Consider the following 144,179-nt stretch of genomic DNA (forward strand, 5'->3'; position numbering starts at 1 on the left):
TTTTGGGGATACAGACCTAGTAGTGGTATTGCTAGGTCAAAGGGGATGCAGTTTTATATCCCTTTGGGCTTAGTTTCAAATTGATCTCCAGAATGGTTGGATCAGTTCACAACTCCACCAACCATGTATCAGTGTTCCAATTTTGCCACATTCCCTATAACATTTAACAATTTACTATCATATTGGCCAGTCTGGTAGGTGTGAGGTAGTACCTCAAAGTTGTTTTAATTTTCATTTCTCTAATCAACAGTGATTTAGAACATTTTATATGATTATTGATAGCTTTGATTTCTTCATCCGAAAATTGCTTATCCTTTGAACATTTTTCACTTGGGGAATGGCATGTATTTGTATAAATTTGACTTAGTTCCCTATATTGAGAAACAACCTTTATCTGAGAAATTTGTTATCAAAATTCCCTCCCAGTTTGTTTTTTCCCTTTTAAACTTGGTTACATTGGTTTTATTTATACAAAATCCTTTAAATTTAATATAATCAAAATTATTCATTTTACATCTTGTATGTTCTCTATCTCTCCTTCTTCATAGATCTGTCAAGTAAACTATTCTATGTTCCCCTAATTTACTTCTAGTATCATACTTTGACCAAATCATATACTAATTTTGACCTTATCTTGGTTTAGAGTGTGAGATATTGGTCTATACCTAGTTTCTGCCATACCATTTTCTAGTTTTCCCAATTTTTGTCAAATAGTGAGTTCTTATTCCCAAAGCTGAGTCATTTATCCCTGATGTAATGGAGAAAAGATTTGGGATGGTAAAGGAAACAGGATTTAGGAGAGAGACAGCTGGGGTTTGAAGACTTTCCCCCTTCATCGTTCATTCCTTAGCTATGGCTGCTCTCCCAGATTTGCTCTTGTCCCTCTTGTCTCCCCCTCCACTACATAGAGGCTTAAATATTTCTTCTTAAGAAGATGTCTCTCCTCCTTGAAGCTGTTCACTTACACTTGATTCAAAGCTTGGGCAAAAGAGAACTACTTTAATGTCAATTAACTCAATCAGGATAATACAAAGGAATAACTGACAGGGAAAGAAAGGATAGTGAGAAAAAAGGGAGTCCCTGTCTTTATCTAAACCATTTTTCTCTCTCCTTGAGCTTTGAGGGAACTCAGGCTTTGGCAGCCTGAGCCCCCTGAGAGATAGTGAAGTTGACTGACCCTGGGTTTGGCCCCTTGGCCACAGTTCAGACCCAGGGTATCAGGAGCTGAGGTAAAGTCTGACAGAGATTCAAAATGCCTTTTCTCTGGTTTCTCTTCAATAGTCTTTTCAATTGGGAAATGTAAAGGGGGAGGATTTCCAGTCACAAACAGGAAAAAGATGGGTAACGCTTAGGAGAAAATCTTATTCACCCCTCCCTCTTAAGCTTCTCCAGACTGAGAGACCAACTGCTCTTCTGAGGGAACTTTCTGCTCCTCAAGATTCCAGTCTCCTGGGGCCATCCCCATTAAAGTGATCAGATTCACACACTCTTCAGTGATTCACACACTTTTTCCTTAGTGCCCGCCTCTGTCACACTGGTCTGTTCCATTGATCCACTCCATCTTATTTTACTCTTTTGATCCCGCTCTCTCTCCCATTTTACTGTTTCTTATCACAAGTGTTTTGTTTTTAATCACCATCCCCTACTTCCCTCTCCTTCCTATCCCCTTTCCCCCTTGTTTTATTACCCTTCTACTACTCTATATGGTAAAGTAGGATTCTATAACTCAATGAGTATGGTTGCTATTCCCTCTCTGGGCCCATTAATATGAGTGTAAGGTTTAAGCTTTGCCTGTAACCATCTTCATCCTGCCCTCCAGTATAATAGTAGTTTGTGCCTCTTTAGTTGAGATAATTGATCCCATTCAATTTCTCCCTTCCCTTTTCTTTGTTGTGCAGCCCTCTTTTTCATCCATTAATTTTTTTTACATATCATATCATCCTAATCAGTTTACTCCAGCACCCTCTATCTATGCAAACTCCTTCTAACTGCTGTAATAAAGATAAAATTTTTTTAAGAATTATAGATACCATCTTTCCACATAGTAATATAAACAGTTTAACCTCACTGAATCCTTTAAATTTCTCTTTTTTTTCAAACCCTTACCTTCTGTCTTAGAATCAATACTGGGTATTGGTTCTAAGGCAGAAGAGCAGTAAGAGCTAGGCAATGGGGGTCAAGTGACTTGTCCAAGGTCACACAGCTAGGAAGCCTCTGAGGCCAGATTTGAACCCAGGATCTCCCATCTCTGGGCCTGACTCTCAGTCCATTGAGTCACCCAGTTGCCCCCTTAAATTTGTCTTATTTACCTTTTTATGCTTTTCTTGAATCTTGTAGTTGGACATCAAATTTTGTTTAGATCCAGTCATTAGGAATGCTTAGAAATCTATTAAATGACCATTTTTTCCACATGAAAGAATATATTCAGTTTTCTTCAGTAGGTGATTCTGGATTATAAACATAGTTCTATTAACTTCTAGAATATCATATTTGAAACCTTCTGATCCTTTAATATCAAAGCTGCTAAGACTGATGTAATCCTGACTGTGGCTTGATGCTATTTGAATTGTTTCTTTCTGGTTGCTTATGGTATTATGGTATTTTCAACTTGGTCTGAGAATTTGAAAATTTGAGCTCTTGAATTTGGCTATAATATTCTTGGGAATTGTCATTTAGGAATTTATTTCAAAAAGTGATCTGTAGATTCTTTCAATTTCTAATTTTTTTTTTTATCATGACTTTCAGGTTGTCCAATAATTCTTAAATTGTCTCTCCTGGATCTATTTTCTAAGTTAGTTTTTTTTTTTTTAGTGAGATTTTTCAGGTTTCCTTTGTTTTAACATTTTTTAATTGTTTCTTGATGTATCACAGTCATTAGCTTATAGTTGCCCAATTCTAATTTTTTTAAACCCTTACCTTCTGTCTTAGAATCAATACTGGGTATTGGTTCTAAGGCAGAATAGTGGTAAGGGCTGGGCAATGGGAGTCAAGTGACTTGCCCAGGGTCACATAGCTAGGAAGTGTCTGAGGCAAGGTTTGAACCCAGGACCTCCAGTCTCTGGATCTGGCTCTCAATCCACTGAGCCACCCAGCTGCCCCCTTCCCCCATTCTAATTTTTAAGAAATGATTTTCTTCTTTGAGCTTTTGACTCTCCTTTTCGATTTGGTCAATTCTACTTTTTAAGGAACTTCATTTGATTTTTGTACCTCTTTTTCCTTTTGACCAAGACTGATTTGTATTGCTTTCATTTCTCCTCTCCATTTTTTCCTCTGCCTCTCTTAATTAATTTTTGAAGTACTTTTTGAGGCTTTCTAGAATCTGAGAGGAATTCACATTTATCTTTGAAGTTTTTTTAAAACATGATTTTATTTGGTCATTTTCAAACATTATTCATTAGAAACAAAGATCATTTTCTTTTTCTTCCCCCTCCCCTGCAATGGCGATGCGTGATTCCTCTGGGTATCACATGTATCCTCAGTTCGAACTCTTTTCCATGTTGTTGGTATTTTCATTAAGGTGTTCATTTAGAGTCTCTCTTCAATTATATCCCCTCCACCTCTGTAGTCAAGCTGTTGCCTTTCCTTGGTGTTTTTACTCCCCCCATTTGTTCTCTGCTTGAGGGTAGTGTTTTTATTTTCTCCTTGATCCCGGGGGATTGTTCAGGGACATTGCATTGACACTGAAGTCCATTACGTTCGATTGTACCACAGTGTATCAGTCTCTGTGTACAATGTTCTCCTGGCTCTGCTCCTTTCACTCTGCATCACTTCCTGGAGGTTGTTCCAGTCTCCATGGAATTCCTCCACTTTATTATTCCTTTGAGCACAATAGTATTCCATCACCAACATGTACCACAATCTGTTCAGCCATTCCCCAATTGAAGGGCATCCCCTCATTTTCCAATTTTTTGCCACTACAAAGAGCGCAGCTATGAATATTCTTGTACAAGTCTTTTTCCTTATTATCTCTTTGGGGTACAAACCCAGCAGTGCTATGGCTGGATCAAAGGGCAGACAGTCTTTTAATGCCCTTTGGGCATAGTTCCAAATTGCCCTTCGGAATGTTTGGATCAGTTCACAACTCCACCAGCAGTGCATTAATGTCCCAACTTTGCCACATCCCCTCCAGCATTCATTACTTTCCATTTCTGTCATGTTAGCCAATCTGCTAGGTGTGAGGTGATACCTCAGAGTTGTTTTGATTTGCATCTCTCTGATTAACAGAGATTTAGAACACTTTTTCATGTGCTTATTAATAGTTTTTATTTCTTTAACTGAAAATTGCCTGTTCATGTCCCTTGCCCATTATCAATTGGAGAATGGCTTGATTTTTTGTACAATTGATTTAGCTCTTTATAAATTTGAGTAATTAGACCTTTATCAGAGGTTTTTGTTATGAAGATTGTTTCCCAATTTGTTGCTTCCCTTCTAATTATCTTTGAAGTTTTGAATGCAGCTGCTTTGCTTTCATTGTCCCCTTCTGAATTGGCGCCTTGCTCTTCTTTGTCTTTATAACAATTTTCTATGGTTAGGGCTTTTTTGTTTTTGTTTTTTGGTTAGGATTGCTCATTTCCCCCCCCCCTTTTTTTTTTCTTTTACTTTTATCATAAATGTGGTTTCTGTTCTGAGAGTACAGGAGTCGCTCTTAAAACAGATTTTCCTTGCTGAGTCCCTTAGCTGTATTTTTTGGTTTCTACAAGTTTTAGTTCTTCCAAGGTGGTATGATGGCCTTGTGGGGTGGGAGCTCTGAAAGCCATCTCCCACTGCTGATTCAATTACCCCTGGGATTGTTGATGGCTTGCAGAGCTCAGCACTGTAAACTACCCTGTGCTGGGGCTTGGGCAGGGGCTCACTCTGGGCCTGGTCGTGTCAGACACACTGTGGACTGCCTTGTGCTGGGTTTGAGGACTCACTGGGACTCCCCTTGGGCTCATACCAGCTAGATGCTTTGCTGATTCTTTGCACTATGGTTTGGGGGCCTCTGTTTGGGCTTGGGCAGGATCTTAGAGCATCCTTCTGGGCCTGCACCAGTTGACACACCTTGGATTATCTGGTGCTAGGGGTCAGGGCCTTATTGCAGGCTTGAAACTTTAATGGGTATGTGTGCCTTGCTCTTGGCTTAGTAAGGTCCTAGAGTCTTGACACTGTCTCGGACCCATGTTCAGAATCCAGAACAGCGTGTGTGTGTTTGTGTGGGGGTGGTGGTGGCTTGCTGTTGGCTTGTAGTAGGCCTTAGTAGGGCCTTACTCTGGGCTGTACTAACTTCTAACCCTCATGAACCAGACCCTCTCTGGCCACCTTTCAAGTTGTTTTCTGCAGGAAAGTTGCTTCACTCCATACCCTTGTTTCTTTCACTCCAGTATTCGTTTTAAAGTATTATTTTAAGATTGATTAGAGAGGATTCTCTGAGTGGTTTGAGCTCTCCCTGCTTTTCTACTCTGTGACCTTGGCTGTGCCCATCCCCACTTCCCATCCTACTTGTATTTTACTTACCTGTGTATATTCCCTGTAGTATGTGGATTCTTAACCTAGGGCCTATGATTTTTTTTCATAAATTTATTTTAATAATTGATTCCCTCTTGATACCTCTGTATTTTATTTTGTGATTTTAAAAACATTTTTCTGAGAGTGTTCCGTAGTTTTCACCAAGTCCATGACACAAAAAAGATTAAGAACAAGAATGCAAGCTTTTTGAGGACAGGTAATAACATATTTTTTATTTGTAGACTTGGGGTCTAACAATCTCTTGCATATATAATAGGTGCTTAATAAATGTCTAACCTCCATCCTGAACATGGAATCCCTGTATCTAATTGAAGAAATAATATACTGCATTTAAGCTGCTTAGGAACTATATACTTTTTTTTCCTGGTAACCTCTTTGGCCTTCTCATAGTGATTTAATAAATGTTCAGTGAATTGAAGTTTGAGCTGTGATATGCAACACTTTTCTAGAGTCTCTGACAGGGTATTAGAGTAACATTTCTCCCTAAAATCCCAAAGAAATTATTTCTATTTTCCCCAAACACTGCCCTAACTTAACCATGATCAACAAGATGGGTAAAACAGGTTTCTTCTCTCTAGTGGCCAGAAAGAATACCTATATCTTTTTTACTCTCTTCTGGGGAATTTCCCTTTACTCCTCTTCTGAAGACCAAAGAATACATCCCATATACTGATATTAAATAATTCTGGAACCTATGTCGGTAAACAAGAGTCACTTCTGTCAATTTGGAGGGAGAGAAAGTCAGCAGCTTTAAATTTAGAAGAGATAACATTTTAAAAATTAAAACGTTGGGAGACTAAACTTTCTGAAAGAACAGGACCAGCAAGTTTTCTCAGGAAGCCAAGAATAAGTTAAGATCAAGAAAAGGGAACACAGACTTCTCGAAGAGTCATTCAAAAAGGGCTCGAACCAGAAATAGACTCACTCAGGGGACTCTAAAGCGGTACTTCAGAGCTAAAATGTACAACTACTCTATGGGGAGGAAAACCATATTTGCCAATTTCAAGGCAACCAAGTTGGTACACCTCTTCCCTGAACTAATGCAATAGCCTGCTTGTGGGTCTGCCTGCTTTAAGGCTCTCCCCGTTCCAATCTATCCTCCATTTAGCCAACAAAGTGATTTTCCCAAGGTACAGGTTTGACTATGTCATTCTCCTACTTAATAAACTCCTTTGGCTCCCTATCACCTGTAGGATCGAACAGAAAATGCTCTGGCATCCAAAATTCTTTGCATCCTAGCCCCTTCCAAGCTTTCCAGTCTTCTTATACCTCACTTCCTGCCATATACTCTTGATCCAGTGACAGTACTCTTCTGCTATTCCAATAAGAAGTCATTCCATCTCTCAGCTTTGGGTATTTTCTCTTGCCTGTGCCCTAAGCTTGAAATTTCACCCTCCTTCAGTCCATCTACTGACTTTTCTGGCTTCCTTTAAATTCCAACTAAAATTTCATCTTTTACAGAACTTGGCTTTCCCAACCCAAATTTATTCTAGTGCCTTCCCTGTGCTAATTGCCTCCTATTTATTCTGTACATAGCTTGCTTTGGATATATTTGTCTGCATGTTGTCTCACTGTAAGCTTCTTGAGGACTGGGATTGCTTTTTCCCTTTTTGTATACTCAGTTCTTAGCCCAGTGCCTGACAGGGTAGGTACTTAAAAAATGTTTATCAATTAATTGAACCCTGCACGTAGAGTCAGAAGAACTGGGTTCTAATCTAGCCTGACTTTCATTAGCTATGTGATCCTGATCCTGGGTAAGTCACTTAACCTTCCAATTTTCTCAATTGTAAAATGAAGAGAATAGTAGTCATTATCCCATAGGGTTGTTGTAAAGATCAAATGAGATAATATTTACAAAGTGCTTAGCACAGTACTTGCTAGAGTCAGTGCTTAATAACATGTTTCCTCCTTCCCTCTTAAGGATTCATATTTATTTCACTTTCATGCTACGGAAAGATACCTTGAAAAATATTAGGTACTCGGTTCTTGAAACAGGAACCTGCTAGTGATCCCAGTTTGCTCCTGTAGGAATCCCAGGTCACTAGTAGCCTGGCCAGGCTAATGGACCCCCGCTTTCCCGTAATCACTGACTTTAAGCTTTTGGAAGTGAGCATCAGTAAGGGGATATCTATTCTTTTGTCTTTCCCTGGTTGGGACAGGCAGCTAGCTGGCTTAGTGGATAGAGCGTTGGACCCAGAGTCAGGAAGATGTGAGTTCATATCTGGCCTTATACACATATTTGCTTGCCCTCAGCAAGTCACTTAGCCCATTTGCCTTAATCCACTGGAGAAGAAAATGGCAGTATCCAGTATCTTTGTCAAGAAAACCTCATCCAGAGTCAAGAAGAGTAGGGCAATGACTGAATAACACATTGAGATAGGCGTATCAAAGACCCTAAAATGTAAAAAGCTCCAAAGTATGCCCTCATCTACAAAATGACAAATCTTTGGGTGATCTGGGGTGCTGGTGGGGAAGTAAAAATTGGCATCAACCCTTCGCTACTTTTCATGGTGAGACCAACGCAACAACTTGAAGCAAGTAAATGCTGAAGTTTTCTTTCATGGACACCTGCAAAAACAGACCCCAGGGTTGTTGTAATAAAGGGTCTTGTTTACTGGATGAGATGGTATGCCAATAAAATATCGAGTGGAATATGAGAGCAGGAACTGGGTGTGAGAGAAGGAATGGCAGCTCCTTGTCTCGCACTCAAGTGATACCAGACTGATAGTTATCACCTGATGCCTCTTGGGGAAATGGCTGAGGAGATGAAATGTTTCTCTCCCCAGTCAGCCCCCCCCCCTTGTAGATGTCTTCAATGCAGGTGGCCCCAATATGAGATCTGACCCAAACTCAAGGAGTGTCTCTCTATAACTTGAGAGACTTGGCCAGGATCTGACTGCTACAGATAGTTTATTATTATGGAACAGGTAAGCAGGGAGAAGGGAGATGGAGAGAGGGTTTAGGTAGCTCTACCAGGATCCTATGTGGTCCTTAATCTGCTGGGCCTATAGCAGTACCCACAGATGTCTCCGCCCCTTCCCAGCTAACTAGCCTCTTCTATTGTCTTAATACTAATATGTCCTAAAGAAATAAGTAAGAAATAATTCAGGGAGGCAGGGAGCTGTGCCCTGCTTTGAGAGTCCAATCAGCCCCCCTCAGGGGTCTGAGATGGTTTGCTGCAGGTGGAGAGAAGCAATAGTTGTGTATCTGATGAGAGGACAGCAACAAGCTTGGAGAAAAAAGCAGGGTCTTTTCGGGTGACTTCAGTGAACCTTCAGCCTCTCAAAACTGGACTTTCCAGCTTCAGGTCCCAAGGCAGAAGAACAAGAGGCTCACCAGAATCCTCTCAGCCAACCATTTTTCTCCCAGAAGTCTCTCCTCCTCAACTGTCACTCAACTTCTTTTAGTGTCCATCTCAAAATTCCAAATCTGCCTGCCCCCATCCTGACACACCTTATGTATACTCAGGGTACAAGGTTGAACTTCAGTGACAACCTAACTTCATCCGCTTTCCTATTGATGAGGCCATAATGGAAGCAGAAGCTTTCTAATTTACGTACACATACTAATCTTTTTAAAGAACCAGATGCCAGTTGCAACACGTCACTACAGTTGCTTAAGGTTAGAAACAACCTGTGGGAATTCAGTATTCCCTTATGGATTGCATAATGTTGTAATAACTGGGGATAGCGAAATACTTTGGAACAATATACCCTTATGCAAGGGCTAGTTACAAAACGTTAGTAGATTCCAGCAAAAAGTGTGTGTGTGTGTGTGTGAAAGTGCTCAAAAATGAATTTGCAGAGAAATTGCAAATCATATTTACTTGTTTAGCTTTTTCTCCTTAGAATTCCCTGCTTTTCATATATTCTCTTATTCAATAAACATTTATTTAATGCCTACAGCAAAGCAGAAGAATGTGCTAATTGCTGGGAGAAATACAAGTTTAAATTAGATCATCCTTTCCCTTGACAGCAAAAATCTCATAGATAAAGTCGGTAACTGTAGTTGTTCAGTCATAACCAAAAGTGAGCTCATTTGGAGTTCTCATGGCAAAGATACTTGGAGTGGATCACCATTTCCTATCTAGCTCATTTTTTTACAAATGAAGAAATTGAGACAAACAGAGTTAAGTGGCTGGTAGAAAGTCACACAGCTAGTACCTGAGGCCAGATTTGAACATTGGCACCTCCTAGCAGTCTGTTTGTGAAAGACACTGGAGTAGTTTACCCTTTCCTTCTTCACCCCATTTTATAGATGAACTGAGGCAAATAGGGATAAGTGACTTGTTCCGGATGGTAAGCATCTGAGGCCAGATTTGAACTGAAATGAAGATGTCTTCCTGACTTCAGGCTGGGCACTCTATCCACTGCACCACCTACCAGTCCTAGTAGTACATAATATTACAAGATAAATGAATCGGTGAAATGCAAAACAAAGTCCTGAGGTCAAGGGTGAAAGATCATCACAGCTTTGGGCAGCAGGGTTGGGGGAAAGGCTCTAGGGAAGAGGTTTCAATTGAGTTGGGAGTCAAAGTCTAGAGAGGAAAGGAGGCCATTTCAGGCATAGAGACGACCATGATAAAGGTGCAGAGGCAAAAACAAAATACAGTGTGTGCTCGTGGGGAAGAGCGTTTTTGTGTTTCTCATTAAATCCAGCTTTCATAAAGTAGTTGTTTTGTTGATTTTAATGTAAAAACTGCACTTTGCAAAGTCTTTCTTAGATCTATTTTTACAGACTGATCTGGAAAATTCCTTGTCCCCTCCCCCCAAATAAGCACATTTCTCTCAGGTCAAGAAATTGGGGCAGGCATTGCTTTTAATTTCTTTAGGTTACCTTATGCCAAATCCACTGTCTTCTTGCCCTCTTTCTCATTCCATTTGCTTCTAATGATCATAATTGGATTGGTCAGTAATATCATAGGACTAACACAAATCACTTCTCAATCATTCACAAACTCTAGGCAAGATTATGCTCTGAACTCAACCCAACAAAGGCTGGACCACTGCATTTCTTAAGGAAAAGGCTCCAGAAATACTTGGAATAAACAAATCATTTTACATACTATATGCCTCTGGGCAAATCACTTAGGGCCTCCAGGCAAATCTCTAAAGTATAGACAAATTGCTGAAATGCATAGGTGGAACATTTCCATACCAGAAGTTCGCCATATTGATAGACCCCATTTACTCTTGGCTTGTCTAGTCCTGGGTTAATCTTTGGCAGGGGCTAAAGCTCTCAAAAGGTCTAGGATTTAAAGTTGATGTCTTGATTCTGTAATCTTTAGATTTAGAGGAAGAGGTAAAACAATTCTGAAGCTTCATGCACTGGGCTTTGACCTCACTAAACTTTTGGTCCCAAGACAGCTTGAGTAACCACAAAAAGCTCAAACTTAACTCTCTAAATATTTATGCCTGTTTTCTCTTAATTGTCCTGTCTTACTTCTCTTTCTCAGTTTTCTTTTCTCATTCATTTTCCATATCATACTCCATCATTGCAAGTATGCCCTAAGGCCCTCTGTTTTCCAAATTTTGATTTAATTATCTTTAAAAAGATGAACCCCAAATCTATAGCTCTAGCGCCAGTGTCTTCTGAGCACTAGCTGCATATTAGACATTTCAAACTAGATGTCCTATAGACATCTCGGACTTAGTATATCCAAGACAAAGACACAACTGCTATTTTTCCTAACTCTCTCCTTCAAAATTTCTCTTTTTTTGCACTATAACATTTGCAGTCACCCAGATTCCCAATTTCAGCTTTATTCTTGTCTCCTCACCCTCCTTTGCTCCATGTATTGTATGAGTTGACAAATCTTATCATTTCCAGCTCTTATCTCTCCTCATCTGGCTAGTCTTCTAGTTCAGGTTCTCACCACAATGGCTTCAACTGTTGCACAGATATTCTCATGTGTTTTGCTGCTTTCTCTCTCTCCTCTCTAATTCATCCTCTACACATTGCCAAAATGATTTGTCCTAAACTGCAGATTCTACAATGTCACTCCTTTCAATGAACTCCCATAGCTGGCTCCCTCCTGCCTTTATGATCAGAGATGAGCTTCTCTTTTTAGTTTTTAAGGACCTTCACAATTTGGCCTCAACCTTCCTTTCCAGTTTTATTATATATTACTCCCCATCTATCCAAATGATTTTTCTCTCTGCATCTTCACTCTTTTGCCTTTGCTGTATCTCTTTCCTATGCCTGAGATACTTTCCCTCCTCCTTCCCACTTTTTAAAAATCAAATCTGTGTACACCATCTGCACAAAGCCTTTCCTGATCTTCCCAGGGACCTTTCTCAAATTTATTTGGCTTATATTTTGTATATATGGCATATTGTGTTTCCTGATAGGACGTATGAGGGCAGAAACTTTTTTCATCCAGTGCTTGGCACATAATAGATGTTCAATTATTGTTTGTTCTTCCTTTCAAAGAGGACCAATAACATCACAAAGTGAACTGGATTGAAGTGAGGTAAAGTTACACAGTCATCATTCTCATTCTCTTTTTCAGTCATTGAAGTGGAGTGGAAAGACAAAGGTTAGGATGCAGTGGCTGACCTTGGCATCTTCAATGTCCAACTAAGCTCTAAGTGTTCCACAATGCCTGCTTTAGCTGCTCTCATGGCTGTTGGGACAAACTGCACTCATCTGCCCATTCTGTCTTTCCATTCCTGGGGTAGACATCCCACCAAATCATTGACAGGTTGAGGCCTGTCCGTTTCCTCAACCTGTTAGCTAATTTGCTGAGTATGGCTGCTGTGCCTGCTACAGCTTCTTGGAGCCTCAGGTGAAAACTGGGTGACAAGTGGACACCAAAGCAAGATGAGTAGCCCTCAGCAGAAATGCTAGTCCTCCTGAACACCCCCCTAGGTTTTTAAGAAATACTTATTGAAAGAGGATGTCACAGAATGGGCTAATTTACTAGTGTAAGGAAAAAATAAAAGAACATTGGTTGTTTTTTCTCCTTTTTCTATTTCTCTCTCTTGACAATGGCATTATAGAAAAAGGATGATGTTACTTATAGGTTAGACAAATGGTTTCTTTCCATTATCTTTGGAATTGTGGGGAAGGACGTCATCAGAATCACTGGATTTCCACTCTTGATAGCCAATGGTTGAAAACCTGAGTAGCGTCAAAGATCGCTTTGTAGGAGAAAAACCTGGTCTGTTTTCACCAGGGCTGTTAACTCTACTAGCCCTATGTACATGTACATGTACATGTCAGATTTTTTTTCTCAAGCTTTCAGAGAAAGGCAGGATAAATATCAGATACTGTCTCATGTGTTTACATGAGAATATAATGGAAAGAGTACAGGGTTCAGAGTCAGAAGACCTGAAATCTAGTCGGCACTCTCAAAATTTGCTGTTTATCTATGGGCAAGGGATAACCTCTGTGGTTTCCCTTTAGAAAATGAAAGGGTTGGAGTAGATCATATTCTAAGGTTCCTTCTAGGTCTATCTCTGCAATAGTCTATAGGAAACATCCAAATACTCATTTTGTACAAACTAAAGGCTGGGGAAAAAATCTGCCATTTACCTAAGGAGCCCTAAAAATCATTAAAAAATTTGGGTACAGCAAATTCAAATGCAAACGACCAAATATTACTTATGCATATCACTTCTGGTGATATGAGCCAAGATTTAGGTAAACAGGGGAATGCTGAATTTGAGCCCTAATAGCTTCATTACAATATGATATTAGCTAGTAAGTTATACAATATTGTCCCAAATAGCTCCATTTCTATGTTTAAAATGAGTGGATATGTTTCACAGGACAGGGGAGCTCTATCATTAGCTCTGCTGCAGGTTTCTGGACTACTTAGGGACCAAGATAACCTGAGGAGAAAGAACTTTACTACTTAGTAACTATGTGATCTTGAGAAAGACATTTTACTTCTTGTATTCTATTGTTCTAATCTGTAAAGTGAGGCAGGCTAAAATCCCTTCTAGTTTTGATAGCATCTCAGACTATGTTTTTTTGTTTGTTTGTTTTGTGGCAATATGGTTATAGAAATAGAAGAGAATTTAATTTCTTCTTACAAGAAAAGAATTTTGAAGGTCATCCAGGGTTTACGATGTTGAGAGACAGTGACTCACTTCACCCAACAGTTTGTTCCAAGGATATAGCAACACATAGGAAGGAAGATTTGTTTCCAAAGTTAAAAAATTTTTTTTTGAAAATAGATTTAATCTTATTCAAGTTAGAAACTTTTTATTTCCATCCTAACCACTCTCTCAGCATCCCCCCATCTCATTAACATTTATATACCCACTTCAACATACATCAATCCTCATTCTTACAAAATGCAAAACAGAGCTTCTGGAGGAAAAGATAGAAAAGTTCACTGTGTGTGTGTGTGTGTGTGTTTAATCTGTAAAAATCCCATTTCAAAGTCAGATCTGTCAAAGAGATGTTCTAATCTCCTGATTTTACAAGCCTGTTGAGGGATGAGGGTAAAGGAGCTACAGAAAAAGAGTGAAATCAAAATAATCATTGGGATTCCAAAGGTGAAAATTTGTCTTTTGTTTATGATCAGTTAATAATGCTGATAAAACATACTGCAAAGGAGGATACCACCTAAAAACCAAATGCCTGTGAAGAAGAATCCAGTTCCAGGTAGGAACAATAAAAAAAGACATGACAACTAGGAGACTTGTGTGTGTGTATGTGTCCATATTAACAAAAAGAATGAGAACAAAAATCAAACACCCAAAAATAAGGACTCCAAGAGAGCCCAATTTTGCTTACTTGCATTAAGAACATTCATTCATACTTATTCTGTCCACTAGCTCTGAAAAAAGAAAAACAAATTTAAGTGAATCAGATCTTGTGCATCGAAGAATGAGAAAAACAACAAAATAAACCATCTCAATACACACTCACTCTAACACAGTGTCATAAACTCCAAAAAAAGTATGCTCCATCAGGAGGCACTATTCATGTTAGGGTTTATAATGCATCTAGGGCCAGTGATTATGGTGTGTTTTTGTCCTGATCAAAAGAGATGAGTCTTGATGGGAGCACAAGCCTACTTGGCCATCTTACGAATCATGTAGTTGAGGATTCCCCCATTGCGGAAATAAGTGAGCTCCACATCTGTGTCAAGCCTCAGGACAGCCTGGAAGTTCTTCCCTGTATCCAGCTATGAGAACCAAAGAAGAAAAGGATTATTCAAAGAAGTCAAAATGGGGGGGGGGGGAATAAAGCACCTACTGTGTGTCAGACATTGTGCTAAGGATATGGATAAAAGTGAGAAGTCCATGACTTCAAGGAGCAAACATTCTACTGAGGGGATAAGGATATATACATAGATATACCCAAGCTAAATTATTTTTAACACACACACACACACACACAAAGTGATGATGGGAGCCAGGAGAGGTCTAGCAGCTGGGGGAGTTAAAGGTTCTAAGGGACAGAGGAAAGGAAGAAAAACATGCCAGGGATGGTGAGGTGGAATATTGTATGTAGAAAGCAACAAATAGGCTAGACTGGTTGGGGCAGAACATATTGGGGAGGGGGTCACATGAAATCAACCTAGAAAGATAAGCTAGAGATGACTAAATTGTGAAGAAGGGTTTAAATGTCAAACAGAAACAATGAGCATCCAGTGGAGGTTCTTGAGCAGGGGAGTGAGATAGTCACAAGCCTACTGAGTACCAGGCTCTGAGCTAGGTGCTGGGGACATAAAGGGGGGTACAAGATAGCTCTTGCTCTCAAGAAGCTCATAGTCTAATACTGAGACCTGTGCTTTAAGAATATTCATTGGGCCACTGTATGGAAGATTGGCTAGAGGAGATGCTGGGTGTAGGGAGGTAAAGATAAAATATATCTTACTGATACCATTAGTGGAGGCTCCACTCACACTATTCTATGGGACAGCTGGCCAGTTCTGTGGCATTTGAAACTTAGAAGGCAGAGTAGCTGCCTCTATCTTCCCACCAAACGAGTCCTTGGCTCTGTGTCACTGGGAATCTAAGTGCCCTGTGAATCTAAGTTCAATCTCCCTTTTCTCTGAGTCTGAGAGAAAAGAACAGGAAGGAGATTCTGATGACCTATTTATTTAGGGCAATGGCTGGTGGAAAAAAACATGGATAGGGACTTGGCCAATCCTTGATGGGGAGCTTCTTCTTTGCATGACATAAACTGCCATTTTCAGAAGAGTTGCTATAAAGAAAGAATGCAAAGTGGAGAGTTCTCTGCATTCCCTCCATTCATGAGTATTTCACAATCCTTAATAGCAATGCCTTAAATAAAGCAAACCAACAATGGGAAGTTCATGGCTTCAAAGCAAAAAAAGAACAAAAAGGAAAGGAAAAAAAGTCTTACAAATGCCATCAAAGAAACTAGAGAATGTGTGTGTGTTGTTTACAGGAAAGTTTTTCTATGCATAAAACTTGTCATTTGTCTAAAAGCACATTTTAATGGAATTTTTATGAAAGTTTTCTTTGTGAAAAGCTTGGTTTGTGCTTAATTCTCAGCAGAGTAGACATTCACCTAGCAGCCACTGTGTACACTGCCAAAAATGTAAAAACCCACTTCACTGGGAAATGATATACAGTGGCCACAAAAAAAGGCATAAAAGCAGTCAAAGAAAAATCAGTGGGCTTAATTAGAACTGACAATGGATCTCAAAAGAGCTAAATAAGTATTCTGTTTTTCTTTCTTCCTGAAAACCCTTTTAGTTAGGGTTTCATGGCAAGTGGTTTTGAGGAGTGAACTTAGAATATATAGGTTATGGAGTGGGACAGGTGAAATGAGTTTGTGGGGAGGAAATCCAAAATAATTTCAGAGGGTAAGCAAAAATCCAAAGTATGCTATAGAAATGAAACATAAAATCCAATAGATATCAGATCTGCTATGTTATTTAGGCAGAAAAAGAAAAGCAGATTTCAGTAAAGTATCTATGTCTACTCCAAATCCTTGATGTAGTTTTAGTTTCTGAGCTCGAAAGGCTGAAATGCTAAAAGGAAGATTGAGTTCCCCCTAAAAGGAAGATTGAGTCCAACCTAGAGGACACACTGTAATTTGATGTGATCAAGAATAGTCCAGCTTACCTGAATCTGGATTTTCATTTGTGGCTTGAGGTTTTCTGGAATGACGATAGTGTAACGCTCCTGCCCTGTGAGTCCCAGTGTGTTCGCATTCTCTCCAGGGAGATATTCCAGAGGGATGACTCCCATCCCTACGAGGTTGCTGCGGTGAATTCGTTCATAACTCTCAGCTAGCACAGCTTTGATTCCCTGAAGAGAAGGGGGAAAAAATCTCACTTTATTTCATCTTTTCCATGTCAAACACACAAGAATGCAGAAATCTTACATGAACTAAGCACATTTAAAATCATGATAACTTTACTATTTTATTCTTTATAAGTAGGGTCTGAGGTAACTTTTGAACTCGAGTCTTTCTGACTCCAGGTCCCACATTTTATCCACTGTACCATCTATGTATCAGATGGGATATAACAACTTCTCTATCCATTATATCCTATTACTTCTTAAAAACAAAAACTTGACTATTCAAAGTCCTGGGAAAACTTTGTTGTTTTAAGTAGACAGATATTCCAGATCACTGAAGGTTTATACTTCACCTTTTTAACTGTCTCACTAATGGAACATGTTTTATAACGTGTTGAATCCTTTGTCTCTTCATGTTCGTGTGCCATTAGCCAGATTAACTACTTTGTGGCTAGGCTTCAAGATTCCATTAGAATCCTTTCATAAGCAGAATTTACAAACAGTAGGTTTAAAGATAATTTGAAAAATACCCCCTTAAAGTTAATTCAGGAGCCAGAAAACTCATCCTTGCCAAGATAAACACCTAACACATTTTTCTTCTTCTTCCAGGAATCTGTATATGAAAGGAATGTGGTTTGTGCAATTCCTTCTACTTTGGCCAAGCAAAATGCTTCCCACAAGAAATTTATCCAGTTCAATAAGCACTTCTTTGTTATAGACTTTCTATGTGTCAGGCACAGTGCCTGTGATACAAAAACAAAAATGGAAACTGTTTCTGCCTTTAAAAAGCTAATATATTACTAGTAGCAAGTGGGAGAGGGGAACAGAAATTCTGTCTATCTACCTATCTGTCTGTCATTACTCACTTCTTCCTTCCTTCCTTCCTTCCTTCCTTCCTTCCTTCCTTCCTTCCTTCCTTCCTTCCTTCCTTCCTTCCTTCCTTCCTTCCTTCCTTCCTTCCTTCCTTCCTTCCTTCCTTCCTTCCCATCTACCTACCTACCTGTCTCTGTGTGTGTATCTCTTCATTATATACACACATATATATTAGAATTTTACAAAAAGTGGGTTTAAAGGTAAATCATATATTACATATTTGCATACATTTTGTCTGGAGGGAGTAGGGAGGTGCAGAGTGTTAAAAACTGAGAGGATCAGGAAAGTCCTCATGTAATAGATGGCATCTGAGCTGAGTCTTGAAAGGACAAAGATATCCCAAGAGATGGAGAGGATGAGGGAGAGCAATCTAGGTATGGAGATGGCTTATAAAAAGGAACAGAAGGAGAGCTGAAGTGTTGTACACAAAGAAGAGCAAGTAGTCTGGTCTGGCTATAATATGTGAGAAGAAGATTAATTGAAATAAGTTTGGAAAGATAGGTAATATTGAGAGTGCACATTTTTATGGTGCTTCAAGTTGGTGAAGTACTTCCTTTGTATTATCTCATTTAATGTTCCTAACAACTGTCTAAGGGAGGAACTGTGTCATCCCTATTTTACAGATGAGGAAATTTACCAAGTGAAATTATAGGGTCACAGTTAGAGCTACCAAACTGGGAAGGACTTTAAATACCAAAGAGAGGAGCTTGTATTTTAATCTAGAGTCACTTGGGAACTAGCAAAGCTTCTTCAATAGGAGAGTGATATGCTTACTTTCTTCAATAAAGTAAATGTAAGGCTTTTACTTTTTTAAAACTTGCTTGTGTGGGACCCATACTTGATCTGAAATCAGCAATTTTGTGAAATTTGAGTCTTTAAATGTTTGTAGAGGAAATATTTGAATAGGAAAGGATTAAACCTGCCATGAGTATTTGAAGGAGGCTGCTTCTCACATAATTGTTTCATTAGCCTTTGCATGCTTACCAACAGAAAAGGGCCCTTGGCCGCCCAGTCTCGAGAACTTCCAGATCCATACTCTTTTCCAGCTAGTACAATCAGAGGGAGACCTGCCTTCTGGTAGCGATCAGCAGCATCAAACACATCAAGCTGAAAAAGGAAGGACATAAAATTTCTGAAAAAAATTATTCAGGGCAGAGAGTATGTGCATTCACTTTTAGGAAATCCCCATGAAAATCATAGGGGCAGAGAAGTCTGCTAATAAGGCTGGGTACACCTAAGGTATATATGTGTCTGGATATGGATATGGACATGGAACCATCAGCAGTCTCTTACCTATCCAACCCAAACAGGAGTTTGGCAAATATTCTCAAATAGACTTTGTGTCTATTTATACAAATAGATATATATTTATACAAATAGATATATATTTATACAAATAGATACAAAACTAAACACAAAGTAGCTAAAAACTGTTTTGCAATAATCAAAAGCATCTTTCCTTTTAGTTTTATGTACCAATTACACAATCAAGGCCAGAAAAAAACCAGACCAAAATGCTGACACTCATAAGGGGGGAAAGGGAGTGACAGACAAAAGATTCAAATGTATTATATGAAGCATTCTCTTTTGAGATTACACAAATGAGCCAGATCTAATCTCTGGTGTCTAAACAATGAAGCAGTCATTTTTACTGGCTTTGAAAACCAGAAAAATAAAATCCTTTAAGAGAGAGACAATCCTTTAATAAGAAAGAAATTAAATGAAGAGGTTTGTCCGAAGTATCAACCTGGCTTTTTCATATTGGCATTTTGGAAGACTGAAAGTCTGTAGTTAACTCATGCAGCTTTACAATAATCTAGGTATGATGCTGTGTTTTCAGGTTGAAAGAGAAAATGAGTGCACACATTATTATAGAAAGAAAATTTTAAAAAAATCTTACTTTCCTAGAATTGATACTAAGTATTAGTTCCAAGGCAGAAGAGTGGTAAGAGCTAGGCAATTAGGGTAAAGTGACTTGCCCAAGGTCACACAGCTAGGAAGTGTCTGAGGTCAAATTTGAATCCAGGACCTTGGGTCTGCGAGCTTGGCTCTCAATCCAATGAGCTGCCTGAGTGTCCCATGAAACAATATTATTTTTTGACTGCCAAAAATATGATCAAAGCCAGAATCTTTAAAAAATCTATCTGGAATAATAAAGAAAAACAATTTCCCTAACACTTGTTTTTATGCCCTCATTTATTGAACATTAAGATTATATGTATATTAGTTATAAACAATGACATTTCACAGACTTAATGTTTAAAAATTTTTTTAAAACCCATACCTTCCATCTTAGAATCAATACTGTGTATTTGTTCTAAGGCAGAAGAGTGGTAAAGGCTAGGCAATGGGGGTCAAGTGACATGCCCAGGGTCACCCAGCTAGGAAGTGGCTGAGGTCAAGTTTGAACCCAGAACCTCTGGTCTTTGGGTCTGGCTCCCAAACCACTGAGCAACCCAGCTGCCCCTTTAAAATTTTTAAAAGTGCTTCTGTGCCCATTATTTTTATTTAATCCTCAGAACCTCATTGATACAGGTAGCATTGATTCATTCATTCATTCATTCATTCATTCACTCAGTTTAGTGTCACCATTAGGGCTTTCCATGCTCTCTGCATTCCAACCAAACTGAGCATATAGTACTCAGTAGGTGGGTGCTTAATAAGTGTTTTGTAAATAACTGATGCCTCTATATCTGTAATACTTTGGTCATCACACTGCAAGAAAATAATTGATGCTAGATATTGAAGATGAGAAACTTGTTATTACAAAGAACTGGAAACCTATCAATTAGGGAACAGCTGAATAAATAATAGCAAATGAATATAATAGAATTTCATTGTACGATAAGAAATAATGAAAAAGACAGTTTTACAGAAACCTTGGATGACTTGCATGAGTTGATGGAGGGTGAAGTGAGCAGAACGGGAGGTCAGTTAATACAATAAACAATAATATTGCAAAGGCAGTCAACTATGAAAGATTTAAGAACTCTGAACATCATAATGACTAAAAACAATTCCAGAGGGCAGATGATGAGATGGATTGTTTTTTTTCTCTTAAGGAAGCCACTTTATGTAATAATGTAAATAAGTGGCCTTCGATCATTTATAATGATCGATATGTGTGTGTGTGTGTGTGTGTGTGTGTGTGTAATAATACATATGTTTGTATAGAATTTTAATGCCTTTTCAAGTATTCACTGAGGCAGGCAGGTGGTATAGTTGATATAGTGATGGACTTGGAGTTGAAGCTTAGTATTTCTAAAGCACCTACTGTGTCAGGCACTGTGCTAAAACACTATACAAATATTTTCTCATTTGGTTACCCACAACAATCCTGGGAGATAAGTGATGTTATTATACCCATTTGACAGTTGAAGAAACTGAGGTAAGCAGAGGTTAAGTCACTTCAGGGTCATACAGCTAATTAGAATAACAACTGTGAATGAAATCTAATCCATACTTGGTTTTTCAGGACATGATTTCTCACTAAGTTCATTCTCATTTGCCCTCATGTGCTCTTCCCCATCAGAATGTATTTTTTAATCTTTTACCTTCCTTCTTAGAATCAATACAGTGCATTGGTTCCAAGACAGAAGAGTGGTAAGGGCTAGGCAATGGGGGTTAAGTGACTCTCCCAGGGTCACACAGCTAGGAAGTGTCTCAGGCCAGATTTGAACCTCCCATCTCTAGGTCTGGCTCTCGATCTACTGAGCCACCCAGCTGCACCCAAGAATAGATTTCAAGATGGTGCTGACCTATATTATGTATTGATTTAGAAACTTGAATCCTAGAGACTATATTTCCCACAATCCCCTTTTCCTCTTTGTGCATCTCCTTACATGGGGGTAGTTTTGAGTTTCTGTTTTCTGTCCACATGGGCTCTCTGGTTCCATGGTGAAAGAGGGAGGAGCAGCTTTTGGTTTTTGTTAGTTTTACTTCCTTATACTTCAAGATAAATATTTAATAAATATTATTAAATACAATACTTAGATTAATGGATATTAATTTTAATCTTTACAATTGCTTTATATATATATAAAACCAAGGGAAACATTTAAATAGGAAAAATAAACATGCATATGAACATGTATATGTACACATTTGTAGTGGGAGTTCCCTCCTCTGGGTGTTCCTTGTGTCAGTGAAATCAGAGACCTGGTCCCTCTGCTACCTATACTCAAGCTCTCCTCAGCTGTAGCACTGTGGAGTAGAAATGAGCCCGAGTTCTTGAGGGCCACGAGTGGAACACAGGCATCACAGCAAATTCTCTACTTGGAGCACTTGGAAAAGCATCATGTGTGGTACATACAACAGACTACACCAGCCATTATCTGGGCCAGTCCAAGTACTGCCCATGGGATGGCCACCACGTCATTATTTTTTGGCCATAAATAATGAAGAAGTAGACAATGGCTCGTAGTCCCATCTGGGTGCCTCCCTTCTGCTTACACATCTCCAGTGGCAAAATGAGAGAAGAAAATGCCAAGAATTTAAGTATTAGTATTCTTACCTTATATCAATGCCCAAAGAAAAGATTCCTATGCTATGACTATTGACATTCTGAAAGGACACTTGCGCTTATTCAACTGTATCTTGGTAGTTGGCACAAACTTGTATTTAACAAAAGCTACATTGTCTCTGCAATAAGTTTGTAAAATGCTAACAAACTCCTTAGTGAGACAAGAAAATAAAGCGAGAGTTAACTCAGAGGGCCTCTGAGGTCCCGAGATCTATGAACTCAGGAACCAATATTTTCACTGGTTCACATTCAGAAAAGTCATTCCCTAGGAGCCACTTGGCCATCTTCCTTGAAACAGTCACAATGAGGAAAAGCAGAAAGATGAGAATGGTAGTTTAGGTACCAACAGCTGTTGCAGAGAATGAAACAGAAAAATTTCACATAGAACTTGACAAGATTCACAGAGTCAAAGTATTGCACATATAGGAGCTGGTGTCATTCACAACAGTTAGTGGGGCACCATTACTGGAAGCGGCTTGATGAGGAAACTCCTTCTGACAATGATAGTGAATATTAATTATAGTGCACTTTACATTTTGCAGCATGGCATACAGTATTATTTCATCTGATCTTCACAAAAATTCTGTGAAATAAGGGCTATTATTATCAACCCTCATTTGAGAGACAGGGAAACAGGCTGAGAAAGGTTGGACAACTGGTCCAAGGTCACACACCTGATAAGCATCTAAGGCAAGATTCAAATTCAAGTCTTCCTGACTACAAGTCCAGAACTATATCCACCATCCCACCAAGCTTATTCAGTCATCGTTCTTCAAGATTAAACTAAAAAGTCAATATTCATATATAGAGAACAACATTCTAAGTTTGGGGATTCTTAATTTTTTTTGAGTCAAAGACTCCTATGGCACTCTAGTTAAACCCATGAATCCCTTCTCAAAATCCTGATTTTAAATGTATAAAATATACAGTACTAAAAAAAAGAAAACAAATTATGCTGAAATGGTTATGAACATATTTTTAAAAACAAGTCCATGAACTCCAAGTTAAGAATTTCTGGTCTAACCCCAGCCCCAGGTTAAGTGTCTTGCCCCAATAAATGTCCGAGGTGGTTTTTGAAGCCTGGTCCTCTGATTACACAGCCAGTCCCTTTATTCCAGGCCATGCTTATTAAGCAGTCCCAAAAGCCCTATTTGAAGGCAGTAGGGAAGAGAACACTTACAGTTTCACCAGAAGGCAGGTGTATGGTCTGTGGTGCTTGTTTATTCAAAAATTTGTTTAACAAACGAATATTAGCAAATGTTCCTCGAGCCATGACAGCATCATTGCCTCTTCGGGAACCATAGGAGTTGAAATCTCTGGGAGTCAAGCTATTATTAAAGCAAATGAATAAATTACAATATCAGAAAAATTGAGGGAGTTTATTTTACTGAAAGCAAGTCAAGTTTCATTTAATATATGTAGAGAAAAGCAGCAAATAATAGTTAGTTATTCCTCTAAATTTATTTGTTTTACCAGACTAGGGAGGGCAATTTCAATTGTCTATTTACTTTGCAGATAGAGATGAAAGAAAGATCAGAGAAGGAAAGAAGGGCAAGGTCATCCTGCAATATTCTTCTAAGGTCGGTCACACCTTTACTGGTAGAGTTCCCTGAAGAGAATCATTATGCAGAGCACAATGTTATTCTGTGAATAATCTCAGCTCTGGAACAGAACTGGCTGAAGTACCTTAAAAGAAAATTTTCTTTAGCAAGGAGAATTTGTACTACAAAGAAGGGGAAAATAGATATGCTTAAGCCATAAATGAGGCTTTGAGGCAATGAGGACAATCAGCACCGGTTCATAAGCCTACAGGATGGAAGTATAGATTGTGGACAAAGAGTGGAACCCAGAGCATTAACGCTCTCTCTTCAGCTTCTTCAGTGGCATTGGCAAGAAAAGACTGGTGGAGATTATTTGGGTTGACTTTACAGGACACCTAGCCCAAGTTTTAAGCAGGGTGGCTCCATGTTTATTGTTCCAAAACATAGAGGGGCATCATTATTAATGTGGGATTCACCAAAACAACATTAGATTTGGGAATTTTCAAGATAATCTCAAGAAAGTCTAAAACTGGGTTTATAATGACATCTATTCCTTACTATAAAATTCACTCCTACACTCAGTCCTCCCAGAGGTACATGCAACCAGGCAATAAAACAACACAGCAATTAATCAAGTGGACTGCAGAAACAAATTGCTCAAGATACTGGAAAGGAGATATAATATTAGTAGACTGTATATTTTACCCATTTTTTAACTGTTACTTTATGTCTTAGAATTGATTATAAGTACTGGTTTCCAAAGAAGAAGAGAGGGAAGGGCTAGGCAAATGGGGTGGTGACTTGACCAGGGCCAGATAGCTGAGGCCAGAATTGAACCCAGTTCCTCCTGACTCTAAGCCTGGATTTCTATCCATTGAGCTACCCAGGTGCCCTAAAGCAGTATCTTTTTTTAATGGAGGTGGGGCATGGAAGGAAATATACTTGGCAAGAGTGGTATAATGGAACCCCCTAAACTGAGTTTTTTATCAGGCTAAAAAGGGAGTTTTTGATAGGTGGTTCTCTTTTAAGTCATCTTTCCTTGGTTGATTTCTAGGTAACAAAAAACTGGTTTGAGAGGATTCAGGAATAGCAGTAGAGGAAAGTAAAAAGGAAGTTGGTTAACTTGCTGAGAAGTTTCAGTAATACAGCTACTCTTCAGGAGATAGGATCAGAGGATCATTGAATTTGCGAATTAAAAGAGACCAGGAAGTCAAAGAAAGAAGAGTGAATTTCCAAAGCACAAAGTTCTGTGACCCAACAAGTAGGGGATTTATCAATACATTGCTAACTATACTGAATGAGAAGTGGCATGGTATCAAGAAGGGAAATTGTCATCCTTCTTTAATCTCTTTTTTCTCCTCATGGTCTCTCCTTAATTCAAGCATACTTACCCTCTATTGGTTAAGTATCGAGCAGCAGGACTATTTCTTGCAATATTTCCAGCTGGAGAAATATGATCAGTTGTTACTGAATCTCCCAGATTTAATAAGACGTAGGCATCTGTTATAGATTTAAGAGGTGGAGGTTCTTGAGTCTAGAAAAAAATAAAATCATTCAACATTGAAATTACATAAATGCTTCATTTGTATAGAGGGTTAGCCAATGGCTTTACTGAAAAATGTATGACTCCAACTTCTTCTACAAGCATTAGTAGAGGAAGGTAGGTGACAATATTTTTTAACAACTACAGTCATAGCTCAGCAAAGCTTCTCATATACAAGGAAAAATTGAGATTCTTCTTTTGACTTCTACCATGTCTAATCCAATAAGTATTTTTAAGTATATACCAAGAAATGAAAGAAACTTCATGAGTATAAATTGTTTAAAGACAGGATCTATGTCTGCATTTAACCTTTTATCCTGGTGTCTAGAAAGGACTCCGCATAAGTTTTCACAAGTTTTTGCTGCTGGATTTGCCCACTAGCAATGGAAGGAACATCCTTTTCTCATAGGTTTAAGTATGAAAGAGTTTAATACTCCACTTGAGATATGCCTTCCTGTGGAAGCATTAAAAAAAAAGACTTACCAGGTTTTCAAAGAAGGGTGGAGACTTAATGTATGTAGACTTGGGGTTCCAGGAATATAGTTTATCTGATGGAGCCTTTAAGGCATTCCAGCTTTCATTCACTGTCTAAAAGAACAAATAAAATAAATAGAATCACATTATATTGCTTAGTGTTAAGATACTGGGAAGAATGTTAAGTAATACAAATACTAAATATACAGCTACATAGAACGAGAAACTAGTTGATCTAGGTGTCCAAAGTAGAAAATAAAAACGAATTCCATTTACATTTAGCTCATTGATTTTTAACACAATATCATGAAATAGAACTTTCTAAATTATATAGGAAATAGGGATGGGGATATGATTTTTATGAGTATAGGGAATTCTCGGAGAAGGAAATTCACTTTAAAAATGTATATCAGTATTTTCTCTGGAATTTATAATCTTAAGAGGACTGCTTGCAACATTGAGAGGTGAAGGGGCTTGAATTCATACAGTCACTATGTGTCAGGCCTGGAATTCAGATTTTCCTGCCTTCAAAGGCAGCTCCCCATCAACTATGCCACTTCTAGTTATATATACATGTAAATAATGATCTGGATTCTTCCAATGCATAAACCGTTAACTCTCACAGAAGGTGGAGGATATCAATACTTCTGCAAACTGTATCACATGGCCTTTTAGATGACTCAGTGACATTTCTCAAACAATGGTTTCACTGTACTAAGGTTCAGGGTGAATAGGCTCCAACTGAAAGCAAACTTGATTTTTTTCTACACAAGTAATCCTAATTCCTAGACTGTTGGAGTGGCCATAATTTGGAAAATGATGCTTTCCAGGATCACTAGAATATTCCATCTTGAAATTTTAAAAGTGCTAGTTATTTGGGAGGTGGTCGTACACTTTAATGCAACTAAGGAACTGCAAGGTGATATATACACTGAATAAGTTAAGACCTACTTCATTATTGTATTACATATCAAAGAGGCAGAAAAGCATTTATTACAAATAGCTGGCTTCTTCAACATCTCTCTCTTCTCCCTCTCTCCCACCAACACTTAGCCGTATTATTTTTGTTTGTCAATCTGCTTACTTCTACAAGACATATTTTTAGATGTTCATTTTAAGTTAAATAAGATAGTTTTAAAAAATGTTAACCTATCCAAATGAAAAAAGTATTCCTATTAGTAAATGTTAAACCTAATATTTGTAAATGATAGTGAAAGGTTAGTTGTTGTGGGGGTGAAGTTTCACCTCTATTTTCTGGTAGACCTCCTTAAACATCCCAGGGATAACATATTGACGCTCAACAGCCTGAATCTCCTCTCTAGTTGGCCATATGTCCTTCAGAAAAACTTTCTGTCCCTTTGAATTTATTCCTGAAAGAAAAAAAAAGCTTTTTAATGAGAAAACTGATTCAAATAATATTCTGGAAATTGTGTCTACTTAAAATACTTAAAGCAATTTTACCATATGAATAGCTTCTCTGAAAATCATAACTCAAAGCACCTAACATAGTATCCTAAACTGCTTAAAAAAATGTTACTTGTTGTTTTTTAAAGTGAATTTATTTATTTGTTTGTTACATTAAAATTCCCATATATTTCCTACTTTCCTTCTCCCTACACTAGAGAAGGCATAATTTAACAAAAAAGATATAGGTATATATAAAAGTATGTCTTGCTTATTTCTATTTATCAGTTCATTCTGTAGAAGTGGATATACACAAGTAATTCTTCAAATAATATTTCAGTTGCCATATATAATATTCTCTTGGTTCTGCTCATTTCATTATTTCATGTAGGTCTTTCCACGTTTTTTAAAAAAAATTAGCCCACTCATCATTTCTTCCAGAGCAGTAGTAATTCCATTTTAATCATATGCCAGAACTTGTTTAGCCATTCCCCAATTGATGGACATCCTATCAATTTCCAGTTCTTTGTCACTACAAAAAGAGCTGCTACACATATTTTAGAACCTATAGGTTCTTTTCCTTTTCCCCTGGTTACTTTAGGAAATAAACCTAAGAGTGGTATTGCAGATAAAAAGGTATACACAGATTTAGAACTCTTTGGGCATAATTCCACATTGTTCTCCAAAATAGAACATTTCATAAATCTACCAAGAGTCTATTAGTGCCCTCATTTTCCCTACATCCCCTCTAAATTTGTCATTTTGCCCTTTTATCATTTTAGCCAATCTGATAAGTGTAAAATGATAAATTGAAGTTGTTCTGATTTGAACTTCTCTAATGATCTAGAGCATTTTTCATGTAGTTATATATAGCTTTGATTTTTTCATCCAAAAATTGTCTGGTCATAGCTTTTGACCACTTATCAATTGGGGAATGGCTCCGATTCTTATAAATTTGACAGAGTTTTCTATATATTTTAGATATAAGTTCTCTATCCAAGAAACTGTCTGTAAAAATGTCCATAGCCCTCCCCCTGATAGTTTCTGCTTTCTTTAATCCTGGCTACATTAGTTTTATTTGTTTAAAAAAAACTTTAAATTTAATATATTAAAAATTATCTATTTTATATCTCATAATGCTTTCTATCTCTTGTTTATTCATAAATTCTTCTACTATCCATAAATCTGATAAATAACATGTTCCATAGGCTTCTAATTTGCTCATAGCTCCCTTTATGCCTAGTCATGTATTCATTTTGATCTAATCTTGAGTGTAAGAGAGAACCCATTTAAAATGACCACACAAAGAATAACGTATCTAGGTGTATACCTGCCAAAACAAACCCAGGAGCAGAATTATGCTTTATACTTTTTATACAAATAAAATGATTAAATAATTGGGGGAATATTAATTGTTCATGTGTGAACAAAGTCAATATAACTTAAAAATAATTCTACTTAAATTAAAGTACTTATTCAATGACATCCCAATTAAATTAACAAAATTATTTTTATTTAATTGGAAGAAATAATAATAAAATTCATTTGGAAGAACAAAAAATCAAGACTATCAAAAGAATTAATGAAAACTATGTGAAGGAAGGAGATCTGACTGTATTATAAACTGTATTATTAAACTGTATTATAAAGCAGTAATTATCAAAACAATCTGGTACTGGCTAAGAAATAAAAAAGATCAGTAGACCAGAACAAAAAAACAAAGAGTAAAAACATTATAGTAACCTTTGTGTTCGACAAAAGTAAAGAGACAAGCTTTTGAGATATCAATTCTGTGTTTGACAAATATTATTGGTTAAAAGCAGTTTGACAGAATCTAGATGAAAAACAATATCCTATTATTTTCAAAAGGGGTGTTATCTTATTTTTACTGACAAGAAAATGGAATACTTCAAAGGCTTTACCATGTTTATTTAAATGAATGAGTTCATATGTGTTTCACTGAAAAACTAAATGCTCTGATTTCACCCTGCCTCTATTTCAACCTTTCAATATTGTACCCATTTGCAGGTTAATGTTAATCCAAATATCCAGAAACAATTCTCTTTTTCCTTCAAAATATTTTCCTACTTATTAAAAGAGTTAGCAATGCTGAAACAATTAGTGAAATACAGATTTAATTAATTAATTAATTCATTCATTCATTCAAGTATGATTATACGCTGCTAGATCGCCTCATGTTGCCCCGAAACAAAGAGGATGCAAAAAAGTAATATGTTCTTTGTCCTTTAAAAAACATCCCCCAGTTTTACATATATTAAAAAGTTATAGGACATTATAAAGTAGCAAGAAATGAAACACAAAATCACCCTGTAATATATAATAATTCATAAAGAGAAAAGACAATTGCATAGTAGGTCATATATGGAAAGTCATCCTTGGGAAGGTGAGTTTGGGAAAGGAGGAGAAAAATTTTTCAGTTGGTTTACAAACACAAGTTATAATAATGAACAGTACAGTTTGAACTTCTTACCCAATGGTTCTTTCTCAAAGTCAATCCTTATCGTTCCAGCAATTGCATATGCTATTACTAATGGAGGAGAAGCTAGATAATTAGCCCGAGTATTGGGATGGACACGACCCTCAAAATTCCTGTTTCCAGAGAGTACACCCACTGCAACAAGATCGCCCTGTGCAAGCATAAGGAAAAGAAAACTCACTTGAAGAAAAAGGAGTCGATTTTGAAGAAATGGAAACCACTCCAATATCTTTGCCATGATTGCCTGGATTAGGAGTAACTTCATGAATAATGCCTGGCCCATTTGCTGATCAAATACTATTGCAACAACCCAGAACAAAGAATAAACCCTAAAGAAAGAACTGTTTTCTGTAGGAAGCCTTCTTTGATTTCCCTAGAAGCTAGTGTAATACCACCTTCCCTTCCCCCAAAAAACCAGTGTTCAGTTGTATCAGTCGTGTCTTTCTCTTCATGACCCAATTTGGGATTTTTCTTGGCAAAGATAGTGGAGTGGTTTCCATTTCCTTTTCTAGCTAATTTTATAGATGAGGAAACTTGCCCAGGGTCAATCACACAACTAGTAAGTGATGCTGGATTTGAAGTCAAGATGAGTCTTTCTGCCTCCAGACCTGGTCTTCTATCCACTGTACCATCTGGCTGCCTTGTATTTCTTTTGCATGCTTCTGTCTCTACCCCTGGAAGAATGTCATTTTTGTTTTTGTGTCTCCAAAGCCTCCACAGAATAGACAATAATGCTTGATATATTGGAGCTCATAAAATCTGGACATTTTCTTCCTCTAGGCCATTCCTTTCCATATCTCATCTTATCCACACAAATCTCACCCTATACCACTACCTCATACCCCCCCTCACCATGCATCTTTAGCCTTCAAACTCTCAAGTTGATCTTGATTTTTAGAGTAAGAATTTATAAGTTATGAAAATATTGAGGCCAAATAGATGGGGTGCCAGAATTAATTTCTAGGCTACTGTTTAGAAATCTGTAAGAATATGTAAAAGAGAATCATGTTGAAGACTGGATATGTACAAAACGATTGATGATCATAATTCAGAGAAGCAGTGTTTTCATAAAAGTGTGCTGGATTTGGGATCAGAAAGGTTAGGATTTAAATCCTGCTTACTGCTTACTAGCTATGTGACTTTGAGGAAAGTCACCTTAGCTAAGTTTCCTCCTTCTGTCTCAGGTTCCTCATTGGTAAAACAGAGATACTAACTATTATACTACCTCATAAGATTATGATGAGGCTCACTTGAAATAATGATTGCAAAGGGCTTTGTAAACTTTACAGTTCTATTGTCAGCTATTCAGTAGAGAAGTAGTTTATAATTAAAATTAAATAGTTCAACACTATTGGATAAATCATATTTTTCCAAACTGGAAATTACAAGTGCCTAAACAAGTCCATATTTGACATAGCTTCATTTTTGTGAGATTAAATTGCCACTGAGTTCGTTTTTCGCTAGTGACCTAATTACAAATTTAATACCCACTTTCTCTGAATAAGTCCTAGAGCCCATCAGAATTCCCCATTCATCACTGTGTAGGTAAAGCACAGGCGCTGTTCCCTCTAAGTTCAACCACAAATTATTTGGTGAGGAAATCCACATCCAATTATTTAGAATACTCTTCTAAGAATGGCAAAGAAATCAGTTTTGGTCTTAAATAAAGGCTCTTTCTGATCAGTAAGAAAATGGCACCAAAAATCTATTTAAACATAAATTTGTAGTTTTCTAGAGCTCTATGCCACCTTATGCATCATCTAGTTCATCATTTCCATTTTCCAGATGAGGAAACCGAGACCAAGAAAAGTAAAACTTTGCCCTAAGTCAATAGCTAGTTATTAGTAGAGTCAATGACTTTAACCCAAGTCCCAGAAACTTTGTCAAATGCACTTTCTAATGCACCATAGAGTTCCTTAGATAGTTGGCTTACTGAAGGAAAGGATATTTTTTACAATTCTTCCTTTCCCTTCTGTAGCATTGTGCTTTGTAGCAAGCAGTGCCATGCAGTCAATAAATTAAGAATTAAATGGTGAAAACTAAATGGTTCTGTCAAGCCCCAAATGATCAGATGAAAGAAAACAATTAAGATCTAAGGTAGTTTAAGGCCAACCAACCAAAACAGCACAAACTGAATGATGGAGAAGCATTCGGTGTAGACATTGATTGAGTGGGGAATGCGCCACATGTAAGGGAAATGCAAAGATTTTCAAGCAGAGGAGGGGAGAAATTAGGAACATTATTCTGACAAAGATATCAAATAGGATTTTACTTTTAGAACCAAGTGTAGCAGCATATCTTTTTCTAATTAATTTCTTTTTTCAGAGGAAGAGTGGCCTCTGCTAGGGAGAAAGGTTTATGTTGGGCTGGACTAAACCTTTGGATTCAGTCTTACTTTGTGTGTAACATAACAGAATTTGATAGTAGTCTCTTGGTAACCGAGGGAGACACTTTAGTTGCTTAGACTCGTTAAGGATGCTCTTCTAGGGACTCCCTTCCTGCTTTAGTTTCTGTTTCTATGGGGCTATTTCCTCTCAAAAAGTGATGCCCTATGTTCTGGATTACTTCCTAGACATGCAAGAAACCACTCATTTCTCATATAAAGCAAACAGTGCCATCAATAAGGTGGTTGAATTAGAAGACCTCTGAGGTCCTTTTGAGTTCTGAATATATGATTGGATGACTGAGAATATTAGCTTGAAACTCTCTGTAATTACCTTTGTAATGGCTTCCACCACTGGCTCAGGCAGGGGCCCACTGTTCCCAATGCAGGTCATGCAGCCATATCCCACAACCTCAAACCTAGATGTCAAGAAAATGAAGACTTAAGTAAATATGAAACCTGCCACTGATAAAGGACCTAATCCTATAAATGCTATGCTGATAAGTGAGTGTATATCATATGTTCTATAAATATATAAACAGACTAATATCAATGAATGGTCGGATAAAAAACACAGAATGAATATTTTTAAATTATAAAAGAAGTCATGGGTAAATAAAAACATTTTTCCCATAATTCCTTTAAAAATGAAGAGATAACAAAAAAACAGGAAGTGAGGATAGAGTGCCAGACTCAAGTCTCAAAGAACAATGAGTACAAATCCCTTTTCCTATATTTACTAGTTGTGTGACCCTGGATAAGTCACTTAATTTCCTAGTCTTAGTTTTCTCATCTGAAAAATGAGGATAATAATAATAATAATTATAGCTAACATTTATAAATTTATACTTACTTTATAAATTTATATAACATTTATATAGTGCCAGGCACTATCCTGTGCTTAATCTTTACAATTTTGAAAAAGTAGGTGCTACTATTATCCTCATTTTTCATATGAGGAAACTGAGGCAAAAAGAGGTTAAATGACTTGCGGGGGGGAGGTTGGTTGGTTGGGGGGGTAACACAACTACTAAGTGTCTAACTTACTAACCCTAACTCCAGGTTCAGTGTTCTTCCAATGTGTCACTTAACTGTCATTATGATGGCAATGATAACACCTACCTCCACAGAGGTTTGTTGGTATAAGGATTTAGTGATATTTTTATGTAAAGTGTTTCAGAATCTTTAACACAATATACATTGGATATTAAATGGAAGTTTTCTTTTCAGCTAGTTTAGATGATGTTGATTTTAGTTTTTTTAATATTAAGATTTGTTAGCAAAACAATTGAGGATGAGGAATTTTACAGTATGTTTTGTAATGAAAAATGCTATCTCTAAGCTGTATCTTTGGGAAAGGAACAGTGGCCATGTATAAAGAACAATGAAAACACCAACAAAAATTTCTCTTACCCAAGCTTAGACAGATATGGCATAACTCCACTATCCCTTAAATAATAGGTGACTACCCCACTTCCAGGGGATAAACTAGTTTTAATGTAAGGTTTCACTTGAAGACCGGCCTCAACAGCTTTTTTTGCTAATAATCCTGTGAACAGCAAAACAGAAAGGTTAATGGTTTCTTGATTCATCTGACGAAGATAAGTCCAACAAAAATATTAATTTTTTTTCCTGAGAGGTCCCCTGATTTGTCTGGAATGACAGGTTTCTCATTTTACTGAAGCATCTCTCCCAGGATTACTCCAATATTTTTTCACTGATGTCTTTTTTTTTTAAACATTTTTTTTTAAAACCCTTAGCTTCTGTCTTGGAGTCAATACTGTGTATTGGCTCCAAGGCAGAAGAGTGGTAAGGGCTAGGCAATGGGGGTCAAGTGACTTGCCCAGGGTCACACAGCTGGGAAGTGGCTGAGGTCATATTTGAACCTAGGACCTCCCATCTCTAGGCCTGGTTCTCAATCCACTGAGCTACCCAGCTGCCCCCTTAAACACATTTTTTTAAGCACTTTAAAAAAATTCTCCTCCAAATGTATCCCTTTCCCAGGGAACTCTCCTGTAGCAAAGTTGTTGTTGGTTTTTTTCTTTCAAATTTAAACATTATTTTATTTGATCAATTTCAAACATTATTCATTGAATACAAATATCATTTTCTTTTCCTCCCTCCCCTCCCACTACCCCTCCCATAGCTGACGCGCAATTCCACTGGGTTTTACATGTGTCCTTGTTCCGAAACCATTTCCATGATGGTGGTATTTATGCTAGGATGTTCATTTAGAGTCTCCATCCCCAATCATATCTCCTCGGCCCCTGTAGTCAAGCATTTGCCTTTCTTTGGTGTTTTTGTTCCCACAGTTTGTCCTCTAGTGGATTAGTGTTTTTTCTTGTAGACCCTGCAAGTTGTTCAGGGGCATTGCATTGACACTAATGGAGAAGTTCATTACCTTCAATTGTACCACAATGTATCAGTCTCTGTGTACAACGTTCTCCTGGTTCTGCTCCTTTCACTCTGCATCACTTCCTGGAGGTTGTTCCAGTCTCCATGGAATTCCTCCACTTTATTATTCCTTTTAGCTCAATAGTATTCCATCACCAACATATACCACAATCTGTTCAGCCATTCCCCAATTGAAGGGCATCCCCTCATTTTCCAATTTTTGGCCACCACAAAGAGCGCAGCTATGAATATTCTTGTACAAGTCTTTTTTCTTATTATCTCTTTGGGGTACAAGCCCAGCAGTGCTATGGCTGGATCAAAAGGTAGGCAAAGTTGTTTTTTTTTAAAGGGGAGAGGGAGCAGTTCAGGAAAATGAACATATCAAAAGAATCTTACAACTTTCCATACCCCTAATATCTCATCAATATGATGTTAAAGTGGTACAAAATTTTCCACTTCTTCTTCACTTCCTAGCTAGATTATTATCAGTACATATTGACAATTTTATTCTACAGTATTTAACTTGATGCTATTACAGTATCTCTGTCAAGAAAATCTCAAATGGGGGGCAGCTGGGTAGCTCAGTGGATTGAGAGCCAGGCCTAGAGAGGGGAGGTCCTAGGTTCAAATCTGGCCTCAGACACTTCCCAGCTGTGTGACCCTGGGCAAGTCACTTGACCCCTATTGCCTAGCCCTTACCACTCTTCTGCCTTGGAGCCAATACACAGTATTGACTCCAAGATGGAAGGTAAGGGTTTAAAAAAAAAGAAAAGAAAATCTCAAATGGAATCACAAAGTGTCAGAAATGACTGAAATAACTGAATGACCACAAAAATTCATTTTGTATGTTGGTTTTTTTTTTTTGGCTCTGATTATTTCTTTCTAGGTCAATTCATATAAATCTTTCTAATCAAATCATCATAGTCCACTAATTTATATATCACCAATTCATTGCTGTTATTGCTCAGTTGTTTTCAGTTGTGTTGGATTCTTTGTAACCCTGTTTGGGGTTTTCTTGGCAAAGATGTTGGAGTGATTCACCATTTCCTTCTTCAGTTCATTTTACAAATGAAGAAACTGAGGCAAACAAGATTAAGTGACTTGTCCAGGGTCATACATCTAGTAAGTTTCTGAGGCTGGATTTGAATTTAGGCCTCTCTGATTCCAAGTCTAGCATTCTATCTACTGCATCACCTAACTGCTTCATTATACTACTATCTAGCCATTCCCTGATCAGTGGGTACTTCCTCCCCTGCCATTTTTTGCTGCCACAAAAAATGCTACTCATACATATATATTTCTGTCTGACTTCCTTTGGGATACATGGGTAAATGTTTAGCTTAGCATTGGAGGGCTCTGTGTCAAAGAATGGAAACATTTTGTTCATGTTTTTGAACAAAATTTCAAGTTACATTCCAAAATTGTTGGAACAATCTGCAGCATCACCAACTGTATATTAATATGTGTCTCTCTCCCCAGTCTCTACAAAGAAACTAGTTATTCTGATTTGGTGCAATCTTTTATATGTTCATGCTCCTTCCTATTAGAATTACTTATAGTTTTCAACCATGTATTCATTTGTGGATGGTTTTAGACTTGACAAATTTATGATCATCTTAAATATCAGATCCTATCAGAAATACAAAGATTTTTTCTTCAACAGCCACTTTCTTTTCTTATCCTAGCTGCATTGATTTTACTTGCACAAAAGTTTTCAGTTTCATGAAACTGAAATTTATTTTTTTGTTAACTATCATTTGGTTAAGAATTCTCCACCTAGGATGTAGACTCTAAACTATCACCCTAGTACAAATATCAATAATATGGAAATAGGTCTTGATCAATGACACATGTGAAACCCAGTAGAATTGCGCATCAGCTACAGGAGAGGGGGTGGGGGTGAAGGAAGGGGAGGGAAAGAACATGAATCTTGTAACCATGACAAAATATTCTAAATTAATTAATTAAAAATTTCCAAAACTTGGGGGAATAAAGAATTCTCCCCCTAATATGAATAACATGGAAATAGATTTTGAATAATGATACATGTATGACCCATTGGAATTGTTTGTCAGTTCTGGGAAGGGGGAGGGAAGAGGGGTGGGAAAAATCATGAATCCTATAACCATGGAAAAATATTCTAAAAATAAATAAAGGAATTCTCCCCCTAGCCATGCCTGAGGAAAAAAATTCTATCCACTTTTGTCCAATTTTTAAAAATTCTCTGACCTGTTACACTTAATCAGAACAGAATCTTAGACCCCCAAAGACTGCTAAAATGAATTATTACTTCATCAACCAACAGGCAAATATGTATTCTGAATTACTTGTGTCAATAGGAGGGAAATATTACCTACACAATATCTATTCCAAAGTATGATTGGGCTTTAATAATTAATGGTTCTGTAGCAGGATTCATGGTTAATGAAGACCCAGATAATCAAAAGATTAAACTAATTTGCATGGGATCCATATAGTTAGACAGAAATTCATATAATTAATGTTGGGTTTGGTTTATTATAGATATGAGTAAATACATAGCAGAAAGAATTAGTTTTTAAAAGTATGTAGCTATGTAGTTTCAGTTTTTTCTTTTTTTAGGGATACAGGGGAGAAGCAGTATGGTACAATAGAGAGAATTAATCTTCAAGCCAGGACAGCATTGGTTCAAGTCCGACACATAATGGCTGTGTAACTCTGGGCAATTTACACAAGTTCTCAGTGCTCTAGTAATTTTTTTAAGAATATAAGTTTTAGAGAAGATGTCAATCTGCTTTGGTAGAAATAGATTCCTCATTTGGGCATTCCCTATGCCATTGAAATAAAAGATCCAGTAACTAGCCTATCTCAATAATTTTATGTTTTGTTTTTATCTCAAAATTAGATGGAAGAAATTGGATTCATGGTATGATTTCCTTCCTCCAAGAAAATGGCTTTTCATGAATATTAGAATTTGTACTGGAATAATGACTCCCAACTCAGAGGGATGCTCAACTAAATAAAAGGATTGTTTTTATTATCATGATTACTAACATAAGTTTTACATAGTGTTTGTGTGAGTTGGACAAGAAAATGGACCATGAAGATTAGAATTTGGGAAGTTGATGCTCAGAAGGCATGAAGATTGCAAAAAAAACAAACAAACAAGTAAAATTAAAGCTAACAATATAAAAGGACTTTTAAAGCTCTGTTTGTACAGAGGAGGAATGAGGAACGCATAGGCCAACTTCTTTGGATGAATGATGTTAATGGATGACAGAGAAAAAATCAAACTATACAACTGTCTTTTTGCACCTATCTTCTTTGCCAAAGAAAATAATATTTAGTCTAGAAATGACAAAACAAACATTTCCAAGGGAAATGGAGCCAAACAGAAACAAAAAGATAGAAGACAACTAAAACTCAAAACAAATTCAAGTCTCTTAGTCTGGAAGAATTATGAGCCAGTACTCTGAAAGAATTTATAGAAATGATTAGGGAATTACCTTTTATGATCTGAGGAACTCATGGAAGAAAGACTAGAAGACTTGGGTAGGGCAAATTTCTCCCATTTAAAAAAATGGAATAAGACTGATTCTTCTTTGGTTAAATGAGAGGGTTTTACTAGATGGGGTCCTACCCAGCTTTAAATATATTATAGAATAAACTCAAGCAGCTAGGTAGCACAGTGGATAGCGTGTCAGGCCTGGAGTCAGCTAGGCAAGACCTCAGTTCAAATCTGCCCTCCTATATGTATTAACTGTGTGACTCTGGACAAATCACTTAACCCTGTTTACCTCAGTTTCCTCATCCATAAAATGAGCTGAAGAGGGACATAGTAAAACCATTCTAGTATTTTTGCCAAGAAAACCCCAAAGTGAGTCATAAAGAGTTGGACATGACTGAAATAACTGGACAACAACAAAGAACTCCATTTAGCAGATGAGGAAATAATAAACCTTTGAGCTTCGAGAGATTAAAATCATTTGCTTAAAGTTATGCAACTAGTAAGTGGTGTAATCTAGCTTTGAATAGGTCTTCTTGGGCTTGAAGACTGAAACGATTTCATTCTTTTCAAAGCAATCTACTGATCTAGTCCTCATAAAAATAGGTTTGCTCCTAATAAAAAGAGCTTACCTGACATTAGATTGCAACAATCCTAATAAAATGTCTAAAGAAGGGGGAAATGGTCTTCTTTTTAATTAGTTGATTTGAGGCTAAATGTATCATTTTATATTGTGGTGGATCTTTTTTTCCCCAGTTTAAATATTTTTGTTTTTTTACATTAAAGTTCCCAGGTATCTCCCTCCCTTCCCTGCACTGGAGAAGGAAACATCTGACAAAAAAATAACAGTTATGTATACACGTGCTTCAATTTATCAGTTCTTTTTTGGGAGGTGAACATTTATAGCCTGTTAGTCAAACAATCTTTTTTCTTAATAAATTTTTTGGCTTGTTGCCCTTTGTCCTGAAGACGAAGGGACTCCCCCCCCCCCCCCCTTCTGCAGTGTGGAAAACAACTGAAAGCTGAATAAGCTTCACATCATCAAAACCGCTTGTAAATATTAACTACTTGATCAGCTGTTGCACAATGACCAGGTTGTGCCCTGAACAATCCACACCTTCTTCTCCTGTGGCTCTATGAGACAGCATGAATCCTTAGTTGCATTCTGCATGCAGCATTGACTCTAAGAGGCAAGCTGTTAATACAAAGATTTAGTTTTTAAAGATCCCCCAGCATCCATGCCGAATCAGAAAACAAGTTTCACTTGCAAGTTTCTCTGCTTTCTCTTTTAAGAAAGAAAATGTTTCTTTTAAAGTAGGTAAAGAGCATGTCATTCTTGAGAGTCAGAAGATCTGGGTTCAAGTCTCAGTTCTGGTATTGCCTAGCTGTGTGACCCTTCACCCCAGTCTTATTTTCCTTATTGGTAGAGTGGAATTAGCATACTTCCTCCCTCCCTCCCTCCTTCCCTCCCCAAAACGTGAATTACAGAAATTGTTTACCTATCACATGCTGGATGCTGGATTTCTGGTGCTTTGATAGTCATGGAAATACATTCTACTATTTGCTCTGTCAACCTTACTGACAAAATATTTAGTATGTTAGTATGCAAGATGCACAGGAAGCATGGTCTAATGGAAGGAACACTGAACTAAGAATCAGGAGACCTGACTTTGTCGCTTGTGAATTAAGAATGTCACCTTGGCCTCTTCAAAGTTTCAGTAAATATTTATCTATAAGAGGGGATAATACTTGCATTATTTATTTCACAAGAGTATATTTAAGGGTGAAATGAGGTTATATAAAATTTTTGTAATGCAGATCAAAGCATTCTTTTAAAACTTTATTTTTCCCATTTTATTTTATTTTTGATCTGTCTTTTCTTTTACAGTATGGCTAATATGGAAATATATTTTGCATGACTGTACATGTTTAATCTATATCAAGATATTTGCTTTCTCAAGGAAAGGAGAGGAAAGGGAAGGAATGTAAAACTTAAAAATTATTTTTAAAATAATGGATGGATGGATGTTAAAATGGAAGTTAAAATTCTTTTTCATATATAATCAATAAAAAGAAAAATTAAACATTCTTTAAAAAATTATAAGTATAATCCAATAATTCCAGCTCTTATTATCACTCTTACTATTGTTGCTACAAAATCTAGTTATCATCAGCAACAACTTTAGGCAAGGGTAAGAAGGCAGGAATAGATACTCTAATGCACTAGGAACTTGCTAATCCTTTAACTATACATAAATTAAGTTGGTTCTCAGAATGATACAGTGGAATGTGCCCTGGAGACAAAGGTCTAGGGTCCAAATCTTGACTCTGTAACTTATTACTTGTGTAAACATGGACAACTCACTTAACTAAGCCCCCAAACCCTATAATCTTTAAAATAATAAAGTTGCCCTAATATGACCTTTATGATCACTTTCAAACCTAAATCTTTCATCCGTATGATTTTCTGGTCCTAGATCATAGTCCACTTAATCTTTTTTTAAATTAATTAAATTAATTAATTAATTAGATTAATTAATTTATTACCAATTACATGTTATAACACATTTCCACACAAGTTTTCCCAAGTTATATTCAAACTTATCCCCCCCCCTTCCCTTTCCTCTCCCAGTGTTGGCAGGCAATTTGATCTGTGTTATACACGAATTACCTTGTAAAACAGATTTACATATTGTTCATTTTTTGAATAATATTATGAAATCCAAACCCCCAAACATAAACCAAAATAAACAAGTGAAAAAATCGTGTGCTTTCATCTGCGTTCTGACTCCAACAGTTCTTTCTCTGGAGGTGGAGAGCATTATTTGTCATAAGTCCCTCAGAATTATACTGGATCTTGGTTTTGCATGGCCTCGTATTCTGAATTGTCAACGAAAGGCCAATGAGGGGAATAAGAAAAAGTGAAGAAGATACTGTGTCCGTATCAATTGTTTTTACCTTTCTACAAGTCAACTCTCAGTCATTTAAAGTTTCATTATTCAGTTTCAGGCTTATTCATATTAATGAATTTTCTCTTTTATTTTACTCTTGTCTACTCATATCCCACTTCATTTTGTAGGTGTGGAATGGACTGGTTGAGGAAAGGGGTGAAAAAAAATGAGGATATGGGCTTTTCTTTATATATTTAGACTATGCCAAGTCCTCCAACGGCAAAGATGATTAAGAGAAATGACTGGACCTATTATTATTATTATTATTATTAGGGCAACTAGGTTGCACAGTGGATAGAATATTGAATTTGGAGTCAAGTTTTCCCTCTGACAATTACTAGCTGATGGGGACAATAATAGCACAATTCTCATAAGGTTGTTGAGAGGATAAAATGAGATAGAATGTAAAACACTTTGGAAACTTTAAAGTGATAAAAAGATAAAGATCTGAAAAAAAATATATCCACACACAAATGTCATAATTATTGTTTTTGTTATAATTATGTGAATCCAGAGCAAAGAGATAATTTATTGTAGTCCACTGAAAAGATAGGTTTTCTTTTTCTTTTCTTTTTTTTCCATTTGAATAAGTTTATTTAGTCAATTTAGAACATTATTCCTTGGTTACAATAATTACCTTATTTCCCTCCCTCCCCTCCACCCACTCTTCCTGCTGCCAACACACAATTTCATTGGGTATTGAAAAGATAGATTTTCATAGACATATATTATTGTGTTCCTCTGTGAGATTTTAGATTTCCAATAACTGCAAATAAGCAGAAGTTAATTTCCTTTAATGTTAACTCATTCTTAGCTACTTTTGCTAATAGGGTAAATATACAGGGCAAAAGGATTCCAGATATTGTAAGGTTCAATTTTCACATTAGAATTTAATTTGACATTAGTACAAAATGCAATGTGAGCACCCTCTCCCTCAACGTTTTCCTCAGGGGGTCTTTAGAATATAATTAAGCAGTATTTCTCATGTCTTGTTCCCTTCTCTCCACTCACCTGGCCCCACTTCTAGATCAGGCTGAAATTACCTCCTGCCATAATTGTTACGGTAACTTTCTAATCTGTTTCTGGCTTTAAGTCTTAAACTAATCTGTCATTAACAAAGCGACCAAACTAATCTTAGTAAAGCTCAAGTATGACCATGCTACTGTCCTGCTCAAGAATCTTCAGTGGTGGGAGCAGCTGGGTAGCTCAGTGGATTGAGAGTCAGGTCTAGAGATGGGAGGTCCTGGGTTCAAGTGTGACCTCAGACACTTCCCAGCTGTGTGACCCTGGGCAAGTCACTTAACCCCCATTGCCTTAAAAAAAAAAAAGAATCTTCAGTGGTTCCCCATTGCCACTATGGTAAAACACAATGCCTCACCTGGCTTTTTAAAGTCCTTCACAATCTGATTCCAATATACCTTTTTAGACTTATTTTACATTACTTCCTTCCTTTCAAGTACTATATATTTTAGCCTATTTGCTGTTTTGCAGCCTTGCAATTTAATTTCATATCTCAGGGATTTAGCACAGCCTGTCCCACAGTATTTGGAATGCACTCCTTCCCTACAAGCTTGCTCCTGACTTTTAAGAAACTTTCACTCTCAAGCATCGCCTGATAGAGAGAGAGGCTTTTCCTAATGAACTCACGTTGTTCCTATTATGTACTCTCAAATTGCCCTTTAGTTATTCATTTGTATAAATGTTATATCTCTAGGGGGAAATGTTTTCTTTTAACATAATTGTCTTTGTTACATCCAGCCTCCTACACAGAAGAGATGCTTCATGGACCTTGGTTGGACAGGATGGTTAACAACTATGGCAGTTTCCCTGATAAAAAGATTTCTACTTTCTTGGTTTGGATGCTTTGCCAAAGAGGTCTCTTAGAGCAGAAATCTTTTCTGATTCAAATCTTCCAAGGAGGACTTGAAAGGACAGCTGCTTTCATGAGGCAGAATCTTGAGTCTGACCTTGTTTCAAGAACAGCACTTTTTCTTTATGTCTTTTTACATCACTATAAGAATTGCCTCTTTTCCCTTTAATTAATTTAATCACAGAAAATACTCATTAACTTCAATCTTAATTCTTCAGTGCTTTTCAAACTTCACACTTTTTAAAACTCATAAGACTGTGGGCATTCTGTGGCTTGAAATTCCTGGAAATCTTTTGCTTCCTAGAACTTATCGTTGATTAACTATTACTCTCATTTTCATGAAGACTCAGGGAAAGCCAGCACTCTACAAATTTGAATAGTATCTTTGAGCAAAAGAATCCAATTGACTTACCTGCCCCTAACATCACAGAAGGGTTACTAGTGTTGGTACAGCTGGTGATAGCAGCAATAACGACAGAACCATGGGTCAGCGTAAATTCACTATTATCATACACAAATTTCACATCATCCTTATGACGTTCCGGAGGCACTTGAAATCCTTTAAATCCTTGCTAATGAGGGAAACAGAAAAACCTCCTCTAAATCCAGTCATGTTAGAAGAGATACCTACTTTTTCCCCATTTAATTTTACACAAACAGCATACTTTAGTTCTGACAGTGATAACTTGAAGAATTAAAAAGCAAAGCTTGTTTTCCTCTCTAACTTTTTATAAAAGGTACTCAGGAGGCTGCTAGGGGCTTACTGGATAGGCCTGGAGAAGGGTGGTCCCTGGATTCAATTCTGACCTCAGACACTTCCTAGTTGTGTGACCTTCACAAGCCACTTCACCCCAATGACAGAGCCCTTACTGCTCTTCTCCCTTGGAACCCATACTTAGTTTAGGATCAATTCTGAGTCAGAAAATAAGGGTTTTAAAAAAGGTCCTTAGGAAGTCTGAGGCTCACTGTGCTTTTTTAATGCCTCTCTTAAGATGACTAAAAAGTGCTTCTTCCCCCCTTCTCAGAAGAACAGTGAAAAAAGTGAAATCAGCAAGTTGTAAATTATAAAAAAATGACTCAAAACAAAGTTAGTGATGCTAGCATAGATTTTTTTTCCAACAAATCATGCATAGATGACAATATTTTGGGATATTTGTATTTTTCTGACCTATTTTGGGGTAGAAAAAAGCAGCATGGCCTAATGGATAAAACACTGGCTTTCAAGCTATCAGGATCTGGGTTCAAGTACCAGCTATCCAAATTCCCCTCTATGGTACCTTCTGTCAGATTATCTCTAACTTATCTGTACAAAGTTGTCTATATATTGTCTTCCCTTTTAGACTATAGCCTCCTTGAAAGTAGGAATTGTTTTTTGTCTTTTTTATTTCCCCCATAGTAAGCATAGTGCCTGGCACATAGTAGATGCTTTTAATTTGACTTGTGACCTGAGCAAGTCCCTTCACATCTCGGTGCTCAAAGGGACTCTATAAAATTATAAGAGAAAGTGCCATCTTGCACTGGGAGAAGTTTCTTCACCAAGGAATTTAATGCTAGTGAAATCATAGGTCTAGTCCACATTCCAATTCCAGTAGATGGAAGATATATTTAATAGGATAAAAGAGCCTAAATGATATACAGTAGAATCGTTTAACATGGATGTCCCAAGGATTTACCAGTTACTAAGTAGACACTATGTGTTGGGCAAGTGGGATACTAAGGATGGCAAAAGACAGTCTCAAGGAGCACATCATTTAGTGGGAGAAAAAACATGCCAACAACTATGTACAAACAAGCTACATATGGGATAAGCTGAGGATAATCAACAGAGAATATATAATTCTCTCTCTGTCTCTCTCTTTTTATATATATATATATATATAGTCAATAGAGACTAAAGTCTTTGTCTCTAAATATAATCACAGAGAATATATAAAATCAATAGAGAGACTTCTAGAATTAAGGGGAATCAGGAAAGGCTGCATTTAGAAAGTGGAATTTTAACTGGGAAGTCAGGAAGCAAAGATGAGGAAGGAGAACATGGCAGCCATGGGAGACAGGTAGAGAAAATAGTCAGCAGCAGTTAAGGGGTTAAATGGATAGGGAACCAAGCCTAGAGATGAAGGAAGTCCTGGAAGACCACTTTCTAGTGATATGATCCTGGGCAAGTCACTTAACCCCAATTGCCTAGCTTTTGCTACTCTTCTGCCTTGAAACTGATATTTAGTATCAATTCTAAGAAAGAAGGTAAGGGTTTTAAAAAATGACCAGAAAGGTGGGAGGTCTGAAGGGCTTTGAACACCAGGCAGAATGTGTCATTTAACCCTAATTAAACCTATAATTCTATAATCTGCAAAATAAAGGAAATGATGTTTGTACAACCTATTTGACAGGGTTAAAGTAGGGTCATATGAGAAAAGCATGTTTGATACTCACTAAATTTAAATATGCTACCAAGGGCCCTCTTACCTTGGCTCCCAGGCAGCTCTCAAAGTCTTTTTTCATTTCAGACACTGCTACTTTATCTTGAGGTCTTTTGGGTCCACTGCAGCAGGGTACCACAGTTTTCAAATCTAATTCCACAATCTGCTCAAAAGAACTCTAGGATTTACTAATATACCAACAAAGAAAAAATATTAACTCTGCAAATATTTTTAAAGACAATGTACATCTTGAAAATATTTATATTTTACATCATTTTCCAATTCAGTTCTTCAAGTGAGATAGGATGAGGCAGGATACTCTATCCTTTCTTCCCAAGAGGACCTAAAGCAGTATGAGTAATTTTCTTCTTTTACTTTGGAAAATGGCACAAACTGAGTGAAATAATATACAAAACTATCCTTCTCCCTTCCCCCCCTCTTCCTGCCAGAGTAGCAAAGGTCCTACTGAACACGAAATTTTCTTTGAGTTTAAGTGAGGATCTCCTCAAAAGCCAAAATATATGAATATTTTCCTCATTCTCTTGCAAAGATTTCATATGAAACCAAACAATGACTGCATTTGTATCCTATCAATTCTTGGCTAATGGGAAGGCTTGCTTTTAAACTGAAACACTAGAATAAAATAGGAATGAATAAAGAAAAACATTTTTCTGAGTATATTGAACAATTATGAATTTTCATCTGTCTTTATCCCCTTCTCCTTCCACTCCTCTGTGCCATGATGATGGGTCATTCCTTTATATGACTCCTTAATTCTTATCCCCATTTCTAATAATTCCTCCCCTTACTCTTTTCCACTCTGCCTCTGGAGACCCCTCCTCTACTTTACTGTCAAGAAACACTTCTTCCACTTCCTCCTTGATTATATAAAATCATCTTCCTCCTCTTTTTTACTACTATCTACCAACTTTTTAGGTCATTCTAATTTTCCCAAAGACTTTACTGTCTTCCTCTCTACCACAAATCTTGCAACCCTCCTCAAGAACTATAATATCTATTGATTTCTCAACATCTACGATCCCTTTCTCCAAGCTAAACTATACTTTGAACATAGTCTTACTTTAAAGTTCACAATTTTTGAATTATATCTCTGAGTTCTAGAACTAGTAACTGGCCCTCATTCCTACCCACCTACACTTCTACAAGAACCTAAAAGATCTCATACCTCCATTTCTTCTCCCTCTAATCTATCCTTTACATACTCGTCTTTCTTTACATACTTACCTTTCTTACTCAAAGCAAAAACCTTCAGTGGTCCAATGTTGCCTATTGAGTTAATTTCAAAGTTCTCTTCCTGGCTTTCAAGGCAAAGGTTTCCAAAACAGCTTTTCCTACCCCAGTTTGTCAGGGGTACAGGAAAATATCTGGTACATAACTATATTATCTAATGCAGATTAAAATATACCATCCTTTATTTCCTCTATGAATTTTTCTCTAGTGTAACTGCCTTGTTTCACAAAATGACAAACAAGGAAATATGTATTATATGATAATATATGTATAATCTCTATCATATTACCTGCCTGCTTGGGGAGGGGAGAAGGTGGGAGGGAAAGGGAAGAAAAAGAATGAGACATAGAGTTTTGGACATAGCTAATATGAAAATCTGTATAAACATATTTATTATAATTTATTACATATTTATAAGAAATCATATGCTTTATTTTATTTTGTTACATATAAGTAAAGAAATAAAAAAAACAAATGGCAACTCAAAAGTAGAATAAAATATTCCATAAAATACAAATTGATTTATAATCAATTAAATTTCAAAAATTTTGGCATGCCTTTTTAGAAGAGTTATCTATTTGTTATGTGCATATGCAAAGTAAAACTCTAGAATTTATTTCTTTTCATATTGAATAAGGGACTAAAAAAAGTTGAAAACTAACACTAAAACCTTTCAAAACTTATCTTATGAGCTAGCTAAATTGTAAAGTCAATGATTTTTTAAGAAGAGAAATATGTTTACATTTTCAAAAGACATGCAACTGATTTTCACTGCCTCTCTTATTAGTTTATCTAGAGACATTTGTAGCTCATTTATGCTTTTGTTTCTAAGCTTTTGCACCCTTTGTTCTCCTTAGGTTGTTCTATAGCTACCATCTAATATCTTACATATTTATCAGGAAGAAAAATAAATATTATATATCAACTAGCTGTATTAAATGGTAATTTTTTTCATACCTGAGTAAAATCTGGATCTTGAGATGAATCACTGAAGTTTCTGAACATTCCTACACTTTGAAGGTACTTCTGAATAGCTTTAACGTTTTTTTCATCACGACCTAAAGAGAAATTTTAAGGAATTAAAGGCAATAGACCGAATATGTTCCAGTTAAAGGCTATAAAAGTGTGAATTCATCAATAAATATAAAGCTGCATAAAAATGCTAGTGATTGGATTATTTAATTGAGAGTTCTCTTCAATAAGCCAGTTAATTTTTAATACTTATTAAGTGCTTACAATGAGTCAGGTATTGTTCTGAGCCAAGGGATATAAAGAAAGATAAAACAAGATCCCCTGCCTTCAGGGAGTTCAAATTATGGTGGGAGAAGACAAATGTAAACAAGTATGCACAGATAGGAGATATATAATATAAAAGTGAGGTGATATTCAAAGGGGAGGGCTTGTTGGTGGAGGGAGAAGATAGAGAAAAGCCTGTTGTTAAAGGTATTATTTGAGGTGAGTCTTGAAGAAAGTCAGGGAGGCTAGGACGCTGAGGTTAAGAGGGAGGACCATTCTAGGCTTGGGGAGTGGGGGCAGTCAATGAGAAAGCAAAAATTTCACAAACAGCCTTTTGAGGGTCTGACTACATAAAAAAACAATATAAGTTAAGTCTTACAGAAATGCTTATTTTTACTCAATTTTGAAGCTAAAATTATCTTTGATAAGCATCCTTTCATCAAAATATTCATTGATTTCAGATGATTTTTTCCAACTTTACTTTAGGAAATATTGCTTTAATCTCTTTCCTCAACACTAGAGAACATAAAGAAAAAAAGATGTTTCAGTAGTCTCATATTCATAGAAGAAGCACAGACAGAATAAGAAGCACAAGCTTATGATCTGGAATTCCATGCTTTATTAAGCTGAATATTCACTATTTAGAAAGATCTTTCATTTACCTGTTTGGATGAGGTAATTGATACTAATTTCATCCACTGGGAAAAATGCAGCAGTTGCACCATACTCTGGACACATGTTGGCAATGGTGGCTCGGTCGGCAATGGATAGCTGGGCTACCCCTGGTCCAAAGAATTCAACAAATTTTCCCACAACGCCAACTTGGCGAAGGTGCTAATAGCAGAAATGACCAAAAAACTTGAGATCACTTGCATCTTATATTAAATATGTAAAAGAAAAACAATGTAAGTATAAAAGACAAACAAATGTGTTCCTATAAACCAGCCTTGAAAGTAAATACTACAAATAATAAACTCACAAAATATTTTAAAAAACTAAACCAGCCTACACCCTTACTTGTGAAAATCATAAGTAACAAAAATGAATCTAATTCATTTATGTTCATTCAGGATAAATTTCTACTTGCTTTGAATGATTAGGAGATTGGCTTATTTCTAAGATTTCAAAAGTAAATTTCCCCCCCATAAATCTGAGACCAGGCTAAAATTAGACCTCACTAAAAAAAGAATCAAATTCACTTTTGCTTATCTATATAACTCTACAGTAGGTGATTAAGACATTGCCATTCAAGTCATTTTCCTAATGTGTCATAAAAAAAAATTGAATCTTTTTATCATATAAATTTTGTCCTCAAATATATTTACCTAAGAATAATTTGTATAATGTAATCTTTGCCTGAGATTATTTCATATATAAAGATAATATATAGTGGCTAATAGGTCAGTCATGGAGTCAGTAAGTGTGATGATCAAGTCCTGAATCTGACACATACTGTGTGGCCACAGGCAAGTCACTTAACTCCTCACTCCCTCAGGTAACTCAAAGGCTCTAAATTGCAGGTGAGTTGTTGGCAGTCTTGGGAAGGGAGGAAAGAGAGGACAGTGTCTACAATGGGAGATGCTTATATCTTTGAAATCACAGGTCCATACCAACCCAACTTCCCCAAAAACATTCCTATGAAGCGTTCTTTATTTATATTTTTAAAAATTCAGCAATGTCATTACACAAAACATAACTTCAAGCATATTTGCTAGACTATAGAATAAGTGACAATGGTTGGTATAAAAAGTGGATTTTGAAATCTTATCCTCTAATAAGCTTAGTCAAAAATAAGAAAGAAGCATTTAAAAAAATATCAACTTCCAAAATGTCCTAAGACTCTATAATATACAAAAAGAAAGTAATTTATATAAAAATCAATCATTCTTCCAGGAAAAGTCTTCAAAATAGAATCTGTCTTCTTTTCAGATGGTAAGCTGCTCTGCTCTCTAGAAAAGGAGGTCCTTTAAGATACTTTATTAAAATCTAAGTGCATTTTTAGTTTTCCAGAATGGAAACTTTTATGGCGACTGCAAAATAACCTAAGTCAGAACACAAAGAAGTACTATAAAAACCAGATATTTTCTTCAGAAATATATCTGAAACTTACTTGAAAGCTGTAATTTTAAAAGAATTATGAAGTAGTGGTATCATGAAATTAATACAGCAACTAATCTGAAATTTAACTGCCCACTCAGAATATTCTCCAATCCAATATATACTCATGCATCCCATAATTTTTAAAGGAATCTATTTTCTATTTCCTTCATCCAACAGAATATTACTGTCTCATCATTATTACATCCTGAAATCATAAAATGAAAGCACATGGTTACCTTGGTGATTGTCAGCACTATATCTGTGGAAGTTACCAGAGGATCAGGATTTCCCTCTAGTTTGTAACCAAACACTTGAGGAAGCACCATGCTGATTGGCTGTCCCAGCATGACAGCTTCTGCTTCTATTCCACCCACACCTGAAATAAACGACTTAATGTAATTAATATTTAAATAGAATAAGAAGAGAGACATATCAATTGTCACTACAGAGAGAGCAGATTCTTTAAGGTGCTATTATTTACAGTATACTCTTGCAACAGTACAATAGCCATTAAAATGAGATAATCACAAGAACTGGACTTGTGATTTTATTCACATAGAGAATTCCTGAATGAGAACTCCCTCTACTAATTTGGTCTAGTACATTTTCTGCAACCCATCATTTTAGGGAAATGCCCAGAGCACTGAAAGTTTAGTGCCTCACTCAGATCCACAGACAGCAGGTGTCAGAAGAAGGACTAGAACCCAGGTCTGCCTGGCTTTGAGGCTAGCTCTCTATGGACCTCACCATTGCTGTCTCAACATCAGTCAAAATACTGAAAGAAGAACAAACTTGGGCTTTGGTTAGAACATTGTACTAAAGCCAAACCTAGGTTTTTTCTTTTTAATGTGATAATTTGATTGACAATGACAAATATGGACTCTGCATCTAAGCTAGATATTGTATTGCTCACAGAGGGGTCCCAGATAGAACTACTGTGGATGACTGAGGACAGGTCCATCCCCACACAATGGGCAAAACATGCCAGAGTTCTGGCTTCATTTAAATCCCTAAACAAAAGCCAGCACTATTACTATGCCCAGGCATAGAGAGTTAGTAATTTGCAAAGTATCACATGCATATAGTCTGAGTGAAATGATAAGTATTACGGTCCATAGGATTTAGAGACTTTAACCCTAGAATAGGAAGGCTCAAGAATTTCTCCAGCTGTTATTATTTTCAAACCAGTGAGTAGCAGATTATAACCTGAAAGTGTACTTACCCCAACCTAGAACACCCAAACCATCGATCATTGTGGTATGTGAATCAGTGCCCACCAGGCTGTCTGGATAGTAGTACCCATTATGATCAAATACAACTCTTGCCAAGTACTCTAAATTCACCTGGTGGATAATCCCTGAACCAGGGGGAATAATCCTCATGTTGTAAAAAGCTTGGGAGCCCCACTAAGATAAAAAAGGGAAACAAAATTGAGAATTTGATGCACTTGTATCACCACACACATTGGAAAAGAAAAAACAAAATCCAAATCCAACCAAATGCTGCTCCTACCTTTAAAAATTCAAATCGTTCTCTATTTCTTTCAAATTCCAGGTCTTGGTTCTTCTGTAAACTATCTGCACTGCCAGAGAAAAGAATGAAATGTGTATTTACAAAGGTTAAGAGATAGCCTTTCATATGTAGTCTGATAGCATTCAAAATACTCCACACATTAGTACATCTAAAAGAGTTTCAAGTGGGTGTTAGGGGAAATAATTATTCCAGAGGGAAAAAAAATGGAAAGGTGATAAGAAGTAGAAAAAATAGCTATACTATAATCCGAGTGATTTTTATGATGCCCTGAATCCAATAGAAAGGTAATACATATTAACTAAATTTATGTGTTCAGACCAATCTAACAAAATTTTATTCTGGTGACCCAGGCTTAGGACACCTGCAGCTGGAATAACAACATTTGGAAATTATACAGAACCTTCATTTCCAAACCATTTTTCTAACTATTATTCCTAATTAGATGTCAACAGACATTTTATTTACATTTATGTATGGGGAAACAAGACAGTGATATTAAGTTATTTATCCAGGTACAACCAAATATGGGACTAATTCCTAGGTAAATGTTTTCTGCAGGGGCTAGTTCTTATTTATCTTTCAGAATTCTCCAGTGACTATAATACAATGCTCTCTCCCCTCATCCCTCATCATCAAGCATTTATTTTTTATACATTAATTTTTTACTTTGCAACATCTTTCTTAATTCCTACTTTCAAAGGAAGGAAGGAAGGAAGGAAGGAAGGAAGGAAGGAAGGAGAAAAAAGGAGGAAAGAAAGGGAAAAAAGGAGGGAAGGAGGGAAGAAGAGAAGGGGGAAGGAAAGAATCAGGGCAGAGGGAAAGAAGGAAATGAGGTAGGAGAAAAAAATCCTTGAAAAAATAAGTATAGTCAAACAAAACAAATTCTTACATTAACCTAGTCAAAAATGTGATCAAAATGCATATTAATTATCTCTTGGTTGGTAGCATTTTTAATCATTAGTTCTCTGGAATTGTCACTGCTTCTTTTTATAATATTATGTAAAATGTTCATTGTTCTGGTTCTACATTAGTCCAAACAAGTCTTTCCAGACCTTTCTGAAACTATCTCAGAGTGCTTTGTACATACTAAGGGTCTAGTGTTTTAGTGAATTAGGAGACTTCACTACTTAAAAAGCATTAAGAACATTACCAAACATAAAAAGTAAAATCTAACATGACCTTTCTTCAAGGCCATCCCATGAATCATTCCCTGGCCAAATAATAGGTTTAGAGAAGTACTGGAATGCTCTAGGTTCAAAAATATCTGCTTATTTTCCACCTACAGTAAGTTTATTCGGATTAAAAAGCTATTCTTCTAGAATGTAAATATTCCTTAGAAGATTTGGTACCAATTTATTTAATTCAGAATGCACCCCTCCCAGTGGGGGTCAACCTAATCAAACCTTGACTAGGTTGGGGAAAAAAGGAAGAAAGGGGAAAAGAGCAATAAACAAGAGCTGGTATTGCTATAAAGTGGGGCAGCTAGGTTGGGCAGTGGATAGAATATTGGGCTTAAGAGTTAAGAAAACTCTTCTTCCTTAGTTTAAATCTAGCCTCAGACATTTCCTAGTTCTGTGACCTGGGCAAGTCATTTAACCCTATTTGCCCCAATTTTCTGATCTGTAAATTGAGCTGAAGAAGGAAATGATACACCATTCCATCATCTTTGCCAAGGAAACCCCAAAGGGTATCATGAAAAATCGGACATGACTAAAAATTTTTATACTGCATAAGCTTATTTGAACCCCTCCTTCTGATGGTGTGATATAATGGAAAGAAGAGAAATATAATGAAATGCAATTCAGAAAGCTTGGGTTTCAGTCCTATTCCCAGCTCTGCCAATTTCTATTTCTCTTTCTACAGGCAAATAACTTCATTTTTCTCAGTTAACTCTTCTGTAAAATCCGTGGGTTGGATTTTAAATTCTTTTTAAGGATCCTTCCAGCTTTTTTTTTTTTTTATGATTTGACTCTGCTTAGCAATAGTTCTCCGCTAACTCCCTAATTTATAATGGCCAATAAGGACTTCTCCAAACCTCTCTTTCTCCTCTCAGGTCCCCAACTTAGATATAGCAGATTCCTAAACTACTTCTTATGCCAACACAAGGCATAGAAAAACACAAAATTATTCTCAAATGCTATGAAGACCCATTTTGCTTTCCTGTTGGTGGAAATGAGGTTTTGGGATCATCCTCAAATATCAATTTAATTCTTGGAATTGTTGATGTGAGATCTTTTTTCTGACTAACAGTGAATTGACATACAGATAGAAGAATTAAACCAAATCCATATTGACATTAATGATCATTGAAAAAATATGTAGTGTTGAATAGTGGCTAGAGAGCTGTCTTTAAAACTAACATGACTTGAGTTGAAGTCCCACCTCTGGCACATACCCAACAGCTGTATGATCCAGACAAATAATGACCTCTCAGTGTTGTAGAAAAGTCTTGAAGTCTATAAATTGCAGAAATGAGGCTAAACTGTATTGGTAGAGACAGTTTATTCACCTGGGAGTTTCTTATACCAATGAAATCCAACCCCATCGTTATCCATTACAAGCAAAATCAGAAGACGTAGGGAAGTTGCCACCAAATAGAAGGATGGCTTACAGGTTCTTTTTAGGGAACTGAATTCACTTCATTGTGTACCCTTAGACAACAGGACACATCATTTCTTGGGCTATTTTCTTCACAAAGAGAATTGGACATCATCAGACAGGATGACATGAATTACCACAACAAAGTGGAGTTGACTAAATCTTTTCAGAAAATGACTGGTTACAAACATCGAGTTATTTCAGAATCAGCTATCTGTGTGCTGTCAGATCACTGATTGGGTAGAAAAAGTTCAGAATTAATACCTATTTAGAAGAAAAGATCATTTTTGGAATAGAACTGAAACCCAAACTTTCTGAGTCTCAGTTCATTACATTTCTCTTTCTAATTTTTTTTTCAGATTATCAGGAGGAGGAGTTTAAATGAGTTTATGCATTATAACAGTTGTCCTTCAGTCGAGTTGAGAAGATAGTGCTTTCATTTACTGTATTGCTACTCTGACTTCATCTGTTGACTGAAAACTGGGCAAGAATAAAAATAAAAGCATTGGGGGCAGCTGGGTAGCTCAGTGGATTGAGAGCAAGGCCTAGAGATGGGAGGTCCTAGGTTCAAATCTGGCCTCAGACACATCCCAGCTGTGTGACCCTGGGCAAGTCACTTGACCCCCATTGCCTAGCCCTTACTGCTCTTCTGCCTTGTATTGTATTGTATTCTATTGAGTGGAAGCTCTTGACTCCATGAGACATCAAAAGAAAAAAGTCAAACTAAATTGAATGAATGAAAAAAGAAAATGGAAATATCTTATAGGAAAAAACAACTGACCTGGACAATAGATTCAGGAGAGGTGATTTAAGAATTCTTGGACTTTCTTGAAAGATGATTTACAAAAAGATCCTAGATATCAACTTTTGAGAAATTAAGAAAACTGGCCTGATATTCTAGAACCAGAGGTAAAATAGAAATAGAAAGAATTCACCAATCACCTCCTGAAATAGAACCCAAAAGGATAATTCCCAGGAATTTTATGGCCAAATTTCCAAACTCTCAGATCAAGGAGAAAATATTGCAAATAGTCAAAAACAAACAATTCATATATCATGGAGCCATAGTCAGGATAACACAAGATATGGCAGCTTTTATATTAAAGGATCAAAAGGCCTGGAAAATTCTGGAGGTAGAGTATATATAGTAATCATAATGATGAGAAAAAATTTTATAAGATTTTCTATAATAAAGGTCTCCTTTCTCAAATACATAAATAAGCCAAATGTATAAGAATATAAGACAATAACTGCCTGATAAATGGTCAAAGGATATGAACAGGCAGTTCTCAGACAAAGTAATTAAAAGCTATGTGAAAAAGTGTTCTAAATCACTACTAATTAGAGAAATGCAAATTAAAATAACTTCCAAGTGTCACCTTATACCTCTCAAACTAGCTATTATAAAAAAAAGGAAAATGACAAAACTTCAAAGAGATGTGGGACAATTGAGACACTAATGCACTGCTGGGGGAGTTATGAACTGATTCATCCTTTCTAGAAAGCAATTTAGATCTATGCCCAAAGGGCTATAAACAGCATGTACCCAGCAATAATGTTACTAGGTTTATAGTCTAAAGAGATCTAAAACAATAAAGGAAAATGATGTGTATGTACAAAAATATTTAAAGCAGCTTTTTTGTATGTGTGATGGCAAAGAACTGGAATGGGTGAATAAATTATAGTATATGATCGTAATGGAATACTATTGTGTAGTAAGAAATGTCAAGCAGGAGCTCAGAGAACCTAGAAAGACTTATAGGATCTGATGCAGACTAAAGTAAGCAGAACCAGGAGAACATTGTACACAGAGAAAGCAATATTGTACACTGAACAGCTCTGAATAACTTAGCTATTCTCAGCAATATAATGATCCAAAACAATTGCAAAGGAAAAAGGGAAGGAAAGGGAGAATTTGGGCTTCAAAAATTTAAAAAAGCAAATGTTAAAAATTTTTTTTGTGTGTAATTAGGGAAATAACATGTTAAAATATTCTAAAGAAAAAAAGAAGCTATCATGTACAAAGCAAAGAGACAAAAATTTCTCTTACCTTCTGTTGAAATCAACCTGGATGGAATGATCAATGACTAGATCAGCAGGACAAATGGGGTTGATTTTCTCAGGGTCTCCTCCTAACTTTTTCACAGCATCACGCATTGCTGCAAAATCAACCACTGCAGGCACACCCCTGAAAGAGAAAGTTAAGCTAAGCAAGAGCAACTAGGAAAGACATTCATATTTAGGAGTGAAAGAAAGGAAAAATAAAAATCTGAATGCAAATCTGAAGAGTTTCTCTTCATTGAAAACACTAGCAATTTAATATTGCAAAAGTGTTGCTAGATGGGGACTTATAGGATGACTTTGAAAAATGAGGACAATTCAAATTCTTTCACTAGAAAGCAACCAAGTTGTAAGGTTAAGAAGTGGGAACAATGTCTTTATATGATTGTGAAATGACTATGTAATTATGGTTATGCTATTAACACAGCATGATATAATCTATGGAGGGAACATCAACCAAAATGCATTTAGAAAACACCTATGTACCAGGTACTATGCTATGGGCTGGGGCTACAAAAGCCAGAAAATAAAACTCTTTGCCCTCAAGGAATTTACATTCCAATAGACATATAAAGTAAAGGCAATTCAGCATCTAGGTGGCACAGTAGATAGAGTGGCAGAATTCAAATCAGGAAGACTCCTCTTCCTGAGTTCAAATCTAGCCTCAGATACTAGCTGTGTGATTCTGGCCAAGTCACTCAATTCTGCCTCAGTTTCCTCATCTGAAAAAGGAACTGGAGAAGATGGCAAACCATTCCAGTATCTTTAGTAAAAAACAAACACCCCCCCCCAACCTCAGAGCTATACATGACTGAAACAATTGAACAAAAAGGTAATTTCTGCCCTCTTTAGGGTTCTTTAGTTTTTACTACCATGATAATTTTCAGTGAATGATAAGAAAGAAGTGGTGATCCAAATCATACTTCAAATTTTGAAAGAACTTTAATTGAAAAGATATGATTCAGTAAAATGGGTTGTAAGGTCTTCTTTGTTTTAGGGAATTCTCTCCATTTCCATGATAAAATTTTAGATTTCTTACTTTTGAAAACATTTTGGTCTTTGGAAGGAATGAAATCACATTTTTAAAGCAACAGAAGCCTTTCCTTCTCCTATAAGCTGAGCTATAGTCTCATGAGAAAAAGGTAGGAAAGTAGCTGTTGTTGGGTGATGGCTGGCTCTATCAATGATGCAGAAATTTAGACTGGCCAGAGAGTAGAAGCTGTGACAAGATACAGATCAAAAGAAAGACTACCAAGAATAGCATATTAAGATTTAAAAAGAGACTAAATGACAGTCAGTAGCTTAGAAATATGCATTGTATTTTATGAAGCATTATATTATTTAACACATTATAGATTCAGAGAAAGTCATTCAAAGAAAGAGCAGGAGAGGGAGAGAGAATTCAGATGAGATCACTTTGAAAAGGAGAGGGAGTATTCTGAGTTAACTCCCTTCTTTTCCACCTGTTTCTATAGGTTTCATAACAGTAAATACTTCCTTTCCCACAGAATTTCATATTGAAACACCTCAAAAATCATCTAGTTTAATCTATAACTAAAATTCTTTTTTATAATAAACCAGAAGTAATCGTTCAGGTTCCAGTTGAAGATTTCCAGTGATGGGAAGACATCCATTACTTTTGAAGGCAGACCATATTGATTTTTGATAGCTCTAGTTGTCTGCCATTTTGTCCTTATATTAAGCCTAAAAACAAAACAAAACCCTTAAACTACCAAACTACTTGTAGGTCTGTCCAATGTGGCCAAAAAGAATGAAATCTAATCCTTTTTCCCCTTGAGTCCCACCAAGGGGCCTTTCAAGTATTTTAACATCACCACTAAAGTTGATAGGCTAAGTAACCTTTACTCTATCCATTTATAACATGAGCTCCATTTCTGTCACACTCTTTCTTCTCTAGATGACTTCCAGTTTCTCAATGTTCTTCCCTAAATTGTTGTACCTGGGTCTGAACAAAATATTCCAGATGTAGTATGATATCAATATCCTTATTTTGGACATGATGTCTCTATTAATACAATCAATGATGGCATTAGCTTTTAGGACTTCCTTGTCACACTGTTGACACATATAGATGGCACTCTCCTAAAACTTTAAAAAAAAAACAGAATTATCAACCAACCACACTTCTCTCACCTTATCATTGGGAAATGATTTTCAATCTTCATTTCTTAACACCCTAATTTTCAACCTCTCTTTATCCATTAGTTTCTTTCTGTCTGGTGTCCAACATGCCATGATATGCCCCATTCTTAACTATACCTTTCACCTTTGTTCCACTTGCAACTTAATGAGTAGGCCAGTTATAGCTTTATTGATAAAAATATTAAAGAGTATATAGGAGCAATGATAGAGTTCTCTTCATTACTCCTGCTGTATCACCAAAGACTTTCCTCCAAGATGGTGTCATTCCTTTAATGATTATTCATTCAGCTTATTTTAAATTCAATTCACAATCATATCATTTAGCCTATGCCTCTTTACATCTTGACCAGATAGTATGAGTGATTTAGCCAAAATCTTTTTCCCACCTGATGAAGACCTTAACGCAAGCTTCAAAGACTTTGTAGAAAGAGGTGCTACAATTTGGAGAAACAGAGAAAATGAGCACAAAGCAATTCAATTCAGTAAACATTTCCTAAATAATATGGATATTTTACACTCACGTAAAGTCCTGCAGAATAACTCGGGCAGGCTTAAATGGTACTTCTATATTCTCATGTTGTGTCACCTTCCAATTTAAAATGTTTTCAATGTCAGCTTTCTTCACTAAGAACTCATCACAGTTCCGGATGGCTGCCTCTAGGAGAACTCTGATAGAAAATGGTAAGCGTCCTAGGGGAAAAACAAACAAACAAACAACCTCTCATCACCTGACTTTGAGACTTTTCTCTGAAGGGATGACGTGGACAGACTTGCCAAGAGTATTAGGTTATTGTACAACTGTAATAAGCTGATTCACATCAAATCTGTCAACAACTAAGATTACACTGAGGACATGCACTGTCATCAAGAAAGTTTCAGTGAAGGTTCACCTCAGTAAACAATATTTCTTCAATCAGCTTCTTTGAATTCTATTAGCTGGAAAAAGTTTTACTACTTAGAAGCAGCATACTTTGGGATAAAATGTCTCCTAACTTGCAGTTATAAAGACCAACGTCCTAAGGAGATGACTGAGTTTTCACAACCTTTCAGAATCTTGATCAACTGCTCAAGGCTGATCCTGGGGATCTGGCTCATTGACGTTTGACCACAAGGGCAATCTGTTGATGGAAGAAGCTCTGGATGAAAAACATGAATCCTTTGAATTTTCATAAAATATGTGAAAGTGCTCTGAGGAGAAAACTGACAGCTAGAACTTAAGAAACATTTTGTCCTGACTTATGATTACATTGGTATGGGGATTTATTCAGTAAGGAAATTCCTTTTTTCAATGCAGTGTTGCATAGTTCTGCAACTTATAAGTCTTAAGAGAGAAGCCTGGATCCCCAAGAAGTCAAATGACCTTCCCAAGATCACATATCCAGTGTCAACAGCAGAACTTGAGCCCAGGTCTACCCTGATTCAAGGGTTTGCTCTCTATCTACAACTCTAAATTGTTTAAAGAAATATTTTTTACAAATCATCCATGCACAAAACTAAAGTTGTAAATTTAGAGCAAGATATGGACCTATTTGTCCCTTAAAAGAAAAATAAAGGAGCAGCAAGGTAGCTCAGTGGCTAGGCAGCCAGGCCTAGAGAGACAGGAGGTCCTGCATTCAAATCTGGCCTCAGATGCTTCTTAGCTGTGTGACCTGGGCAAGTCACTTGACCCTAATTTCCTAGCCCTTACTGCTCTTTTGCCTTGGAACGAATACTTGGTATTGATTCCAAGACAGAAAAGAAAGTAAAGGTTTAAAAAATAAAAGGAAAATAAAATATTTTACACTATGCAGAATGGTCAATAATATTGGATAGGAAGACCCAATGGAGTTAATGATGCTCATAAGAAGTAAGATTTTGTTTTTATTTATTTAATAAAAATTTTACCTTCTGTAGGAAAAACTGTACAAGAATTATTTGGAGATATCCTTTTAGAATACGGAAATGTCAGATGAAAAGGAGGACTTACCTATTTGGGGGCAATTAAGTGATTTATTCAAGAATATGTTTACTGGAAGAGATTTAAAAAACAAAACAAAACACCTCAACATATTTCTTGGCTATAAATTCAGAGTTCTGTTATCAAAAGAGGATACTTAATTTCTATCCCTTATCCCTTACCCTAATTCATTTGTGTTTTCATCCTGAGACAGTATAAGTTTAAAAAGTAACTTTAAAAAAATGCCACTTTTTTGTCAAAGGTATACTGCTGCTTTGTTTACTTACTATATCTTGAATCTTCCAGCTTATTCAAATTGAAGAACTTTTTTTCTGGTTCCTTGGGATCCAAGGGCTCAGCAAGGTGTATAAAAGGATTGCTCATGATTACAGATAGTTATGCACCCCTGCAAGGGAGAAAGAGGTCATGAGGGATTAAAGTTCAATTTGCAAAATAAAAGCTTTTGTTTTTTTTCAATTTCTCTATTACAAATGAATTTTTAATATATGTTCATATATATTTTTACTTTAACTGTGTAATAAAAATTTGCTTGAAAATTGTTTATTTGGTATTCTTTCAAAACTAAAAAATCTGTGATATCAGTACAAATCCAGAAAACACATTTGATTCAAACTATTTTACATTCTGGACAATTACTTCATTTTAAATCTGTCACAAGTCTTAGAGGAAACAGACCTTTCTCAATTATTGCTTGTCCTATATATGCCAATAAAACTGGTATGCCTAAATAACATGCCAACTTTATTTCAGGGAATGATACATAATAATAACATGATCTAGAATAGAATAGGTCATCAACATTTTGGGCACTTAATAAACATCTGTTGAACTGAATAGAATAAAAATCACTGGGCTAGGAGTTAGAACCATGGATTCTAGCACAAATTCTGCCATTAACTTGCCCTGCCCTTTAGATTGTGACCGCATTGATGTCAAGGACAGTCTTTTGCCTCTTTTTGTAATCCCAGATCTTAGCACAGAGCCTGGCATAGAGCATGTGCTTAATAGACATTTATTGACAGTGCTTTTGAACAAGTAACTTATTTTTTTGTTCCTCAATCTTCTTTCATGTAAACTGGGAAATACATCAAAATTGTCCTTCCTCTTTTTTTCCCTTCAGAGTAGGGGGAGGATGAGATTGTGATTCCATTGCTATGAGGAATTCTTTCCTCTCCTTTACTAGTGTAGATAAATATCTGCTGCTCTACAACTTTTAGTGTGGGCAAAATACCTGAATGAGTGATATCCAGACTTCTAAAACTGTATATTTCTATTAGTGAACAACAACAGCAACACTCTTTGATGTATTCCCTCCATGTATATATTTATAAACTATATTAAGTGCTATTAAATTAATAATTAGGTGCATTGTAAAACTTATAAAAATGTAAATTTAAAAAAATGAAATAAAGATGAAATAGTATTTGATCCTAGAGGCCAAAGGAAGCCATTGGAGTTTGTTGGGGGAGGAGAGATTCAGGATCAGACCTTAATTTAATGAAAACCACTTTGGTGGTTATATGAAGGATAGGCTGAAGAAGGAAGAGATTTGAGGCAGAAAGACCAGTAAGGAGGCTGTTATGAGAGTCCTAGGTGAGAAATGATGATGGTTTGAACTAAACTGGTGGAAAGAAGGTGACAGATGTCAGAGATATTCTTAGAGATGAGATTTGGTAATTCACTGGATATATAGGGGTGAGAGAGTCAAAAATGATACCCAGACTACAAACACATGAGAGACTAGAAGAATGGTAGAACCTCCAAGAATAGGCAAGCTTGGAAAGGGAATAATTTTGGGGAAAGATATATAAGAAGATCTGCCATCTTTAGCAATCTATCCATCCAGCTCATCTTCTGTGAGGCATTCTTTTCGACCCAAAACAAAATGGGAGGAGTCAAATTCCTACTCACAATCACCCTGCCAGAGGGCAGAGCCTGGCCTTTGTGGGACATCAGGTGATGGGGGGGGGGGAACAATACTCTCAGTATATTTTGTGGGGCATGAAATTTTCCTAATGGCATCTGTGTAGCTGCTGCCATAGGTGTTTGGGAACAGTTACATCATAACAGTTTTCAGCAGATGCCTCTGAGAAAGGAGGCTGGCAGTTGGCACAGTAGAAAGAAAGGAGGGGGTTGAGGAGTGTTGGGTGGGCAGTGGGGGTGGTAATGGCAGGTGTGGTTATTTTGGAGATAAGCCCTACCCTGTGTGGACATGGGAGGATAAGACTTATATGTCTACCCTTTGATTGAACATTTCTTGAGGTCAGGTCATATCCCTGTGAGTTGAGAACAAACCCCTAGTCCCACCAAGGGAATCCTTGACCCTCATTTTGGAGGCCCAGGGGCCTGGGTGATCAAGTCACTTATTTAGAGTCACACAGCCAATATGAGTCAGAGGAATGAATTAAATTCAGGTCTTCCTGACTCAAAGGCCACCTCTCTTAGGTACTCTACCAAAAATGCCTGTATTTAATTAATTATTTCAGTAGACTTCTATGATAGGTAGATGCTATAGAGTGAAAACACACACACAAAAAAAACCACAATTTAAATGCATTATTTTAACTATTAAGAGATGACTCAGAAAAAAGTCTCATATTCATTTTGAGATCCACTTTTTTTCTTCTTTGGAAAGATATAAGATAACTATTAGTAAAGAAGTGGTAGAAAACAGGTAGACATAAAGCATACATTTTCAGACCACACCAAGGTGTTCATTTGTTTTGCATAATTATACTTATTTGTAAGGAAGAATTCTTAGTGGGAGAGGGGGATAGCATTGGGAAATGACAATGATTTTAAGAACGAAAGAAAATAAGACCAAACATCTTGAAGGCAGCTGGTTGAAATGTGGATAGAGTGCTATAGTCAGGAAGATTTCAGTTTAAATCCCAAACTCAGACACTCGCTGTTTGACTCTGGATAAGTACTTAACTGTGGTTTGTTTTGGTTTCTTCAATATAATGGAGGTAATAATAGCACCTACTTCAAAGAATTTTGTGAAGATCAAATGAGAAAATATTTGTAAAGCACTTAACATACTTGGTTATACATTAGGCAGTATAAAAGCTAGCTAATAATATTATCTTTAAATGGTAAGAGTAATGCACAACAGTTATAAACTCATGTTTCTTAGACTGGCAAATAAAGATTGTACTTGAAGTGGAAAAAAATGCAGAATTCAATCAGAAAGTTTGATGTTATTGATATTTTCCCCTCTAAAACATTAGATGTAAAATTATGTGTGTAAAAACTCAGTGTGTGGTAATTTGGGGAACAATAAGGCAGGCTCAATTTCCTCTCTTTTTACAGGGATTTTCCAGAACACTCCTTTATCTTTTGAGTATTCCACATTTTCAAGTCTCCTGGACTATCTTTTATGAGTTTCAACATTTACTACAAACCCCAAATTGGTTTGGGAAATAGTATAAATACACTGTTCAGATCTAATAAAAAATCTGAAGGAACAGGCCACCTCTACAGCTAAAATAACATGCATTGTTCTCTAAAACAAAAGATTTCTAGAAACGATTAATTTATGTGAAAAGATATTTAGAGGGAAGAGTTCAACAAAAGACAACAATGTTATATTTGATTTGTTTCTGGTAAAAACCGCCGGATACAAGCTAGCTTTGTTAGGATACAGTAGCAGTGGTTGTTTCCCTGTGTTCGGAAAGAAAAAACAAACAAAACTTAGAAAGTTATCATCTAGACAATTTCAGTGCCTTATGCAGCTCACAAAATCACAGGGCATAATTGAACTATCAATAAGATGCTCTACAAGCAGCACAACAGAATTTTAAAAAGTGATATGAGGCCTTTGAAGTCATTCAGTGCCTAGCCCATACCTGAAGAGAAATTTCTTTTACAAAACATCTGACAAATGTTTATATATCCTTCACACAAGGAACACCTATTCGGTGTATCTATTGTTTCCTAAGACAGTTCAATTAATGAAGAGCTCTAAGTATTAATAAGTTCTTTTATACCTTCAGCAGAAATCTGCATTCTTCACAGACTTGATGTCAATTCTTAAAGGAGTCCCTTATTCCAAAGTCTAGCCTTGTAGAATAATGATAAGCCTCTCCAATAGTACACCAGTGTCACAGAAGCAATTGCAGAGATAAACACATTTGTTTTTTTTTTCCACTAGAGATCCAAGTACACAGATACTAAGTAATTTTGACACCCAGTATCACTTACAAAAGGGGCCCTGTGGTAGCCACTGAGTATCCACCATGCTTTTTCAAATCTTTTAAACCCTTACCTTCTGTTTTGGAATTGATACTGCCTATCAGTTCCAGTTCAGAAAAGTAGCAAGGGTTAGGCAACTGGGGTTAAGTGACTTGACTTGTCCAATGTCACACAGCTCAGGAAATGTCTGAGACCAAATTTGAAGCCAAATGGTTGAGCCACCTTGCTGTCCCTTATTCAATTCTTACAAATCAATTCTGCATTTCAGGAATAGAAAATGAGATTCTTCTAGAGTGGCTTCTGTCCCTTTTGGGATATGATTAATTTCACATATTTACTTGGCCATTCATTGATGACTGTGTTGATGAATTTGAAAAAGTATATCAGCTTATATCACTCAGTTCCATTATAACTGATGAAGCCAATCAGGCTTCTAAATAAGAAATAGCAGCAGTAGCAACACTATTTTCACCATTCCTATCATCACCAAAAGCAAAAACTAAGCTTTTATTTCTCATTTGACACATCAAAAAGAATGCTGGATATGAAGTCTTAAGATTTGGGTTCAAATTCTGGTTCTAGCACTACCTATGTAATCTTGGACAAGTAGTTTATTCTTCTTGAGATTCAGTTTTCTTGTATATAAAATGAAGGGGTTGGACTGGATGACTTCTAAGGTTCCCTCTAGCTCCAAATATGCTACTATCAACTGTTCATTCTCTGAGGGAAAAAATTAAAAAAGGAAATAAAAACAGTTGCAAATAAAGAGAGCAAGATGCAGATTAGCAAAGTATCTAAAAAAAAATCATCAAGTGCTTAAAGGAGATTAGACTCTTGTAATTTTATTTGCCACTAAAATATAGTGCCCAGGTCAGTGCCAATTTATCATAAAGTTAACCACAGACACACATATGTATGTTTAGAGGTACCATGAGGTAAAGGTAAGAGGTAGTATATTCCAGAAAGTCTAGTCATTGCCACTGCCTCCCCTAAGATCCCAGTGGAGACAGCCCAGGGCACTGTGCTCAAAAGTCATAGAAATAGCAGTTCCCCTGTCCCCTGAAGATCACTGGCCTTAATTCTAGCCCAGCCCCTTAGTAACTAACCCCTCAATAACTGTTTCTGCAGCAGCTGAAGCCCTTGCTTCCTAGCAGTCACAGCTGATGGCACTGGTCTGAAAGAGATCGCCAAAGTCCTTGGCACTGTCAAATGGTTTAGTGTTAGAAAGGGATATGGTTTTATCAGGGGGTACACCATTAAGGAAGATGGATGACTTTTGCTGTAATACCCAGAAGAAAATGGGGCCTCTGACTCACAACTGAAACTCCTTTGTGTGTTCTTTCTCTAGTAGAAGGTGAACTCTGGGAGAAGAGAGACTTTCTTGTTTCTTCTATTTATATGCCCAGTGCTTATCGTTGCGTTTTATACATAGTAAATGCTTATTCATTCATTTATCATGAGTCTGTTGCCTTATCCACTCAACCTAATAGTAAACTACTACAAAGCTCCCCATCCTGAAAGACCAGAGGAACAGCTTCTAAACTGCAATGATCCATATCCCTACAGGAACATTTCCAGCACTAAGACAATTTGATGACTCCATTTTTATAAAGAGAATTCTTAGAAAGCATTACTATGTAAAGGTTAAGTTCTTACTTATATGACTTACAAATAAATTATTTTTATGCATGAATAGGATGGGCAGTGATTCTGAATATAAAAAGTCTCCTTCAACTAATTTAGTTCCTCTACTCAAAATGGGAAGGAATAATTTGCTTTGGTTTATTTATAAGATTAGCTTCCTCTCATGCAGTTGTTGAGAATATCAACAGGTATTATCTCCAACATGGGTCCCCCTAATGGTTCTGGCAAGGCCTAGAGAAGGCATCTGTGAGTTCTGGCCAGGATTTGAAAATTACATCCAGTGTGTGCTCACCAGTCTTTGAACTTTTATTGTAAATAAGATGACTTGAGTGACAGTGAAAGGAAAGCCAGAAGATTTGGGTTCAAACCCAGAGGATTCCCCATGTCCCTTGGGCAAGTAATTTTATATCCCTGGAACTTCCCCCACTGCACTCCCAAGAAAGAGCAGACCTTAAATTTTATAACCGACAAAAAATGCTCTAAGGAGGATCAGTAATTTTGTAGGCATGCAGGTACTCCCTCAGTATGTGTTGCAATCAAAACAAATCAGGTTTCCTGTTCCCAACCTGAGCCCCACTCAGATAGTCCTTGTTTTGATTGCTTAAAATCAGCTTGAATAATTAGGATAACTGTTTTCATAAATTGCACATTCTGATTAGCTAGCTTTTAGGGACAGGGTTATAACTCTCTAGTAACCAGACAATGGTGAATGAGGGGAGAGGCCATCTTTGGTAGGGACTAGGATAAAAGGAGTCTGCCTGCTCCCAGGCTCTTTGTACTTGTTTGTTGATTGTAGCACTTGTAGTATTGGCTTATAAATATCCATTCTTGGGAGACCCTGAGTTCAAGATTCTTTTGAGTAGGTAGTCATTCCTCTCAGTTATGAGACTCCCTTTGAGTGTTCTTACCGCAAATTCCCTTTCTAGTTATGCATATTCCAAGTGTATCCAGCAGGATATTTGCTGAATATATCCCATGCTTTCCTTTGTCAATAAATTTGCTAAAGCTAGACTGTCTTTCTTCTCTCTCTTTCTTATTTCAAAGTATGGACCTGTTCTGCAAAGTCCCAGTTCAAATGTCACCTTCTTTGGGAAGTCTTCCCTGAATGCCTCCATTCCTAAGTAAGGTGTGATACTAATTTTCTACCCTCATTTCCTGGTATATAACAGGTACTTAAAAATGTTTTCTATTACTGCCTGATGAATATGATTATGTGGTTATATATTTCCCTTCTGTTATTAGATTCTATATTCATGGTGCCTAATAATCCTTTGCACACTGGGGGTGCTTAGTAAATATTGGCATAAATAAGTGAAGTCCTGAAAAGAATAAAGTACTTCTCAAAGATAATTTTTCTGTAAATAATTCTGACTGGCCTTTAATATCCTGATATTGAAATACACTGACTTTCTTAATAAAAAAAAAATACATTCGAATCCTCCATGTGGCCAGGAGCAAAACTATGAAGAAGGAGGCCAAGAAGGAGGAGCCCAAGAGGGGTGAGGAGGCACTCATCATCCCTCCGGACGCCGTCAGTGTAGATTGCAAGGACACAGATGAAGTGATACCAGTTCACCAGAGAGCCTGGTGTTGGTGCATGTGCTTTGGGGTTGCGTTCATGCTCGCTGGAGTAATCCTTGGAGGGGCATACCTGTACAAATACTTTGCATTTCATCAGGATGATATCTACTACTGTGGCATAAAATACATCAAAGATGACTTAATCCTAAACGAGCCCTCTGCAAATGCTCCAGCTGCTCGCTTCCAGACAATTGAAGAAAATATTAAGATCCTCGAGGAAGATAATGTGGAATTCATCAGTGTGCCTGTCCCAGAGTTTGCTGATAGTGATCCTGCCAACATTGTTCATGACTTTCACAAGAAACTTACAGCCTATCTCGACCTTAATTTGGATAAATGCTATGTGATTCCTCTGAATACTTCCATTATGATGCCTCCCAAAAACTTACTGGAGTTGCTCATCAACATCAAGGCTGGAACCTATTTGCCTCAATCCTATCTGATTCATGAGCATATGTTCAGTAATTTTGTAGGCATGCAGGTACTTCCTCAGCAATTGCTATTGCAACATTATAAGTCCTTGCTATGCTTTGAAGCTTCAATAGATTCAATTTATAAATTCAATTTATAAAAATTATAATAGTAAAATTTGATTCAGAAAAATATTAAAAGCACATCATTTATAAGTTGAAAAAATTTGACCAAAATAGTCATTTTATAGATGAGGAAACTGAGGTAGACAGCAGTTAAATGACTTTCCCAGGGTCATATGGATAATGTCTGAGGCTACATTCAAACTCAGATCTTCCTGACTCCCAAGTCTTGTAAACTTTAGATTACTCCACCCTACTTAGTCTAACAAAAACAGGAATGTCTACACTCATACTTAAGGATTAAATATTTAGGAGGATGGCCTATGACAGACATGTGCTAGCAAATGACAAATCAGAAACAACTGACAGACCCCTGGGCTGTCCTAAGTCAAGCTTAAGCTACCAATGGTACAGGTGAGGTGCAGGAAAGTGATGTAAAAACCATCTATATATTTTGCATCACTTCCTCTCTCCAGGCTCTTTCTGCAGAGAGGTGGCTCTGGCGGCAGCTTGCGGAGTGTTTCGGCATCTTGGTGTGGTGGCAGCTATTGTCTAGTTTTGGCGGTGAGTTTTCCTTGATACTATACTGGGAGAAGCTTAGTAGCCTAGTTCAGGTGAGGCATCTTCACTGAGCTCTCTTTGAGTTTAGGCTTATTCTTTTCTCCTTTACCTTCCAAACACTATCCTCTTGGGAAAGCCTCTAATCTTCTTCAAAGACCTTGTGGCATAGGTCTTTGAACTCCCCCTGGCAAAGGCCAGGCAGGAAAAATCCTAAACCCTCTCTCTTTCTCTCTATTCTCCTTAATTCCTTCCCTCTATATTAATTAAAATCACCATAAATTTCCAACTGACGGGTATTTTATTTATTTGGGATTTTCTGGTGACCAAATTAATTTAGATTTAGTCACAGCCCTAAAATTACCTTTACCACTCAACTCACTGCTCACTCACCAAGCTGGCTCTCCTTTCTCATCCTGTGTAATTCTTGTTATCATCCTTACAGATTTACCCAATGTGCTGATATATTTGATACATACACCTGTCCATCGACCTGTGATTTTTCACTTTTGTTATATGACTGGCTCATCTTTTTCGTTTGTAAAAATCTTTTTTTATTCCATGTTTTGTGCACAAATCAATATTGTTTTCTTGCTAAATTGATTTAATTATGACAGCTTGTATAAACAAGAAAATTTGAAGACCTTATCACCTATAGGGAATTCCTTTGTACAGGACACCCACTGTAACAGAAATGAATTTTTAAGAAGTATCTCCTTGTTTTATGCCTAGACCAACATTGATAACTAGAGAATGATTCAACAGTTGTGTTTTTCATTAACTCTATCAAAGAATTTTAAAAAATCATCTTGACATATTCATGAGTTTGTTAGAAGAAAGCCTTTGAGACTTAATTTTATGTAAAAAACAACAACAAAAAACTATGACTATGAGGTATGATCTGCTTACAGAATCAACTATTTCCTTCTCATATTTTCATTAATGATACTTATGATTTGTTAATAGACCAGTCTCATGAAGATTTGAGAGATGATAAAAGCTTGTTGACTAACAAATGTGAAAGAAACCATGTGTATTTACTGATAGACAGATTATATCATTCTTTCTACTTTAATCCCCAAAAGCCAGCAAAGAAATGGACATATCATAGACATTTAATAAATACTTGATTGACCATAGGATCACAGATATAAAGGTGAAAAAAACTTTAGAATTCATATAGTTCATTTTGCAGGTGGGAAAACAGAGGATAATAGAAGTTAAGTGACCAGAGTCAGAATGTGAATACAGGTCCTTTGATTCCATATTGTAAAAATGGAGATTTGAACCACCAACTATTAATGGGAGAGCTGTAACTGACATTTTATAATAGAAGTTTAAAAATTGTAAAGTTCTTTACATAAATTATGGGGGATGCTATCCTACTCAAGGGAAAGAACTGTTGCAGTTGTCTTTTACTTCAGTATATTTATGGTTTTATATGGGGGTTTTAGTTATGTATTAATTTGCTCTTAAAACAATGACCAATCTGGAAGTGTGTTTTGCATGACAATAAAAATAAAATTAAAAAAATTACCTCAATGGAATCTGACAACAACTCTGAGGAAGGTGCTACATGTACTCTTACTTTCATTTTGCAGATGAGAAAACTGAGGTACTGAAACATTAAATGACATCCATAGCCACAAAATTAAGAAATACTTGATTTATAGTTCTTTGTAGATCTTCTCAAGTTCTTTGTCTATCTTCTATTTCTGTTCTTTTACAACTACCTTTATGATATTCTTTTGACTATATTTATTATAAACACGACAAGGTCAAATGACAAAACTATTCTAGAAAATGTTTCTTGTCCTTGGACCCATGATGAAAACAACTCTGCAAATTCTTACATTTGCCACTTTGAAGAGAACAACTTTTATGTCTTCAGATTTTATTTTTAGTGAGATTGGCTATTGGAAGAACTGATTCTTATCCATATGGACAATCAGTTCACTGGTATTAAAGTAAAACCAAAGTAGGTTAAAGGTTAAAGACTCTTCCTTGCTTCCCCAAGGCAATAAGTTGGTCAGGGCAAGGATTATAGTCAGTGTCAATAACAAAGATAATGATAAGGATAAGAAGTAGATCTGTGATTTCATTTGTATAGGGAAATTCCTTCTACCAATGTATGTACCAATGTTAACTGAGCATTTATACATAGTTTGAGGCAGGTAGATTCAGAATGCTGGACCTGGAGTAAGGAAGTTGTTCAGTTATTTTTTTCAGTGATGTCCAACTCTCTGTGACCTCATTTGGGGTTTTCTTGGCAAAGATACTGGAGTGGTTTGCTATTTCCTTCTCTGGTTCATTTGACAGATAAGGGAACTGAGGCAAACAGTTAAGTGACTTGTCTTGACAAGTTTTGAACTCAGATCTAACTGACTCCAGACTTGGCATTCTCTAGTAAGGAAGACTTGAGTTCTAACCTGGTCTCAGTCATTTATTAAGTGTGTGACACTGGGCAAGTCATATAACCTCTGTCTGCCTGAGTTTCCTCAATGGCAAAATGTAAAAATGATAACTTAAGTACCAAGGTTATTGTTAGGATCAAGTGAAATGTTATTTGTAAAGCACTTTATAAATCTCAAAGTGCTATATAAATGCTGATAATTATTTAGTTAGATGTGCATGATCTAAAGTCTGGGATTCTTCATATCATTATGTAATAAAAATAACAAAGAAGTATCAGTTGCTTATTTTCTGTCTCAATTTCAAAAATAAGTTTAAAGTGTTAATAACCTATAATTGGGGCAGATAGTTAGCAAAGTGGGTAGAGCACTAGGTCTAGAGTCATGAGGATCTGGGTTCAAATGTTACCTCAGACACTTTGTCACTCAATCCCAATTGTCTAGTTCTTGCCATTCTTCTGCTATAGATATACTTAGTATGGCTATTTATCAATTCTAAGGAGAAAAACATTTTTTAGCCTATAATTAAAGAAACAAAAAAGTCTGCTTTCCATTTTAAAATCCACTACAATAATTGAAAGCCATTTTTCAGTGTGATACCAGAGTTTTGTTTTTTTCTTAAATATTACAAATTATGAGGAAATGCCCTCAAAGTCATGATATCTAGGAGCTCCAGAGGATATTGACCCCTTAGTACATGTCTACAAATTATTTAGGGACATAAACACATGCAGACTCTCACATACAAAAGTGGCTGACTCCACTGTCCTGTCACACCACCAGTTTGGTTGTTGAGCAACTACCTCCGAGTCAGTAAGTAGGCTAAAAGTTAGATACTGTTCTTTGCTCCTCCGAGGCAATAAGTTTGTCATGGCAAGAGTTATAGTCAGTGTCAATAAAAGGGATGATGATTATTATAAGGATAAGAACTAGACCAAAGATTTAATTTGTATACAGATCTCCAGGGTGAGGAAACCCCTTCTACCAATGCATATCAACAGGTCCTATGCAACTTAGTCTTTGAGAGTTATCAAAGGCACTGAAAGACTGAGTGACCTGCCCAGAGTCAAATCATCAGAATGTAAGAGACAGGACTTGAACCCCAGTCTTCTTGACACAGAGAGGCCAGTTCTCTATCCATTGAAACTTGCTGACATTATTAACTATATATATATATATATATATACATATATATATATATATATATCCATTATATATATATATCCATTGAAACTTGCTGACATTATTAACTATATATATAGTTAATAATGTCAGCAAGTTTCAATGGATATATATATATATCCATATATATCCACATATATCCAAAATATATACACACACACACACACACACACACACACATATGTGTTTTAAGACCTCTCTTTTAAAAAAATCTTGGAGATAAGAAGCTGCAGGCCTTGGCCTTATTGGCATTATTCTTTGAGTTGGCAAAGAGACATTAAAATCTAGTGCCTGGAACAAAAGAAGATTCCACTTAAAATACCATAAATTACAAAAGTTTTGGTATTCAGGTGAGCATTTGTAAATACCTGTTTAATTAATGTTGCTCTAGGTGATTTCCTTTGGAAATCCCAGTTTCTACTGTGCTCACAATCTGAAGACTCAAAGCACAGATCATATTATAGAGGGGGAAATCAGGGTGCTTTGAGTCTCTCCTACTACATACCCAATTCCATGGTCAATTAACCTTCATTTTTATTTACATATAATTCATGAATCATCTTCAAAGGAACAACTTACTTTTTTTTTTTAAACCCTTACCTTCCATATTGGAGTCAATACTGTGTATTGGCTCCAAGGCAGAAGAGTGGTAAGAGCTAGGCAATGGGGGTCAAGTGACTTGCCCAGGGTCACACAGCTAGCAAAGGAACAACTTTTAAAAATAGGATTACAATTTTCTTGGTGACAGCAATCTCAGCCCAAAAGGCAGTCAACTAGTATTTATTAAAGGTCTACTATGTTCCAGGTACTATGTTAAGCAGTGGGGACAAAAAGAAAAACAACAACATAGTCTTTGCTCTCAAGGAACTTATTGTCTAACAGAGAACTTGAAAAGACAGAGATATACATATTTCTATCTTTTCCTTTTAGAAGTGAGTGAACTATTCTAAACCAACCAGACACAGCTAACCTCAAAGCTTGACTTCCTCTTTGAAAATTGTGTATTATATTCCTAGATTAATGATAACCAGGTTCTTAACTAGAAAGACTTCCTTTTTCCCTGATGCTGAGGAAAGTTGCTTGTTTTTATGCCAAATAAAACTTTTTCTTCCCTCTTCCATTTTCCCTAATGGTGAAGTTAAGCTTTATGAATGATGGCAAATGGACCACTTAGGTTTATGGAAAAACATTCAAGGGAAAATAGCTGGGTGGTAGTGATAGGTGTATAATATCCTCACATGGACAGCACCATTATAAAGAATGTCATTCAACTTGGAACTCTTTTATACCTCTAGAGTTAGAACATCTTAGACACCAGCAACAAAAAATGAAAGAAAGGAACTGAATTAGGTAGTTTTACCCTGAAGAGAATAGATATATATACTACTTAGGAATTATGCAGGCAACATACCCTAGACTCTGTCCTTGGTTCTATATGCCTCTAACTACCCTGGGCAATATTAATGGGAAGGCTGTAAAGGGATCCACAGATATTTCACTACATGCAGCAGAGACTTAGAAAATCATATTTCAACTTTCCAGGCTTCAAAATTTAAGATAAAAAAGACAGTGCAATTACAAGAAAGGAAAGCACAGTATACCTGCTTTCCTTGTCCTTCTGAAAAAATTTAATCTTTTGCGGTCTGGTCTAATATTAATTCATCCCCTATCTTCCCTTGGATACTTACCCATAAACCTAAATGTTCTATTTGCCATCACTCATAAATATTAGCTGCACAAAAAGGGGAAATGGGAGGGAGAGAAAAAGTTTTATTTGGCATAAAAGTAAACAAGTTTCCTCAGCATGAGGAGGAAAGGAAGTCTTTCTAAGTTGAGATTCTGGTTATCATTTATCTAGGAATATAGTACATAGTTTTCAAAGAGGAGGTCAAGCTTTGAGGTTAACAGTGTCCGGCTGGTTTGGGGTAGCATATCCACTTCAAATAGGAAAAGTACAAAACTACCAAGCACTGTCAATGAAATAAAAATCCCAAGAATTTCCTAGGCTGAAGCAAAATTTCCCCCCAGCTTTGAGGTTTGTTTTTCTGGGAATGTAAGGGTATGAACTTTTGGATTGCTATCACTCAATGAAGACACCTTTTCATTTTTAAAACTTGACCCTAATTTGCCTTCGGGTTTTGTTCCTGTTTACGTTTTGTTATTATGCAGAAGTCTGTGGGAACGGAGCTCATGGGACCAATCCTCCCACCGAGAAGCCCTGCACTCCTCCTTCAGTAAATTTTTAAGTGTCTGAACTAAAGGGAAATTCACCAAACAGTTATGACATTAAGGGAGGGGAGTGTTCAGGCAAAAAGTATCAGGGAAGGAAAAATGAAGAAGTTCAATTTAACTAGAACTGCAAATTCCACCCGTGCTTCGAAACAACAGATATTGTTGTTACAGTGATTCCTCTTCCCCTATTAAAAACAAACAACCCCCCCCCCAAAAAAAAACACTACGTATACGAAGAAAAAAAATAAGCATTCACAAATCTTAAGGTGAACAAATATATAAAGCATAAACAATATCGCCTCCGGGATTAGAAAGTCCAGCAAGGGCAACAAATTTGCCAAGTAGGGGTGGGGCGCAATTAGAAAAGGGAGAGACCTTTCTGTTTAAAACCCTCCAACCCTAGAGTCCCAAGTACTGTACATAAAGACCCCTTTATGTGGAAAGATGAGCTGGCAAGACTATGGAACACCGGAATAGCAGGTTCCCTGACCCTTCCAGTACCCCTCCCCCTCTTTGGAAGGCCCTTCCATAGCCCCAGACCCTCCCCGGCAGCAGATAGCTAAGCCAGGCCCATCAGTGACAGCCCAAAGTGCTCTTTCCCCAGTAAGAAAGGAGCCAAGGCGGATATCTTCATAAGATAAGACAGCGTCGGGTCGCTAAGGCCCGGGGAAAGATACAGTCCCGCCTCGGGGAAGAGCGCGCTAGGCTCTTAGCGAAGCCTGTGGCTCCGTCGAATCCCCGGGCAGAGGAGAGGGAAGCGGACAACTCACCCCGGGACAGCAAGGTAGAGAGGCTCGCCTGAGTGGCGTGGCGTAGCGTGGCTCGACGTGACGTGACGGGCGACCGGCAAAGCGGCGAAGTAGGGAGGAGACGCCGCGGGCAGCAAGGAGCACGGGCAGTGGAAGCTGGCTCTATGAGCTCCTCCTCTGCTGCGGCCGTCGCTACGGGCCGAAAAGGAGAACGGAAAGAAGGGAGGGAGCTACCCAGATTCTCAGGGCTGTGTGCTAACACGGAAAGGAGGGGGCGGGAGGAGTTGGCTGCTTCCAATAGAGCCCACTCTGGGGCTGGACAAGCACCCCGCCTTCTGATCCTCCTCCCTCTGCTTTCCTCCTCCCACCTCTTACCCCTAGCCCGAGGCCTGACCCTGAAACCTTCCCAAGCTTGGACTCTATCGTGGGGCTCCAGACTCCACCCCGAGTCCAAAGTTTTCCAGCAGCCGATGATGGCAGATTTTTTTAAAAGGGCATCTCAAACCGGAAGGTGAGAGATAATTATTAGAAATGTATTAGAAAATAGATAATTATTAGAATGTATTAGAAAATATAGAAGGCATCCAAAGACTCGTCCCGTCTCCGGCCCCTGCGAGATCTCTGCTCCTCGGCCGTGCGCCCTAATTCTGACAGACTAAAAGTGCCATCGTTGGAGGCGGGAACCCTTTACCAAGTTTGCGGCAAGCAGGTTAAAATGAACCGTGGGCAAGTGGTTTTAGGAGGAAACACGACTTCCCCCAACCCCCACTTGGCTCTAGATTCCATAACTAGTAGCCCACAGACCTAGCGGACCTTAGATTGTCTTCAGCATTGGTTGCAAACCACTCTCCCCGCCCAATCATCCGGGTGCGGGGCAAACCAGGATTGTGCCTTTGTTAACTCTTGAGTCTGTTCTAGGAAAAACACTTAAGATCAATTCATCAAAAACCTAATAAGCACCTACTGTGTGCTACCAATCATCCTGGTGCAGGGCAAACCAGGCTTGTGCCTTTGTAACTCTTGAGTCTGTTCTAGGAAAAACACTTAAGATCAATTCATCAAAAACCTAATAAGCATCTACTGTGTGCTACCATTGGAAATATAAATGGCTCTGATCTGAAGGAGCTTACAATCTGGGGAACTGGCACGTGGAAAATTACATCTGAGCATATTTCAAGGCAGGATACTCCTCTAGCTTTGACAGAAATTGTGGAGGTGAGACGGCTTAAGGAGAGCCAGTGCAAAGGCGTGGAGGCTGATGAAATGTTCTGTGCATAGAATAATAGCAAGGAGTCCTATTTGACTGTTCCTTAAGGCAGTGTTTGAAGGAGGGTATTGTATTGTGCAATTAACCTGGAAAGGTGGATGAGAGATGAGTCAGATTGTAAAGGTTTTTAAAAACCTAACGGGAGTTTTTTTTTTTTTTTAATTCTAGGGGTTATAATGTGCAAGAAGTAGCCACTAAGTTGTTTTGTGGTGATGTGTGTTCAAAGGTATGATTTTGCATTACTAATTAAGAAGAAACAGTTAAAGGGAAGCCTTAAGTCTCTTTTACATGAGTTGTAAATTAGTATAAGCAATGATATAATAATAATAAAGAATAATGATATTTATATGGAGCTTTAAAGTTTCCAAAGTGCTTTCTATATCTTAGGTGAGAAGATACAGTCTTTCTATCTCATTTGAAATTAGATAACAGTATTTTGCACTCTTGTCTCTTTTGCCAAGTTGCAATGCCTTTGGTCTATTAGTTAATAATTAGGATAAATCTGCTCAGGCATATTATTCAGAGACTTTTTGGCTAACAAAAGATAAATATCTAATATTAGATATTTCAGATAAAAAGATAGGTTTTTTTGAGGGGGTTTAGGCCAATTTATCTAAGTGATTAAAACATTTTTATTTCTTTGGCCTTAAAAACTGAAGTAAGGAATTAGCAGACAATCTGAATCATAATTCAGTTTCAGGAGCCTATTTATACAGATACATATATATTTGATTTTGAAAAGGAAAACATTACTATTTTTCTCATAACAGGGCAGGATTCTTTTTTAATATCAACCTTCTTCCTTCTCATCACTTACATTAAAAAATAATTTGCAATTCCCTTGGAAGTTAACCATTAGGAATTCTCTGTGAAGAGTAATAAATAGGCAGGGGTTAGATCTGATGGGAATGAAAAGAGTCCAGCTAACTTCCAATTTTTTTAACCCCATTTTTAAGGGACTTGTTCCCCTCTTTCTTTGACCTCTTTCGGGATATGTATGTTGTAGTATTATATCTCGATCTAAAGGTTATGTAATTTAGTGATGTTTTTAGTATAGTTCTAAATTATTTTCCAGAAAGACTGGATAAATTCACAGTTCCAACTAGATAGCTCTCATTCAGGCAAGAAAAAGGAGGAGAAACTATTCTTTATAGCCTGTATAATGGAATTGAAACATGACTTGAGATCTCAGGATTTAGAGCCAAAAACCTTGGAGACTATCTCCTCCAACTTTTTTGGATTTTACAACTGAATTAACTCATGCCCAAGGAAGTAAAGTGATTTATCCAGGATCATATATTTAGAGCTGGAAGGCCTTGTTCTCAGAAATAATGAGGAAATTGAAATCCTAGGAGGTTGCAAGTTGCCCAAGATTATACAAGTAATAAGCAGCAAAAGTGGGGATTTGAACATGATCCATAGCCAGGGAAGGCTTCTCACTTTCCCGGCCAGCTTTTTCCCACTATGGTGTTCAGCTGTTTCAGTCTTGTCTAACTCTTTTTGACTCCATTTTGGCTTTTCTTGCCAAAGAACTGTAGTGGTTTGCTATTTCCTTCTCTAATTCATTTGACAGATAAGGAAACTGAGGCAAATAGAGTTAAGTGACTTGCCCAGGGTCACATAGCTGGTAAGTGCCTGAGGTCAGCCTATTTCTTGACCATGAACTGCTTTTGCCACAAAACTATGGTCCTAATAATTTTGTCTTTTCCATGTTGGAAGTAGCTGGCATGGCTAGATACTTGGTGACTTCTTGGGTCAGTAGTTGGTTTTTAAGCCAATTTGATGTATGGTTAAAAAAAGAAAGTAATATGTATATATATATGCATTGCATATGTATATATAGATATAATTCTTACTATGTGCTAGCCACTATGATAAACACTTTATAAATATTATCTTGTCTGATTTTAACAATAACCCTAGAAGAAAAGTGCTATTATTGTCCCCATTTTACAGATGAGGAAACTAAGGCCAATAGGGGTTAAGTGACTTGTCCAGAGACACACAGCTAATAAGTATCCAAGGCAGAATTTAACACCAGGGTTTCCTGATTCCAACTTCAGCCCTATCCAATGCATAGTTGCTTCCATGTAAATTATCTGACACTACTAGATCTTTATTTAAAACAATTTGCTATGGGCCTGAAATGACTGACATGTCTCAAAATGAAGCAATATGAGCTATGTTCAGTACTCAAAAGTACTGTACAATGTACTGTACAATAAGTCAAGTATACTATTCCAAGTTCAGATTGCCATTTAAACCAGACTTCCATGGCTTGAAGGACCAGAGGATAAGGGCATGAAGAAATATAAATACACAAATGTGTGTTTATAATAATAATAATGATATATATATATACAATAGGTCCCTGACAGTCCTACAACAGGAATCTCTTATTTGTTTTAAAGTTCTATTATTTAAACAAGGAATATATAACAAGCATTGTCAGAGACTTATTATCTCTATGTGTATTTCTATGGCAATTACTTTAGATAAAATTGGAAGAATTGCCCTTTTGCTAAAGTTTAAGTTTTTCAGGATACTCTTCTACGTCTAGTCTTGACTATCATGGGAAAGGCAATGGAAAGCAAATTAGAATCAGAGAAAATGGATGACTTTTCTTGGGCCTTCTAGTGTTATGGAGAAGCAGTGTGGCATAGTGAGAATTGGTCTCTGGAGCCAGAAAGACTAGAATTGAAGTCTTGCCTCTGACATGTACCATCTATATGACCCTGGATAAGTCACTTAACCTCTTAGTTCTCTAAACAACTAAGACTATAAATTACAGAGAAGGTGCCCTATACTGATGAAATCATAAGTCTAGCCCCTGTAATCAAAGACAAATCTTGACTCTCAAGTGATAAATATTTCTGGCTACAGTAACTTAAAACTTTATATTAAGGGATGATAAGGTTATGGTTTCTATCTGTATACACGATTGAGGCCATGAATTGGTTTGTCCTGAAAGAGAATAGGAAACAATATTAAAACTGGAAAGAAACTCATAATATATAATTAGGTTGTACTCAAACTTTTTTATTTTTTCAAAAGAAGAAACTGAGGCCCAAAAAGGTTAAGTAAATTCTCTTTGCATACACAGGGAGCAGAACTAGCTCCAAAGCCAGTATTGTTCATTCTACCATAAACATTGCTGAAGTATTCTTATTTACTTAGATGACAGAAGGGAATGAGATTTTTTGATTTAGCAAGTTTTGAATTTTGAGAGTATTCATCCTCAGATTTTTACTTATAATGGAAGGCCCAAATAATTTTATTTCTATGTCATAGAATAATAGATCTATATTTTTAGATGTGAGTTTTAAAAAAGAAACTGATACTAACCAATTTGAAGTTTTAGATCTTCAACTACTCCTGAAAGCGGCAGTGCCTGTGGTTTTTGGTACTGAGATAAAGTGAACATTTAGGCTTTCTATTTACATGTTTAAGATAGGCCACTTATTTAAAATATGTAATTTCCCCACATTCCTAATGTGGCCAGGGCTTCTCTCTAGATTTCTAGAGTCTTTGCCAGAGCTCAAGTACAGTTGACTCATAGAAGACAATCATTGGACTGCAAACAAAAGAAAAATAATCAAAAGGGTATTGATCACCAATGGTGAACCTTTCACAGTGCCTAAACTACAACCCTCATTCACACTGGGAACCCTCCTCCCCCTTATCCCAGATAGAGGAGGGAGGAAGTACTCCCCTTGGGCTACTGGGCAGAGGAGGGGGGGTATGTGATAAATTTCCTCAGGCAGGAACTCTGAAACTTGTCCCATAGGTTCACCAATACTATGGATTTAGAGCTGAAAGGGAGCATAGATGCTCTATAGTACAACCTGTTAATTTTTTTATTTAAAATTTTATTTTTAATTATAAACATAATTACAAATAAACAAAGCATTTTAAAGTAACAATAAGGACAAAAATGAAGATTGTATACAAAACTGAACTTCTGTAACATACAGTTTGGTGAATATTATATTTAATAGGGTAATAGCCTAATTGTAATTTGTGTTCATTTCTGAACTTATTTTTTCTTCTTTTTAAAAAATGTTCTTTTCTTTTTGCTTCTCTATCACTACCCACTACCTACCTCATCTGCTTTCCCTAAATAGAATCCCTTATTTATCATATCAACATTATTAATACTAATAACCTGTCAAGTCAAGAACTTATTAATCACCAATAGATGCTAAATACTGTGCGAAGACCTGGAGATTCCAAGAAAGTCTTAAACAATTCTTTAGCTCAAAGAGCTTGTGGTTTTAATGGTGGAGACAACATGCAAACTGTGTACAACCAAGGTACATACAGGATAAATTGGAGAAAATTCCAGAAGAATGTTAAGATTGAGGACTGGGAAGTCTTCTTGCAAAAGACTTTAGATGGCTTACAAGAAGTTAAGTAGGAGGCTAAAATGGGAGCCATCCTCATTCCAGCTGCCAACCAACCTTGAATGGAAGGAAAGAAGCCTTAAGTCTCTTTTACATGAGTTGTAAATTAGTATAAGCAACGATATAATAATAAATAAAGAATAATGATATTTTTATGGAGCTTTAAAAAGTTTCCAAAATGCTTTCTATATCTTAGGTGAGAAGATACAGTCTTTCTATCTCATTTGAAACTAGATAACAGTATTTTGCACTCTGTCAATTGTCTCATTGCCAAGTAGCAATGTACCCTTTGGTCTATTAGTTAATAATTAGGATAAATCTGCTCAGGCATATTATTCAGAGACTTTTTGGCTAAAAAAATGTAAACACCTAATATTAGATATTTCAGATAAAAGATAGTTTTTTTTTTTGAGGGGGTATAGGCCAATTTACCTAAGTGCTTAAAACATTTTTATTTCTTTGGCCTTAAAAACTGGAATAAGGAATTAGCAGACAATCTGAATTGTAATTCAGTTTCAGGAGTCTATTTATACAGATACACATATATTTGATTTTGAAAAGGAAAACATTACTATTTTTCTCATAACAGGGAAGGATTCTTTTTAATATCAACCTTCTTCCTTCTCATCACTTACATTAAAAAATAATTTGCAATTCCCTTGGAAGTTAACCATTAGGAATTCTCTGTGGAAAATAATGAACAGGCAGGGGTTAGATCTGATTCCAGCCTAAGGGACAGGTAGCAAAAAGTTCAGTCAGAAGGAGAATCTTGGGAGAGGAACTGCTAGGAAGCTAAGAAGTCTTGAAGACCTCAATCTATTTACATTTTTTTTCACTGAATACTGGAGCTTATCCCTTAAACCTTTCATTATTATTTGCTTCTTTTTGTTTCTTTGCAACTACCAATAAAGATTCTAAGGAAGAGTAGTATATCCAAGACCTTTCCTGGGAATTTGGAGAAAATGGTTTTAATTCCTTAGAAAAGCTGGATGAGAGGATTCCTGGCTGAAAAGAGAATTCTGTAGTGGTTCTCAGAAAGAGCTTTGAGACTCAAAGGTTAAAGTGGGCCAAAGAGAATTGATTCCAGAAGTTGGAGGTATTTAACATTAGCAGCACCTCTCCAACGATGCCTCTCCTCTGCCTCCAATCTACCAGTGTCACTTGTTCAGTCATTTTTGAGTCATGTCTGACTCTTCATGGCCCAGTTTGGGGTTTTCTTGACAAAGATACTAGAATGCTTTGCTATTTCCTTCTCTAATTCATTTTATAGGTGAGGAAAACAAGGCAAAGAGGGTAAGTGGCTTGGCCAGGGTCACAGAGTAAGTGTCTGAGACCAGATTTGAATTCAGGAAGAGGAGTCTTTCTGACTGCAGGAATGGCACTCTCCAACATATCAATGTCATTGCATCTACCAAATTTACAAATTGTCTTTGGCAATGATATAGTGTGACTTTAAAATTGTAGGAAGAAACTAGCTTGAAGCTAGTTTCTCTGTCTTTAGAAACAGGGTCATCTTTTGGGTGATTTCCTTTGCCCTCCATTTTCCAAGAAAGCCTGCTTGCTGCCCTGTATTTTAAATCACTGGGAGAAAGCAATATCTCCTCCTTCAGGAAAATAAAAATCACTAGAAAAGGTCAGGGTTATTTCTTGAATTCTTCAATCAATTGTTGAACATCAACTATATCTATGTCTGTGCTGGGGATAAAATGATCCCCCATCCCCAAATCCCTGTCCTTGAGGTGCTTAGATGCTACAGGATTGGTGAAACATACTCCACTCTGAGCTGACAATAGCTCTGTGATGTTGAAGTTCACATCATCGTCGATTATAACCTATTTCTATCTTCTCAATATATTCAATATATTTGCACCTATTTTATAGATCATCCAAATAGGATGACCTCCCACATAGGTGGCTTCTAGGTTTAAATTTTTTTTGGTATTTTATGGGTAACAGGATAATACATATCTATTATCTCTTCCCAACTCCATAATTAGTAATAAGAATTTATATAGCACTTTGAAGATTTATAAAGTACATTAGATATGATATATCATTATATTCTCATAATATCCATGCAGAGTTGGTACTATTATTTATCTGTGTCATTTTATAGATGAGGAAACTGAGACAGTGGTTAAGCAACTTGGCCAGGGTCACACAGCTAGTAACTGTTAAAGGCAGAATTCTAACTCATGATTTCCTGACTCTGAGAGTTCAATCATCTATCCAGTATACTACCTATCTGCAGAAACCTCTATGATGAGCCCATTTCCTTTTAAAATCGTATATCTCCTAGATATTGTCCCCTATACCACTTCCTTCAATTTTTTAACTTAATAACTACCACAACTAAAAACATTTAAAGAAATGAATAAAAAAATTATGTGCTAAACCATAAACTCCACATTGTTTATAATTTGTTTAAAATATATAAAATATATGTGTGCTAATATAAACATTCTGGTTTTGAGTTACCTTTGGGTTTCTTTTACTTTGCTACTTTTTTCTCTTCATTTTGTGGCTGTTTTTTTTAAATGTAATCATAGTATGTATTAGTCTTTTCTTCCCTTCACATATTTTCCCCTTGTTTCCTTATAATAAATCTCCAATATTTGTAATTTCTAATAATATAATCCATTAAATTCAAATATTGCAGTTTAATCAGCTATTTCTCCCTTATGCCATTTCTTATGTGGATACCATCATTTGAAATATGCTATAGCCTACATAGGTCCATCATATTTCTCTCCATTATGCTTTGGATAACCTGATGTGATTCTTTGGAGACTGGTGTCACAAGAGAATAGCCATATCATCAATGGGAGCTTATTTTATAGATGAGGAAATTGAGGCTTACAGGACTACACAGTTAATGAATATATCCTATTTCTTAGTATTTTTGGATGTGTACCAGGCTTGTGATTTCATTGAATGTTCCTGGTGAGGAAATACTTTTAGTTGATAAAAACACTAGGAGTATAAGTGACTTGCCCAAGGCCACACAGCCCATATATGTTAGATGTGGATCCTGAACCTAATGACCTCTGGCTTAAAGATCAGTTCTCCCTCATCCTTAGATTATTATTATTATTATTATTATTATTATTATTATTATTTTATTATATTTTTTAAAACCCTTACCTTCCGTCTTGGAGTCAATACTGTGTATTGCCTCCAAGGCAGAAGAGTGGTAAGGGCTAGGCAATGGGGGTCAAGTGACTTGCCGAGGGTCACACAGCTGGGATGTGTCTGAGGTCATATTTGAACCTAGGACCTCCCATCTCTAAGCCTGGCTCTCAATCCACTGAGCTACCCAGTTGCCCCCCCCATCCTTAGATTATTAAGGAATGTTTTGTTTGGAAATATTGATATCTATTTTTGTCTTTCCTTTTTTAATTAGGAAAAATGAAATACTAGTATGAAAAGTCTTTTTTTCAGATGATAAATAGTAGAAATCACTGTGTTTGAGAGAAATGCTGATACTTTGAAGTGATGCTTACAATTTTATTTCAGTTCTTTGAAAGGAAATACTGTGGGTAAGAAAAAATGCTTTAGTTTCCTTTCAGTTTACATTTTACACCTCACAAAACCAGCTTATTTCTAACAAGTAGAAACAAGCTAGGATGTAATGAGGGAAATGTTTTGTAAACCCGATAATTCTATATTAAAAGTTTTATTTCCCACTCCAACAAAAACCAAAACCAAAACCAAAAAACCCACCACCATTTATGATACGTTGCTGCCCTCTAGAGGGCATTGTATATACTTGCTGCTAAATCAGTTTTTTCTTGTGTCTGAGGCTTTGGTAACCCCATTTGGGTTTTTCTTGGGAAAAAATAAAAGATCCTGGAGTGGTTTGCCATTTTATTTTCCAACTCAATTTACAACTGAGGAAACTGAGGCAAATAGGGTTAAGTGACTTGCCCAGGATCTGAGGTCAAATTTGAATTCATGTCTTCTTGACTCCAGGCTAGCACTTCATCCACTGCACCACCTAGCTGCAACATTAATCAAAATAGTGATGAAATAGAGAAACACAAAACCATAAATTTAGATTTGGAAGGGACCTACCTCAGAGGCTATCTCTTTCAATGTCCTCTTTTTTTAGAGATGATGAAACTGAGGCTTGGAGTTTAAGTAATTTGACAAAAAGTTACACAATAAAGTTAATTTTGTTGCTGGGACTAAATCAAGGGCTTCCTGGTACCCAGCCCTGTTTTGTTTTGTTCTGTTTTGTTTGACACTGAAGTTGGAATTACAGAAAGAACCAGCAATTTGATTGATGAATCAGTGTGAGTGATATTTCAAAGACCTTGGATTCTCTAATGGATCAATGAGGTAATGATTAGTGCACATTTAGATATAAAAAAAACATAGGCTTGGGGTTGGGATGCCCTCTTGTACTAAGGAAGTCCTAGCTCTGGGCTCACATGAACTGAATTCTTTTCTTGGAAGAGACTGCCACCCAAAGAGAGGGAATCAGGTTTTTCTTGTTCTTTCTGACTCATTATATTCATGCCCCAGAGTTCCAGGGACAGTCTCCTAAAGTTTAACTTTGGTATGTTGTTGTTCATTATATAAAGTTCAATATATAAAGCCTCATTCAATGTATAAAGTTAACCGGAAATAGGAAATTAGTTCTTCTTCCACAAAGACATGATAAAAATTATAATCTAGCTAGTGTAACACTTGTAATGTCTATAAAAAAGAACCTTATAAATATTATCTCATTTCATCTTCCCAGTAACCCTATAAAGTAGGTGCTATTTTTACAGATTAAAAAAAAATGAGGCAAACTAAGTGCCTTGCTTAAAGTCAACCTTTGAATTCAGGTTTTATGATTTGAAGTCCAGCACTGTACTCCCTGTGCTTGCCTAGCTGCCTCTAAGATAAGAGAATTATAATTGATGAATTATTTTGGCATCTATTAAGCAACTGTACAGTCTGTACAGAAGAGGCATCTGAAACTTTTATCCCTGGCTATAGGCTATTTTAAGTATTTCAGAAGATAGATGCTATTTCTATTGTATTAGACAAAATTTCAGTGTAGGCAAAATTTGTGTTTGGTATCTTAATATCTCCATCTGATCCCTACTTCCAGGAACCTTCAGTTTTCCAGCTCTCTTTTCACAATTTGCTTATTCCTTCTCCCTCAGTATCTTTCTATTAACTTGGCATTAATATTGCTCTTCCCTCCTACCTGGTCCTATATTTCCACAATTAATATCACACCCTTGGTTTGACAAAGGATAGAGTTTATCAATAAAACTATTATTAGGGAGCAGAAATTTTACCTGACATTGGAGAAAGTATTTGCTCACAAACTATCGGTATTAATAACAATAATGTGACATATGAATAACACTTAAAACTTTCAGAATGATTTATATACATTTATCCAATTTGAATTTCACAACAGTCTTATGAGCTAGATGTTATAGATTTTATTATCCTCATTTTACAGATGCTAAAACCCTGGCAGCATAACAGTTGTAGCTACATAGCAGAGTTCATCTAGGTGAGCTGAGCCTGGGGCCTTAAGCCACTGGAAGCCTTTTCTGCTTTCTTTGTTTCCTGAGCATAGGTGACTGAACAGTAATCCTGAGATGGAAATGTCCAGCCTCAGAGGCAGCCTTATAAGTTCAAAAGCATCAGAGCACTTTCCTTCCAATCAAGGTTGGTTGGCAGCAGGAAAACTTGGAGGAAATTATTTGGATAGTTCAGGGCATAAAGTGAAATATGAATACCTATTCAGCAGTCCTACAAACTGCTACATATTCTGAAGTTTGTCTCATTCTCCTGGAAGAGTATAAAAATAGTTATGTTACTTTTGCCAATTGTTTATTTTTTTCTTGTTATTGTTTGCTTGTGGATATTGTGTGAATTATATATATATATATTTCTGTGTATGGATAGAACAAATAAATTGTTGTTTTGATCTATATTGTATGTAGAGTACATTTTTAACTGGACATGTGTCAACCATAAGCTTTGAGCAATTTTCCCTGGGGTTTTTGAGTAGAGGATAAAATTTCAAAGAGTTTGAAGAAGAGTCTGACCCATTTCTTTAGAGGGGTAGCTTCCCCCAGGAATGAACCTGGTATGAATGTGTGGTCTAAAATCAAGAGGAGATCCTTAGTGGAAAGAGAAAAGGTGAATATATCTTCCTCTTCCGGCCAGTAGGCATTGTATTGCTGAGCATCAAAACAATCTTACCAGGTAGGTAGTGTCAGTCCAACTGACAGGAGTACCAGAGTCAGTCTGACAGACCAAGGTTTGACCCAAGAGACAATGAGATGAGACCAAGCTTTAATGGAGGAAAGAAGCAGCAAGGGGGAATCCTAAGCCAGTAGAGGAAGCTATGAAGTCCCCTGGTGGGGTGAATGGGGGACAGAGGCAGCAAGGGGGAGCCCAATGCCAAGAGAATTGGCTACAGAATCTTACATGGGTAGGAAAATCATGAGATTTTATAGCATTAGGGGATTGGATGTTGTTGGCAACCGCCCACTGTGGCAACTTGTTCATTGGCCTGTTGCCTAGCTTTGTTTCCTGCTGCCTACTTAGGGTCTCTAGGTTTGTCATTCCCACCTTTTTATTTGAATAAAAAAAGAAAAAAAAACAGGGATGGAAGGTGAGGCATTTTTTTCTGAGTATTGGTTGTTTTCTGGGGGGTGGGGGTGGCTACAATATGAGGTTGTTATTCCCATCTTTTTCTTTGTATATAATGGAGTAAAAAAACAAGGTTGGAGAGGAACCCAGGAGTCTGAGGGGGAACAGGGCATAGTTCTTGCTCATCAGACTGCTTCCTGCTGAGGAGAGGCAGTATGGGTTAACAGGGATACTCTCATGGTCCTGTCTCCATCCCTGGGCAGGATTGGTGTTGGTGATGTCTGAAAGACCTCAATAGGAGAATATTATGGACAGTGGGGGAGCAGGGGTGTCAGGAAAGGAAGTATGTAGGGTAGCCACAGGAATTATGATAGGCAAGTACTGGTTCATGGGGGTAGCCTTAGGGCAAGTGGGTAAGCCCAGGGGCTAGTAGCCTCTTTGGAGCTGATAGTATGGAGTAGCAGCTCCGCTTTAGGGAGGCAGCTTCCTCTAAGGAGTGAAGCTTATCCCTCTCCCATCTCCACCTCCAGAGTGGCAGCCTAAGATGTCACTATTCTGATCCAAAGACCCCTGTAGTAATACAAAAGAAACGAGGAATACAGTAATACAGAAAGCAAAGATGTTACAGTAGCAATTAACATCATTAACAAACTTCTGGCTGCTTTGGTAGCTTATCCCAACATCAGCAAAACTTCTTCTCACATGTCCTATGTAGTTATCTGAGTTTCCCCAAACCATCTTTTCTCTTTTGTAGCCTGAACACGTAAGTTACAACATTCTTTTAGACAGATTTCTCCACCCCATGTTCAGTGATTACACAAATGAATGAACTTATATAAGAGATGAATTGTACTCCAGTTGAACCAAAATCTCAGGGTGGGATACAGATACTTGGGTAAGTACTGGACTATATTTGATTACTATGCATATTCAAATTGAATGGACTTCAGTTACCAATTCATTTACTATTTGGGATATGGATTATTTAAATTTGCCATGAAAGGAAAAAGCAGGGAAAGGATTATATAACACTGTTGGACTTCAGGTAAGAGTCAGAGTTCCTAATCAGTCATGCAGTAACTATGCACTTTACAGCCAGACTTAGGTGAGATTCATATTAGTTAGAAGAGATGCCATTTCAGCTTATGCTGAAATGGTCCCCTCAACTTTTAGACCCTCCATCTGAGTACCTTGTGACTTTTCTCTTGACTGGTAGATTACCAACATCTTCTCTTCTCCTTAATTTATAAATGATTCTGGAATAAAGGCCAATTATTAGAAATTATTGCTGTATTATAAACAGACGTACATTCTCAGTAATCCAGCTCACACGAACTAAAAGTTACAGCTAAAGGAAAACGTGTAGACAAAGGGTTAATTTTGCAGGGAGTTAAATTTTCATTACCTTGAAAAATCTTAGTTCTTAATTGCTTCTTACTTGTTGGTTGCTAGGTGATCTTAGACCAAACTGTCACTCGTATCTGGTCACAGACACAGTCTATACTGAGCCTGAAAGTTTTCTAAGTTCAGCACAAGTAAGATTTAAGATGTTTCTTCCAAAACAGCATATATATACTTTCCAATTTTGAGATAGACAAATCCATCATGGGAAAAGGAGGGAGAGAAGCTCTGCTGAAGCAGAGGGAGAGAGGTCAGAGGCAGAGGAGACAGATGAGACAGGCCCAGAGTCACTTCCCCAGAGGTAAGGGGGTAAAGGAATGGCATGAGCAGAGGCGGGGAGAGAAGGTGGGACTGGACCCAGGATAGGCACTGGCAGAAGGAAGGCTTGCTGCAGAGGGATTGATTGTGGTCTGGTCATAGAGGAAAGGAAGCGTATGAGACAAATGGGGAAAGAGGGGAAGGGTGAGTTGGTGAGTCCAAGATTCCCGACCCTTTGTTCCCCCCCAAGAAAGAAGCAGCCACCTCTTTGGGGGAGAGGCTAGACAATGTGAGCCCTCCTTTTCCCAAGTGTCCCTGGACAGAGAGTGTCAAGAGAGTGGCTCCAGCCACAAGGGTCATGGACTTTCATGGATAGTCAGAGGACAGAGTCACCTAGTGGAGAGGAGACAGAACCAGACTCACCTATATAGATGTCCAGTGTTGAGTGATGATTGCTGGAGTCTGGAGGCCTGGTAGGAGAATAAAGTCAGAGAGCCAAGGAGAGAGAAAGAGAGGGAAAGAAAAAGAGAGAGAAAGAGAGAGAGAGAGAGCTCCATGTTCCACCAATGAGCCAGCCAGGAGAGAGAGAGTCTCAAGGTCGAATGAGGTCCAGAGAACAGGAGGTGGCCCAGCCTGGCTAAGTCACACCTGACTGGTTCCCAGTTTGAGGCACCAGTATCTCAGTCTGACTGACATGAGTACCAGAGTAAAATGTCAGTCCAACTGACGGAGATTCGACCCAAGAGATAACGAAACCAGAGCAAAGCTTTAATGGAAGAAAGAAGTGGCAAGGGGGAATCCAAAGTCAGTAGAGGAGGCTATGGAGTCCCCTGGGGGGAAGGGGAGATGGGAGATAGAGGCAAGGGAGAGCCTGATGCCAAGAGAGTTGGCTATGGAGTTCCATGTGGGTGGGGGGATTCATGAGATCTTATAGCATTAGGGGGTTGGATGTTGTTGGCAACTGCCAACCATGGCAACTGTTGTGTGTTGGCCTGTTGCCTAGCTGGGGTCTCTTTGTTTCCTGCTGCCTAGTTAGGGTCTCTAGGTTTGTCAGGTAGTACAGTTAAAAAAGCCAAAAACCAATCAATCATTTTACAGAGTAGGAACCTCAAGCTCAGAAAGATGAACTTGCTCAGTGGTCACACAGCTAGTTAGTGCCAGGAACAGAACTTGAACCCAGGCTTAAAAAATTTTTTTCTAAGGCCAGCAGTATTCTATCTATTAGGCCATGTAGATTCTTTATTAATGTAGCATATTAGTTCATATCATTTTTTAGAAAAATGGGCAATTTAAGTTTGAGGTCCAGTTAGGATGCACTTTGTTATTAGGCACCCAAAATTGGGGCAGCACCCAAAAGTGGACAGAGCACTGTGCCAGAGGTCAGGAAGGCGAGTCTTCCTGAATTCAAATATAGCCTCAGACACTTACTAGTTGTGACCCTGGACAAGTCACTTACCCCTCTTTCCCCCAGTTTCCTCATTTATCAAATGATCTGGAGAAGCAAATGGCAAACCACTCTAATATCTCTGGCAAGAAAACTCCCAATAGGGTCATAAAGAGTCAGACAGGACTGAAATGACTGAACCACAAGCACCCATAAGAGTAATCAATGCTTCATAAAGGTCAGATGAATCATGAAGATTGAAGACAGTGGTGGAACCTCAGTGAACCACTATGAAACATTGCTCAGATTACAATTTTTTCTAAATTCAGCTTTGTTCTTTCTGTTCCTCTCCTGACTTTCATTTAGAATAAAGCCAGTAAAAAATGATTTTTATGTGTCTATATAATACATATCATGTAAACACTTAAGATTATCCTTGCATGTAAATTACTCCTTGGAAATAAATTAGATGAAAAGTTCATTACCGGAGGCTTTGGCTTTTCTGGATGATTGACAGAAAGGACATGGAGAAAAAATATTCAATTCAGAAGAAACTTTTGAGATTGATCATTATCTTGATTTGGAGGTCTTTTAATAACATCTTTAATAGCTAGGGGAATACATTTTTCTAAAAAAATTGAAATTAACCTTTTTAAAAATTCAAAAATATTTTATTTTCCCAATTACATATAATAATAATGTTCAACATGTATTTTCCCACATTTTAGGATCCAAACCATCTTCTTTCCTCTCCCCCCCCCCACTTGGAGATGGTAAGCAGTTTGATTGTATTATCATGCAAAACATACTTCCATCTTGATCATTGTTGTAAGAGCACACTCACATAAAACCAAAATCCCAAAACAAAATTGTAAATACACTGATGTAAAAGATAGTATGCTTTGATCTGCATCCATCTGAACTCCAACAGTCCTTTTTCTGGAGGTGGATAGCATTCCCTGTCATAAATCTTTCAGGGTTGTCCTAGATCATTGCATTGCTGAGAGTAACTAAGTTTTCACAGTTGAGAAATTAACATTTTTATTATACTTTTACTACATCATTGGTTTGCTTTTGTGTCTTACTTAATTAAAAATATTTATTTTCTGTTTTGAAGAACACTGTGGAAGAAACTAATAGAGAAGAAACATTAAAAAAATTAATTAATTTTTGAATATTTTCCCATGGTTACATGATTCATGCTCTTTCCCTCATTTTTTCCTCCCCCCTCCTGTAGCCAATGAACAATTCCATTGGGTTTTAAATTTTTTTAAATTTAGAATATTTTTCCATGGTTACATAATTCATGATCCCTCTCACCCCCTGCTCTTTACTCCCCCCTCCTGAATCTGACAAGCAGTTCCACTGGGTTATACGTGTATCTTTGTTCAAAATCCATTTCCATGTTGTTTGTATCTGTGTGATTCTTTAACATCAAAATCTCAGTCATATTCCTATCACATTATGTGATCAATCACATATTTTTCTAATGCATTTCCATTTCCACAGTTCTTTCTTTGGATGTGGATAGCATTCTTTCTCACAAGTTCCTTTGAATTGTCCTGGGTCATTGCATTATTGCTAGTAGTAAAGTCCATTACATTCAATTATGCCACAGTGTATCAATCTCTATGTACAATGTTTTCCTGGTTCTGCTCCTTTCGCTCTGCATCACTTCCTGGAGGTTGTTCCAGTTTCCATGGAATTCCTCTACTTTATTATTCCTTTTAGCACAATAGTATTCCATCACCAACAGATACCACAACTTGTTCAGCTATTCCCCTACTGATGAACACCTCTTCATTTTCCAATTTTTTGGTACCACAAAGAGCACAGCTATAACTATTTTTTTCAAGTTTTTTTTTTCTTATTATCTCTTTGGGGGTACAAACCCAGCAGTGGTATGACTGGGTCAAAGGGTAGGCATTCTTTTAAAGCCCTTTGCACATAGTTCCAAATTGCCCTCTAGAATGGTTAGACCAATTCACAACTCCATCAGCAATGTATTAGTGTTCCAATTTTGCCACATCCCCTCCAACATTTTTTTACTTTCTTTTGCTGCCATGTTGGCCATTCTGCTAGATGTAATGTGGTATCGCAATGTTTTTATGCCTAGTAAATGGTCAATCTTTGTATATGTGCCATGTACTGGTGAAAAGAAGGTATATTCTTTTTTATCCCTATTTATTTTTCTCCAGATATCTGTTAGCTCTAATTTTTCTAGCATTTCATTCACTTTCTTTACTTCTTTCTTATTTATTTTTTGGTTTGATTTATCTAATTCTGAAAGGGGAAGGTTGAGGTCCCCCACTAGTATGGTTTTACTATCTATTTCTTCCTTAAACTCCTTTAGTTTCTTCTTTAGAAATTTGAATGCTATACTATTTGGTGCATATATGTTGAGTACTGATATTCCTTCACTATTTATACTGTCTTTCATCAAGATGTAATACCTTCCTTATCTCTTTTAAAGAGATCTATTTTTGCTTTAGCTTTGTCTGACATCATGATTGCTACTCCTGCCTTCTTTGTCTTAGTTGCAGCCCAGGAAATTCTGCTCCACCCTCCTACCTTTATCCTGTGTATGTCTATCTGCCTCAAGTGTGTTTCTTGTAGACAACATATGTAAGGATTCTGTTTTTTAATCCATTCCGCTCCCTTTTTAGGGGGAGTTCATCCCATTTACATTCACGGTTATGATTACTGTCTGTGTATTCCCCTCCATTTTGATTTACTCCTTTGATTTTGCCTTTTGTCTTATTCCTCTTACCCTTCCCTCCAACTTTTCACTTGTAGTCAGTCCCCCATTTTCCCTCCATAATGTCACTTCTTTTCCCACCCCTTCCTTTCTTATTATTCCCCTATTACTATAGTGCCTTTTAAATCACCCCCAATCTCTCCCTTCCTTGTATTGCTCCTCTCTCCACCAGTCAATTTATAACCCTTCTATTTCTCTATAGGGTATGATACAATTCTTTTACCCATTGGATCTGACTGTTCTTCTCTTTCTGAGCCAATTCCAGTCAGTGTAAGATTTAAGTATTACCTGTTGTCAACCACTTCCTCCCTTCCATTGTATTGGTCTCCCTCCTCCCCCCATGTGCTTCTTTATGAAATATATATTTACCCCACTTTTATCTTTTCCCATTTCTCTTTGTATTATCCTCTTTTTTACCCCTAGTTATATATATATATATATATATATATATATATATATATATATATATATATATATATATATATATATATAATTTTTTTTACATCACCCTATATAATTTATCACTGTAACCTCTGGGTATACTTCCTCTAGCTACCCCAATGATAATAACAATTTTTAAGAGTTACCAATATCCTCTTTTTTTATAGGAATACAAATCATTTGAACTTAATGAGGCCCTTAATTTTTTTTCCCTTTCTTTTCTTTCCTATCTTTTGGGGGTTCTCTTGAGTTCTGTATTTGGGCATGAAATTTTCTGTTTAAGTCTCATCTTTTCTTTAGGAATGCTTGGAAATCTTCTATTTTATTAAATAACCATACTTTCCCCTGCAAGAATATAGTCAATTCTTTTCTGGACAATTGATTCTTGGTTATAGACCCAGTTCCCTTGTTTCCAGAATATTATATTCCATGCCTTCTAGTCCTTCAATGTGGATGCTGCCAGGTCCTATGTATTCCTGACTGTGGCTCCATGATATCTGAATTTTTTCTTTTTAGCAACTTGTAATAGCTTTTCCTTGGTCTGGAAATTCTTGAACTTGGCTATAACATTCCTGGGCATTGTCAACTGGTAATTTAATGCAGTAGGTGATCTGTGGATTCTTTCAATCTCTACTTTACTCTCTTGTTCAAAAATATCAGAGCAGTTTTCTTGGATAATTGCCTGTAAAGTAATGGTAGTCCAATAATTCTCAAATTGTCTCTTCCCATAGCCGAGGACCTGGAGATGTCTTTCTCAAGAGGACAGGCCTCTACTGAGGTTAGTCTCATCAGAAAAATTCAGGAAAGGAGTCAGTCTTTTCACTCACCAGATGTCAGTCCAAAGAAAGAGATTTAAGAACAGCCTCACCAGGAACAGGGTCATGGGTCTAGTCAGCAGATTCTTCTCCAGTCTGAGGCCTTTCTGGTTAAGGATCAAACTCCCCTGCGCAGGTTGAGCCAGGGGTCATAGTATATTACATAGTGCTTAGGCTAGATATCTTACCCTAACTTCTCTCTGATTTTCTTACTTCACTCTTTCTATATTTTGTAAATAAATCTCTTGGAATGAATTAAATTCCGGGTGACCCTATTTTAAATATAATCCAGTCCAACCTTTTTAAATAAATAACCCCTCCCCCCCTTACATTTCCCATTTTTCTTCAGCATCTCTTAATTGTTTTTTGAATTGTGTTTTGAGTTCTTCTAAAGCCTGGGTCCAATTCGCTGGAATTCCTGAATTTTTGCTTGGTGTTCCTTGTTCCTCCTCTATTCCATTTGTTCTTTGTTCATTACCTGAATAGAAGCTGTCAATTGTAGTTTCTTTTTTTTTTTTCTGTTGTTTAGTCATACTTTTTTCCTTCTTTCCTCCTCCTTATTGGCTGTATTCTTGCTTCTCTGTTTATTTGTTGAATCTGTGAGTTTGGGCTTTTCTGCCCTGAAGGGGATTCTTCTCTGCTCTGCTGATTAACTGGATTAGGCTGAAGGAGCTGACCTGTTGTATTAATGTTCTCTGAGACCAGATCTTCCTCTGCTGCCAGCAGAGGTTTTCAAGTTGGACTGAGCAGGAGAGACCCATGGCTTTGTCCCAATGCTGAGTATGGATCTCTGTCCACTATGTACCCTTGTTCCTCTGATTTTCTGCCAGCTCTGTGAGACTGAGCCCTCTGCCCTTCTGAGGCTTCTTCTCTGCACTACTGATAAACTGGATTAAGCCAGTTGAGCTGATCTGCAGAGCTGAATGTGCCCTGAGGCCAAAATTTTCAGAGACAGAGGCCCAAGATGGAGGTGTTGTGGCTGAAGGCTATGACCAGCCTGTCCTCTTCTCCCTTTCTCTCCTCCAGCTACCTCCTTACAAGCTGTGGTGAGAGCCCTGAGCTTCACATAGATGTGGTAGCAAAGGCACTCAGTCCCGATTGGAGCCCTTTCCCTGAGATCCCACTGACCACCCAAGTCTCAGCACAGTAGGTAGGGGAAGGGCACTGGGACCTTCCTTCTTTCTTTTCCTTAAACCAGAGAATTCAACCTTTTCTGTGTACCTTCTAAGTTGAATCAGGCAGGAGGGTCTCTCAGGTCTGTCTTCTTGTTGGATTTGGTTTTCTGTCCCCCTTGAAGTGCTTTGTTTTTGATTGGTGTGGAAGAGTTTTCACAGAGGAATTGACTTTTGCTGCTTCAAAGCCACCATCTTGACTTCTCCCTCTATTATTCCCATTTTTAAAATGAGGAATTTGAGGTTGAGAGAAGTTAAGTGATTTGCCTAGGATTGTACTGTTAGTATCTGAGGCAGAATTTGAATTCAGATTTTACTGATTCCAGGTCTAGAATTCTATCCACTATTCTATCTAACTACCCCAAAATGTTTTATAAGGAACATGAAGGAATAAAATGAAGTCCTTGAATACTAATAATAATCTGGTTGAAAAAGATGACAGCAGGGTTCCCACAGCTAATAATTATCAGAGCACAATTTGAACACAGATCTTCTTGACATCAGAACAAGTGTCTGCTGATTACTGTGTATCTTGCACTGCGTTATATATTGTACCCCACCCAGTCTGTTTTAAGCATTAACCAGCATACCAATGACTATAATCTATATAAACAAAAGTTTTTGTGGTCCTTAATAATTTTTAAGAGTGTAAATGTTTTGAGAACAAAAATTTCGAGAACTTTTTGAAGTTCTTAAAGACTATAAACTTCAGAATAGTTCTTACTCTGCCTTTATACGTAGTGTTGCCTTACAGTGTGCTCCCTGCACCAAGAAAATAATAGACCAAAAATAAAAGAAATATTCAAGTCACTCTGTAAGGCATTGAAGATATAAACATGAAAAAATTCCTTAGTCTCTGCTGTCAAGCAGAAAACATCTTATCAGGGGCATATATTTACTCAGAAAAATAAATGCAATCCAAGGACAGAACAGTACAACATCAGAAACACAGCTTACACTGGAGGAGGAAAAGCAGAATGTTCAAAGATCTTGAATCCCTTTCATATAAAGAGCTGCAGAAAGAATTGGGGAGCTTTAGCTTACAAAAGAAAAGGGAGGGGTAAGGGAAAGATGTAGGTTTCTTCTTGTATTGAAAGGATATCACACGGAAGAGAAATTGTTATTGATGTTTTTGTTTAATTCCCAGCTTTTCCTGACCCTATTTGGGGTTTTCTTGGCAAAGCTACTGGGACAGTCTGCTATTTCCTTCTTCAGGTCATTTTACATGTGAGGAACTTGTTCAGGGTTTGTGCTCAGGTTACCCAAGTAAGTAAGTATATAAGGCTGGATTTGAACTCAGGAAGATGAGTCTTTCTGACTCTAGGTCTGGTACTTTATCTGCTCTACCATATAGCTGGCCCAGAAGAGAAAGTAGAAATTATTCCTTTTTCACCCTGGTAGAAAGAAACTGGAACCCAAATGGATAGATGTTACAAAGATGGAAACTTAGATAGCTAATGACATGTACATATCTTAAGTAGAATAATACATCCAGCCTAAGGTCCTAATGATTATGGTAGTTTTTTCCAGTGGAGTGTTTTAGCTATCTGCATCATCAGCTTAACCTCAGTAGGAACCTTCTAAAAAGATATGGTTTCAATGTCACTTTAAACAGTCAGGGCTAACTAAGGTTGAGAGTAACTGACAGCCCTCCAACCCATCAATGACTTAGGGGATTGGCTACCCTAAGCATGTGAAGACTTCCCCCAGTGGAATAGGCAGATGAGAATAATTTCTTCCAATAGCTATGAATGTGGCTGAAGCAAGAACATGGAGTGCTTAGAGCTTGGTCAGACACTGAAGATGCCAAAGTCACACATTGCATCCTAGGCCATCCTCAGTTGTGATTTTTGTCTTGCCACTGATGACTTCGTACAACTCTGTCTCACTTAAATCCAATTCTTGAATAAGCCACGACATCACCCCATGATGCCATTGGTCCTTTTTGAAATAAAGGACAAATAGAAATAATAGTAATTTACTATATCAGTTAGAAATAAATCCTTCTAGCTCTTTAGCAATTTTTTTTTTGGCTTTTGACAATGTAGTCAATTTAAGTTGATGCCCATTATTTCTGATTAGTTTCCTAATCAACACAGGGTTTCTCCACTTAGATGGTATTATTGAATAGCTCCAACTTGTTTTCCAGTATTCTAGCTATTTGTATCAATGTACTAGCAATAAAAACCCTTCTCTGAATCGATATAGTGCCATGTTTGGTGTAAAACGGTATAAATGCAGGTTGTACAGAGAATGCAGAGCTGCCTTGCCTCTTTCAGGTTGATCATGTTGATTCCACACTTGGGCTCTTGAAGGAATGACCAAACTTGTGGCTACTTTCAGCCACTTGGTGGCTTAGTGCTAAACAAACTTGGCACTTTGGTATAATGTAGAAAACAATGGATGGTCTTTCATACCTCTTTAGCCTCTATAAAAGCAGCATGGGAGTTGTGTGCCATGTCAATTTAAAAGAAGAGATACCTTTTGGCTATTCCTTTGGAAATAGATCTCTTCTAAACTTTCTGTTATGGATGGGGCAAAAGTTGTTTGTCTTATACCTACCTCATCCTAACCACTACTGATCATGATGACATGGCAACTTAAGCCTAAGAGAGTGTAAGCTTTCTTTTTTGTGTGTTCATTGAATATTGATCATAAAATGCTTAAAAGCCACATCATAAATGCAAGACTTTCAACTAAGTCCTTTGGTTGGAGTTCACTAGAAGCAAAGGGCAATGTCACCAGTTCTCTTGGTGCAGATGACCACCATCAAGAGGATTATCCCAAGCTCTGGCCCAGCCTGCTTGGAGATATCACTGTGAGGAGGACAGGGCAGAGCTGGAGAAAAATGTTACAAATTTCTACTCAGTAGTTCAACAAAAAGCCTTATGGTTAGATGAGGCTTAAGTATCAAATTACTAGGAAAGTGTAACTTACGTTATTACAGTCATCTATTTAAGTTTGTTGCTATCAAATATACTTAGGAGTATTTTGTACTTAGCATTTCTTTGTGAGTAGGAAGTAAATATGTGTCCCACACCTGATTCATACTATTCACCGAGTACCTTTCTATTTCCCCTTGGGGGAGACTCTAGTCAAAATCTAAACTTAGTCTTAAGTTTAGTCTTAGTCTTAGTCTTAGTCTTAAGCAATTTTTCCTGCAATAGGTCAAAGTGTGTGAGAAAAAGGGGCCTAACACTTTTCAGGTGGTTTTGTTCCAGAGCGAACGAATCAATAATAAATTGCTTTCTATTTTCCTGGGACTTTTGGATTCATTCTTTTTGCTTCTCAGACAATACACTGTTTTCTTGTGTTTATAGATTTTTTTCCCTCATGATACAAGCTGTGAATGCTTTTTCATAATTAAACAACCACATGATTGACAGGTTTTTGCAGGGTTCACCCATTTATCTCATATTTCAGCAGTAAATATACTATGTTTTTATTTTTCTAAAACATGGGATCAGGTTTTCATGAGAAGAAACTAGAAATGTGCTTCTAGTAATACATCTGTAATGCAGATGCAAAGCATTTGAGCCAATATTATGAATCTTATTTGGTCCTTCCATTTCCTAGTTTTCCAGAGAAGGTTGCAGTCACCTACAAGTTCCCTCCTAGCTCTGAAAAGTTGTAAAGCTCAAGCACTTTGCAGCAATCACATATGGCCAACTCAAGGAGTGACCTCTCCAAACTTTTACCTAAGGCAGAATAAGAATGCTGAACACAGAGATAACCTTAATTTCTAGGTTGATGCTAATGCTGGTGTTAGATAAGCTTTGTATTCATTGTTATTCTTTGGAATTAATTTGTGAGTGTTAACAGCTTTGCTATTCATTCAGTGGTTTAACTTTTACATGTTTCAACAATTTCAAAACTTAAATGAGGAAAGTCTTGTAAGAGTTTATACATTTCCTGTATTCTTTCCTGCTAGAATCTCGTGTGAAGGCATGAAAAAGAGCAAAACATTAGCAGATGCACATGATGAGTCAGAACCCTCATTATTTCTAAGCCTCTTGGTGCCTCAGTGTACTCATTTGAGAATCAGAAAAGTATTATTTTTCTCAAAGAAGTGATCCAAGGTAATAAAAAATAGATGAATGCCAGAAAATGCGTATGGTATTTTTTTCTCCCAGAGAGATAAGTCAAAGAAAAAATTATTTTCACAACCATTTTGCATGATTGCAAACCCTCCCTCCCTTCCCTGAAATCCAGTTTTTGTGATATTTTTTAGGTTTTCTCTATACCTTCTGCTTGTCTAGACCCTGTAGTGTCAACATTTCTCTTCATAGTCTCTATCTAGGTCAGCTAGGTGGTGCAGTGGATAGTCTGGTTGCTGAGAATAGTCTTTATTCTTGTCCTAGATGGACCAACGAGGGGAGTAATTTTTCCCATTGTCTTTTAAAAAAAGTTTATTTAATTAATTAATTTAGAATATTTTTCTACAGTTACATGAATCATGTTCTTTCCCTCCCTCCCCCACCCACCCTTCCCATAGCTGTCGTGCAATTCCACTGGGTTTTACATGTGTCCTTGATCAGAACCTATTTCCATGTTGATGTTTGCACTAGGATGATAATTTAGAGTCTCCATCCCCAATCATATCCACCTCAACCCATGTGATCAAGCAGTTGTTTTTCTTTGGTGTTTCTGTTCCCACAGGTTTTCTTCTGAATGTGGGTAGTGTTCTTTCTCATAAGTTCATCTGGATTGTCCTGGATAATTGCATTGTTGCTAGTAGAGAAGTCCATTACATTTGATTGAGCCACAGTGTATCCGTCTCTGTGTACAATGGCCTGGTTCTGTTCCTTTCACTCCACATCAATTCCTGGAGGTCTTTCCAGTTCATTATTCTTTTTGAACTATTGTCTTCTTGTGGAGAAAAGCAACCCTATTCAAAGGCATTGTAAAAATTTAAGGGAAGTCCAGAGGGGCAAAAGCTATAAAATAAGAAGTCAGGGGCAGTCTGGAGTCAACCAGACTTGCATTCAAATTTGACCTCATATACTTACTAGCTATCTGACATACACTCTCTGGTTACCTCAGTTTCTTCACCTGTAAAATAGAGATAATACTAATGCTTCAAATGAGGTAATAATTGTAAAGCACATAAGATAGTTCCTAGCACATAATAAATGCTACATAAATGTTAGTTATTTTTACTTTTTTCTTTGTGATGTGGAAGTGAGAAAATGGAAAAGCCTGCAACAGAGATGCAATAGCTGAGACTGCTGAGCTGTCATTCAAAAGAGAACATTCTATTTGGAATGATGTCCAGAAAAAGACTGTTGGAAAAAGAATCTGACCAGCTGAAGGCTAGGGGTATCTTTGCTTTTGAGACAGGAGGAGGAAGGGTCTCTTTGACTTTTGAGACAAAAAGGAAGAAGGTCTCTTTGCCTTTGAGACAGAAAGGAGAAGGGGTCTTTTGGCTTGGAGACAGAAAGAAAAAAGGACAAAGTCCAGCTCTCTGATTTCTCTGCTGGGTTATAGTGACTGAATTTCCAGACCTGTTAACCCATTTTCCCAATATGAACTATGTATCACCATCCTCCAACCTAGGAATTATTTTAGTGTTTAGGGAAACCTCAAACCCTCTTTTCTTCCATTTCTTATCTTTACCTTTCTCCCCAATACATCCCTTACTTATCTTAGAGAAGAGAAAAGAGTGATTTATTTGATACACCACTCTGAGTTGATTGAGAGACCAACTGAAGAATCAATGGGAAATAGGAGGGAGAAAGGGAGGAGAGGTAACCAGGGGTTAAAGGGAGGAAAGGATAAAGGGAGAAAATTGGCAGATCTGATCTTTAGTTATCATTTATCATTCAAATAATCCCTTATTACACTTTTCCTGAAGATTCAGTGTCTCAATGTTCTCTAAAGTCTTCCTTCCTTGCCCCCATCTTCTTATTTTATAGCATTTGCCCCTCTGGACTTTCCTTAAAAATTTCCAATGCTTTTGAATGGGGTTGCTTGTCTCCACTAAGAAGAAAACAAGAAAGATTACTTATCCCTTTGGGCATTTAGGACAAAAATGAAGCCTATTCTCAGCAATCAGCATGTTGACATCCCAGAAAATAATGATATCAATTTGAATGGTGGCAGAGTTATTGTAAAAGACCTCAGAAGAACCCTGCAAAGAAATTTCATTTGTATAAATGTTAAACTAAGTTTCCTCAGAAAAAAGAGAAAAATTATCAGTGCTGGCAAGTGATGAGGAAATCTTAAAGGAACTTGCAACTGTTCACATAATCTGCTGTCAAATACTAAAAGCAATATCTTGAATTCTTGGTACTAAATGAGTCTATGGATGCTCATTTCCCTCTCAGCATTGTTATTTAAGAAAATGTTCCACATGTCAAAATTAGAAACTTCTTGAGTGAAAAAATATATATAACTGAGAGCTGTGAAATCAGGCATTGTTTGTACCATTTCTCAGACCATGAAAGAGGAATTGATTTTTGAAGGAAATGATATCGAACTGATATCAAATTCAGCTGCTATAATGCAACAGGCTATAAACGTTTAAACAAAAAAAGAGGATACCAGAATTTTTTGCACAGTTTTCTGAGAAAAAAAAACATTGCAGCAGTCTGAGGAATAAATTTAAAAGTGCTTAGATGCCAAAGACTATGTCTTAACCTAATATTCAGTTGTTTTATATATATATATATATGTATATATATATATATATATACATAAACATGTTTAAAACCCTTACATTCCATCTTAGAATCAATACTGTGTATTTTTTTCCAAGGCAGAAGGGCAGTAAGGACTAGCCAATGGGGGTTAAGTGACTTGCCCAGGGTCACACAGCTAGGAAGTGTCTGAGGTCAGATTTGAACCCATCTCTCATCTCTAAGCCTGGCTCTCAATCCACTGAGCCACCTAACTATTCCCTGATAAATATTTTTAAATATTTATTTTAACATTAATTTTAAAAAAGTTGAGTTCTAATTTTCCCTTCCCTCTAGCCCTTTCCCTTCCCTATTGAGAAGGCAAACAACATGATATCAATTATACATGTGAAACCATGCAAAACTCATTTCCATATTAGCCATGTTGCAAAAGAACAAATAAGAAACATAAAGAGAGTAAAAATATATGCTTCAATAGGCACTCAGTTCATCAGTTCCCTCTCTGGAGATGGATAGCATTTTTCATCATGGGATCTTTGAATGGTCTTGAATCATTGTCTTAATTAGAGTACCAGTGTATTTCACAATTTATCACCATCATTACAGTATTGCTGTTACTGTGTACAACAATCTTTTGTATTTAGCTTTAAAAACAAAATATTATCCAAAAAAGGAAAGAAAAGAAAAAAGTGCAGGTACTGTGAACTTTCTGTTTAATTCATCCTTTCCTGATTTAAAAAATCAAGGAGTTGTACTAGATCTGGAAATATATCCACACATTGTTAGATTACTTCTGAAAGAACCTTGGGACTCATCTATTTCACGGGTCCTCACAGGGGGTTTGTTAGATTTTGGAGTGCAGAGTCAGGGGTGGGGAGGTTTACAATAAACTTGGATAGGAATCAAGGACATATTTACATCATTACACAGTGGTGTGCAGTTGTACACATCAAGAATCTCCTATCTCTGCAAAGATGGAAGGGAAGTTCATTTTCTCATCTCTTCTCCAGCGTTGCCAAACGAGATCATTTTGACATAGCATAATGTTTTCTGTTTCATTATTTCTTTTCATTTACATTGTTGTAGGCATTATGTATATTGTTTTCCTGGTTTTACTTCCTTCAGTCTGTAGTAGTTAATGTCTTCTCTTGTTTCTCTGAATTCTTCATATCTATTATGCCTTACAGCACAGTACTATTCAATTATTTTCATGTACCCCGATTACTTTAGTCATTTCCTAATCAATATACACAAGGATCCTGTGGCTCAATACAAATGGAAAGTCATCTCCCTTCTTCTTTCAGCCTTTTTCATCATTTTTAAGGCCAGATTTGTAATTTCATTAATGTAGAAAGCTATACTTATGAAACTTCCTCTGCCCATACAGACTGGCACCTTTTTTGTCAATTGCACTTTTAGAGGATTGCCCAGGGGCACTAGGAATATAAGTACCTTTTCAGGGTCACACAGCCATCATGTGACAGAAATTGAACTTGAAAATGTTTCTGATATTGCCTCTTTTCTTCACCATACTCTTTAGAAATGTGGGGATAATTCCCTTACTGGGAATAAAGTTGCAAAGGTCATGTTGCTCTTGTAAAAAGTGGGAAGAAAGTAGGGTTCAAAGCAACAGTTCAATAGAACAGGCACAAGGTGTCTGTGACTCTACTCTTGTTCTGTGAGCATTACACTAACACAACCATGTATTTAACAATACATGAAGCCTGGGCAGCTATAATTCAGTCAGATGTCATGGACCTCAAGAGCTCAAGAGTTTAGCAGCCTATAGATTTTACTAGATATATTGCAAATGAGGTATAAGCTTCATGGAAATTTTTTTCCAACCTTGTGTCAGGCTTGGAATATAACTCGGAATATATTGACAATTATGGTACCTATGTTAGCTCGCTGCTAAAAGAGGAGGATACCTAAATTTGTCTCCAAATGGAAACCCTGATGTATCAGTACCCTTAAGACCAAAACTCTCTTTGAAGCTTATAGTTCAGGAATCACAAATGCAGCTTTACTATTTGGCATTCTTATAACTTGGGATGTGTGTGTGTGTGTGTATGTGTGTGTGTGTGTGTGTGTGTGTGTGTGTGTGTGTGTGTGTGTGTGTGTACTGAAGGAGGATGTTGGTAGCTTTTCATACCCCATTTACATTTTTTTCTTGGCAAAGATATTAGAGTGGTTTGTCATTTCCTTTTCTAGTTCATTTTACAGATATGATTTGTCCAGGGTCACACAGCTACTGTGTGTATGAGGCCAGATTTGAACTCAGGAAGATGAATTTTCTTGACTTCAGATCCAGCACTATCTTCTGTGCCACTTAGCTGTTTTTATTCCAGTTGTTCCAATACAAGTATTATTTAGACACTCTGCCTATAGGTGGCCAAATAAATTTTATTCCTTTGGTACAAAGTCCTCAGTTAGGTCAGCTGTACACTTTGCATTTCCCTGTGATGTGTTTCATTTTGCCATTGAGGCATTTCCTAGAAGTGGATTTATTGGCAAAAGATAGAGCCTACATAGAAGTCTTTATCTACAAAGGCTAATGAGTTAGAGATAAAATGACACAGGAAACTTCCCATTCAAGGAAATCACAGACTGATTACTGGATGGGAACTCAAAGATAAGAGAGTTCTAGAGATGGAAAGGTCCTTCAGATTTCATCTAGTCCAACCCTTTTGTTTTATACTTGAGGAAACTGAGGTTCACAGAATTTAAATGACTTCTCCAACATCACACAAATAAAAAACATTCGTAGTAGGACTCCAGGACTATTGCTATTTCTATTGCACCATGAGGAGATCATCTTTACCTCCATTTTACAAATGAGGAAACTGAGGCCCTTAGAAATGATGTAACTTGTCCAAGGTTTCAGAAGAACTTGAGACCCTTCCTACTCCAAATTCAACATTCCTACCACTTACATAATTCTGCCTGTGATCATGTGAGTAGCTGAAATGCAAATATCTTACTAATAAAAATGCTTATGCATTGTAAGAAATTATTTGGCATTAAGGCTTGTGAAAACAAAAGTGATTTTTAAATGGCTTCCCACTTCATCAAGGAGTTTGAAATGTCTGAAATCAAAGATATGACTAGTTTAATAGGAACAAAATTGGTTCATAAACCATTGTTATTTAAATATTGAAGAAATGACAACTTTGAAAATGGCAGTAATTAAAAAACATTGAAAATAAAAAATTGGAAATGCTGGGCAGATTGAAAAATTAAACACAAGAAATAGAAGTCTAGTAATCAAATAGTTGGTTGCTATTTGGATCAAAATGATGAAAGAACATGCTATATGCAGAATAGGAATCAGAAAATAAGTTTTTACCCATATCAAAACTATAAATGCCTCTCCATGCAGTTTGTCTTAACCACTGCTGGATAAATTTATTGACTCTTATTCAATGACTAAGTCCTGAGACTGACAGATCCAACGTCTCTCCATCCCTATAGGAAGCTCTAAGTATGTGCCAAGCTGTCTATAGTACTTAGGAAACTGGCTACTTCTATTCCCTAGCATCACCATTTAGGGGATATCAATACCAATAATTTTTAGTCTAGGAGTGTAATATGAATTCTAATTAGGAGACAATGTGGTACAGTCAAAAGAATTTAGAATTCAAAAGAATTCTTTAGAATCAGAGGACCTCTATTTGGATCCTGGTTCCACTCTTATTGCCTGTATGACCTTGCAAAAGTCACTTAACTATTCTCAACTTCAGTTTCTTTATGTGTAAAATGTAGGGGTTGGACCAGATGATTTCTAAATTCCTGACTAGTGCTAAGACTTGATTCTAACTTACGCTGTTTTGTACAAAAAAGAAAATAACGGTAAGTTTAATTCAACAAACTTTGATTAAATACCTACTATATACTAAGCATTGTACAAAGGACTGAGGATACAAATAAAGTTTTAGCATAGAACTTGCTCTCAAGGATTTTACAGCTAAGTTGGGGATGAAAGAAGACATGTACAAATTCCTGCTATTTAAGGAAAAGTAGGTTGAGTACTAATTACCATTATCAAAAATAAATTGAGAAGATGGAGAGGAACTTTTTGTAGGAAGGTTAGGAATTCAGTTTTGTATTTTTTAATTTTGCTGTACTAGTTGGGCATCCAAGTGAAAATCTCTAGCAGACAGTTGAAAATAAGAGATTGGAATGTTGAAGATATTGGAGGTGTATGGAAAAAAACCTGTATGAGTGTGTACATGTGTATGTGTGCATTTGTGTGCTTGAAAATCATCTACATAGAATAACTGAAACCATGGCAGTGGATGAGATTACCAAAGTGAAAAGTATGGAAAGAGAAGAGGACAGAACCATTAGTGACAATCACATTTAGAGGTGGGGAGACCAGGAGCCAGAAAGAAACTAGAGAGATAGCAGCCAGAGAAGTAGGAGGAAAACAATGACAATACAGTGTCAGGGAACTCATGGGAGGAGGTGGTTACAAGAGGCTGATAGTCCACAGAGTTAAATTTGGTAGAAAGGACAAAACAGGTAAGGAAAGAAAAACAGTAATTGGATTTTGAGATAGGTCATTATTGATACTGGAGGAATATTTTTCAGCTGAGTTTTTTAGGAACATTAACAAGATTATAAGACTTTGGGGTGTGAATGAGCCACTAGGATATAGAGTCAGTCAGTAAAGATTACTTTTTCTAGAAATTTGGCAACAAAAGGGAGAAAAGAGAAAGGAAAATAATTTGAAGGGATGTAGCGTTAAGGTAAGGTTATTTTTAATCTTATGTCTAAGGAGGCAGAGAATGAAGATATCTAAGAGAGAGGGAATGATTGATAGAACAAGATTATTGGGGAAATTGTAAAGGATAAGATGGGTAGAAGTAGATGTGCTGGTAAAGTTTAATAACTGGCTCTCCAAGGCCATGCACACATACTTTTACATTTATTGTACATTATTGACAATAATCTGCATTATCTCTCCATCACTTTCTCAAGTCTAGAAAACAAAATAAATGAGGCTCTTATTTATAGTGTTTGCTGATTTTGAAAATATGAATGCTGTCCCTTAAAATTTAAGAAATGACTCTTTACGGGCAGTTCCCGAAATCTCCAGCACACTACTGGATAGAGAGGGATTAACTTTGGTAAGGAGGAAGAACCCTCCTTCATCTGAGAATGGAGGGAAAGGGAAGAAGGAAGTTTAGATAAGTGGGAGATTTCAGATGACTTCTTTTCTTCTCTGTGTAGTAATGGCCGAAGTAATCTATAACCCAGAATCAGAGGGGTATGGGATTTGGGGCTTGAAGTGAGAAGAAAAACTTTGAAAAAATGGTTACAGAGAATCTCTTAGTTAATACTTCTTATATAATATTGTATTTTGTCACTTCAGACATTCAAAAGTTCCTAGACCCAAAATGACCTTAGTTCTCTGCTTTATAAGTATATAAATTATGATGAACCATCAAATGAGGATACTTTAGGAGATCTTTTTATAAGAGAAAATGAGAAAAAAAGACGCATAGGTTCTCTTCCCATTTTTTTAATGGCTAATCATGCCCTAGAACTGAGTTAAGGCCCTTAGAACAAAAACCTGTGCCTCACTCACATGATACTCAAACCCATGGAGGTAGCCCACGCCAAAGATTAAATTGTTTTGTAGCTTTATAATAAAGATATTAAGTCAAGAAAAGTTCCCTGATTTGCAAATCGGCATAGAAGTAGGTTTTTAATCTTGCTGGATTCTTTACCATGAGTATAACTAAGATTTATTAGACTTATTTAACACAGGGAGGGGGAGAACACAAACATTGTTTTTTTAAAAAAAAAAAACAAGTATATGGGTAACTCCTGCTTTTAGTCCCTTTGCTACAAATAATAAAACATTTATAGGTTGAATGTAGGTTTTGTCTTGCTTGACTATGCATCTGATACAAGATTTTTATTCAGTTTGAGTGAAGCGTGGGGGGGGGGGGCAAAAATGCAGTTTCCAAAATGAAAAATAAAGTAAGAAAAGAGGATCATTGGAAGCATTTTTTAAAAGCATAGAAAAGAACAAAATAAAGGTTATTAGAAAACAGACAAACAGGACAGCTTGGGAAATATGTAAATTTGTCATATGCTTAAAGAGAAAAGCAAGCAGTTGATAATATAGCTTCTCAAAAATTAATGTAGTTAATGTACCCTTTTCTGTTCTGCTTTGTATATGGAAATATTTATTTCTTCAATATTGCTTAAGTTTACAAAAAAAGTTTATATGCTATGCAGTGATCTTAATTCTGAAGTCTATTAGGGTGCAAACCACTTTCTTTGAATGACTATTTAGAGAATACCTTTCTAATGCAGACTAAACTGGATTGTACTGGAAATTTGGAGATGGAATTATATTGGAGCAGAATTCAGAGTTTGTTTTTTTAAACCCTTACCTTCTGTCTTGTTGGTTCTAAGGCAGAAGAGCAGTAAGGGCTAGGCAATGGAGGTTAAATGACTTGCCCAGGGTCACACAGCTAGGAAGTGTCTGAGACCAGATTTGAACCTGGTACCTGGTACCTGGTACCAGGTACATTAGGCCTGGCTCTCCATCCACTGAGCTGCCCAGCTGCCCCAGAGAGGTAAGAGTTTTATATGGAAAATGCTATTTCTAGGATCTTTTGATAGTAAGTTGGGTGCTAAGTTGCTATCCCTGGTTATTTTTGGTGTGAATGTATGTGGTTGATGGGTGGGAGTTGGAAGGGAGAAGAAGACATAACTTAAAACAAGTGGAAAAGATAGATATTTATTTCAGTTCATCAATGTCTCATTTTGAAAGATTTATTTTTATGTTGTGTTAAGGCATTTTGGTATTTTTTCATACCACTATCATGCCAATAATGGCCTCATCCAATGCCCAAAAGCAGCCTTCCACGCAACAAAGAAAAATAGATAAGAAAAAGCATAAGAAAAAGAAATAGTCACTCTTATGAAGGTGTATGAAATATTCCAGACATGTGATCTATTGCTTTTTTAACAGGTGAGAAGAAGGGTTTATCATTATCATTGTCTAGGGACAGATTGATCTGCATTTAATCTGAATTTTTTAGTGCTGCAGCATTTTAGTGCTGATTTTGATAGTTTTAACAATGTGAATAATAACTATTCTTTAAATAAATATTAATATTTCCTGGGTTAAATTTATTTTTATTATTAATTAATTAATAATTAATACAGTATTATTGATTTATCTCTTGTAGTGAATAATTTTAATGCGATATTTCCTAGAATCTACTCACATCATCCCTTTGATAGGATAAGGAAAGGGAAAAATGGGAGGTCTCACTGATTGATAGATGGGGACATTAGCCATAAGAATGGTGCTAAAGGGGTGATTTTGGATAAAAGGAATAAAAAAAGGACTTCTTGCAATCAGACACAATAAAGGACTATCTAGAAGGGAAGAGGAAGATGAAGAGAGGATGTGGAAAGTCAGCAAAGCAAATTTTGCCAATTTTTACATTCTTTTCAAGTTTATTGTAGGAGCTATTTCCCAGGGATGCTACTGGATGTCACATTTTGTTTTCTGTAGTAAGTTTCTGATGCCTGTGTTAGAATTCCCTTAAATCAGGGACATAACAACAGGGAAAATGTTCTTACTAAATATATTTGGTACCCTCTAAACCCAATTCTCTCATGACCAGATCTATTCCCTTGACTTGAAAAGTTCTAGGAGGACATTTGAGAGGGTTTCATTATTTTTTCTTTATCACATTGGCTCCAATTCCCATTAGCCATGTTCTCCTCTCCCCCTCTGTAACTAGTACCCTAGCTCCATTCAACTAACCAGCTTTATTTGGTGTTTTAAAAAAAGGGGTTATTTCCTTCAAAGATAATAGCAAGAACACATGTACTAACATTTCTCCCAATACTCCAGGGACAAAAATCTTCCTGACCTTCCTTAGTCTCTAGGGGAGATCAGACATAAGTTAGCTGAGTTGCTCTATAACTTTGATCCTAAGAAGTTCATGTCCAGATGTGGTATTATTTCCTTTTGTGAGTCCTGCTGGGCTAGGATAATGAAGGTTACTCCTGAAGATTATTCCTTATTCCTTAAGGCAGCCATGATAAAATATCTATAAAACCCAGTTGGAATTCTGACACATTGGCTGCCTCTCCTGGAGTCAGAGGCTCTGCTATTTTTCACCAAGAACAGAAAAGTAAGAACATAAAGGCCAAGGAGTCCTCAAACACCACATGGCCTCAAAAGGGAGAAAGCCCCTCTGGTTTTTAATGCATGGTCTCTCACCAGAGGCTGAGGGAAGGGGTCACAGAATGAAGCCAAAATGAGGGAATGAGGAAATAATGGAAGCTTACAGGCCTTTTGGGATGCCTCCAAAGCCAATCATAGAATCTCCTGTTGGGGTTTTCTGACTGAAACTGGTTACAGATTGTTCATACATTTCTATATAGTCTCTCCAAGGGTCTGTGTGGGGAATATTTTGCCCTTGGCAAGGGCAAGATGTTCCTCAATGTATTGTCCCTTAGTGCTCTTCAAAGGGAGGTATTGCATCAGCCCAACAAGATGATGGGTTCTGTGGATGTACTAGACCCATTGCCTAATAATATCAAAATGGATTAAAGATTTTGATCCCACATTTTTTTCTTTCTTTTTTCTCATTCCATTATAGGTTTCTAATAGTTTAGATTGTGATTGTTGTTGGTGCACGCTTGTGTGTTTGCATGTGTGTGTGCTTTAATAGACACAAACCCTTTCATAGACCCCTAAGCAATAATCCCATCCAATTTTTTGACAATTTAGGGTATCAAGTAGATGTATTTTCTTCCCCCACCTTATTTTATTTTATTTTTGTTTTTATATCACCAACAGCTCCCAGGCTCCCTTTCCCCTTCCTCTCTCAGAGAGTCATCTACAAATGATGAAAAAAAAGGGGGGAGGGATGGCTCAGCAAAATTAATCAACACATTAGGCAAGTCCAACATTATATGCATTGTTCCACACTCATAGTCTCCCAACTTTGCAAAGACTGGAAGGTGGTGTATTCTCATATCTCTTCTTTGGAACAAAAATAACTGGTTATAATTTTATGGAAATCAGTTTTGACTGCTTTGTTGTTCTTTCCGTATACAGTCTTGTGACCACTGTGTATATTATTTTCTTTGCTTTATATTTATTATATATATATAAATATATAAGTATAAATATAAATATATAAATATATTATATTTACTTTGCTTTATAACTATTCATCTATGTTTTCCTATGTTTTTGCATAATTTTGTATATTTGTATATTTCTTGCAGCACAGTATGTTTCTGTATAATCACTTGTTTAGTTATTCCTCAATTGATGGATCTACTTTATTTCCATTTTTTTTGCTTCCTTGCTTCCTTGCTTGCTTGCTTGTTTCCTCTTTCCCTTCCTTCCTTCCTTCCTTCCTTCCTTCCTTCCTTCCTTCCTTCCTTCCTTCCTTCCTTCCTTCCTTCCTTCCTTTCCTTCCTTCCTTCCTTCCTTCCTTCCTTCCTTCCTTCCTTCCTTCCTTCCTTCCTTCCTTCCTTCCTTCCTTCCTTTCCTTCCTTCCTTCCTTCCTTCCTTCCTTCCTTCCTTCCTTCCTTCCTTCCTTCCTTCCTTCCTTCCTTCCTTCCTTCCTTCCTTCTTTCCTTCCTTCCTTCCTTCCTTCCTTCCTTCCTTCCTTCCTTCCTTCCTTCCTTCCTTCCTTCCTTCCTCCCTTTCTTCCTCCCTTCCTCCCTTCCTCCCTTTCTCTCTTCCTTCCTCCCTTCCTCCTTCCCTTCCTCCCTTCACTTCTCCCTCCCTTCTTCCCTCCCTTCTTTTCTTCCTACATCCCTCTCTCCCTCCTTCCTTTATTGCTGGTAATACAAGACAAGGCAAAACAAAATAAAATGCAGTTCTTGTCTTCAAAGAGATTATAGGTAGAAAAACACTAGGTTCATGTGAAGATAAATAAAGAATAAATGGTAAGTAATCTAAAAAGGGAAAGTATCAGCTGCTAGGGGGGATCAGGAAGACATGTGAAGAAGATAACATTTGAGTTGAGTCTTAAAGGAAGTCAGGGAAACTAAGAGGTGGAAGTAAAGAGGCAGGGTATCCCAGGCGTGAAGAATAGCCAGTGCAAAGGCAAGGAGTCAGGAAATTGAGTATCATGTTTAAAGAACAGTTTAGGCTTGTGTATTAGGTAGCTAGGTGATGCAGTGGATAGAGAGCTGGGTCTGAAGTCAGGAAAACTCATCTTTCTGAGTTCAAATCTGAACTCAGACACATACTGGCTGTATGGCCCTGGGCAAATCACTTAAACCTATTGGCCTCAGTTTCCTCATCTGCAAAATGAGCTGGAGAAGGAAATGGCTAACCACTCCAGTTTCTTTTCCAAGAAAATGCCAGTGGGATCATGAAGTTAGATATAACTAAACATTGCAACGACAACACAATGATTGCAGAGTTCATGGCAGGGCATCAGGAAGGAGGGAGTAAAGTAAAATGCTTTTGTGAAAATGGGAAGGGCTAAGTTGTGAAGAGTTTTAAATGTCAAACAAGATTTTATATTTTGATCCTGGAGGTAAGAGGGAGTGACATAGTCAGATCTGGGCTATTACAAAATATCACTTTGACAGCTGGATTGATTGTGAAAGTAGAAATGACAAGATTTGGCAATAGCCTGGATATGTGGGGTGAGTGAGGAATCAAGGGTAAAACCAAGTTTTGCAAGCCTGAGTGCCTAGGAGGATGGTAGAGGCGTCAAGAGTAATAAGAAGAGGAGAGATTTGAGGGAAAGATAATGAATTCTGTTTTAGTCTTGTTGACTTTGGGGTCCCTTAGGAATTAGGAGGCAGCTAGATAGTAGCTAGAGTGCTGGACCTAGAATCTGGAAGTTTTGTTGTTGTTTAGTCGTTCAGCTGTGTGGGACTCTTTGTAACCCCATAGACCATAGCAATCCACAGGGTTTTCTTGGCAAGAACACTAGAGTGATTTGCCATTTTCCCCCCCAATGAATCCTTTTGTCAAGTAACTAGAGTTTGCGACTTGCCCAGAGTCCCATAGCTAGGAAGTATCTGAGGCTCAATTTGAACTTAGGTCTTCCTGATTCCAGATCTAGCTTTCTAACCAGAGCCACTTAGCTTCCTCCTGGGCGTAGAGAGGTTAAGTAATTTGCTCAAGGTTACTCAGCTGGGAAGTGTCTGTGACCGGGCTGAAAACTTTATAAAATATAATAGTTATTGATTATTAATTTAAAAACCCACAAGTGGAAAGAGTTCTGGACCTGTAGTCAGAGAAGATCTGAGTTCACATCTGACCTCTTGCTTACTAGCTGTATGACTAGGCAAGTCACTTAACTCTATTGGCTCATTTTCCTCATTTGTAAAAGGAGCTGGAGAAGGAAACAGCAAACCACTCCAGTATTTTTGCCAACAAAACCTCAAACGGGGTCACAAGGAAATGGACTTGGCTGAACAAGTAGAGAGATAACAGCTTTCATTTTTCATCTTATTTTTATATCACCTTTATTTCCAAATAAATATCTCTTCTCTCCTTATCTTTCCAGCGAACCATTCTTGTAATAAAGATTAAAAAACAAAGATAGGCAGTTAAGCAAAATGTACCAAAAAAATCATCCCAAATTAAACAGTATATGCAATACATTCTGCATATAGATAGTTGTGAGAAGAAGAGAGAGCTAAAAACTCCTTTCCAGGAAAAGCTTGGCCATTTTAATTGCATAGCACTCAGCTTTGCAGTTGTGATTGCACTTACATTGTTTCAATGATTGTGAATACCTTTCCTATTCTTTTCTCTTAATCATTATGCTTAAACAGCTTTATAAAAGAAAAAATCTTAAAGCATCAACTGCAACAAACATAAACTGTAATTTCCCCCCATTCTTCAAGGATGAAAATGGTACAAATCAACCCTTTATCTGATTGTTAGCAGTGAGCACTTCTCATTTCTACTTTTGTCACTCGCACTGTTTCATATAGATCTTGTCATGTTTATGAATATCTGCATGTTTGTCATTCTTAATGGAAATGTAAATAATCCATTGCATGAATATAGCTCTGTCTGATTAGCTATCCCTCAAACAGTGGACCTTTCAGTTGGTTCTGGCTTTTCACTATCAAATTTATGTTTGAATCTGTAAGCATTTACTTATTATGACAAAACTTTAGCAATTATGATTTTTGATCATTTACATATATATTTGAATAGTTGGAAATTCTTGGACCCCTAAAAATGACATTACCCAAAATTCTTTTCTGTATTACCTATTACCTATTCCTTTCCCCTTTTCCTGTGTCCTTGTATTTGCATGATTGTATTTAATTTTGCTGTTAATTCCTCTCTCACTCTCTTCTCTTGCAACCCCAGCTTAGTATAAGTTTTATTTTAATTATTATTAATACTTTAAAAACATAGTACTTAGTTATTAGATATGAATTTTAATCTTCACTATATATATAATTATGATTCCATATTTACTGTTTCTAGTCCAAATAGTCCAATAGTCAATTGATTGGCTTGTTTCATAGAATTTTAACCTTTCATCTGAAATCTGGTCCCATGGGAAACAATCTATTATTTAAGCCATCTTTTGGTGGTGTTAGTTTTCAAAGAGGAACATTGACATCATGGGGTGATGTCTTGACTTGCACGTATATTGGATTTAAGTGAGGTAGAATTGCACAGAGTCATCAGTCTCACTTGTTGTCTGCCTCCCCTGCTACATGACTGTTTCAAACATATTTTCACGTGATAAGACTGTATCTCTAGATATATCTGTCATCCCTGACCTTCTGTAGTTTCTCATTTGTCAGACAATCTCCGAGAGGATTTGTATAACTTTTACTTTTAGTGTCTTCTTGTAGAACAACATTACGATGTATAAACATTTTGTAGGAAGCCCTGTAAATGTTTCTGCCCGATGTTTATCAGCACTTCCTTAGTGATCTGACATATGGTTGTAGCTGAAACAAATGCAGGTAGTTTTACCTCCTTTGATCTGTTGCCTATACACGCTGTAACCTTTCCAGAGTGTGATAAGGTACATATATTCTACTATTCTATATGCCATGCATGTGAATGTATATGTGTATAAACAATACTATGCATGTTTATATTGTGTTTGTACATATACACATATGCATGTATATTTGTATATATAATCCATTTTCAATGTTTGTAATAGTTATATTCTATAAAGTTGCCCTGACCCCTCATTAAGTGAATATCGAATCATTTATCCTGGGGGAAATAGAGGTTAGGTTCTGGTGAAATTCTGGTCACAATATTAGCACTTTAAGGCTTCCTGGATCGCCCTTGGTATAGATTGGAGAATTTCCTATTCTTTTTTTAATATATGTACCATATTGTTAGTTCATTAACATTGAACACTAATTCATGTCTGAACAAAGTTTATTAAACACATCACAATCTTATTGCATGTAGGAACCCTACACAGATGTTCAACACTATTCTTAGTTGGTAGTGCTTGTTTATTTTAAACAGTGAAATCACCAACAAAAATTTCAAAAATACAAAAACAAACTGGCATTAAATAGACTACAAACAAGGCACTTATTTGTAGTCAAAGAGCTGAAACAAGAAAGCAGACTGTTGCTTGTTTGACCTTAGTGGGAACATGTATGGAAGTTACTCAAAAATTTCACAGCCCCTGCATGCATGTCCACAAATGATAATGAAAGTGATAGAGCATTGATTTAGGGGTTACAAATAAATTTTAATGTGTCGGCAAATTCACAAATATGGAACCTATACATAATGAGGATTGACTGCATATATGCACAGGTATATGAATACAACACATGTCTGCATGTGTGTACATATGCACACACGTGTGTACAGACACACACACATCCACATAAGTATATGCATGTGTATTTAGAGAAACACATATCCTTGTGCGTATATGCACATACACATATGTATTGTTATAAGTAAATCTAATTTGGATGGGGGAAGGAAAGTAATACAGAGGGATAAATATATAAATGTAGAATTTATTAACAGATAAGGGTAAGCGTTTGGAAATGAGGGGGAAAGGTTAGCATCTGACAATTAACCCAGTTATTAAACCTACTATCTAAATGCTCTAATCTAAATACCTAAGTTTCCTAAGGGTAAATCCAACAGGGAACCAGAGAGTCCTTGGTGGGTCAGGTACAGGGATCCAGCTGAGTCCTCAATTGTCCCAGGGAAAAGAGGGTTTCTCCAAGTTTCACTCTGTCCACCAGTGTATGGATATGCCCTCTCAACCTTGTATGGTGGAATTAAAAGAGGCTGCTTGCTAGCTGTCCAGGGGAGTCCAGGAGAGATGAGATCTTCACCTTCCAGGCCTCACCTTCAGGTCCAGTGTGTCAGTTGGGGAACTGTCTCTTCAACAGTTTAGAATTCTGACAGCCCTGAGAGAATTCTGAATCTCACATCCTGTCAATCATTCCTTGCATAAGTTTTATTTTTCTTTGCTACAGTATACATATGCACAGACACCCATAATACTCCTATATTTATGTGCATGTGTGCACAGACACACATAAACACCTACGCATGTATAGACAAGCATGTAAAAACACAAACACACATGTATTTAGACACATGCACATACCATATGTATACACACATGCACACACATTTAAATATTAATGCATTGCACAGATAAGTACAGAAATAGCAATGCAGGCACATATGTACAGATGAACATGTAAATATCATACATGCACACATATTTCTGTGCACACATAAATATCCCTATATGTATGTGCATGTTTGTAGAGATATCCATATCCATATCCATATCTACATGTACTTTCCTTGTGGAAAGTGTTTCTTTTGAAAAAAATCAATTTTGTGTTTATAAATATTCATCTCCAACTTAGATGAGTTTATGTACCTTATAGAATCATTGATATTTTGCAGATGAGGAGACTGAGGCCTCAGGGGTTTTAAATAACTTGCCCAAGGTCACAGAAATGGTGTCAGAGTCCTGTAGAGGCATTTGTGAATAAATTGCCAATGAAAATAGAAAAAAAGCTGAGAATATAAATGTAATAGCAAAGAATCAGGACAGACATGCATAAAGGTTCTAAATAATTTAGTAGAAAGTTTCAAATAAGTAACAGAAAAAATAGGTTGAAGAAAGCAGAAAGATATCTTCGATTAACAGAGTTAATGCTAGTCACACTTTAAAGGCAAAGATACCATGGATCACTTATGAATACCCATAAAAACATTACAATAATCTTTTTGCCTCTTTCATCCATAAGTGCCCTATGTTGACTAAAAGACCTTCTTCCTTTTATATAGGATGGAATGACGGTTGTAGCTGAATAAAGTTGAAAAAGACAATTCATTCTGATTATATCAAGTTCAGTGGAAATTCATCATAAAAGGCACCCATGTATAGTTTCACATGTTATTTTCTAAGTGGCTAAATCCTTTCCCTAAATTCTGCCATTGAAAGGAATCTAAATGATGCAGGACCTTGAGTTATCAACACATGGGTTTGCTGGAGTCAGTTTATATTGGCTTTTGATTATTGATGGCCTCATTTTCATTGAGAGCATGTTACCTTGGAAATTGATAAATGGGACAAATCAGTGCTTTGTCTAGACTTTATAAAGTTATAAAGAATGCTAGTAATATAGATTAATTTGTGTCATTAAAGCATTTCCTCTTCCACCTCTAGAGAATTGGTTGTTACATATTTACCAGTATGCTATTTGCTGACTTCCATATCATCTCACAGTAAAATTTTACAAGTATCATAAAATCTAGCGGTGGGAGAAACTTTAGTAATTATCTAGCCCAATGTCCTTACTCTACAGAGAATGAAGCAGAACTCCAGCAAGTTTAAATGACTTATCCAGTATCACATGTCTACTAAGGAGTACAGCTAGATTTGAATTCTAATTCTCATTCTAAATTCCATGCTCTTCTCACTGCCTCTTCTAGAAGATGGGAGGGAAAGGAGTTTTAGATAAATTCTGCCACTGAATATTCCTAGCATGGTCAGAAGGATATAAAAATGGTCTTGCGATATCATTACATTATTATTGAGGAAGGTAGGTGGCACAGAGTATTGAGGGCTGGTCTTGGAATTAGGGAGACATGAGTCAAGATCCTGACACTGTATGTCCTTGGAAAAGTCAGTCAATCTCTCTCAGCCACAGTGTACTAATCTGCATAATGGGGATAACAATAGTACTTACCTCCCAAGATTACTATGGGGATTAAATGACAAAACATAAAATGCTTTTCAAACCTTAAAGCACTATATAAACAGTTATCATCATCATCAACATCATCATCCAAATCACACAATTAAAAAATTATTTACTGATTGATTTTGAATATTTTCCATGGTTGCATGATTCATGTTCTCTCCTTCCCTTTTTACCTCCCCCTCCAAGATATGACAAGAAATTTCACTGGGTTATATACATATTATTGCTCAAAACCTATTTCCATATTATTCATATTTGTAATACAGTGATCTTTTAAAACCAACTTCCCCAATCATATACCCATAGAATCACTTGATAAGTTATATGTTTTTCTTCTGCATTTCTACTCCCACAGTTCTTTCTATGGATGTGGATAGCATTCTTACTACTAAATCCTTTGCAATTGTCATGGATCATTGTATTGCTACTAGTAGAAAAGTCTGTTACATTCGGTTGTTCCACAATGTTTCAGTTTCTGTTACAATAGTTTCCTGGTTCTGCTCACTTGACTGAGCATCAGTTCATAGAGGTTCTTCCAATTCACATGGAAACCCTCCAGTTCATCATTCCTTATAGCACAATAGTATTCCATCACCATCATATACCACAATTTATTAAGCCATTCCCCAATCGATGGAAACCTCCTCATTTTCCAATTTTTTGTTACCATAAAAAGTGCAGCTATAAATATTTTTGTACAAACATTTTTATCTCTTTTGAATAAAACTCCAGTACAAATTCCACAAATTTTTATGTCAGGAGCAAATAATTTAATATTCATCTTTTTGGGAGGTGGGTTGTTATTAAGAGGAAATCAAGAGAAATCTCATCAGAGGGCAGAACTACAGTTAGGAAAGCACATGGAATAAAATTTACTGGGGCTTCAATATGAAGAGGCAAAGCCAATATCTTATATGCCCAAATAGATTCCTTATCTGTGAGGCAAGACCCATATTCTATCTGTCAGAAATAAATGCCAACCCACTTGTGAATGAATAAGAAAAAGACTAGGATCCCGTAAATCACTCAGAGAAGCACTGCCTGTGAACAAATTGTGCTTAGATATTTAACAGCAGAGGCATTGGTACCCTAAATTAGGAATCTTCTCTGGAAAGAAATAATATGTCTCTAGGGGGAAAAAAAAGGGAATCTTGGATTACCTAAGTGCCAGAATCATTACAGAATTTTTAAAAATATATATTTTATTATTATTCTTTTGGTTACAATAATCACTTTATTTCCCTCCCTCCCCTCCACCCACCCTTCCTGCAGCCAACATGCAATTTCATTGGGTATTATTTGTGTCCTTGATGAGAATCTATTTCCATGTTGTTGTTTGCACTAGGATATTCATTTAGAGTCTACATCCCCAAACATATTCCTTTGACCCATGTATTCAAGCAGTTGTTTTTCTTCGGTGTTATTACTCCCACAGTGTTTCTTCTGAATGTGGATAGTGGTCTTTCTCGTAGGAATCTACGAGATTCCAAGTTGTTCAGGATCACTGCACTGCCACTAATGGAGAAGTCCATTACATTCGATTGTACCACAGTCTATCCAGTCTCTGTGTACAATGCTTTCCTGGTTCTACTCCTCTCACTCTGCATAAATTCCTGGAGGTCGTTCCAGTCTCCATGGAATTCCTCTACATTATTATTCCTTTGAGTACAATATTATTCCATCACCAACATATACCACAATTTGTTCAGACATTCTCCAATGGAAGGGCATCCCCTCATTTTCCAATTTTTTTGCCACCACAAAGAGCGAAGCTATGAATATTCTTGTACATGCCTTTTTACTTATTATCTCTTTGGGGTACAAACCCAGCAGTGCTATGGCTGGATCAAAGGGCAGACAGTCTTTTAGTGCCCTTTGGACATAGTTCCAAATTACCCTCCAGAATGGTTGAATCAATTCCAACTCCACTAGCAATGCATTAATGTCCCCACTTTGCCACATCCCCTCCAGCATTCATTACTTTCCTTTGCTGTCATGTTAGCCAATCTGCTAGGTGTGAGGTGACACCTCAGAGTTGTTTTGATTTGCATCTCTCTGATTATAAGAGATTTAGAGCACTTTTTCATGTGCTTATTAATAGTTTTGATTTTTTTAACTGAAAATTGCCTATTCATGTCCCTTGCCCATTTATCAATTGGAGAAAGGCTTGATTTTTTTGTACAATTGGTCTAGTTCTTTATAAATTTGAGTAATTAGACCTTTGTCAGAGGTTTTTGTAATGAAAATTGTTTCCCAATTTGTTGCTTCACTTCTATTTTTGGATGTATTATTTTTGTTTGTACACAACCTTTTTAGTTTGATGTAAACAAAATTATTGATTTTACATTTTGTGATTTTATCTAGGTCTTGCTTGGTTTCAAAGACTTTCCTTTCCCAAAGATCTGACAAGTATACTATTCTGTGTTCACCTAATTTGCTTATAGTTTCCTTCTTTATATTCAGGTCATTCACCCATTCTGAGTTTATATTGGTGTAGAGTGTGATATGTTGATCCAAACCTAATCTCTCCCATACTCTCTTCCAATTTCCCCAGCAGTTTTTATCAAAGAGTGGGTTTTGGTCCCCAAAACTGGGATTTTTGGGCTTATCAGAGACTGTCTTGCTGAGGTTATTTACCCCAAGTCTATCCCACTCATCCTCCTTTCTGTCTTTTAGGTGATAACAAATTGTTTTGATGACCACTGTTTTATTGTATAGTTTGAGATCTGGGGCTGCAAGTCCTCCTTCCTTTGCATTTTTTTCATGATTTCCCTGGATATCCTTGATCTTTTGTTCTTCCAAATGAACATTGTTATGGTTTTTTCTAATTCAGTAAAAAAGTCTTTTCGTAGTTCAATGGGTATGGCACTAAATAAGTACATTAATTTCGGCAGGATTGTCATTTTTATTATGTTGGCTCGTCCCACCCATGAGCAATCAATGTTTTTCCAATTATTTAGATCTAGTTTTAATTGTTTGGAAAGTGTTTTGTAGTTGTGTTCATATAGTTCCTGTGTTTCTCTCGGCAGATAGATTCCTAAGTATTTTATATTGTTTAGGGTGATTTTAAATGGAATTTCTCTTTCTTATTCTTGCTGCTGAAATGGGTTGGAGATATATAGAAATGCTGATGACTTATGCAGATTTATTTTGTATCCTGCAACTTTGCTAAAGTTTTTGATTATTTTGACTAGCTTTTTGGTTGGTTCTCTAGGATTCTTTAAGTGGATCATCATATCATCCACAAAGAGTGATAGCTTTGTCTCCTCATTGCCAATTTTAATACTTTCAAATTATTTTTCTTCTCTAATTGCTACTGCTAGTGTTTCTAGTACAATGTTAAATAATAGAGGTGATAATGGGCATTTGTTTTCACTCCTGATCTTATTGGGAATGCATCTAGTTTATCCCCATTGCAGATGATGTTTGCTGATGGTTTTAGATATATACTGTTTATTATTTTTAGGAAAGATCCTTCTAGTCCTATACTTTCTATTGTTTTCAATAGGAATGGGTGTTGTATTTTATCAAAGGCTTTTTCTGCATCTATTGAGATAGTCATGTGATTTTTGTCAGTTTGCTTGTTAATATGGTCAATTATGTGGATAGTTTCCTAATATTGAACCATCCTTGCATTCCTGGTATGAATCCTACCTGGTCATAGTGAATAACCCTTGTGATGACTTGCTGGAGTCTTTTTGCTAGTATCGTATTTAAGATTTCTTGCATCTATATTCATTAGGGAGATTGATCTATAGTTTTCTTTCCCTGTTTTTGACCTGCCTAGTTTTAGGATCAGTACCATATTTGTGTCTTGAAATGAATTTGGTAGAACTCTTCTTTACTTATTTCGTCAAATACTTTGTATAATATTGGGATTAGTTGTTCTTTGAATGTTTGATAGAATTCATTTGTGAATCCATCTGGACCTGGGGATTTTTTCTTAGGGAGTTCTTTGATGGCTTATTCAATTTCTTTTTCTGATATGGGGTTGTTTAGGTAATCTATTTCTTCCTCTGTTAGTCTAGACAATTTATATTTTTGTAAGTATTCATCCATATCACCTAGAGTGGCATATTTGTTGCCATATAATTGGGCATAATAGTTTTTAATGATTGCCTTCATTTCCTCTTCATTAGAGATGAGTTCTCTCTTTTCATCTTGGATATTGTCAATTTGGTTTTATTCTTTCCTTTTTTAAATTAGACTTACCAGTACTTTATCTATTTTATTTGTTTTTTTCAAAGTACCAGCTTTTAGTCTTATTTATTAAATCAATAGTTCTTTGACTTTCAATTTTATTAATTTCTCCTTTGATTTTTAGCATCTCTAATTTAGTCTTCATTTGAGGATTTTAAATTTTTTCATTTTCTAGTTTTTTAATTTGCATGCCCAATTCATTGACCTCTCCCCTCCCTAATAACTCAAGGATTTAAATTTTCCCCCAAGTACTGCTTTGGCTGCATCCCATAGGTTTTGAAAGGATGTCTCATCATTGTCATTTTCTTCAATTAAGTTATTAATTGTTTCTAAGATTTGTTCTTTTACTAACCGGTTTTGAAGAATCATATTGTTTAATTTCCAATTAATTTTTGATTTATCTTTTCATGTACCCTTACTAATTATTATTTTCATTGCATTGTGATCTGAGAAGGTTGCATTGATTATTTCTGCTCTTTTGCACTTGTTTGCAATATTTTTATGCCATAATACATGGTCAATTTTTGTGAATGTACCATGTGCTGCTGAAAAAAAGGTGTATTCCTTTTTGTCCCTATTTATTTTTCTCCACATATCTGTGAACTCTAATTGTTCTAAGCTTTCATTCACTTCTCTTACCTCTTTCTTATTTATGTTTTGGTTTGATTTATCTAGTTCTGATAGTGGAAGGTTCAGGTCTCCCACTAGTATAGTTTTTCTATCTATTTCATCCTTGAGCTCCATTAGTTTCTCCTTTAGAAAGATGGATGCTATGCCATTTGGTGTATACATGTTGTGTACTGATATTTCCTCATTGTCAATACTACCTTTTATCAGGATGTAATTACCTTCCCTATCTCTTTTAACTAGATTTATTTTTACTTTGGCTTTGTCAGATATCATGATTGCTACTCCTGCCTTCTTTTTATCAGTTAATGCCCAATAGATTTTGCTCCATCCTCTTATTTTTACCCTATGTGTATCTACCTTCCTCATGTGTGTTTCTTGTAGACAGCATATGGTAGAGTTTTGGATTCTAATCCACTCTGCTATTCACTTGCATTTTATGGGTGAGTTCATTCTATTCACATTCAGAGCTTGATTACCAGCTGTGTATTTCCCAGCATTTTGATTTCTACTCCTAGTCCTGCCTTTTCTTCTTTCACTATTTCCTTCTACACCAATGTTCGTTTTCAATCAGTCCCCCTAGTTCCCCCTTATTTTACTTCCCTTTCTATCCCTGTCCCTTCTTATTCTCCCCCTTATATTCTTTTCAATCTTTTTAAAATGACCCCCCACCCTCTCCCTCCCTTATATTGATTCCTTCCCCACCAGTCCATTTGTTACCTTCTACTTCCCTATAGGGCGCAAATCTATTCTATGCCCCAATAGTTTGGATTGTTCTTCCCTCTTTGTGTCAGTTTCAAAGCATGTAAGTGTTGAGTATTTCCTATCTCCAACCTCTTTACCCTTCCAGTGTATTGATGTTCTCCCCCCTTCTGCCATGAGCTTCTTTGTGAAATATAAATTTACCCCCTTTTGTTTCTTTTCCCATTTTTTTAGTATTAACCTCTTTTTTTAGCTCCAGTTGTGTATATATATATACACACACATATATATGTATTTGTGCATACATATATCTATATACCTATTTATGTCTTGTTATTTCATCCTATTGTTGCAGTTAAAAGAGTGGGAGCCATAAACTGTAATAATTAAAATGGTTGAGGTCATAAACTGTAGTGAGTAAAATAGTGGAAGATATAAATTGTAGTAGATATAAGAATGTGTGAGTAAATTGTGACCGCAGGAAATATGTTTTCACTACAGTGTTTTGTTTTTAAATCAAATATAAGGTGGTCACCAGGGAAATATTCCCAATTATGAATATACCCAAATCAACTGGGTTTTATAGAGAATTTAATTAATAATACAATTAGGAATTAAAGAAAGAGAGAAAGAGAGAAAGGAAATAATGAGAAAAGGATAGACCAGCCTAGGGTAGCCCTGGCCAACCCAGGCCTAAGTCCTAAAAGAAAAGATCAGTCAGTCAGTTATCACTCACCATAAGATCTGTTCAAGCGAGGATTCTGGGGGACAGAGTCTCCCCAGAGGGAGTTCCAGCCAGAGTCAGCCTCCCTTGAGAGACCTCCTTAGAGATTATCCTTCAAGAGATTCTTCTCAAGAGGCCCTCCTTAGAGCCTGTCTCTCAAGAGCTTTTTCTCAAGACCTCCTTCTCAAGAGATTCATTTTTCTTATATAGGGGGTTTTCTCCTATGTCACCTCCCCTAAGTTCTTCCATCTACCAATCACAGTAGACGTTTTCCAAAGGACAGCCCATTCTGAATTCACAGCTGAGTCGACTAATCCCTTTAGTAAGTTTGAACCAGAAAAACTTATGAATAAGTTTTCACCTCTTTGCTCCTCATAAATTCACAAGTTGCCTGACCTTTATAGGTATTTAGCACCCCTTTCTAAAAATAGGCATGGCTTAAGTACGGGTTTAAGTACTTTTTATTTTTCAGCAAATATTTTTGTCCTCTAAAGCAGTCTTAAGTACAGGTGGAGTAGAGGTCTTCCCATTTCTGATCTAAGTAGAGTTCTAACTTTCCAAATGGGAAATGTCTCAGTAGGGAATTGTTCCAAAGGAGAATTCCCCAATGGGGAATTTTCTTAACATTCACAAGTCTGAGAAATTTCAAGATTCACACTATACAGTTTGTTGTTGTTCCCTCTAAGTGTAATTCTTCTAGCTGCCCAGGTGATAATAACCATTTTTAAGAGTTACCAATGACCTCTTTTCTTATAGGGATACATATCATTTTAACTTATTCAGACTCTTTAAAAAAAGTTTTTTTTGTTTTATTTTTCTTTTTTCCTTTTTAAAAATTACCCTTTGATGATTCTCTTGAGTTCTGTGCTTGGGCATCAAATTTTCTGTTCAGTTCTGGTCTTTTCTTTACAAATTCTTGGAATTCTTCTATTTTGTTTAATAATCATACTTTCCCCTATAAGAATATAGTCAGTTTTGCTGGATAGCTGATTCTTGGTAGAAGACCCAGCTCTCTTGCCTTTCTGAAAATCATGTTCCATGCCTTACGATCATTCAGAGTGGAACTTGCAAGGTCTTGTGTGACCCTGATTGGCATTCCTTTATATCTAAAATTGTCTTTTTCTGGCTTCTTGTAGGATTTTTCTTTTGCTTGAAAGCTTTGGAATTTGGCAATTACATTCCTGGGAGTTGTCTTTTGGGGATTTAGTGTAGAGGGTGTTCTGTGAGCTCTTTCAGTGGCTGTATTGTCCCCTTGTTCTAGAATCTCTGGGCAGTTTTCTTTGATTATATCTTGTATTAGGATGTTGAGTTTGCTGTTTATTTCTGGATTTTCTGGTAGACCAATTATTCTTAAATTATCTCTTCTTCCTCTATTTTCCAAGTCTGTCACCTTGTCAGTGAGATATTTTATGTTATCTTCTAATTTCTTGATCTTTTGGCTTTGCTTTATTGATTCTTGTTCTTTTACCTGCTTGTTGTCTTCCAGTTGCCTAATTCTGACCTTTAAAGCCTGGTTTTCCTTTTCAGTTTGGTCAAACCGGTTTTTTAGTTGGGTGAAATTCTTTTGCATTAATTCCCACTTTTTCTGGCAGGAGGCTTCCATCTTTTTGATCATTTTCGATTCAAATTCTTCAAAAGTTTGTGGAGAGTTTCCATTTCCTTTGGAAGGTTTCAGAGCATTTGCTTGTGTTTCCTCTTCTATCTCCTCTGTATTTTGTATTTTTGCTCCATAAAATTTGTCCAAAGTTGCCCCCTTCTTGTTTATCTTGTTGTTTTGAGGCTTTTTTTGCTTCTATGCTGTTTGCCATCTCTGTCTGAGTGAGGGGGGCTGGCTCTTCTGTTATCTGTCTGGTGTTCAGTGGCTTTAGCCCCAGGCAAATTGTCTGTCTTCCCCAGGAAGCCCAGAATTGCTGGTGTTTTGGTGTTACTACCCTCCTCAGTTCCCTCCCAATGCTTCTCTGTTGCCTTACTTCTATGCTCTGCGCCTGGCTTGACACTCTCAGATGTATTTCAATGCCTTTGCTGGCCAGAGGAGCCTGCACTCTGAGGGGGAGGGGCTGTAGCTTCCAGGAGCTCCAAGGGCTGGTGATAGGATTAACCTCAGACTGAGTATGCCCTGAGGCAGGGACCTTCGGTGAGACTCATATGGAAGGATCTGGTCAGGGGGCTACAGGCTTGCCCGTCTCTCTCTGTTTCCCTGCTGTCTGGGTGCCCCCGCGACTGGGTCAGGTTGTTTTCAGGGTGCGGCCTTCAGAATAGCTGGCTCCTGAGGCCTTTTTGCCTGCCCTGAGGTTCCTGCTGCTGCCTTGGATTCAGCGCTCTGGGTTGGGGGCGATGGGTTCTGGGACCTTCCTTTTGTCTACCCCTTAGATCCGAGTGATCTTGGGTTCTGACTTTTGGGGGGCCATACCTTTTGATCCAGGTCCAGGAGGAGTGTTCCTGGGGTCTATTCTGTTGTTTGGTTCGAATTTCGGTGCTCTAGGAGCATTCAGTTTGAGATCGGTAAGGAAGGGTTTCTGGAGCTCTGAACTTAGCTTTCTCTAACCTGCCATCTTGACTGGAAGTCGACCATTGATTCTTAAATTGTCTCTCCTCGAATGATTTTCTAAATCCTCTGTTTTGTGAAAGAGATGCTTCATGTTTTCCTCAATTTTTTCATTCTTTTGGTTTTGTTTTATAGTGTCCTGCTGCCTTGTGAGGTCACTTAATTCCACATGTTGTTTTCTGGTTCTTAAAAACTGGATTTCATCTCTGGCTTTTTGGTCATCTTTCTCCTTCTGGTCTGATTTTCTTTGAAGGTCATCTTTCATCCTGTTTACCTCATCTCTCATCTCCCTTGTCTCATCTTCTTTGACTCATGTTTCATCTCCTTTGCCTCATTTTCCAGCTGGTTGATTTTGGCTTTTAAGACACTATTTTTTGTTTCCAGATGACTTATCTTAGTTTTTAAGTTCTTTTCCCAGTTGTCTTCAGCCTCTCTTAATTGTGTTTTGAATTGCATTTTGAGTTCTTCCAAAGCATATATCCAATTCTCTGGGATCACTGATTTATTGTTTGATGATCCCTTCTCCTCTGTTACATTTGCTCTTTCTTCATTGCCTGTATAGAAGTTGTCTATTGTAATTTCTTTCTTCTTTTTCTGTTGTTTGCTCATATTTACCCCTTCTTTACTCCCCACATTTGTCTGTTCTCTTGCTCTTCTCATTGTTTTGTTTTGGGTTTTTTTTTGTCATTCTCTCCTCTTGGAGCTTTGACAGAAGATCTCTATGCAGTCTGTGGGGGATGGGTGTTGGAGTTTGAGCTTCCCTGTCCCCTGGAGGCTTTTGATTGGATTAAAGTCCAGCAGTCTGTTGGGGGAGGGGTGTTGGAGCTTGGGCTTCCCTGACCTCTGAAGGCTTTTGATGGGATTAAGTTTAGCTGGGTTGGGCTGTATGTGCCCTGAGGCCAAAACCTCCTGGAAGGCTGGAGCAATATGGAGGGTCTCAGCCTCTGTGACCTGGCTGCCCACTCTTTGCTCCCTCTCCAGCTCTTTCCCCACCACCTGTGTTCGACACTCTGAGTCTGGCACAGCCCTGCCCACAAGGTACACCCTCTAGACAAGTGCCTTTGCCTGCCCAGAGGGTCCTGCTGTCGCTGGAGTCTTAGTGCTCTAGGTGGGGGTGAAGGTGTCCTGGGACCTTCCTTCTGCCTTCCCCTTAAACCTTAGTGTTCTCAAATTCTGGCTTTGGGGGGGGCATATCTTTTAGATTGAGTCCAGCAGGAGGGTTCCTTGTCTGTGTCTTGTTGTTAGGTTTGATTTTCAGTCCCCTGGGAGCATTAATTTGTAATTGGTAAGAAAGGGTATTCAGAGGTCTGAACTTTTGCTGCTTCTATGCCACCATCTTGACTCCGTCTCTGTTTGTCCCATCATTACAGAATTGATGGGCATCTGAGTTAGAAAGGAATGGCAAATTAGTAGAGAGACCAAAGATGGTTCCATTATCTATCTGTGTAAAGGAAAAGAAATAAGTTGTCCTGTGACAATCCAAAAGGGATCTGTCTTAGTCATTGATAGCAAGATTCTTGCCAGAGTCCTCCTTAATAGACTGATCCTTCACCTGAAAGATGGATACCCTCTGCTTTGCTCACACAGCACAATGCCTTCTTTGATGACAATTTGTACTAAAGTTTTTCAGAGAGACCTTGCGAGTGTTCTTGTATCACTTCTTCTGACCACTGTGTGAGCACTTGCTTTATGGAAGTTGTCAGTAAAATCGATTTTTAGGCAAGAATATGTTTGGTATTTGAACAACCCATCAGAGTTGTGCTCTCTGCAATAGAATCTGAATGCTTGGCAATTTAGCTCAAGAAGGGACTTCAATGTGGCTTCAAAAGGGGCTGAGAATTGGTTGATATGGTGTTTACTGTCAGAAGAAATGCCAAGAGCAGAACTGAGGTCGGTACACATTATTAGTTGATCTGACCATGGCATTGTCATTTATGATGGCTTGTAGATCATATCAACATTTGATTCCCTAGAGAAATTTATCAATTTATATGACAGTTCCATGACAGCACACTTATGTGAGGTCAGGAAAATGCACAATGCTCCTGTGTATTCTCAGGCACCAATGGAGTGCAGTGGGGATGTGTGCTTGTCACCAGTGCTTTTTAGCATGATGTTTTCAGTGATGCTGCTGGATGCCTTCAGTGAGGATGAAGATAGAATCAAGCTCAGCTACCAAACTGATGGTAAATTATTTAATTTGAAAAGCTTACAATCCAACTCTAAAGTAGAAGGATAGTTGGTATGCAAATTTCTGTTGGCAGATAATTATGCACTCAAAGCATTTTCTGAGATGAAAATGCAACAAAGCCTGCATTGATTCTCTGCCACATGTGTTAATTTTGGCCTGACTACATGAAGAAACAGAGGTTCTCCACCAGTCTGCACTGCAATATCCATAAATAGAAACCATTGGTTACAGAAAATGGAGAAATTTTGAATAATATGATTAAATTCCCTTAACTTTGGCAGTTTACTTTTCAGGGATATCCACACAAATGATGAGATTGATACATGTATTGCTGAAGTTGTTCAGTGTTTGGGAGGCTCTAAGGAAAGGGTGGGAGAGAAGAGATATTATGCTGTCTACCAAAATGAATATATACAGATTTGTTATTTTTATCTCATTGTTGAGCACTCATTAAACCTGGATAGTATACTAGTGTCATGTCAGGAAATGGATTCATTTTCATTCGAATTGTCTTGGGAAAATTCTGGACGTTGGACACTGAGGTCCTTTCTTGAGCTAAACAGCCAAGCATTCAAATTTTACTGCAGAGAACAGAACTAAGTAAAGTAGCTCCATATGGAGTGTGATTCCTTCAGTCACATGTAGTTTTTTTCTATTTTATATTAAGACTTCATACATTTATATAATATGTAAATACAGCTTATTATTAGAATGTTAAAAAACTGTATACTTCACAATAAAAAAGTATGGGCTGGTCATATTATTCAAATGTTAAATGTACACTTTCCAAAAAGACTATTTTACTAAGAACTCCTGTATGAACTTCTGATGCAAAGCATCAGAAGTAACCACAGTAAAGATATTGATCCAGTGACTGGAGTCTGAAGAAAACTTCTTGAAAGAGGGAATGAAAACCAAGGACAAAACTGACCTTAGCAAAATAAAGGGACAATAGAATGAAATGAACAACCACCATCAGTACATAACCAGAGAAGCAAGCCATATTCTCTCACCATTGCATTAGATGAACATATATATTTTTATCTACTCACTGAAGAGAAGGTAGCCTTGTTCTTGTAGAAGCTAAAAATTTACTGAAGTAGCATCAAGAAATGTCAGTGGGACTGGGAAAGAAGGTTGTCTTAATCCCCCAAACAGTTTCTTATGATCATATTCCATTTGAACTCATAAAACTATGAATGAAAGTATTGATGAAGGATGAAAATGTGGAATGCATTGGTCCTGGATACTGGATATCAAGTTCCTATCATAGCCTATTCATTATATCAGAGACACTTGACAAAAAACTTTATAGCTTCTGAAAAAAGCTAAGTATTGGTAGACTAAATGATAAAGAATGCTCCTATTTGGGATATGTCAGAATAAGTCTGAAGCTTCTTTTAAAAAAATTAATCCACAGAGGCAGAATCAAGATGGCGACCTAGAAGGAGCAGTTCAGACCTCTGAATACCCTTCCTTACTGATCACAAACTGAATGCTCCTAGGGGACTAAAAATCAAACTTAACAAGACAGAGCCAAGGAACCCTCCTGTTGGACTTAATTCAAAAGACACACCCTCCAAAAAGCTGGAATCCAAGAACACTCAGGTTTAAGGGGAAGACAGAAGGAAGGTCCCAGGACCCATCCCCACCTCCTACCTAGAGTGCTGAGACTCCAGCGGCAGTGGGAACTTCTGGGCAGGCACAGGTGCTGATCTGGAAGGTATACCTTGCAGGCAGGGCTGTGCCAAGTTCAGAGCATCCAACACACACGGCGGGGAAGGAGCTAGAGAGGGAGCATAGACCTGGCAGGCTGGCCAGAGCTGTGGAGATCCTCCATATTTGCTCCAGCCTTCCAGGAGGTTTTGGACTCAGAGCACACCCAACCCAACTAAGCTGAACTTATCCCATCAAAAGTCTCTAGAACTCAGGGAAGCCCAGACTCCACACCCATCCTCATTGACTGCTGGACTTTAATCAAATCAAAAGCCTCCAGAGGACAGGGAAGCTCAAACTCCAACAACCCTCCCTCAGAGACTACACTGAGAGATCTTCTGTTAAAGCTCCAAGAGGGGAGACTGACAGAAGCCCCCAAAACCAAAAAAAATGATAGGAACAAGAGCACAGGCAAATACGGGGAGTAAAGAAGGGGGTGAATATGAGCAAAAACAGAACAAGAAGAAAGAAACTACAATAGATAGCTTCTATTCAGCAAACGCAACAGAGGGGGAGAGATTAGCAAACAATAAATCAGAAATCCCAGCAAATTGGATACAGGCTGTGGAAGAACTCAGAACACAATTAAGAGAGGCTGAAGACAATTGGGAAAAGAATGTAAAAATTAAGATAAGTCATCTGGAAACAGAGGCAATTGAACCAAAATGAGAAAATAGTGTCTTGAAAGCCAAAATCAACCAGCTGGAAAATGAGGCAAAGGAGATGAAAGATGAGGCAAAGAAGATGAAAGATGAGACAAGGGAGATGAAAGACGAGGTAAAGAGGATGAAAGATGACCTTCAAAGAAAATAAAACCTGAAGGAAAAGGATGACCAAAAAGCCAGGGATGAAATCCAGTCTTTAAGAACCAGAATACAACAAGTGGAATTAAGTGACCTCACAAGGCAGCAGGACACTATAAAACAAAACCAAAAGAGTGAAAAAACTGAGGAAAACATGAAGCATCTCATTCACAAAACAGAGGATTTAGAAAATCATTCGAGGAGAGACAATTTAAGAATCATTGGTCTACCAGAAGACCATGACCAAAAAAAAAAAAAAGCCTGGACATAACACTACAGGAAATTATTCAAGAAAACAGCCCTGATATCCTAGAACAAGAGGGAAAAGTGGAGATTGAAATAATCCACACATCACCTTCTGTATTTAATCCCCAACTGACAACACTCAGGAATGTTATAGCCAAATTCAAGAACTATCAGACCAAAGAAAAAATATTACAAGCTGCCAACAAGAAGTCATTCAGATACCACGGAACCACAGTGAGGATAACACAGGATCTGGCTGCATCTACACTGAAGGACCAAAAGGCATAGAATATGATATTTTGGAAAGCAAGGGAACTAGGTCTACAACCAAGAATCAACTACCCAGCAAAACTGACTATATTCTTATAGGGGAAAGTATGATTATTAAACAAAATAGAAGAATTCCAAGAATTTGTAAAGAAAAGACCAGACCTGAACAGAAAATTTGATGTCCAAGCATAGAACTGAAGAGAACCATCAAAAGGTAATTAAAAAAGAGGGGAAAAAGAAAAACAAAACAAAACAATGAAGAAACCCACTTTTTAAAAAAGTCTTAATAAGTTAAAATGATATGTATCCCTATAAGAAAAGAGGTCATTGGTAACTCTTAAAAACTGTTATTATCACCTGGGCAGCTAGAAGAATTACACTTAGAGGGAACAGTGACAAACTGTATAGGATGAAAGGACAAGACATAAATAGGAACATAGATATATTCATGCATAAATACATATACGTGTGTATATATATACAACTAGAGCTAAAAAAAGAGGTTAATACTAAAAGAAATGGGAAAAGAAACAAATGGGGGTAAATTTATATGTCACAAAGAAGCTCATGGCAGGAGCCGGGGGAGAACATCAATCACTGGAAGGGTAAAGAGGTTAGAGATAGGAAATACTCAACTCTTACATGCTTTGAAACTGACCCAAAGAGGGAAGAACAATCCAATCCATTGGGGCAGAGAATAGATTTGTGCCCTTTAGGGGAGTAGAAGGGTAACAAATGACTGGTGGGGAGGGAAGCAGTACAAGGGATGGAGAGGGTGGGGGCACAATTTTAGAAAGACTACAGGGAAAATAAGGGGGGAAATAAGAAGGGAGGGGGGTGGAAAGGGAAGTAAAATAAGGGTGGGAACTAGGGGGACTGATTATAAACAAACATTGGTGTAGAAGGAAATAGTGCTCAATGAAATTGCGTGTTGGCTGCGGGAAGAGTGGATGGAGGGGAAGGAGGGAAATAATGTGATTATTGTAACCAAGGAATAATGTTCTAAATTGACTAAATAAACTTATTCAAATGGAAAAAAATAATCCACATATTTCATTTTAAAGTTTAAAGTTAAATTATATATTTTATTTTTCATATAACAATCTATTTTCTTTCCCTTGCATACCTTCCCCCTACCACTAGCAAAGAAAAAAGGAACACGAAACCCTAGGAATAAATATGCATAGATATTTCTAAGAAAGTTTTTGATATCAACAGGAAGGTGGCCATCATACTTTTCCTTGGTCTGTCCAGTTTCTCCAGCTATCTTTGGAGTATCAGCAATATTCAGAATAAATTCATTTATTTCAAACACTAGTAAGATATGTAAACAAGTTAGGATCCTATTTTTTTTCACATTTTGACTATCTAAAGCCTTTTCTGAGCTAGGTTTCACTCAGACTTATCTAGTGGTCTAGGCATAGAATTGGATCAAAATGAGATACTTCATATAACATGTAGCCTCAAAGAAGAGGAAGTTTACTCAATAATAGTATAGAAAAGAAATTCATTTAGTAAAAATACAACAGTGATTGGACACAGCTCTCCTCTTACATCTGCTACAATGGTGCAATGACATACTTGATCATACTCACAGAGCAATGGGAAATCCACCAAACCTGAGGAGCAACAAATATTTATATCTGAAATTGTAAGGAAATGTGTCAATGTTCTGAGTCTTTCTTCCCTGGATCAATTAAATGTTAAGCATGGTTTCATTTCTTATTTAGGGAAAAAAATAGTATGTGTGGAAGATATCTTCTGGTTTTACTACCGTGCCTTCCAAATAGATTAAATGTAGCTTATACCCTTTCTGAAATACTTCTCGAACTTGCGCTCATACCCATGGGTTGTGTCCTCAAAGGTTCAATTATTCTTGTGGTATCACCTTTCTATTTAAAAAATAATTTTGTGATAAACTTACTTTCAACAAAAAATAAAAAATGAAATAAACATATAGAATGTTAAATAAGAGGTTATCCTATATCCCTAGGCTTTAACTAGGGAGGTACTAATGAAATAACAACCAACACCCAGTCAAAGCACATACACTCATCAGACTCCATTGGAGTGTCTCACAGGAAAATGACAATAACCACACTGAATCAGCTCCTTACACCCCCCCCCCCCCCCAAACCTTTATCTTCTGTCTTAGGTTTGATACTAAGTATTGATTCCAAGGCAGAAGAGTAGGCAACTGGTGATAAATGAGTTGCCTAAGGTCACACAGCTTGGAAGTGTATTAAGCCAAATTTAAACCCAGCACCTCACATCTAAAGCCTGACTATCTATTGAACCACTAGCTGGCCTCAACTCATAGCATTTTTTTTAAACCCTTTACATCTTGGAGTTGATGCAGAAGAGTGGTAAGGGCTAGGCAATAGGGGTCAAGTGATTTGCCCAGGGTCACACAGCTGGAAAGTGTCTGAGGCCAGATTTGAACCCAGGACCTCCCATCTCTAGGCCTGGTTATCAATCCACTGAGCTACCCAGCTTCCCCCAACTCAACTTTTTAAAGAAAAACTTAATAACTCAAGTTGTCCATCAATGGAAGTGGGCTGCCTTGGAAGGTGGTGACAAGAGATGCCATTTAGAGTAAAATATATACATTGGGATCCATCAAGGGACAGGTTATGGTGTAATTATTTAATAGAAAATTCAAGTTGTTGTTGAACAAGTTTAAACAGAGGCTGTACGATAATTCTTCAGGGAATGTAGCCCAGAAGATTCATGTTTCAGGCAGGCAGCCCTATTATTCTATAAACCTATGTTCTGACAAGTGGAACCATTAACCTGCAATCTTAAATTAACTGGGGCAATGTGGCACAATGGAAAGACTGATAGTCTTGGTTTTAAGAGCACCTGCCTTTGAGACTTGAGATTGTGTGACTATGTACAAAAACTTATTCTGCCTCAATTTCCTTGTATGCAAAATGGGGGTAGTAGTATAAAGGTTGCTATGAGAATTAAATGATACAGTGTGCATCAAGTACCTTATAAAACTTAAATCACTATAAACATCAGCTGCTATAGAGGATGGTAATAGTTATAAGGAGGAATGCTGTGAAAAAGAGCTATTTGTCTAATTGTCTTGATCTTTGGAGTTGAAGAAGATGGAGAAGATTGAGATTCCTAAACAGCATTTATTTCATTTAAGAGATAGCTGAAAAAAGCTTGTCATCTGACCGTGTCTTTGCTTCTGAAAAGTTCTGATGGAAGCAAGTGATTGTACAATATGTGAGTCTATTGTCAAGATCTTTATACAGGTGACAGTTTTGCCAAGAAACTTTGGTGTGGAGAATACATAATAGTAGACCAAATGGAACTTGTCCTATCAAGTCATGTAGAAACTGGGTAACTTGTCACTTTACAAAATAGCACCAGAGAATGGTGCTGGAGTGTAAATGAATGGAACACTGCTGCTGTCCTATTTCTGATGCCACCGAATGCACACCTGCCTTGACAAGTCCCTACGTGGCTTAGCAACCACATTTAACTGCCACCTATGGAGCCTGCCAGATTCAAACAGAATCTGGTTTGTGTGTAGTAATGATGGGACATTTTTATCTTCTACTCATCCCTTCAGGGGGTATTTTTGCACTCAAGGGAGTTAGAAGAAAGAATTTGCTAGCATGATTCATGGCTTATTGGTTTTCAGTGAAAAGATTATGAGACTGACATCTTTGGAAAGAATGATTCAAATATGCTGAGATAATGTAATCATTTTTTCCCTAGGCTGATTGATGGATAGAAAAGTCACAGCTCTAGGAATTCACTGTCATAATACAAACTCCAGTAATACATTTGTAGATATTTTAAGGTAGCCTTGCAAATAAGTTTCTTAAGTCACCAGGCTGAGAAAAATGCTATTTGGCCCACAAAAATTTGTATTTCTTCTACATACATTTATTGGCTTAGTTACATAAAACTAGAGATGTTCTCTTATATTAATCCTCCTCACACTACCACTGGAGGGAGAAAGGAAAGGGGGTAGTTCTCAAAGACTTAAACTCAAGAATCCACCATAGATTTAACAATGTGCATGCATAAATAACTATATGACTATACACACATATACATATTATATTGGAACCCAGTTTAGGTTTTCTGTATAACCAGTCCTTTGATAGTGGGAAAGTATACATATTACTTAAATGGCAGCTCTCATTCTATTTGGGCTGCACCAATCATTTGTACCCTCATCTCCTTTCTTCTTCTCCCAACCTGACCAGCTCACACTTTAGCTTTTTGTTGTTGTTGTTGTTGTTATTCCTAGGATTATTCCATAAGGACCTTTCTGCAGCACATACACCAGAGTTTTGTAGAAAAAAGATGCCTCAGTGTACTTTAACTAGCATCAGAGGCCCTGGGTTCAAATCTCAGGTGCCAGGATTCAGGGACAAGAGGGCTTTGGATTTGGAACTTGGTGAGCCTATGCTATGTAGGAACTAAATTAAGCTGTGAATCTAATCTACCTTTTCTCCCGAAAGGCTGAGAGGACATAGGGAAAATTATGCTTCCTTCTCCCCCAGGTATTAGGATGGAGGAATGTTTATGTATTTGTTCTTGTTACATATTTGAAGTAAATATTTCTTTGTAAAAGCAAATCTGACTTTTAAGTGATTAAATGAAATTGGCTGTGCTGGGGAGCCCTAAACTTGGAGGAGAAGTCATGGAGATAAGATCCAGTAGCAAAGACTACATGCCACTCAATTTAGTGGAAGGTAAGGGAATGCTGGTAAATGTTTAGCAACTGACTTTTTAGGCAAAAAATAGATATAGATATGTACATACAATATACTTTTAAGTTCAATCTGCATTATTAATATTTTCTCCATCATTTCTTAAATTTTAAGCCATCACAAAGCAATAAATCCAGCCAGCTTTTGAAGCATTTACCAATTTACAAGGTATAAATGCTGAAACTGAAAATGAAATAATCATCTCTCACCATTCTGCACAAATTGGTTCTAGTACACCTCTGGGTGAAATATAACATGCCCGACCTTCAGGCAGTGGAGGCCAGAGTATTCACAGTTATACCAATAATCAATTATTGACAATGTCTCATGAAGACTTGTAGTTGAGACTTAAATATCTCTCTTATTATCTCCAATTCTGTTCAACAGGATTAGATTCCTTGATAAAATGGATGAGACTTTCAAGTGTTCTGTTCCTGTTCTTTTACAGGTTACATCAGACTTTCTTCAGAAAGTGGGGGAAGTGATCCAGGAAGCAGGAGTCAGATATTCGAAGCTCATTGTCCATTGGTAATGCCATTAATTTCAATTATGTTTGTTGGTCACTGAAAGCAGAAAGGAGGATGTGCTTAATTATTCATAGGAAAAACTACTCCAAGACCTAGTGGAAAATTTTCAATAGAGTTAACCAAGGCACTACAGCTCTCTTTGTAGGATTAATTCATGCCATTAGATGGAGCAATTGATCCACTGAAAATGATTGTTGCTGCTGTCTGAGGTCTAGTATTGGGAAATTCAGCTTTATTATAAAGCCGAAAACAGATTTCCCTAATAATAAAAAGATAAAGCATGAAAACTGGGTTACTTAGAAGTTTTAACAGGCAATAACACAAACGGAAGACATAAATGTTTGCAATTTCATTTTCCCTTCTTTCTGTTTTTAGAATTGTTCCCTTTCAAATCCAAACAAATATAAGCCAAGTTATAATTGTAAATGAAAATAATAATAGTTGATTTGTAGGCTGGAATATAGGCCTGCAGAATGATGTCTTCCACTGGTCTTGGATGGTGAAAGGCAGCTCCATCTAGCTACGTGGCACAATGAATAGAGTGTTGGGATGAGTCAAGAAGATTTGAATTCAAATATGGCAAAAGTCATTAGCTGAATGACTTGGCAAATCATTTAATCCATATCTGCCTCAATTTCGTCAACTGTAGAAAGGGGATAATAGCGTTTTATTTTTAAAGTTGTTGTGAGGTTCAAATGAGATAATGTTTATAAAGTAATTTGCACAGTGCCTGGCATATAGTATACACCATGCAAATGTTTATTTCTTTCCCCCCTTCACTCATTTTTCACAATGACAGAAATTAGGTCCATTTGCTCTTTCCCCACTCTTAGGCTTTGGTTTTTTTCTGGAGAGGAACTGGTTTTTAACTTCCTGTTAAGTTTTGGAGACATACACATAAAGAAGTATCAGGCCTGGCAGTGCATATATGACTATTAGCTGTCTACTAGCTATATTCTCTTCTCCAACCATGTATGCTTAATTTTAGGAAAGAATTTGGTGGAGACTCTCTGCAGATATACAAAACATCATGGTTAATGGGGCAGAAAGAATTGAACATGTGTTTTTTTCTCTCATACTTTATGTTATTGTTTGTTCTAATTAACATTATTTGTAATAAATACCTTTTATTTTTCCAAGTGAAGCCATAGGTGAGAGCCCAAAGAGTGTAATTTATGAGAATTCTCAAGATTGAATACCATACATATAAACCCAAACCCTTCTCTTCTTGACCTTGGGTCATACATGTGATTTAGTGCCATAATTTCAGTTGTTACTTTCTAAACTATTTGTTTCCTTAATATTAAAATTGGTGACTTTTGAATGTTTGGAAATACTTTGAGTTGTGGGACAATCTACCTTACTTCCCCTCTCAATCTAATTACATTAATTTAGCTATTCCTCCTTTCAGAATTATACTTCTAATCATACCACACACCAGTTATTCTCCATTTAATATTCCATCATAGCTAAGCGACCCCCTCTAAAGAAAAGTAGTGATAGCCAAGATATTTCTAGAACAGTGATGGTGAACCTTTTAGAGACTGAGTGCCCAAACTCTATGTCTTATGTTGCATGTGAGCTTCCCCCCATCTCACCTTAACCCAGACTGGGGAGGGAGGAAACTCTCCCATTGGACTGTTGGGCAGAGGGGTAGGTGATGTGAGAATTGTCCTCAGGCACTGTAGAGATGGGGAGTGGAGCAGGCCTTTCTGGCATGCTCTGGCACACATGCCATAGGTTTGCTAACATGGTTCTGGGATAACATTGTGGCAAAGCATAGTGTGTTGACATAGTTGTTGACAGTGTTCTAAACAAATCTATAAATGGGATCAGTCAGTAACTTTGGCATTTAATCTCTATATCCTGGAAGGGAATTGTTTCCGATTATCTTCCATTGGCAATTCTTGGAGAATTTACTGACCATATTACAACTAGAAATGAGTCCTTATACCAAGTGTTCTGTCAAGATGCAACTTCTTTGTACTCTTTGGCTTTTAGTCAGCAAGTGTATTAATGCATCAGTTCCCTTAAGAAGTATTTATTTGCATATCTCTTGCTGTGTTAAGAGATCAGGAATATTGCCACCCCCTTAGCTATAGGAAGTTTACATTTAGAAGATTTTTATACTCCACTTCTTTTTATAGCCAGCAAGAACAATTTAAAAGTTAGTCTTATATCTTTTATTTGTCACTTTCCCAAATCATTAATTCTTTTGATTTTTCTGGAAGTTTCCATATTCAAAAGGAGATATCTATCTACTATATCTTGACATATTTTGCATATTCCTATACTTATAGGCAAAATCTTGCAAATGCTATCCTAAATTATAAGTGAGAATTTGATAGCAAGCTAGGTAATATCACCCATTCTTCTTTATTCTTGGGTTACATACAAGGAGCTGATATGAGGTTTCATTGCTTATTTGACATAGTGATTCAAATGATCTCCTCAATGTATTATCTACACACAGCTCAAGGTATATCAATTGCCTAAAGTGTGAGAGATCAATTAATAAATCAGCTGGGTTTTGTTAAAGATGATTCTTGAAAGCACACCCATTGAGCATAATTCTTCAATCAATCAATAAACATATATTAAGCACTGACTATGTGCTAGGTGGAAGGGATAGAAACAAAAAGAATGTCCCTGCCCTCAAGGAATTTACATTCTATCTTGAGAGACTGTATGCACATAAATAAGTATATACAAAATAAGTACAATTGTACATTGTGGGGTGGTGAGGTGGTGGTGTTTAGTAGCTGGAAGGCAGGAAAAGCTTTGTGGACCCAGAACAGAGTTTTGAAGAAGACAAGGAATCCTTAAGTTTGTAGTACGTGGACCAGTCATCAATCTAATGGATAATTTTTAGAACTGATAGTTTGGAAAAGTGGAAAGAAGAATGGGACATATAATCAGAAAGTTGGAGTTCTAATCCTGCCTCTTATCTCCCAGTAGTTGTGTGACCTCTAGCAAGTCATTTCACCTCTTTGTGTTTCTGCTCTTCTGTAAAATGAATGGGCTGGACTAGATAATTGCCTAGGCCCCTTCTAGCTCTAAATTCTATTATTTCAGTTTTAAAGTAATTCCTTTGTACACAGACATGATGCCAAAGAAATGCCTTTTCCAACCAATAAGACACATCTAGTGCTGTCCTTGAAATGGAGGTTGATTGCTGGATTCCAGCAGAAATTACCTGGGGTTTTTCCTCTCTACTAAGTCTGTCTTTTATTTGAAAATAGATAAGGGAATTAGGAAAATTGCTAATGGCACAGAACCTTTTAGAAGCAATCTCTTATTCTTATCAATATCAACTCTCTGTGGGTTCTCTGAGTCATAGCTATAAAAATGCATGTTTATTTACCTTCATTTTGTGTGAATGTGGAGGGTAGAGTGGGCGAGGGAAGGTTGTGTGAATATTGCATAAGATTTTAGGAAATCTAACCAAGAAGGACAAGAAAATTCAACATCAGTGAAGCTAGAGTTCATTGGATGCTGGATCCGTGCCTTGCATCATCTGTAAAATTGCTCATGAAATTCTAACTCCTGAATCTGTGTTTCTGGTGAAAAAAGTGAAATAATCCAGCCCATTTTTTAAGGGTGTGAGTTAGGTTTGCATGAAACCACTTTGGGAATACCTTATCTTTTATCAGGAAATGAAGTAGATCTGACTCCAGATGGTGCCTGTAGCATACATGGTAATCTTTCTGCACACATTTATATTTGCTTTACTAAGGTATAATGTACCATGAAGCAAAATGCTGACAGAGGGCCTTGAGCAAAGACTCTTTTAACATAATACCACTGAATTGCTTTTAGTTGTATCCTGAGCAAGTGAGAACTGGAAATCACTGAGGAAACTTGTAGCAGATAGAAAGAGAGGGAAGGGCTTTAAATTTAGTCAAACAAAGGTATATGAATAGAGAAAGAAGCAGTTAGTCAATTGGGATCATTCTTTCCTCTCCTTGCCCCTACCCTAAATTTCATTCTGTAATTTGGAGTTTTGCCAATGCTATATCATCAGTTCCTTCTGCCTAAAACCCAGATTGTTTAGAAGCAACTTTGAACAAGAGCATTAAATAAAAGAAAATAAGGTAGACTGTGTGTGGCCCACTAAGGTCTGAGGAAGATAGAGCCAAGAATCAATTTAAATAACTGAGAGATCCAGATGGAGGAGAAGGAAGAAGATACTATTTATAACTGGAATCCTTAAATAGAAATTGATGAGTATTTTACAAATAAATGATCAATCCATTGATATTTCTGTGTCTTTTCTTATGCCTTTAGTTCTTTCTTCCTCTAGATATTCTATTCTGTTTGTGCAAGTTCTACTCATCCCTGAAGATCCAATGCAAATTTTGTTGGGGGGATTTCACTGATCTCCCCACCCATTATCATATTGAAAAGGAGTTGAAATGGGATTAAATATATAAATCAGCCCACTTGAGGAAGAGGGAAAGATGGTAATTTTTGTAAAAAAATTTGAGGATACTGTCAAAAAAAGAGGGAATTCTTTAGCTAGTTATTGGTAGTTTTTCCTCCAAAGATTATGCCTTTAGGGTTAAGGACTTCTTCTTTACTTTCTCCCAATACATGACCCATTAGAGGATCTTTAGTATAACCCAGTTAGAGTGCAAAACTGCTTTAAAAGAAGGAAATAAGAATAAGGAACTTTCAGAATAAAAATTTTTCAGCTGTTTTATGTGCTACATATGTACATTGCTAAATTAGTGACAGCAGCTAGATGGCACATTCAGGAATATCTGAGCTTAAATCCCACCACAGATACTTATTAGCTATCTCCAACACCTTTGCCAAGAAAACTCCAAATGAGATCACAGGGTATTGGACATGACTGAACAACAAGAAATTAGTTACACAAGAGGTAATTTGGTTTTGATCATTAAACCATATCCTATACCAAGCTTTTCCCAGATTCCACAGGAGGTACAGGGATAACCTATTGAACTGCTGTTTTTTTTTTATCTATAGGTAAACTCTAGGAAGTAGACCTGAGTGATTGTGTTGTGGGGGTGAAGGGGTACACCCCTGGTGTTTGGGAAGGATACCTTTCTGCAAGAATGCAAGACTCCAAAACTTATCTTAAAAATAAAAAGAGAAATTTATTAATTTAGAGAGTAATGTTGAGAATGGCCAGGAGGATGGTACAGGTGGAACAGCAAGATGAAAGACTTCTCCTTGGGAGAATAGTGTGGATGGAAAGGCTATCAGCCTGGGAGGACAGCATGGATGGAAAAGCTGTCCCCCAGATGATATCAGTTCTGGGGATTTTATACTCTTTATAACAGTTGCTGTGTCGTGGTGTGGACAGGCATTCAGTCAGGGGTCTGATCATCTGACTGGGGTCTGCCTGGAGACATAGGGAATGACCCTCATAAAAGATTCTTTGGCTTTAGGGAATAGACAGATGTCTGAGATGTAGCCTGATAGAATCAAGGTGTAGCTTGGAGGTGTATCTCTCTGTCCATCTTAAATCTAAAGGAGGATCAAAGGAGGACAATCATCTCAGGGTCCTATAGGGGTCATTAGATGTTTTAGGCTAGGAGTCACGAGGATGTATGGGAGCAGAGGAATTTCACTGAGGAATTTGCCTGAGCTTCTGGGGGTACAATGCCCATGTCAATTGGACACTATAGGTTGCAATCCTCTTCATTCTATTAAGTCCTTTCTAGTTATCAACAGGGCTTAGATTCCACTATTACCCCCCTTCCATGGCCTCTCACCCTAATCCTATGACCCCAATCTCTATTGGTTGTTGTGCAAGTTTCAGCTGTGTTCGAACTATCTAAGAATGTATTTTCTTCCTTAGTATAGTCATTCTCATGCTTTCTTAATGCACTATGCATCTGTCATGAAGTAGCCAGGAAATCTATACTTTGTGCCACTTGATTTTCATTATATATGGCAGTTTGAGCTTCCTGATTAGACTCTGTAAATCTTATCTATAACCTTGAGTGTGACTTTTCTTCAAACTAAAGACAAAATTGGGACTCTTATTTGGTTCTACGATGATAGGATCATAAGATGTCAGTTTTCACAGTTCAAAAAACAGAAGCTTTTCTCTATGGATTATGGTAAAAAATTTGTGAGGTTTCTGCCCACATGCTTTATGATGCTTTTCTTCCAGGGTTGCTTTGGAGAGGATTTCTCTGCTGCCACTCAAATTAATTATCACCAAATGATTGTTTACTAATTGATTGATAGATTACACTTTGTAAAATTGTTATTAACTCTCTCTCAGAGTTGGGATCAATGGATTGTTTAAATTAATTTATGGTTGTACTGGATAATTAAATTTGGTGGTCGCCAGGGATTTAATGTCTAAATCCCCAAATGAATTACTAAAGTAAAATGGAATTTATGGTAGTTTATTTTACAATAGAGGGAAGATATTAAGGATGAGAGAAAAGG

At 37.0% G+C, this 144,179-nt stretch overlaps 2 protein-coding genes across 3 annotated transcripts; one reads left to right on the top strand and one right to left on the bottom strand.

Annotated features, from left to right (window-relative positions):
* Nucleotides 1-13,671: 13,671 nt before the first annotated feature.
* ACO1 (aconitase 1) lies at nucleotides 13,672-89,464 on the bottom strand. 2 transcript variants are annotated; one of them, XM_056806633.1, is made up of 21 exons: nucleotides 89,446-89,464; nucleotides 60,264-60,382; nucleotides 58,562-58,730; nucleotides 55,867-56,004; nucleotides 51,198-51,267; nucleotides 50,908-51,091; nucleotides 49,922-50,061; nucleotides 48,248-48,419; nucleotides 47,307-47,407; nucleotides 45,145-45,261; nucleotides 43,091-43,250; nucleotides 33,393-33,528; nucleotides 32,314-32,398; nucleotides 29,591-29,747; nucleotides 26,941-27,065; nucleotides 25,705-25,809; nucleotides 25,070-25,212; nucleotides 23,318-23,465; nucleotides 18,600-18,722; nucleotides 16,563-16,748; nucleotides 13,672-14,647 (listed from the first exon to the last, which is right to left on the bottom strand). In XM_056806633.1, the coding sequence occupies exons 2-21, from the start codon at nucleotides 60,358-60,360 to the stop codon at nucleotides 14,534-14,536; spliced, it is 2,670 nt and encodes an 889-aa protein (XP_056662611.1). In that variant the 5' UTR covers nucleotides 60,361-60,382; nucleotides 89,446-89,464; the 3' UTR covers nucleotides 13,672-14,533. The 2 variants fall into 2 exon arrangements, with proteins under 2 accessions (XP_056662611.1, XP_001365420.2); XM_001365383.5 differs by lacking the exon at nucleotides 89,446-89,464 and adding an exon at nucleotides 75,103-75,241.
* On the top strand, nucleotides 67,298-75,134 carry LOC103101374 (integral membrane protein 2B-like). The gene is made up of 2 exons (XM_056806311.1): nucleotides 67,298-67,897; nucleotides 74,970-75,134. The coding sequence occupies exons 1-2, from the start codon at nucleotides 67,298-67,300 to the stop codon at nucleotides 75,132-75,134; spliced, it is 765 nt and encodes a 254-aa protein (XP_056662289.1).
* Nucleotides 89,465-144,179: the final 54,715 nt, after the last annotated feature.

Source organism: Monodelphis domestica, chromosome 7 (assembly GCF_027887165.1).
Source record: "Monodelphis domestica isolate mMonDom1 chromosome 7, mMonDom1.pri, whole genome shotgun sequence".
Lineage (NCBI taxonomy): Eukaryota > Metazoa > Chordata > Mammalia > Didelphimorphia > Didelphidae > Monodelphis > Monodelphis domestica.

Coding starts and splice junctions, on each gene's coding strand:
- ACO1 (XM_056806633.1), bottom strand. CDS start 60,360: ATGAGCAATCCTTTTATACACCTTGCTGAGCCCTTGGATCCCAAGGAA. Junction 29,748..32,313: donor TGGTGGAAGCCATTACAAAG/GTAATTACAGAG, acceptor ATGCTTGCACAG/GGCGATCTTGTTGCAGTGGG. Junction 16,749..18,599: donor CCAAGGGCCCTTTTCTGTTG/GTAAGCATGCAA, acceptor CCTTCTCTTCAG/GGAATCAAAGCTGTGCTAGC.
- LOC103101374 (XM_056806311.1), top strand. CDS start 67,298: ATGAAGAAGGAGGCCAAGAAGGAGGAGCCCAAGAGGGGTGAGGAGGCA. Junction 67,898..74,969: donor GTAATTTTGTAGGCATGCAG/GTACTTCCTCAG, acceptor TATCTTCATAAG/ATAAGACAGCGTCGGGTCGC.